Source organism: Coffea arabica, chromosome 3c (assembly GCF_036785885.1).
Source record: "Coffea arabica cultivar ET-39 chromosome 3c, Coffea Arabica ET-39 HiFi, whole genome shotgun sequence".
NCBI lineage: Eukaryota > Viridiplantae > Streptophyta > Magnoliopsida > Gentianales > Rubiaceae > Coffea > Coffea arabica.
In genome coordinates this window covers 41,633,767-41,777,945 of record NC_092314.1, presented here as the reverse complement: position 1 = coordinate 41,777,945, position 144,179 = coordinate 41,633,767, and the positions used below count along the sequence as shown (strand labels likewise).

Sequence of the window (144,179 nt, the reverse complement as noted above, 5' to 3'; positions counted from 1 at the left end):
ACGAAATTGCTCTTGTCAAAAAAAAAAAAAAAATTCAAAGCCCCGTAGCCCTATTTGCTTTCTTCTCCTTTCTTTTCTTTTTCTTTCTCCTTCTTTCTTCTTCCTTTTCTTTCTTTTTCTCCTCCTTTTTCCTGCTGTCCGCCGCAGCACCTCGCCTCAGGTCCGCCGCCTGCGCTCCACGCCATTTCGCGCGCGAGCTCCACCACCAGCTCTCGCGCGTCCTCTCCCTCCTCTGCGCCCAAGCCCAGCTCCAGCTCTCCAGCAGCCTAGCTTGTGGAGCACAGCAGACCACGCGCGCAGCTCCACCTGTTGCGCGCTATCTTCAAGCCCGCCGCATGCAGCAGGCGGCCAGAGCACCAGCGACCCCCAGCGCGCCTGCCCAAGCGCGTGCGACGCACGCGCGGCGCCTTCCTTCACTCCAATGCCCGCCCCTACTCTCTTCACTGTCATCCACTGCCTACTCCAAAACTCCGGTGAATTCTTTCTTTATTTTTCCGTCACTAAGTAGTGGAGGCCAGATTACTAGTTCTTTATTAGCTGATGCCAGAATTTTACTTTCTTAGCTGAGGCCAGATTTTTGATTTGCTAGCTGAGGACAGAAAATTTGTGCTTGTTTGGGTGCTATGACATATCTGTGGATTGATTGTTGATTATTTGGTTAACGTTGTGCCCAACCAGTGATATTTGGGGAAAGTTTTACTCTAGTTGCCCGTTTAATTAGTTTTTGGGGGAATTTTGCTGTGTTTACCTAATTAATTGATTTTTGGGTTGAATTGGTAGTATTTGGGAAAAATTTGTCGTTCACATGTTTAATTAGTTTTTGGGGTGAGTTTATTATTCGTTTTTGCACTTGATTGTGATTGGGAGCTGTGACTGGGGATCATTTGCCTTGTTGGTTGTTTGTTGACATATTTTGAACATCATTACTTTGCCTTTGTCTTGTCCACTGATATCCAGTGACCAAATCCAAGAACAAAGGCAAGAGCAAACCTTCCACCTCTACCCCACAGCCCACAGTCCCCTTGAGTGGATCTGCCCCTTCGACTGGACCGGGAGGACCCCGGACTGTCCTCTGCGGCACCTCCACCGTCTTCCTCCGCCGATAGCCAGCTTGCAGCCCTTCGGCTCCAGATGCAGCACATGGACACTCGTATGGAGCGGATGGAGCGTCAAATGGGCGGGATGGCCCAGAATTTAGCACAGTATCTCCATCACGTGGGTTTCCGCCCGCCTTTCCCTCCACAGCCGTAGTTCAGTTCTGCCCTCCTCCGTTTTAAGGGAAGTGTCGTTGCTCCAATATCTCTGTTTTGCTCTTTCTTTGCTTACATTGAGGGCAATGCAAGATTTAGGTGTGGGGGGAGTAGTATATTGGCATTTTATTGAAAAAGTGCAAGTGTAGGCATTTTTGTTGGAATTTTTTTTGTTTGACTTTGTCCAATTTTGTCCAATTTTTGCCTATCTTTGTGCTTATTTGTGATTATTCCTGATAAACGATGGTTAGATGTCTCAAATTTTTCTATTGCTAAGATTTTACACTTTAAGGTGTCGAGTATGACGTGGTTGAGTTTAAGGGTATCTCTTTGGTGAATATTTGAGATTTTGTGACTTTTGCACTTTTTGGTTAACTTTTCTAAGTATTGTAAATATTTGTCTAGTATTTTTTGTGCAAATTGGTTCAGCTATTAATCTTAGTTCTCCATATTTAAGAAATGAAGCGGGTTTGTGTGGTATTTAATTTTATTTTTGGTGCTTATTTATGAATAGTATTAGGCTATACTCCGCTAGTATCGTTGCCTAGTAACCGGGAGTCTTCACCACAAGTGTCGACTTTCGCGTCAAAAAGTGACGATAGCTATGAGTATGTGGTTTTTAAGCGATGATGGCTGAGTAACCGGGCTCCTTCATTTGGCCAATGTCGGAGTTCGCGTCAAAACGCTTGAATGGCTAAGAACTAAGCATTCCCCCGAAAGAAAAAAAAAATCAATCAAGTGTGGGGATATTTTAGAAAAAAGTGCTAATAGTGAAAAATGTGAAAGTGCATGAATGAATTGTTAGCCCGCTGATTCATGAATTTTAACGTTGAGATTTTGCTTAATAGTCGAACCATTTGCTTATGAATGCTAGATGAATATTTTATATTCTTAGATTAGTTAGTCATAAATTGAAAGAGTCCTTAATCTTCAAAGCTAACTGGAGAGATATTTCTTGAAAATTGCCACTAATACTTGACATACGTTTTAATTATATCTTGGCAATAGAAGATTTGAGTAATACCATTGTTTGAATTTGATTACTTGATTTATGTTCTCGTGCTTGAGGACAAGCATGGTTTAGGTGTGGGGGAAATTGATAGGTCATAATTTATTACTAAATTAATAATTATTTTTCCCTTGATTTTAGCCAAATAGTATTTTATTGATGGATACTACTTATATTTAGTTAATGGTGCTAATTGTAGGAAAATAACCAAAACATGATTAAAAGGGACAATTTCTAGCTAATTTGGTCGTGGCACATTCAAGTTCAGAAGGTTTGGGATTCGAGCGTGGAAGTTTCCAAGTCCGAGTAGAAGTCAACAAGAGCACAAGGAGATTTCCTAGCTTGATTGGGGCGGATGAAGAGCAAAGTGGAGTCAAAGTGGGGCTCTTTCCTCTAGTCTTCACATGGCCGTATAAGACAAGGAAATGATGAGAAGAAAAAGGAAGTAGACTTAGCTTAGGAGATTTATTCCTTAGTTTTAGCAGGTTGCCCGTAGCTTTAAAAACATTGGGGGGATCTCTCTCTCTCTCTCTCTCTCTCTCTCTCGGCAGAAACAAGTTTTAGTTTAGGCTTTTAGTATAGTTTTAGATTTTTCTTTTCTTAGCTCTTTCGCATGGTTGTTCTCCATTAATGGAGGACTAACCTCATAATTCTAGTCAAGGGGACAACTGAAGATTTGGTTCAACAATTACTGTGAGATCTAATTTATTTTAATCGCTTCCTTCATTTATTGGTATTCATATGTTTCCTGCTTTTAACCGTTATAGCTCGTGTGGATGATTGATTAGTGCGCAATAATTAATTATTCATATAGGCTATTTTGCTAAATAGGGGTAATTGAATCCGTAATTGTTCGTTATCCCTATCTCAGTAGCAACTGGCGTAATTGGGTTTATGTCAGGGGAATATACGATCTAATTTAAACAAACCCTCGTAGCGTGTTTGTTAGTTAGGATTGGGCCTTTCTAATTCTTAATGCAAGCTAGAAATTAAATCCTACGGTCGTACCTAGGGTTGTTTTTGGGTTAGAGAAATAGCTAACGGTCGTACCTTAGCTATCAAGAAATTAAGGAAGGGTTGGTTGTTTATCGCGTGCATGACAACTATAACTAATCTATTACTAAATGTTGGAATTATTTCTGCATCAATGATCAGTTGCATGAACCATTTCTGAAGTGTATCCTTGGCTAGAGTTTCTCTAATTATTTCTTTTAATTATTTTCTGCATTTAATTTATTTAGTTAGTATTTAATCCAAGAACCCCCCATACTTTGAAATCTAGAAGAAACGAATTATCCCCAGTCCCTGTGGATTCGACCCTACTCACCGCTATATACAAAATCTGTATTTTTCTCGAGTAGGTATTTATTATTGTATAGGTTCGGCACCTGTCAGGAAGTAGGACCAAGCTCAATACCACCAAGAGCCATGCTAGCAAGTTCCATTTCCTCATAGAGGGTTTTCTGGAATGAACCCTAAGTTGCCAATCCCTTAAGGGAGTAGTGAAGATCCTTGGATTAAGGCTAGTGTAATTTGGGGCATAGAGGTTGGGAGTTCTTGGGAATGGGTTGTTGCCCCTCTCTGCAATTACACTGCTGCCGATGATTTCATTTCAATGCAAACAAACAACCCTGTACACCTCTTGGGGTTTCTGAAATTATTCTTTTTATCTTTTGATACTACTCTGTATAGCTTCAATAGCAGATCGGGAATATCTTATCAAAGCAACCGAAGGACCTGTGCATAACTTCGACCATCCATAGCTATCTCCTCCCTCGAGTCTGCCTTTCATTCTGGTTACCTCCCTCTCCTCTACTCTCCAAATTTCAGCACCACCACCCATTGCATATGATATGAAAGCCTTCTTGTCTTCTTTTGCCTTTTTATTTTTTCCTTCCCCTTCTCTTGAATCTCTGCCACCCACTTGCTGAGTCTTTGAGCCATGGGGAGATTCCTTCGATTGAGGCAGTTTAATTTCGGGTGGGGAGGTTGGGATCTCCTCCCTCGAGTCTGCCTTTCATTCTGGTTACCTCCTCCTCCTCTCCTCTCCAAATTTTAGCACCACCACCTGTTGCATGTGATATGAAAGCCTTCTCGTCTTCTTTGGCCTTTTTATTTTTTCCTCCTTCTTCTCTTGAATCTCTGCCACCCACTTGCTCAGTTTTTGAGCCATGGGCAGATTCCTTCGATTGAGGCAGTGTAATTTGGGGCAGGGAGGTTAGGAGATTTTGGGAATGGGTTGTTGACTCTCTCTGCCATCCAGAAGATGCATGTTGAACTTCCTAAATTGACCATAGCATTTGTATTGGAAATCGTGCGGACAAACAACATTTGTCTACTTAACGGCTAAATATAACAGAATGACCTCGCGTCATACTTTTATATAGTTTAGTGGCCAAAACCAGACTTTTAATAGTTGAGTGACCAAAATTTGACGATTGTAAAAGTTTAATGGCCAACCGGATAATTTGCTCTTTTTCTCCACAAAACTAAAACCATAGAGATAACCATGGCATTAAAATTTCTCAATGATTTTCAAATTGTGGTTACAATTTGTTGGAAAAAACTAGTTGCAATGGTTTTAAACCATGTTGAAATCATGATAAATGGTCAATTACATATAACACAGTACTTTAGTGACAAAAGCCAAAACTGTGGCATTTCTATGGCAAAAAGTATTTGCCACGAACATAAAATTGTTGCAAAGTTTTCATGACAGCTGTATGTACAACACCTCTAAAACCGGGGCAAAGCTGTGGCAAAAATTATTTACCATGGTTAGAGCTACTTTTTCCCACAAATGAGGCGTGTGGTATAAAGCAATTTCTTGTTTTTTTTGTAGAATTAAGACACAACTGATTAGGATTGATTCACTTGACATGTTTTATTCTAATGTTTGATAGCTATTAATGGAAAAACTTCTAATATTCGTCTTATTAATACATTTTTCCAATCCCATATCATGGCAAATCCATTCTCTAATTGACATAATGTAGAATGTTTAAACTTGGGTATGCCATTTTTGTCGTATTTTTTGTTTTTATTTGGAGCAAAGATTACTTTGTCGAAATAAATATACTTCAGTCATTACAATTTATTTGTCATATTTAATTTATCATTTTAACTTTCGGAATGCAGGTCCAAAGACTGAACTTCTTCTGCAGAAGTTTTGTAGTTTAAATTGTTCAGATTTTGAATGCACACTTTTCTACATCCATAAAAGTTGAATTTTGAAGTTCTGTTTTATAGTTTCGTATAATTTACTTAATTGAACGAGAAATTTTTATGTATAAAAAAGACTGGGCCCAGGCATAGCTGCTAGTAAGACTAAATATGATATTTCAAATGGAAAAGTTAACCATAATGGCTCATGGATAGTTGTGGCTGTTAAATGATGATAAAAAAAATCTTAGAGGGACAAAGTGATATTTACCCCTAATTGTAGGGGCTTAGTGTAATTAACTTTTTTTCTTCTGTATGTTGATTGCAGTCATAGTTGGACGCGCTGATTAATTTAGATTACTATCATAGTTTGCTGAACACATATGCAAAATGAAATCTAAATTTCAAAATAAAATTTAGATTAATTGTTATGACTCATACACATGTTGTCAAGCATAACAATGATATAGTGTATGCAAAATTATTCCTTAAAATGGGAAAATACAGTTTTAATCTCCAATATTTAGCCCCTTAAAATTTTGACAAAAGCAAATTTGGCCCTCAATATTTAGCCATCTACAGTTTGGTTCTTAAAATTTTAGCAAGAGTAAATTTGGCTCCTAATGTATCCACTTTACAGCAAATTGAGGATATTTAAAAAAAAAAATCCAACTATTCACAGAATTTAGTCACATCTAATCATGTGTTTGTTAAATTAAATCTCAAAACAAAAGAAGCAAAACAGTATCTAACTTTAAACAACAAAATTAAGAACTAATAACCGGTGCAAACTAATTAACTAGTAAAATAAAGAAAAAATTTTAAACTAAAACTAGTCAAGAGTATCTAGTTCATTAATATAGAACTCATTTTCTTTCTCAAACCCACTATTCCAAGCTTCGTAATTTAACTTTTCATATAGATTAACAAATTTTTCTTTCATTTTTTAGTTAACTAGCTACTAACGTGCCACCATCTTATTGTTCTTATTGTTCAAGAGTATTCGCTAGTTTTCTTCCTTTTAAAGTTTAATTAAACAAACATCTACACGCGCGTAATTGATTCCATCAATATGTGGAAACATCAATCAATTGTCGCATCAAATTAATAACATAGAGGACTAAATTTGCTCCTGCAATTTTTTACTTAAGAAAATATCAATTTCTTTTTAGACTTCGTTTGGATTGAGAGATTTGATAAAAGATTTGAAATTCACTCAAATCTCTTTAGTTGTTTGAATTATTTAAAAGCCCTAAAGGCCTTTCAATTTTTTAAAATTAAAGAAAATGTCTAAATTAAAAGGCTTTTGAATTTATAATTCACCAATTATCAAAATACATTTTTAATTTGTGATTGATAAATTTAAATACCCCTCTTAAATAATCTAAATAGAGTAAATCTTTCTTATACTGACGATGTATACACTGTCATCATCGTTGGATTCATGAGATGTGTGCAAAAGTTGAATTTCAAATTCAAATTTTGTATAGTTATTATTTATCCAATGCTAATAGTGTATATATTGTCAGTGTATTAGTGTAGAAAAGATTAATCCATCTAAACAACTAGAGAAATTTGAAAAGATTTCAAAACTTTTGTCAAATCTCTCGATCCAAACTCAGCCTAAAGACTGTCTCACTCGTTCTAGTCTTCTTCCTTCCATCTATCTAAATTCAGCCTAAAGAGTGTTCGGGTCCTCTTCCTTCCATCTCTCTGTATTCAGTCGGTTCCATCTGCCGATTCTCTTCCAGTTTTAGGATTGATTCTTACTCCAGAGAGTGGGGGAAAAAGAAAAAATGGGATCGGTGGATTTTGGAGAAGTATCCCATTATCTTTTAGCTAAGTTCTCTGCCCTTCTTGACGAAGCAGAAAGAGATAAAGATATGAGCAAACTTTCTTGCATCTCTCGCTTGCGAAGTGCAGAGACCCAGATCAAATCCAAGTACACCAACGCTATCAATAATAGCAAAATAACCACCAGTGCTAATTCTGGTACGGATCTTAAGATCCGAAAGTTGATTTATGACCTCATTTCTGAACTCTCGGAGTGCCGCGTTTTTGCCCAACAGCATCGCGGGGTTGGGGCCGTGGGGCACAAGAAGGTTTTCTTGCGACTCAAGAGTTTGTGGTTCATTATTCAAAAGAATCGACGGTTGGGTGAACTAGACAATAAACTCAAAGAAGTTCTCAGTCTAAAGATTTCATCAGGGGCAGATCCCGCCTCAATTGCTGGTAATAATGGGGACGACGAGGATGATGCTTATGATGATGATGAAAAAGCAGGCCTTTCAGGTGGGTTTGTAGGATTGGATCCAGCAGCGGAAAGAGTGGAGAAATGTATGTTTGAGGGATGTGAAGATGATACTAATACTATACTGAAAGGGTTTGGAATTGTGGGGTATGGGGGATCAGGGAAAACCACACTTGCCCGGAAGGTTTTCTGGAATTTGAGAAATATGTTCTGGCCAAGGATTTGGGTTTCTTTGTGTGGGACCCTTTATGATGCGCCGGTGAGCGGGGACTTGAGAGTGAAGATTTTAAGGAAAATGCTGGAGCAGGCTGGTGGTGATGTCTCAGAATTGTCGACTAATGTTGGCGATATTCCCAATCTCACTGAGAAGCTTTACCGTCGGTTGACGGGCAAGAGGTATCTTATTGTGCTGGATGAGGTCTGGCATGTTAATGGTTGGTATGGGGATTTATGCTCTGAGCAGCCAAAAGGCGATGATGCATCATTCGGGGACTGCATATCTCACGCCTTGCCCAAAGATAGTGGTGGGAGAATCATTGTCACAAGTAGGCGAGAGCGTGTTGCTAGAGAGATGGTGGGTAGAGAGAACTTGATGCCAATTGATACTCTGCTGGACCGAGAGATTGGCTGGTCGGTGTTTTCTGAAGCTGTCCGTCAAGATGGAAGAGTTGATGTGAATAACAACACTCTGTTGAAGATGGAGGAGATAATCAGCAAAAATTGTGCTGGCCTTCCCTTAGTTGCCAGGACTTTAGCAACGATAATTCCAGAACAAATCCAAAAGGAGGAGGCTCGTCCACATGAGATGCGACGAAAGCAGGCGGCCGACCGCTGGCGACGGCTGGCCGACCTGTTTCTGACGGCAGGCCGGGGTCAATGAGAATTTGACCCATGACTGAGGATTTGACCGATTTTCTAGTGGACCTGATCGCAGATTCTAATTTATAATTCCCGGCTCCCCACTTCTTAAATCTCAAAATGCTGAATAGAGGAGGAGGCTGAATACAACTTGGTCTGGTGACTAAAGTTAATGTCTGAAATTAAGGGTCTTGGCTCTTAACTTCCTGTTCCATCTCTGCTTCTTAAATCTCACCAATTCTTTGCTAGAAAAAAAAAATAAAAAAGAAGAAGAAATATTGATGTTAATGGCTCAAATTACTTTGTTTTTTATGGCACTTGATCTTATGATATAGTTCCAGTTGTAACTCCTGAGATGCTGGCATACTTGTAATGTATGCTTGCTGATTTTCTGCCTTTAAGAGTTGATGATTCAGCTTGTGAATAAGCGCAAATAGTAAAACCATACATTTGGCAAAACCCAATTTTTTTCCAATTTTTTCTAAACAATATCGCCCATGCGTGGTGACACATTATTATTATTATTATTATTATTATTATTATTATTGTTATTGTTATTATTATTGTTATTGTTATTATTATTGTTATTGTTATTATTGTTATTGTTGTTATTATTATTGTTATTGTTATTGTTATTATTATTGTTATTATTATTATTGTTATTATTATTATTGTTATTATTATTATTATACATTCCAGTCCGAGGACTAAAATATAAAATGATAATTAAAAAAAAAAGAAACAGTACTGTATTAAATACCAAACTTTTTATGTATGGTATATATTTAGATTTGTAAGTGTATATACCACCGATGCATGAAAAGATTTATTTAAAATATAAACCCTACTATCCCAAGATAAAGAGCAGCATTTTTAATTTTTTTAATTTTTTTCCTTTTTTAGTTCAATAAATGTCACGTAAAAAAAAAAAAAAAAAAAAAAAGCCCTGCACATGGTGCGACAGCACTGTTTCTTTTTTCTTTTTTCTTTTTTCGTTTAATCCAGATAACGAGTTCATGTAGATTGGAAATACCCTTTGGCTTTTTCCTGGGCCATACTCAGCAGGGTTGAATGCAGCATAAAAGTAAAATAGGCTGCTTTTGATTCAAGATATCTCAGAGGCAACCTGTAAACCAATATTATTTCTCTTTACTTTTATGTCTGAGAAAGAAAAAAAATAAAAGTAGATAGTCTGCTTTTGATTCTTTTTCCTGGATCACATTTATTTCTTTAAAACGTGTTCCTCGGAGTGGATGTTGTCCCACTCTTCCCAACCTCCATTACACGTCAAAAGAATACTCAGGTTGCATTTACAGATGCTAATTGCATCTTGCATTTCTGGGTAAGCTTGCGACTCTCAAGGACATTGAACGGGAAGCTAAAAATTTTCCTGTGTGGTTAACTGACACGACAAGGAAAGAATTGAGGCGGGTGCTTCTTTTTGTAAATAGCTCTTATATTATTAAGTGTTAATATCTATAAAATATATTCATTTGGGAATAAAACAAAGGACATCTTTAGTCAATATATTTTTGACAACCAAGGTGGTAATTGTGAGAAAGATGTAAGCCAAAAGCCAAAGTGAACCGAAGCAATCTGGAAATTATTACTCCCTCTATCAAATTATTTGGTCTTGTTTCGGGAATTTAATTTTTTTAAAAATAGCAATTTGATTGTAAAGTTTGTACTTCTCATTTCAATTTTATCCTTATAAATTCAAAATTTGAATTTGAATGATAACATGCATATAATTAGAGGGATGGGTTATATTAGAAAAAGAAACTATAATGTATTTTAACTTTTTCAATAGGATAAATATATTGGGACATCTCAAAATGGAAAATAGGATACTTCCAATGGGACAGAGGAGTATTAATTAAGCTTGGTTTGAATGTAATGGAACTGGTTGATTTATCGCCACAAAAAAAAAAAAAAATTGCAACCAACTACAATGTCTTGACTAATAAGGGAAGTGTTATAGAACTGAACGAACCAAATTTTCCAAGAGAATGGAAGTGTTAGTTTCGATTCTCCTCCACCCCTCCTCGCCTGCGGTGTTATACTTTCAAGTATTCTCCTTGAGCCCATCTTGAGTTCATCTCAATTCCACTTGAGTTTTTCTTTCAAAAAGCCTTTTCTTTTCAAAGATTGCAATCACATTTTTGAAAAAAAAATTTTTTGGAACTATGTTCAACTAGTCTCGATTTGCAAGTTTATACCAAACACAATTGGGGTAGTGCATACGAAATTTGACGATTAAATACTACCTACTTCGTTCTTCATCCGCCATCTTCTTTATTTGATTTCTTTGGTGCAAGGCATAACTAGCATCCTTCATTTCTCACGTGTTTCTAGTCAATTAACATATCAATTCATTTTTATTATTTTTCTAATTATCCAAATTAGATGATTAAAAAGAATACATTTTTTCAATATCTTGTTAATCTCTTACAACCTTCCAATAGATTCTTGTTATGCTTTTTAGTGATTGGACGATAACTTATTGACCTCCTACACCCTGCGTGATGAGCATTTTGTGTGATTAGATAGGTGGTCAATATTAAATTATTCAAATAGTCTATTGTCAATAAAAATGTAGAATCTATAATTGCTTATTTGTTTTGATATTTGTGACAAGTGGGATATTTGTTTATATGTCAAGGAAATATATGATCTAATTTAAATGAGCTGAACTTGTGACTTTATTGATTAGAATTGGTGGACTTTCAAGTTATTAATGCTGTTGATACATTCAATCTTGAGAGCTTGTTTAGGCTTGTCTATTAACAAGAAAAATATTCAAAAATTTTGTTTTGGTTATTGAAAAAGTAAGGACAGGCAGGTTGTTAGAATTTGTTGATTATCATAACCAATTTATTGATAAATATATGAATGTATCCTTACATCGATAATCAGTGGAATGAACCAAAACCAAGATTTTTCCTTTGACTAGAGGTTTGTATATTATTAATCCAATTTTATTTGATTTTTTATTTTGTTATTACTTTATTTTATTTAAGGTACTTTAGTTTAAGTTCTCAAACCCCTCCCCCCAACCCTTCCTCTTATTGATAGTTACTACAAAGAAATAAATCAATTAATTCCTATGAGAATGAGTCTACTCATCACTGCACACAAAAGCATTCATGCAGGTATTTTTGTTTTGGCAAAATGATCGGTTTCATCCCTCACATTTTGCAAAAATATTTTTTTTCATTCCTTACTTTTAAAACAAAGCAAATTCATCTTTGACATTTAAAAAATGAAACTATTAAATTCCTGAACTCAACTTTCAATCTGAATCAAATCATCCAGTAGCCCAATAATAAATTTCAGGAGATAGAATTAATAGATCACTCGGTTAACTCTATCACATTCACATGGCATTTATTGAACCAAAAAGAAAAAAAATAAAAATTATAACATAAAAAGGCCATTGTTTGTCTTGGAATAGTAGGGTTTTTTTTTGGGTAAATCTTTTTATGCACCGTTAGTATATACCCTTTGTGAATCTAGATGTATATCATACGTACAAAGTTTAGTATTTAAATTTAAATTGAAATGATATAGCTAACAACTAGACCTATCAATGTATACAATGGCAATGTAAGAAAAATTAAGCCTTCTTTTTTATGTTATAATTTTTTATTTTTCTTTTTTGGGTTCATTAAATTCATGTGAACATCAAGTTGAATTAACCAAGTGATTTATCAATTATACCCTCGAAATTTATAATTAGGTTTGGATTTGAATTAAAAATTAATTTCGGGGATGTAATAGTTTCAAATTTTAAATGTCAAGAATGAATTTGCTTAATTTTAAAAGTGAGGGACGAAAGGAATATTTTTATAAAATGTGAAGTATGAAACTAGCCATTTTCCCTTTTATGTTTTGTAAATTCAATACCCGTCGCCTTATCTGAAAAATCATGCTACGATAAATCCTATTCTTTAGCTTATGGGTATTTTAGACTGTGACTGTAGATAGTGTTTTAAATAAATTTTATTTTTATAAAATAGGAAAAAGATATACCATCCAATTAATAGACCGTAAATTCAAGATGTTTATTTGATGAGGTGACACAATTATTGTTGTTATATTTTTCTTTTCCGAACAAACTTGACGAGAACACATCCAAATGTTTACAGATATATGACTTGTAACACGCTAAGCTAGTTTCTCATAATTGACTCAGACACGGAGGGTTGAGTTGGTAATTAATCATGCACAACTGCTATAGTTGTCTTATAAAGCTTTTAGCGAGTCGAATTGAGCTCAAATTCAAGGTTGAAAATGATTTAATTCTAATTTTTAAAACTAATACATAATCTAGAATAACTATAATTATATTGGTTTTGTTTAGAAAATAAATAATACTAATTTATGCATAATTACTTTGTTGAGGGGATCTGGGTCTGTTTAGTTGGAAGTAAAATGTTTTTCTTGGGAAATATTTTCCGTGAAAGTAATTTTCCATGAAAATCATTTCCCTTTCATCATTTTCAGGTGTTTAGTTAGCTTATTGAAAATATTTTCTTACTTCATTTTTCTGGTGTTTGTTTAACTTTTGAAATATTTTTACTTTTATCTCTATCTTTACTTTCTACACATTATAACTACATACTTCTTCCCATGCAAAATAAGAAAATTTATCTCATTGTTTAACTTTAAAAAATCTTGGAGAAATGTATATATGAATAAAAAATATCTCCTTGAGCAATAAACAAATTGCTGGCCATTTAGTGTCAAATATCGGGCTTGTTTGGAAGTGAAGTTTTTGGCTTAGTTTTTTAGCTACTAGTTTTTTAATAACTTTTGCTACAGAAACCCCAAAAAACTTATCAAAGTTTTTTACCTACACACTTCAAAATAATACACAAAAAACTTTCCCTTCAACTTTTCTTCTTCTTTTTCCTCCCCCACCCAACCGGCCACCACCTCCACCATCGCTTCCGGAGCCGGTAACTATTCCGGCCAACTTTTGCCAGCCTTTCTCTTTTTTTTTCTCTCCCTTCCCTCCCCTTTTGACCGATATGTTGGCTTCAAAATCTCTTTTTTTTTTTTCTTTCTCCCTCCCCCTCCCCTCTTTCCCTCTGCCTTTCCCCGCCACCTTCCCCCTTTGTCCGCAGCCATCTCCTCCTCTCATCACCAGCGCACGCCGCCACCTCGCCGCACGTCTCTCTCCTCTCTCGCATTTCTCGGTCTCCGCGGCCGGACACCGCTGCCCACGGCCGCGCGACACCACAGCTCTTCTCTCTCTCTTGCAACGCCAACGAAGCCACCACCACCTCGCGCGACTCCAACCCAACCGCCGCCTCTCGCTCGCGCCACACCCCCTGGCTCCACCGTGCGCCGCCGTTCCTCCTTGGCCGCGACCCAAAGCCCTCGTACGTTCTCTCTCCTCTTCGCAACTCCCACCTTGCCGCCGTTCCTCTCAACTCCCTCCACCACAGCGCAGGGGTGGGGGAGGGGGGTTGTGGGTAGAGGGGTGGCGGGCAGAGGGAGACGGAGGGGGAGCTTTTGCAGGGGTGGCGGGGCTGAGGGAGAAGGCGGGGGGAGGGGGTGGCGGGGCAGAGGGGGATGGCGGGACAGAGGAGGAGAAGGGGAAAGGGAGGAGAGGGGTGGCGGAGGTAACGGGGAAGGGGAAGGGGGAAGGAAGAAGAAGAAGAAAGAAAAGAAAAAGGAAAGAACGAAAAAGAAAAAGAAAGAGAAAGAGAAAAGGAAAGAAAAAAAGAAATGGAAAAAAAATTTCACCTTACAAAAACTTCTACAAAATTTTTTCAAAAACTTCTACAGTGCACTACAGTAAAATTTTAGACAAACTCCCAAAAAACTCAGATTCCAAACAGGCCCATCAATCACATGCAATGCTTATTGTGACATATATCTTGCACTCTCACTGCTGAAAGTTCTCTAGAAAAGAATGTCCCTATTATACATAATTAATTACTAGCATAAGATGAGCAGGATGAGGTTTTTTTTTTTTTTTTTTTAATATACTAGGGGTTGGGTTGGGTTGGGTTGGGTTGGGTTGGGTGGTACGGGGGAGGGAGTGTAAGGAAGAGGTCTTGGGTTCGAATTCTCCTGTTTACACTAAAAAAAAAAGAACATACTACAAGATATTTTCAGTAAGTTTAGAACATACTACAGGCGAGAACCAAACACAGAAAATTAGGAAAATATTTTCCTGGAAAATATTTTCACCCGAAACAAACGGACCCTAAAATATTTTGCACATGTCGTGTTTTGAAAATGTCACTACCGTGTAGATGGACCTCTAACTTTTAGTGGTCTTGCAACTTTTGTCTTCCCCCAATGAAACTCTTTGATACCTTCAAAAGGGAAGGGAATGGTAGACCGTGACAGGCAATGGAACGCATACCAATTGTTATCTGCATACATGCTTCATAAATGTTCATACTTGCTGAGTTTCACTACTGCCATAATGTCAAACAAGATGAATCTACAAAACAGCTTTATATGAATAAGGAAATATTAGCTTGACTTATCATGCTGAAATGAAAATTTTCTGCCACAAGAACAATCACTCACCAAGCCAGGGAAGTAATCCTGGCTGAAGAACTCTATCTGATTCCACAGTCAAGAAGAAAATTCTTATTTGGCCTTTACTTGATTATAATCCCTACTTTTCCACGATCAATTTTGCTCTTGCATGCCCAGCCTCAATCCGAAATTGTTCTCCTAATCCAAAATGAGCCATCAGTAGCCAAACGAAAGTAATCAGCTCACCCCCTTTACTGAGCTCCTGAGCATGAGCATTTGCACGGCAGTGACTGGCAGCGTAGGACAACAGTTCCACCCACACTTTGCTCATCATCTCCCACGTTTGATCATCCTTCAGTTTTCTCAATTCCTTTGCGAGCCTACAGGCATCAAACAACACTGATTTGCTTCTGTCACCCTTCACATAAATGGGTTTAACCTCTGTATCTACATTAAGTAGCTTTTTACATGCAGCACTTTGTCGGGTTGTTGCTGAACTTGACTCTCTTGCATGGGGTGTATTCTTGGCTGCGACGTAGATGTTCAATTTCGAGCAGATATACAAGGCTGTTGAAATTGATGGCCTTGATTCTGTCTTCCACCTGCTGAAAAACTTCTTAGCTTCTTCACACGTGTCCTGAAATCGAATCTGTCCAATGCCAGCAACGGCAGACATCATTGTAGGCCGCATAACCAAGAGATACAACATATAATCAGATATAAGCTTGCAAAATTCACGACTGGAATTTTCAGCATTAGAACTTGTGGAATAGCATAGCTCAGTGGCAATATGCCACAGCAACAGGCTTTCATCATAATCAACTTCCTCACCTACACTTGATGAGATGGTGTCAGATCTGCTGCGAATGTAACCTGACAGAGCCCGTTGACCTCTTGCCGAGTATATTTCTTTGGCATCTTTATTGGTTTCTGCCTTACGAGCTTTATCCTTGAGCTCTTCAAAGATAAATACTTTCAAATTATCCGGAATGACAAAGTCCTTTTTGTATTTCATTTCATCAAGAAATGCCTTGAGTCCAACGGTTTCAGCTGCAATATCTAACCATCTCCACCGCTGATTCAGGCAAAAATTGATCAAGTTATGCTGCGAGATTGTATTAGACCACCTTCGATGAAATGACAGCTTGTCACGGACCTCAGATACAATTCGTTTAACTCTGCCAGTCTTAAGCCCAACTACAGTCCAGTCAGAGAAAATGACCTTAATCAAAGCCACAAGATCCAAGCCAACAGCACCATAAAGCAAAATGTAGGTAACAGTAACATCAAAATGATTGATCTCAGGACTACGATGTGATTCAAATTCCACAAAAGAAAGCACTATAAGTACAGAGCAGATGAAACGGAAAACAAAACCTATGTAACCGTGTACCACAGCCATCTTAGTGTAGAGAGAATCATACATGAAATTGAGCTCCACCTCCATCACTCTGAAAGCATCATGGGTAGCCCTTCGGGAGAAGAAGCTTCTGCTTTGATTACGTTCATGGAAGCTAAACATATGGTCAACAATCAGCCCCCTAAAATTGGTGAAAAATTCATACCCCTTCTGCACAACTTCTAGGTGAGTTATTTCTTCAGTAGTCCAATCTGGAATTTCAGAAGTCTGAGAGCCTCTCTCAGGTTCGTTCTCTATTTTTATCCTAACCGGAACATCAGCAGCTTTCCTAGATGAGTACTCCTCCATAAGCTGAACATAATTTGGTCCAGCATCTGGCATTGGAAGCATAGAAGCCTTGAAATTACCCAAGCAACCTAAATATAGAGCACGAGTTCGCTCAGCATATTTAATAGCTCCAGCTAAAAACAAGAGTATTGTTGGAACTGAGAGTACATTCTTGATGGAGTGGGCAAAGACGTAAGCAACAGCAACAAGCTGAATGACAAGCCCAAGCAGATGCCGGATCCACAACTCATTATCTTCAAGGGAGAAAGCAGTGATGTTATCAGGGCCACCAAGATGTAACAATAAAAATGGAGCCCAAAATGCCGCAAGATCTTCATTTACTCTGAATTTATCAGGATTGCCATTACTTTGGCCATTAGAGATAAGTCCAACAGCAAAAGCAGCAAGCCAATCGGCAAGCAGATAAACAGACCATATTATGGCATTCACTATTCTGCTTCCTGTTCGTTTCCGCAATGTTGCTAAGGATATTAACACCATTTGGAAGAAAAGACTAATAAGGACTGCAGCGCGAAGATTCCACTCATGCCACAGCCTCTTTACCATGTGAGGGATGAGGGAGGCCATGTATTCTTTTTGCTTCTTTCCCTTCTTTCTTCTCTAATAAAATCAATCCAGCTAGCCTAGACAAACTGGAGGGAAGTCAAGACAAATTTCAACATGAAATTAAATGCCAATTTGAGATTTCTGAAAAAAAAAATGCATGCATTTCTCTAAATTAATTGCATCTTGTAGAGCTCGAAGAACAAATAAACAGGAACTTCCGTTGTTAGATGTTACTGTTACAAGTGAAAAGTTTTTGAATACCCTCCACATGTACAATAAGAACTCTATTACCAGTTTCTGCAAGCACTCACTCTGTCCTCAGTATGTCTCGCAAATGGAAGTGTTTAAGAAACCTTGACGACTTCCAAATAACTATCGCTTATTTCGAGAGGATATTTGCAGAAAATATTAATTTATATTAGTCAAACAATTTAGCTATCTGTACCTTGCGGAATTTCCATCTTGTTACACAACATCATAACCACAATCTCTCGGGCACTCCGTCGTCCATTTGTAACGATCAGGTGCTAGTAAAAATCATTTAGATTACTTGTTCAAGTAAAATGGCACTAAAACAGGTTAATTTCATTGGTTAAATCTCACGACTATAGTTTCTGTTTATAAGGCCGGGCAACATCACAAGCCCTGAAACCAATCCTACTTTTTGAACTTCCTATGACTTTTGAGGATGCTGCAAATTGAACACTTCTTGGGCTTAATCCTTATATTTAAATGTTTTATTATGTGTTTCATTGTTAGAACATCATTGTTTGATACAGAGTGCAATTACTATCATCAAAGGAGCAGGTAATAAAACTTAAAAAACTATTGTCACCCCGATTAATCTCCCAATTCCCAAGCTAGCTTTTCCAGAGGTAATACCAACTGGTAAACTTTTCAATGCTAAAGCTAAGCCCTTTTTGCAAGTTTAAACACCAGAGTTCAAGACTGCCTCCTACCAAAAAAAGAGAAGAAAAGAAAAGAAAAACCCACAAGCATTGCAAGAATAATACTACCTCCTAAGAACCTTTCTTCCATAATCCAACTTCCTGGAAGCTAGAGCATGCATATACACTAAGTGCTTGTGTTTATGTGTGTGACTGAGTGTGTGAGAACTCAGATCTAAAAAAAAAAACTGAAGAGAAGTCTTCTATGCATGCTCAGAATGCACATATTATTGCTCAATCAATTCTGAACATAAAATCAATTAGCAAGAAACCAGACTGTCCAATATGTTGCTGCCTGAATTACAGCTGATTCTTCTAGTCAAGGTAGAATGATAGATCTTACAAGAATGTTCAAACAAAACTTTAAAGATCACAAACAAGCAAACATGGTAGTAATCAAGACCCATAACACGAAATGAACCCATTATTTACCTGAGCTGAGTTTTGCAATTCTTCCTTCATTTTCTTTGTAGTATTCACTGACTTGAAGAGTAAAGTTGTCATTGCAGTGTGATTGTGTACGACTACACACAGCCAATCGAAAGGCCAGCGTCGAATGCTTACAATGCACTTCGTTACTGGGACCGCTCGATACGTCTTTCAAAAATCAATCGCGCCTTTTCACGCCAAATAGATGCATTTTCATTTTTTTAGCCTCATTTCTAACTTTACCGAAAATGTAAAATCTCATTTCTTTTTGTAATTCACAGTTTTTAGCTCCTATTTTTTGGTTAGGAGAGAAAAAAACGCTCTTAATCTTTTAAAGATAAAATAATAAAATGTTTTTTATGTTTTAGGACTAAAGTATTTTGGTACATAGTACCAAACATTTCAAAAACAAAAGAAGGACAAAAGTTTGATGAGACAACACCATGAATTGGATCTTCTCTATGGATTTCCCATCTATTTCCCACAGTATACATCTTGATCAATGACACGCGTTCCATTTATTAGAAAATGACAAGATCATTTTTAAGTTTGACTAATTCTAACTCTTATTAACAAAATGAATACACGCATTATGCATCTAGAAGTGCATTTTATATAATGAAGAGAGGATTCACAAATGGCATGTAAGAGAGGGGAACGAGGCATAATATGTTTTGGTGGGATTGGTGGCGAGTTGGGACAGCGTTGAAGTAAGTTTTACTATCGTCATTGAACAATCTATGAATTGTCCTATAAGTTACTTATCACCAATTAAAACTTGCCAACTAGATAACACAGTTGGGAAAGATTAATTTTTACTATCTTATCAAACAATAACAAGAACAATCATATGTCCCTTCTTCTCCTCTATTCATTCATTATTATCTCCTAAATTCTGTCCTTTCATAACCAATTAAAACTTGTCAACTACACAACTAATGGGTCTAGTTAGGAAAGATTAATTTTTGCTATCTTATCAAACAATAACAAGAATAATTATACGTCCCTTTTTCTCCTCTATTCATTCACTATTATCTCCTAAATTCTCTCATCTCCTACCTTGCTACTACAATTACCCTCTAAAACTAGGAGTAGCTACGGGTCATATCGTGTACTTATCATATTGTGTCGTTGTCGTATTCGTGTCAAAAAATCTCAAATCTAACTTAATCCATTAGAATGTTTTCATGTTATGTCATGTCATGTAATGACTTGTTTTGTTAATGGGTTGATTCGACCCAACGCGCTATAATTCATTGAACAGTTTATACGATTAAAATAATTTTAATACTATGCATTATTTTGCTAAATTAACCTACTAACCTATTTTAACCGAATTGATCATGTAATCCATTCGATGTTGTTGTTAAAGCACCCCATAAATTTTTTGAGATACATAGTCAATACAAAATTTTAGGTTTTTCAAAACATTCAAAAGATAATAGATGATGAAGTTTTCTAAGCATAATGTAAGTTACAAAATCGGCCTTGTTTGGATTGTTCTTTTTTGAAAATTTTCTCTATTTTCTTAAATATTTCTTGGGAAAATTACCATTTTAGTCCTTAAACTATTTCACTTATGTTAATTTCATCCCTCAATGTCTTTTTAGCCTAATTTAGTCCTTCAACTTAAATTTCTTGTCCAATTAAATCCTTTCATAGACACACCACTAATTAAAATATTTCTAGCACAAAATCACCACCCAATTAAGGGCAATCCAGGAATTACAAAGTTAGGGCCAAAGTTAGAACCCCAAAAAAAAGATTTCCATTAAAAAGGGGAGAAACACAAATTTTCCACCAAATTGGGAAAGAAAATAGAGATCGTCAAAAGAGCATTTGAGTTATCCTTCTACGTCAAAGCATTTTGCCCGACCCAAGTCATACCTAGTCTCTTAACAAAATTTTTCACTATTACTACCATCTACTAATAATTATCAACCACAACCTTTCCTTGAGCATCACCATCTTCTCTCATTACATATTTCATCTCTTGGATTCCATCGCCTTCTCATTCTTTTTTTTATTTGTTCTTTTTCTCACGAAGATGGCAAAAATTTAGAAAATTGATGAAGTTTCAAGGCATAGAACTTATGGAATTAAATTGTCAATGCTTTTCAAACCTATTGTGTCTCAAATAGAGAGGAGATAAGGCTTTTCCCTCTTCACTCCAGTACCATCACCAATATTATCATAAAAAGCTCTAAGAAATTCATTCAAGTCCTCTATCTACCTTCCATCAAATAGAGGTTGAAAAACTAGAAATACCTCCATAGCAAGTCTAGGGGTTGCATACCTAGAAAACCATGGTGGTTCATGAAACTATAATTCTTTTAAACATTTCATCAAACACATTCGGGCCTCTTCAACAAAATGCAATCTAGAATACATATTGAGTAAATAACTATACACAATGTAGAGTACATATTGAGCAAAAAAAAACTGCTCGCAAAAATATCCTACAAATGAGCTGCTTTTACGACAATCACGCAGACTTTTTTTTCCAATTAATGAATCCACTAGAATTAACAATGTAGCAATACTGGCAGAGAATATGTGAGAGTTAAAAGGAAAAATTGCAGTGCCTCATTTGTAAAAATATTTACAAATTCAAAGAGGATACTTGACTGTCTAGTTGAGAAAGACCATTGATTTAAGAGTTAAAAAAGAAGATGTCCTTGTTTCGGAAGTTTGTCAAAGAAGATTGGTGACATAGTTGGCGATGAATTGTTCACCAGTGATAAATGTAGATGAAAATTGGGATCTTCTTTTACAAATATTTTATTTTTCTCCCCAATTTAGAGTAAAATCTTTGTTTTACCCCATTAGATGAAAAATTTTCAGATTTCATTATTTTAATGTAGGAAATGACTTGAACTTCCATTCTTGCCCTTGTTTAAGCAATGCCTTCTGTATTGAAAAGGTTTAGTGGGTGGTGCTGCCATAAAAGGATCTAAATTGAACAAGAAATTTTAGTTGAAGGGCTAAATTAGGCTAAAATAACATTGAGGGATGAAATTGGCTTAAGTAAAATAGTTCAAGGACTAAAATGGCAATTTTTCCATATTGCTTATATACTTTTTCCAATTACCTTTTATCTCATATACACCACGTCTTAAAAATTCTCCAAAAATATTTTAGAAAATGCGATCCAATCAACCTTTTAGAAACACGATCCAATAGTTTCATATATGATATGGATAATTTCAAAAATCTCCCCTGAGATTTTTGACAATTTCACTAGTGTCCCTTGAAGTTTATAAAATTGCACAAACGCCCCTGAGGTTAAGGTTTTAATAACAAAATTAGTTCAAATAGAAAAAGTAATATTAAAAAGTATTTGAAGGAGAGAGATGAAACTTTGATTCCATAAATACCTCTTATGCATATATGTAAGTTATACTAGTAAAAGAATAAAATAATTAAAAGTTAGAAACAATTAGTACACATATTTCATCACTCAAAAAGTTCATATTTAATAAATTAAGCGACATAAATAAGCAAAAAATCTACATTAATGATCACAAGATTTAGCAAAACAGACTAATCATCTCTTTTAGCATGATGTTTGTTATGATTTTGGTGATTTTGAATAGAAAAATTTTCAAAATTTCTCTCCTTCATCCATTAGGTATATCAATTAATGTTATTTTGTAAATACAAGTCATCATTCATCATTAAAGAAATTTTTAACAATTATTTTCATTAAGTAGTTACTAATAGTTAATTGGTGTCTAATTATTTAATTGTTAGATATTAATAAAAGAGAATAGAGGAAGAAAATTTTTTCTATTCAAAATCACAAGAATCATAGTAAACATCATATCAAAAGAGATGACTAATTTATTTTGTTGAATTTTGTGATCATTAGTGTAGTTTTGTTGCTTATTTGTATTGTTTAATTTATTAAATATGATCTTTTTGAGTGATGAAATATGTGTATTAATTGTTTCTAATTTTAATTATTTTTATTCTTTTATTAATACAACTTGTATACATGCATGAGAGGTATTTATGGAATAAAATTTTCATCTCTCTCTTTAAGTATCTTTTAATGTTATTTTTTCTAATTGAACCAATTTGACTATCAAAACCTTAATCTCAAGGGAGGTTTTTGTAATTTTACAAACTTTAATGACGGCTAGTGAAATTGTCAGAAACCTTAGTAGAGGTTTCTGAAATTATCCCTATATGATAAGATATAAAACTTGTGAGTTTTTAAAAGGGATAATTTTAGAAACCTTCCTTGAGGTTTCTAGTAATCTTAGACAGCTCCTCTCACGTTTTGAAAATTACACATACCTCTCCTAGAACATAGGGGTTTCATCTTGATGATATAAGACCAAAAAAGTATATGAATGCCCAAAATTGCCCTCATCTAAATTTCCTTAATATGAATAATCATTCAAATATTTTAAAAGTCGAGAATACACTTGTATATTACCAAAATTATGTGTTTTATTGATCAACTAATATCTCGATATTTTCCATCCCCATAATTTTTGATGAGTGCAGGGTATGCATATAACAATTAAACTCATTCCATAATCAAATTTTACATTTATAAATTTTTAAATATCTCACACGCAATTTTCTACAAGTATAAAGGTCATGGGCGAGTATAGGATATTAAGGGTCAAACCCACAGAAACAATTGTCAATTATCAATGGTTTTCGAACTTCTTTATTATTTAGACTACCACAAATGCAACAAATTAAATCTATACTATAAATATGAAATATAAGTAATATAAATAATAATAAAAAACTCCTAGAAGTATGGAATTCCTCACTACTCTTGCAAGTGAAATTACCGATTAATTGAATGTTATTATCTTGATTAGTTATGGCGTAATTTTCTCATGTATGTGAAATCTACTCTTGTAGTGAATCAACTATACTTGTAACTAAGCTATGCCTAATCTTGAGGCTATAAAATTAATTACAAGTTCATTTTTTCTATGAAATTATATAAAACAATTCACTAAAGCCATATCGGTGCACCTCTACTTTCTGAGTGTACTCGCTAAATTTTTCACTTCCTTGAACTAGTATTAAATCCCAATTCTGACAAGTTTAACATCTCAAGATTATCACAATTAATGGCCGGTTAATCATGATTAGAAAAATAAAAATGATAAATAACTTGCTCAAAATAATATTATCAATTAACCAAGTAAACATCACTAACAAGATATAGAATGTTCATCAATAACTCTAGGTATAAACTTTAACAACACATTACAACAAGCACTAAAGTTGTATTATAACTAAACATAAGAATTAATACAAGAAACAAAGAGGTATGGGAGAAATCACCCTTGTCACATAAGTTTCAAACATCTCCATCTTCATCCTCTATCTCATCCAAATTTAGCTAATACAGGAAATGACGGAAACTATACTATTCTATACTAAACAAATGAACTAACCTAATAAACTAAGAAAAACTAGTGAAACTGCATTTTGGTAGTGTCTCTATCCTTCTAAAGTTATAAAACAAGCTCTCCAAAGGATTCTATTTATAGAGAATTCAAGATTAAAGTGAATTGTTGAAGTGATATGAAATGCATCTTGGAATCACCAAAAGTTGTTTCTTGAATTCTCTATGCTTGCTTCCTCAATTCCAACCAGATTTTTTGGAAATAAATTGATCGAAAGGCTTGTGTGAATAGAGCACAAGTTGCACAGCAAGTTGCAACTACAATTGAAGAAAACATGAGCTAGAAATGTGATCTACCTCGCCTATTGACCCCCCATTTTTGCCCTTTTTGCAGGTCTGCTCAATTATGGTCAATTTTCATCCTTGCTCTATTTTTATACCAATCTTCATTGATATTTTCTTAATCATGGAGGCTGAACTAACTCTTCTATAAAGCATGAAAACTATAGCTCTTTGAATTATCTTTCCAATGCCTCTATAATCATCCAATTTGAAGCTTTGTGGACTGATAAATGACCAAAAAACCTTCAACTGGTCAAAACTCTATTTTGGCTTTTGACAATGAAAATGGCTGAGAGTATTTTGACATTTTAATTTAAAACTTATGAACTGGATTTGTTTGCTGGTTGTTATGGATTGACCAACATCCTAGGAGAAGCATTGCAGTTTTGCACCTCGCTGGAGTCTCTGTCAGTAAAAAAATAATATAGAAAAACAGTTCAACAACTTGCTCTAAGAAATACTTTGTTAAAATTCCACCAAAGAGCATATCATAGCAACTCTATTTCACCTGGCATTAATACAAATTGACAAGCATTTCCAATTTTTTAAAAGAAAAAAAAAACAAAACAATGTCCGTAAGGATTACTAACTTCAACCGAGAGAAGAAAAGCTTTAGTATTGCATGCAAAAGAAAATGAAAGATTGAAAATAAAAAATTTTAAAAAAAGACGTTACCAATATGATTGTTCCCAACAATTTGTTTAGAAACCACAATAATCAGTTCAAAGTTGTGGAAACCTTGAAATTAAGCTAAGCTTCATTGTTTACATGATAAGATGAGTGGCATACAAATTCTTAATCTGATATAAAAAATTCTAAACCTCTGGGAAATCTTAATGGTTGCAAACAGGGTAATAGTTGAAATGGATATTGAATTTCTTAGAGCACTATTGCATTTTCCCATTAGTGCAGATTTTTTTTAAGGAAACTACTGCAGGTAGTTGATTTTAAATGTTAAGAGTTAGAGTTGGAGTTACAAAAAATTATCGACCAAATGCACTAAAATAATATATAATACTTAATAAGTGATTAATTTACGTTATATTTGAATGACATTTTATGTTATTTTTAGTCACTTTGGTTATATTATAGGAAGAAAATGGATCATTTTGTCTATAATTGGTGTAAAATGCTCTTAAGTGATTAAATGAGGTTTTTATCACTTTTTACTTGCATTTTGTCCATAATTTGTATAGGAGTTGGAAATATACTTCATTTGGATAAAAAGGAAAATAGACAGTTTTGACACATCTTTGTATTTCAGCTATAGTTTGAGCTATAATGATTGGATTGAAATGATTCTTCAACTAATTTGAAGACAAGAGATAGTTCTACAAGTCTAATGAAGACATCAAAATCCAGTTTGAAGGTTTTCCAGGTCAAAAAGCTGAATTACAGTAGCCAATTTCTATTGGTTGAAACTGAAACAGGACATTGAGCAGTCAAGGGTAGTTTAGTCATTTCTCAGCCTACACAAGTACAAATGAGGTGATTCTTGATGCATTGGAAAGCTAACTCAAAGGGATACAAGTTTTATGTTTTGGTCATGGGTTAATTCAGCTTCTATCATCAAGAAAAGTTCAGTTGAAGTTGAGCCAAAAGCGGAGCAACGTTGAACATTGAACAGAAATTGCACAAAAAGTCAAGGGAGCAATCCGGCCGGATTTATGGCTGGATTGCGGTCAGAAAATGCTGTTCTCTACGCGGACAATTTGTTTCCACCTCCAGTAAGTCACAGCTATTGATAGACGCGTGACAACAACATAGCAGCTGTAAAAGGGAGGTTTCAAGCCTCATTTCTTGACTACATTTATCTTTATATAGCCATAAACTTGCAACATTCAAGGAACCAGAGGAGAGCTTGGAAAGTGCAGAAATACTATCAAAATGTAGTTCTTACATTTTCTTAGTATTAGGTTAGTTTAGTTAGAGTATTATAGTTCATCCACTCTTGCATATTGACTAGATTAGGATGAAGATGGGGATGAAGAAGGAGGAGCTAAAACTCATGTGACAAGAGTTATCTCTTCTCCATCTCTTTATCTTTTGTATTGGATTCTTGAGTATTATTAATATGCAAGTTTTGGATTTTATGTTTATTATGTGTGTTTAAAGTTTATGCCTTGGGTTTAGTTGAATTTCCTATGATTGTTAGTATGTATTATTTGGCTATTTGATGTTATTATTTGAGCAAGTTATTTAGCACTTTGGCTCTTTAAATCATTATTAACTTGGTACCATTAATTGTGATTATCTAAGATATTGTTTCTTCAACGAAAATTGAGATTTAACACTAGTTCAAGAAATGCTAAACCTAGAGAGTACACTCACGAGAGTAGAGGTGCACCTATGTGGCTTTAGTGATTCATTTCATGTAATTTAATAGAAAAAATGAACTTGTAACTAATTTCATAACCATGAGAGTAGGTATGGATTAGTTATAAGTATAGATGATTCACTACGAAAGTAAGTTTAACATGTATAAGGAAATTACGCTATAACTAGCCAAGATAGTAGTATTCAATGATTCAAAAATAGCACTTGCATGAGTAGATAGGAATACCATAACCTAAGGAGCTTTCATCTATTATTATTTTGCATAAGTTTAGCATAGTTTATTTCTTTTAAGTCATTGATCGTCTAAATAATAGAGAAGGTTTAGTAGTGTCGGTAATTGTTCAATCTTCCTCGTGGGATCGACCTGATATATGCCCTAAACTACTAGTTGACCTGTATACTTGTAGTGAAACAGGTATATTTTAGAATTAAACTTGCACTTATATCAAAATCCCGTCAATACTTAAGCTACTGTTTGGTTTTACAGTTCCTCTTTTTCAAACGAGAGAATTGTGAGATTTAAGAAGCGAGAAGGAAGGATGAGGGATTTGAATCCAACATTTCTAACATTTCAGGTAGTTTTATGGATCATTAAGATATAGTCTTCTAACAAGATGTTGGAATGCTATTAATTTCCCAAGCTCAGTATACCATATAGAAGGCGACATGGGAAATAGGTAGTTTTACATCTATTATTAACATTCGATAACGTACAAGCTCTAATCCAATTTTGCAATGGAATACTATATTCAAAGTCTAATTAACTTTCAACTATATTAAGAAACAAAGTAAAATATCTAACTTTTTTCTTTGTTGGGCAAATACTAAAAGCAAATTAAGCGTGTTACCACAAAAGGCAAAAACCAAAAACCATATCTTGTAAGGGTTTCTAAGAAGTTACTTTATAAAACACTAGGTTTGATAAGAACAAAAAATTGAATTTACTATTGTTGTTTCGTCACAATAATTGAAGAGCAAAGAACGAAAACGTTCCATGTGATTTTAATCAGCACCATTTCTCCTTTTCTGTAGTAAAACATTTGTCCAACTTGACTGACCACAGGTTCAAGTTTGATCTTCAACCTGTACAGGTAATGTGAAGCAGTAAGCATTTACATCGAGCTAGCCTGTACTCTTCTCCTGTTTCATGCCCTAGACTTTTATACTCTACCATGGTTGTTGAGCAAAACAAAGCTTTCATCATACATAACCACTTTCTCAAGAGTAATCTGCCAAATTGTTAAGACAAGAATATGCAAGGGATTCATGTTGTGGATTGTAAAGTGCCAACCACCTATTAAACATGCTCAAACTTAGGCATTCACTTGATTCAAGTAAGGGCAAATTACATTTTACCTCTCTATGGTTTAATATTTTTGCACATAACTACTTTATGGTTTCAAAAGCTATGCATAACCCCCTTATGGTTTGAATTAAAATGATATAGTGATGGAAATGATTATTCGTATAATGATAGGTTGCATTTTTGTCATTAATTTTATGATTGTTTTCTTCTTTTATTTTACCAAATATTGTATTAATTGATGTATTCTTCTTATATTTGGTAATTGGTGTTAATTGTAGGGATTTGGAGTAAAAAGGGATTAAAGACGTGATTTTCATTGACTTTTTACGCTCGTCCATGAAGCTTGGGAGTTGAAGCATAATCTCTAGCCATGAGTTGGAGTCTCAAAAGTCAGATTACGGATGTTTCATCAAATGATCGTTGTTGATCTTTGATTTTCGGATAAGATGGATTTGTTAGACTAATTTGATTTGTATTAGTAGTAGTAATTTAGTAGTAGTAGGAAACAAAACGATAGGGAGTTTTATCGTTTCTTTATTCCTTCTTTTGGGGAGACTATTTAGTAGTCAGTAGGCAGTTTTTTTCTTCTCAAGAAACAAACAAATGATCTTTTCTTATCTTCTTCTTATTAGATACTTCATCTCATCTTTTGGGGGAGATTGCCACAATAATAAACTCCAATATTTCACGCGTGGCTTTTTCCATGAAGATGAGCTAAACTTCTTATTTTGGTCAAGAAACAACTAAGGACATAATTCATCTAAAATTGTGAGATCGAATTGATTATTTTTATTTCTTTTATTTACTAGTATTCGTATGTTTTCTGATTTAATTTCTTATGATTATTATTTTATTTGAATATCAAGGAAGCCCGATATTTAATTTAATCTAATAACCTAAAATCAGTTAGATCAGTTAAATTTGTAATTGTTTAATTGATTTAAATTAGTAGTGACTTGTATGATTGGGTTTGTATTAGGGGAACACATGGACTAATTTAAAATAACCCTCATAGCATGTTATTTGGTTAGAACAGAACTTCTCTAATTCTTAAAGCAATTAGAAAATTGAACTCTACGGTTATACATAGGGTTATTTTTTGATTAAAACATTGATTAATGGTCATACTTTGATCACCTACACAGCAAGGAGAAATTAATTGTCATCGCGTATTTGGCAGTTATAACTTATTTATCAGTGAATAAATAAAATTATTATTGCATCCATAATCAATTGAGTAAACCATCTCCAAAGTTATTGACAGGGTGTCGAAGCCTGTGCAATAATAAAACCTGCTCAAACTAAATGTAATTTCTGTAGATAGCGGTGAGCAGGGTCGAATCCACAGGAATTGGGGGTAATTGTTTCTTTTCAAATTCACAGTGACAAGGGGGTGTTTTTATCTCAGGGGTGACAATTTAAACAATTCAACTAAAAGTAAAATAATAAAAATAAAATAGCCAACTAGAAATTAAATAACAATTTACTAAAATCAAAGGATCTAGCCAAGAAATAACTTCAACAATGATTCACCTAATTGATCATCGAAACAAAGGCAATTCCAATTATTTACCAATAAATAGGTTATAACTGCCAAACAAGCGATGACAGTCAACCCCTCCTTACTGTGTCGATGATTAAGGTATGCCCGTTAATCACTGCTCTAATTGAGAAATAATCTTAGGTACACCCATAAGATTTAATCCCCAATTGCCTTACGTATTAAAGGAGCCCTATTCTAACCAAATAACGCACTACCAGGGTTATTTTAGATTAGCCCGCGTATTCCCCTGACACAAACCCAATCATGCTAGTTATCACTATTTTGAGACAATTAAACAATTACGGATTTAACGTCCCAATTGACAATAGATTCTCAAATTAACTAATTATCCGAATCCAAAACAATCAATTAATTGAACAATCATAAGCATTATAACCAAGGAATATGCAAATACCAATAAATAAAAGAAAAAGGTAAAATTAAATCGATCTCACAATTTTAGATGACTCAAAGCATCCGTTGTCCCTTGACTAGAAAAAGGGGATTAGTTCATATTTGATGAACTAAACCCACAGGAAATTGTAAAGAGAGCCGCGGCCATCATGCTTTGAAATTTGGGAAATTCAATTCGTCCGACATACAAGAAGGAACAAAAGACTACTCAAAGCTCAAAAGTAGAAAAGTTAAAGTTCTCCCCAATTTTGCTCTCTGACATGCGTGGGAAGATACCCCTCAAAAGCCTCGAAGGAAAAGTCAAAGGAAAACTAAGCTTCAGGAGGAAAAATCCTCTACTCCTCCCTCTATCAAAAGTCCTATTCTAATGCCTGGCTCTGTGCGGCGGCTCTAGCCCCCCAAGGGAAAATAACGCCTAGCCCTGTGTTCCTTCTTCTCCTTTTATGCTGTCTTTCGCAAATTACCAGAGAGGGTCGCATCTTGATATTCCAAAAATACCCCTGGACATCTGCTACTTGAACTCTTTCCCAATGACTATCAAATTGGCCTTGATTGTAATATTTTTGTTCTACTCCCTGAAATAAATGTAAATTACGAAAAGTGAGTAGAATCTAATAATTAATCCATATCAAGTCAGGTAATAGGGGAAATTAATAATAAAATAAATGATAAAATTGCAACCTATCAATTCCCCCCACATCTAAACCATGCTTGTCTTCAAGCATAAGAACAGCAAACAACCATCCATGTTTGATAATGGCTATTGCTCCATCTATCTTATTGCCAAGATACCAAGAAAAAATAATAATCAAGCATCAATGGTCAAGTCCAAGAAATATCATTCCGGTTAGCTTCTAAACCACAAACTCCTCTAATTTCAGGTTAACTAATCTAAGAAAAAGGAATGACACACAATATTTATCAGCAAATGGTCCAACTATTAACCAAAATCTCAACATTAAATCCATAAATCGGCAAGCTGATTTATTTGATCCGCCAGGTCGCGAAGGTTCGCTCGTGTCTCCTGATGAAATCGATATGTAGTATTAGCAAATAATTCAATCAATTCCTGAAGAGACATACCTGACATGGACGATGGTTGTTGAGACTCTTGCTGTTGAAAACCCATTGGCCCTGTTGTATAATTATAACTGGAGTTATCCCACCATCCTTGATCATACCCGTTTGGATTAGGGTTATACCACGTTTGAGACCAGGGTGAAAAATCTCCATAATTATTGAGTGGGACACTCAAATTATTTTGATATTCGGGGCACATACCGGTTGAATGATCCCTGGCATAACAAATTTTACAGGTTGCAGCAGCCATTCTTTCTCTAATAGAGTTTAGTGCCTCTGAATATGCAAACTTAGCAAAAAAAACAAGCCTCATTGCCTTCCCTGAAAACAAAATCCAGTCTATCATCAAAATACGGAGTGTTAGAAGCCATAAACTATATAAAAAAAATAAGAGAAAAATAAATAAAAAAATAAAAACAAGATGAACTCAAAAAGAAACATATAACTAGTGCCAGTCCCCGGCAACGGCGCCAAAAATTGACAGGGTGTCGAAGCCTGTGCAATAATAAAACCTGCTCAAACTAAATGTAATTTCTGTAGATAGCGGTGAGCAGGGTCGAATCCACAGGGATTGGGGGTAATTGTTTCTTTTCAAATTCACAGTGACAAGGGGGTGTTTTTATCTCAGGGGTGACAATTTAAACAATTCAACTAAAAGTAAAATAATAAAAATAAAATAGCCAACTAGAAATTAAATAACAATTTACTAAAATCAAAGGATCTAGCCAAGAAATAACTTCAGCAATGATTCACCTAATTGATCATCAAAACAAAGGCAATTCCAATTATTTACCAATAAATAGGTTATAACTGCCAAACAAGCGATGACAGTCAACCCCTCCTTACTGTGTCGATGATTAAGGTACGCCCGTTAATCACTACTCTAATTGAGAAATAATCTTAGGTACGCCCATAAGATTTAATTCCCCAATTGTGTTACGTGTTAGAGGAGCCCTATTCTAGCCAAATAACGCACTACCAGGGTTATTTTAGATTAGCCCGCGTATTCCCCTGACACAAACCCAATCATGCCAGTTATCACTATTTTGAGACAATTAAACAATTACGGATTTAACGTCCCAATTGACAATAGATTCTCAAATTAACTAATTATCCGGATCCAAGACAATCAATTAATTGAACAATCATAAGCATTATAACCAGGGAATATGCAAATATCAATAAATAAAAGAAAAAGGTAAAATTAAATCGATCTCACAATTTTAGATGACCCAAAGCATCTGTTGTCCCTTGACTAGAAAAAGGGGATTAGTTCATATTTGTTGAACTAAACCCACAAGAAATTGTAAAGAGAGTCACGGCCATCGTGCTTTGAAATTTGGGAAATTCAATTAGTCCGACATACAAGAAGGAACAAAAGACTACTCAAAGCTCAAAAGTAGAAAAGTTAAAGTTCTCCCCAATTTTGCTCTCTGACATGCGGGGGAAGATACCCCTCAAAAACTACGAAGGAAAAGTCAAAGGAAAACTAAGCTTCAGGAGGAAAAATCCTCTACTCCTCCCTCTATCAAAAGTCCTATTCTAATGCCTGGCTCTGTGCGGCGGCTCTAGCCCCCCAAGGGAAAATAACGCCTAGCCCTGTGTTCCTTCTTCTCCTTTTATGCTGTCTTTCGCAAATTACCAGAGAGGGTCGCATCTTGATATTCCAAAAATACCCCTGGACATCTGCTACTTGAACTCTTTCCAATGACTATCAAATTGGCCTTGATTGTAATATTTTTGTTCTACTCCCTGAAATAAATGTAAATTACGAAAAGTGAATAGAATCTAATAATTAATCCATATCAAGTCAGGTAATAGGGGAAATTAATAATAAAATAAATGATAAAATTGCAACCTATCAGTTATTTCTTGGATAGAGTTTATTTATTATTGTTTCATTTTTAGTAAATTATTAGTTAGGCCTTTTTATTTGACTTATTTAATTATTCACATTTTTATAAAAGCCTCCATTACTCTGGGCTCTAGAAGAAACAAATTTTCTCTCATCCCTGTGGATTCGACATTACTTACTTTTATATGTAAAAATTATATTTTTTTCTTGAGCAGATATTTATTATTATATAGGATCGATACCTATCAAATTTTTATGCCATTGCCGGAGACTTGTGCCTGATAAATTTGTTGCTTTTTTTGAGGTCATCTTATTTTTGTTTTGCCCTTATTTTTGTTTTGCTAGTTTATGACTGCTAACATTCCGTATTTTGGTGATAGACTAGATTTTATTCCTAGGAGGGATAATGAGATTCGTGTTGTTTCTAATAATCAATATTTACATACACTAACCTCTTATGCAGAAAAATTGGTTGTTGCAACTTGTGAAATTTATTATATCTTGGATCATTCAATCAACATGTGCCCTACATTTCACGATGACCTGAGTGCACTAATTATTAATTTCGGAGATTTTTTACCCCTAATCTCAAACGTGGTATGACCCTTATTCAAACGGGGTATGATCAAGGATGGTAGGATAACTCCAACTTTAATTATGTAACAGAACCAATAGGATTTTAATATCAATATCAACAGCAACAACCATCATCCATGTAAGGTATATCTCTTGAAGAAATGATGAAATCACTAGTGGCTGACACATATCGATTTCAACAGGAGATAGAAATGAATATTCGTAATATAAAGAATTAATTGTATCTGATGGCATCTAGAGTGACGAAGTGGTTTCTCAAATATGTGAAGAACTGTCCTCGCAGACCGTTATCAACCTTGAGAAAGATAAGAGTACAATTATCTTGACATGTGACGAGGAGCTGCAAGAGTCCCAAAGAGAAGGATCTATAGATGCGGTTGAAAAGGAAGTTGAGAATGAAAAAATGAGACCCCATTCTCAAATCGTTCAAGTGAATGAATCCATTGAACAATTTATCAAATGTTGTGATACCTCCTCCATGCTCTAATTAATATTATGCTGACTCTTATTCTATAATTTCTGCTAGTGCGATTGATTTTGTTATACCAAAAATTTTTTAGTCTCATGGCAGGAATAAGTAAGGAATTGCTATGGTCAAATATCTTGAGTCAGTAAGTGTTTGTAATGGAGGAGTATGTGAAGAATTTAGGACATTGTTTAATTGTTTTGCGCCATCAACTGGTCAATGGAAAAAAGTAACTCATGTGCTTAAGGATCACTGTACTGATGAAGGTTATTATGAGTACATAGAGGATGAAGCACTGAAATGAGCTACATAATTTTATCCTCTGTGAACAAATATAGCAATATCTAGCCAAAGACATTAAAGAAAAGCGCTGCTTGGGAGGCAACCCAAAATTTTTCAATTTTCAATTTTAGTCATTTCATGTTTCTTGTTTAATGTTTAGGTACAATAAAAGTGATTTTGTTTCTTTGTATAAGAAAGTAGTTCACTAGAAGATATGCTCAAATCGGAATTGAATGTTGACTATTGTTGCGTCCATCACAATTTTCCAGAAGACTTCAGGGGCAAATCATGCGCCCGTGCTAGTAGGGCATGCTTCACTTCGAGACATCCAAAAATGTTGGTCAGAAGACTCCCAGCCTTTATAATGTGTCCACGCCTTCTAGTCACGTGCTAGGAAGAAATTTTCCAAAATCATGATCAGAAGACTCTTCCACTTTATGACGTATCCGCGTCTTCTCCTAGTGGGAAGGGTTCAAAAAAATTAATCTGAAATATTCCACTGGTTGAATATTTTATGTTCTTAAATTAGTTAGTCAAGAATTAGAAGAGCCCATGGTTTTAAAACTAACGGAGAAATATTTCTTGGGACTTAACCACTAATACTTGACGAGTGCCTTAATACATCTTGGTAATAGATGATTTGAATAATAGCCATTGTTTGAACTCGATTGCTTGATTTGTTGTTTTCATGTTTGAGGAAAAGCATGGTTTATATAATTTGCAGACTCTAAGGGCCCTCCATCTACATGGCTCTATCAATCATGGTTCGCCGTCGCGGGTAGCGGTCACGTCACAATTTTGGTTGTTCCACATCCGTCGCGGCATATCGGTTGAATATCAGATGATACGCACATTATAGCAAATGAAAGTTTCCAAAAATTTTGAAAAAAATTACTTAAATTAGAAAATATCAAAAATGCACAATTTAAAAAAATATTCGAGTCGACTCTGAGTGGATTCGAATATATCGGCCGATATCATGCATCATGAATTCAAATCGGCCAATATCGGCCGAGTCAGAGCCAGTTGTCACGGAAATGGTAGTATCCCTGATTCTGGAATCGATATTGTACCGGTCCCCTCCGTTCTAGTTACGACTCGGCCGATACGTATCGGTATTAGCCGATATTGCAAAACCATGCTATCAATAAGTTTCCACAAAATTTTCATAACTTGATCAGCTTGAGACACCTTTATTTTTACTTTCCTGAAAGATTTCAAATGCTATATGGGATAGGAAAATTGACTGATCTTCAAACATTGTCATGCTTTAATGTAGATCAAGAGAAGGGTCGTAGAATTAACGAGCTCGGGAGCTTGAATAACCTTGGAGGTGAATTGAAGATACGCAATCTAGAACTGGTGAATGATGCAAAAGAAGCTAGAAGTGCAAATTTATTTGGAAAGCCAAATATCTACAAATTGGAATATTATTGGGGAAGAAATAGACAAGGCGACAACCAAGACAAAAATGTACTGGAAGGGCTCCAACCTCATCCAAATATAAAAAGCTTGAAGATAGAGAACTTTATGGGCAATGAGTTTCCTTTGTGGGCTATCAAAATGGCTGTCAAAATCGAGAATGCATGGTTATTACTTGAGAATTTGGTGGAGATAGAACTAGTCCAGTGTGAAAGATGTAAAGAAACTAAAGCTCCTGCAACTAATGGTACTGATTACTACATTGGATGGAGCAGTAGTCTATGTAGAACCATATGGTTTCCATCACTTGAAAATCTCATTCTAGAAAGACTGACGAGCTTAATAGAATGGATTGATTTTCCAGATATGCCACCTTCAAGTACAACAGCATCAAGTTAAGTGAGTTTTTTTCCTCGCCTTAAAAACTTAACCATCATAAGTTGCCCCCATTTAAGAACTATTCCAAGAAAATTTCGTTGTCTTACTGGTTTAAACCTAATGGGCGACAACAGCATCTTGCCATTGTCAAGCATATGTAGAAATGTTTTCACTCTTGAAACACTTCGCATATTTGGTCTGTCAGATCTAATGCACTTTTTAGATTGTCTATTTCAGAAAAATCCGAAGCTTGCACATTTTGCTTTGGCCTATTGTTCAAACCTGACAAATGTTGCTTCAAGATTGTCAGGTAGTGCCAGTTCTCTTAAGATTTTGGAGATTGAGTACTGCAATAGTCTAATTGAGTTACCACAAGGTTTTCACACCCTCCAATCACTTGAGAAACTAACAATAAAAGGATGTGAATAATGTGATAGTCTAAGATCCATACCAGCACCAGAGGGCTAGGGCTAGGGCCTTACTTCTCTTCGTAACTGTGAGTTTGTTGGTTGTTATGGATTGACCAACATCCCAGGAGAAGCATTGTAGTTTGCACCTCTCTAGAGTCTCTGTTAGTAAAGTACTGCGATGAGCTTGTAGATTTCTTGATGGATTTGCAGAAGTTGCCTTCTCTCATGTGTCTGATGATACATCGCTGTCCCAAATTGGACATGGTGCCCAGAGGATTGTGTGGTCTGACTAGGCTGAGCCAATTGGACCTTGGTTATTTCTTGGAGTTTGGCTCATTCCAAATCATTTTCAATGGCATTGAGCAGAATCTTTCTTCCCTCTACAAACTAGAATTGTTTGGGTGCTCTGACTGGGATTCTCTGCTTGATCAACTTCAGTACCTCACATTTTTGAAACAACTGAGCATAAATGATTTTGGAGTTGAAACTTTGCTCAATTGGCTTGGGAATATTTTCTCTCTCGAAACTCTGAGGCTGTTCAATTGCGAGAAACTGCATCAGCTACCTGCCTTAGAGGCCATGAGAGATATGATCAAACTGAAGGAATTTACAATTACAAATTGTCCTCTGTTACAAGCTAGTTGCATCTAGAGAAGCAACAACAACCCCAACAGCCAGTGGTCCAGGATTTCTCATATTCCTACAATCGTAATGGATTAATTTCTTATTCAGTCCTCATCATAAGCTATGGAGAATATTCAACTCTCCGAAATTTCCGTTATACTTCTATTTGGTTTCACTTCTAAAATTTGGCTATATAATTTGTCATTTAGCATGCAGGATTCCTTGCATCTTTGGTTCTAAATCGATTGGGATTGATGTATCAAGGGATCAGGGATTTTTTGTGCTGAAAAATAATCTATTTCAGGTGATTTCTTAGACATTGCTTTTATGACTACAAATTTGTTAAGGAGTAGGAACCACCAATTTATCGCCTCTTGCTTTTGCTGATTCTTATTTTCCATCCACTGCATGTCCTGTTTACCAAGGTAACTTATGACCAAAATCTTGTAAAGATAACTTGGCTTGTTCCTATTTAGCTTCTGGTGAAACTCATAAATCTGGATCAAAAATCACTCCAACACATAAAGTCAATATCTGTTCTTGATAGTTCAAACCATAGCAATATGAATCCTAAAAAGATACGCAGCAACTAAGAAATTCTGAAGACAGACACCACAACCAAAGTAAAAATAATAAAACCACAGTTGAAGTTGAGCAAAATCTATCAGTTGAGTTATTAAAAGTTTAATTATTTCCCTAGTTCATTGAGAAATTTCAAGTTCTTTTTGCTTATGTGTGTGATCATTGTCAACTTACTTTGCTGCAGTGGAATGAATATGTTCACCTTCCAGGGCCCTAAGTCATCACGCCACAGGCTATTGGCACACCACCTATTTCGCTCAAATCTCATGTACAAAATTCAAGATTTGCTTCTTGTAGAATAGCTTTATCATTCTGTTATTTTCAGGCACTTTGTCATGGAGGGGTTCTAAAGCTGAATGCTTCGCTTTGCTATTGCTACATGATTTTTGCATCACCTTAATCTCATATGTTCCTTATATTATATGGACTTTACTAGAGCTATATGTGCTTGTAAAGAAATTGTTACCTGAACCTAATTAATTATAGCCGATTTCCTACTAAATTGGAGGCAAACTCTAAGGTAAATTGATGCAATTATTCTACTCTTTATATGCTATTCGATGTCTGATTTTTAAGATTAATATTTTTTCTTAGTTCAAATGTAACTTGAAGAATTAAAATTCTTTGACTAATAAATCTCCCCATAAAATAGAATTTATGAAAAAATTGGAGATGAAGTATGGATAATAACTCAGAGCAAGTTTCATCATTTTGATAACTTGATTAGAATGCAATTGCAAAACCAATGATCATATCTTAGAAATACCAGACAAAACCCTCAATTACATAAGGGCGAAAAATTTCAGCGGCTATTAAACTATTGACGGGATCATGTTTGGGTATCAAACTATTTTTCGTCAATAATTGACCACTAAACAATTTAATCAGTAAACCCGTGACCATTTCGTCATTAATTGCTCTTAATTTCTGAAATTAGCATTACACATGGCAAAGTCCAGGGGCAATTTTGTCCAAAAATTTACTGACCGTTTACTCACATAACCCATCGACTAAAAAAAAGAAGAAGTGCAAGGCCACTATGCTAACTTTCATTCTTAAAATCGTTGCAAATAACCTAGGAGCTCAAGCTTAGGGTTTTGAAGATCGAAGAGAAGGGAAAATCGTGGTGAATCTATGGATTGGGTCATCAGGAGAAGAGAAGTCGACATTGGTCCATATGAAATTTACGATAAGTTTTTATTTCTTTGAAAAATCATGTAAATGAACTGAAATTATAGTTTAACCTAAATATAATGGGTGTATTATTACTCAAGTTTGTCTCTGAAATCAAACGTGCTTACTTGTGGGTTTTGAATATGTAGCAGTATTATGGGGTTTAAATGTTATGGTTTTCATCCAAGTGCCGGTTGTAAAAGTGACAAAATTTTGAACTATATTACATCAACAAGTGTTTTTTGCAGCCTTGTTTTTTCAGATGAAGTGATCCTTTTTTTTTTCCGTTTCATTGCAGTGCCTAATTCTGAACTATTCAGTATTAGAATGTTTCACGGTGGTAGATTTAGTGGGCATCAGTATAAAACATATGTTGGTAGTAAAATAGATTATGTTGATGTGTGTGATGCAGAGAGAATAGCTGTCCATGAGATAAATGCCATGGTTGAGAAATTAGGACATCATGGTTTTAGAACCTAGGAGTGATTTGAATAAGGGATTAAGAGAGTTACAAGGAGATACAGATATAAATGCAATGTGCAAATGGGTGTATGGGCACAAATTGATAGATGTTTACTGTGACCATAAGCCTTTACATGAAAATTTTGAAATACAGTCAAATTCCTCACTATTAGGTAGTACAAAAAAAAATAGGGGTTGTTATTGAAGAAATTAATGAATATCGCAATGTAGTTGTAGATGAAATGGCAATGGAGTTGTAGAACCTGATCAACAATTGGTCGTCAAAAAAAATCTTTTTGGTAGCTCTTTTGTTAGTGCAAATATGACTGCCCCTGGACCAACAATGGGAGGTATAAGTAGAGGTGAAGGTGTAAGAGTAACTATTATCATTGAGGGAGAAGCTAGTGGGACTGTTGTAAAGAGTGGGAGTAGAGAGGATGAAACTGATGTGAATGCAAGGGAAGTTGAAGAAGATGATAAAGAGGACAGCAGCTCGAAAGGGGAGCATTTCACTGATGACGAAGAGTTTTGCAAAAATGATCAAATGCTTGGAAGTGAGAAACCAACTCCCACAGTTGAAATTCCCTCTCCTATTGCGAGGAGAACGATTGAATCTATACTCCATAAGAGCCAGGATGTAAATGACTTGGAAAGTGGTACACATGGAGATGGTCAACATGATGCCTAAGCTGAAAAAAAAAATCACAGGCAACTGATGGAGCATCTGGTGGCAGCAAGAGAGCCAAGAAAAAGTATGCTAGAAAAATAGCAAGACGGAAAAGAAAGTGGTCAGCAAGAGGGGAGAAGACATCATCAACACAAGCTAACCAGAACACATCATCACAGGCTACTCAGATTACATCACAGGCAGCTGCTAAAGAAATGGAAGAAGTTGATGATGAAGATGTGTTGCATGACAACACGATGGAGGATGACCTGCACGAGGCTGATGGCGCTTCTGCTGAAGATGATGAAGTGCAGAAAGGAATCAAATACATTGACTTCAATGCTAAAAGGGACATGAGAAATCCACATTTTCAGGTTGGGATGCAATCCAGAATTATTCTATTGCAAATGGTGGACCTATTTGGTACTACACTAATGAAGAACTCAAAGTAAGGGTAAGGTGCAAGGATCCATGCAACTGGGACTGTTATGCTTTTCAAGAGAAAGCACTTGGGCTGAATGATTTGGTCATTAAGACCCTTTATGATATACATGAAAACTGCAGTCATGCCTGGAAAAATAAAATGATGACTGCTAAATAGGTTGCTGAGAGATATGAGGATAGAATTAGGGCCAATATGAACATTCCAGTCCATTCGTTGAGGCAGACAGTGCATGAGGAGTACAAGATACAAATATCAAAAACAATAGCTAGAAATGCTAGCGGTATAGTTGTTGACAAAATCAAAACTGCATAAGCATAAATGGGAATATAGTGAGGAGATTAAGAAAACCCATACTAATTCTACCATGGTAGTTGAGTTCACTCCATTTAGAGATCTGGGTTCCAATCCTAAGTTCATGAGGCTGTACTATTGTTTGGGTGCATTAAAAGAAGGATTCAAAATGTGCAGACCTATGATTGGACTTGATGGCTGCCATACAAAAGGCTCTTACCTTGGTCAACTTTTATCAGCAATGGTAGTTGATCCCAACAATGGCTGGTGGCCTATTGCTTGGGCTATAGAGAGAAGGAAGCTACAGTCCAGTGGAAATGGTTCTTACAACTTCTCGAAATAGATCTTGAAATAGATGATTAGTGTCTTCATCTCTGACCAACGAAAGGTAAGGATCTTATTATCCATCATTTGGTGTGAGGCTTGTGGCTACTTGAAGCAATAATTCATTTCTCTTTGGTGCAGGGATTGGACAGAGCGTTATCTGAGGTGCTACCCAACTCTGAGCATAGATATTGTGTGCATCACATGTATCAGAATTTCAAGAAGAAACATCCTAGAAAGGCACTTAAAGGGATGCTATGGGCAATAGCTAGGAGCAACACAATTGAGATGTAGAAGAAAGCTACTGAGGACTTGAAAGAGAATGATAGTGAAGCATAAAAGTAGGTGCAGAAGGCTCCTCATCCGATGCATTGGTGTAAGGCTTACTTTTCTCCTCACACTAAACGTGACATGATTATCAATAATCTATGCGAGTCTTTCAATTCACATATACTATAGACTAGGGATAGACCAATTATGTCTTTATTGGAGAATGTTAGAGAACTTATGATGGAAAGAATTCAAAAAAGAAAGGCTGCCATGACTAGATATCCACACTCAACTGGTCCTTTGATTAGAAAAATTATTGAGGACAGAATTAAGAGTCTTTCCAATGGTTCCCACAGTTCAATAGGATTGATGGTTATCATGTAAAGGCCCAAGGAATTCCCAGTTTGCTGTGAATTTGAAAAAGAAGAGTTGCAGCTGTCGAATTTGGAATTATCTGGTTTATCGTGTACCCATGCCATTGCAGCAATTAAGCAAACTGAGGATGGTCCACATGAAATGATTGCAGAGTGTTACTACAAAAGCTTATTTTTACAGGTTTATAATAATGTCTTGCAACCCATCAGTAGCCAACTACTTTGGCATGAGTCCAGCAATCTTCAACTTGATCCTCCAATTTCCACTGTCCAACCTAGGAGGCCAAAAAAGGCAAGAAGAAGAGATGAGATAGAGGGGGAAAAACCATGGAAGAAAGCTTATAAAAAATGTCACTATGCATTGCAGAAAATGTGGAAAAACAGGGCACAATGCAATAACATGCAAAGAGGTGACTCAGCACCAAGAATTTGGTCAGCAAAGAAGAACAAACAACCTGTGAGTATACATACAGCTTGTATTCTAAATGTCTTACATGTAGTCTCCTATCAACTTCCATTTGTAAAAGGTTTCAAGAAGAAGAAAACAGCAAGCAAAAGTAGTCTTAGCAATAGCAAACTCCATCAGCTAACCAACCAAGCCAACCAATTGCATTTGCGACTCAGCAATCAGATCTAATGTCCGAACACCCAACTCTACCACTTCAGCAGCCAATACCAGTAGTCAATAACAATAGCCACCCATTTCAACAGCCAATACCAGTAGTTCATCAACTAGATCCAATAGCTACAAGTTCTAGATCTAGCATGAAATTCAACAAAAATGGTAAACGGCCCTTGATTGATGCTGACAAAGAGAGATTAATGGTAATTATGCCTATTTGGGAAAGGAACCACCCTTCAAGGTTGGTAGGTGGAAGGGTAGAAGAGGTGCAAATTTTGGTAGATCTAGATCTACAAGAGGCAGAGCTGCAGCTGCAAGTTAGATGGGATTGAATAGAGTTTTAGATGTTGATGATGTTGATTGATATGTAAATGACTTACCTTTTGACTTATAATAGTTTATTTAAGTGGGGCTATTAAAATAGATGCAATAAAGTTTAGGGGATCCACTTCATGTTATTAGTGGATGGCTTTTGTTGATTGATGCCTTTTGTTTTTCATCCATTGTCTTTTTGCATCTTCAAAAGAAAGCTGTGTACTTCTGCAAATTGGAAACTTTTGTAGTTGATTTTATCCAATGAAGATGCTTCTTTTGTCTAATTTACTGTGTTATAATGCCACATTCATAAGAAACTACAAAAAGCTTGTATCCATTCATTCAGTAAAAACCAAAACAATTACAGTAGGGATTCCATTACAGAACAAAACAAACCAATGAAAATTTCACTATAAAATACAGCATAGGAATCTTTTTGACCTGCTATTGCTACGGACACTACTACCAAAAGCTACATCCACTCAACCTTACTACTCCCATTTTTCCACAATCACCTAACAACATTAACTATCGATCCCTTGATGGCCAACAAATGGCCACTCTCAATAACAGTCTTCAAATAGCAACAGAGACAATACAACAATACAAAAATCCATGTACCGAGAAGAGTTCTTAGGAGATACTGCTCTTTGGTCTTGCGCTTTTCCACTTCACCCTCCAATTTTGAAACTTTAAGTTTCAATTTTTGAGCTTTACTTTCCTATCTTCGTGTTGAAGTTTCTAGTTCCTCCACACTACTTTCCATTCTATTCATTCTTCGCAGCAAACCGGGAATCACTTGAGTTGATCTTTCACACATTGTTGGATCATACCATTCCCAAATGCCACATCCCTCATCCTGCAATTTACAAATTTATGTTTTCCAAGACTAAATCCTCTTGTTATAATATCTCAATTACAAATCTAACATCTTACCTCTCCTAAAGTGCAGACCACATATCTTCTTGCTGGGTTCCAATTTGTCCATGAGGTCTTTATCATTGCTGTCAATCCGCAAGAGCATCTGGGTATGGGTTTAGAAGAGTGTTTCGACATGCTTTGGCTTGTTCGATTTCTGATTGATGATTTAGGGATCCCAATTGAGTCCCTATTTTTTCCTCCACAAAAGACCAGACACCTTCTCTTCAATCTACAAAACATTTTCTCTTCCCTTCTCTTCGATGATTTAATAAAAACTAAGTTATATGGTCAGTAAATTGTTGGACAAAATTACCCCTGGACTTTGCCACATATGATGCTAATTTCAGAAATTAAGAGTAATTAATGACGAAATGGTCACGGATTTATTGATTAAATTGTTTAGTGGCCAATTATTGACGAAAAATAGTTCGATGGCCAAAACATGATTCCGCCAATAGTTTAATGGCCGCTGGGATTTTTTGCCTATTACATAATTTTCTACACTTACTACAGTGAGCATGTAATGATAGGCTTATTGGGCAGCATCGTAAGCTGAAATTTCCCAATTGCCAAATGTATTAAAAAAAAGTATCTTTCTAAAAGATAAGGGCAAATTACACTTTATCCCCTGTGGTTTAGTGGTTTTCTACATAACCCCCTATGGTTTTAAAAACTACACATAATCTCTTCGTGATTTGGATTAAAGTGTCAAAATGACGAAAATCATCATTCATAACCGAGTCATCTAAAATATCTAAAATATCCTTATATAAAGTTAAAAATTATTTATTAACCAAGGGGGGTTATATATATATATTGAAAATTATAAGAGAGTTATATGGTAAAATATTAAAACATAAGAGGATTATATGGTAAAACATAAAATCATATGGGGTTAGTGTATCATGTATTTATAAGGGTAATTTTGATATTTTTAAAGGTTCAGTTACGAATGTTGATTGCTATCATTTTGACACTTTAATCCAAACCATGAAAGGGTAATGTCTACCTTTTGAAACCATGAGGGGTTATGTTAAAAAATATTAAACCATAAGGGGTAAACTATAATTTGCCCAAAAGATAATGTGAAAAAAAGCTCAACAACTTGTCCGTTAAAATTCCATCGAACAGCATATCAAAACAACTCTATTTCATCTAGCATTGATACAAATCGACAAGCATTTCCATTTTTTTTTTTTTTGTAAAAACCAAAACAATGTCCGTAAGGATTACTAACTTTAGTCAAGAAAAGAAAAGCTTTACTTAACTAAACTTCTATGTACAAAATTTTCTAGTTAACTAGGCACAGTGCCTTGAATTTCTGTATGAAGTAAACAAACAACTGGTCATTCTGCCCCAAAATCCTTATCACAAGGAAATGAAAGCAATCACAAATCAAGAACTATTACATGCTACAGAAAATGAAAGATTGAAAATAAATTTTTTTTGAAAAAAGAGAGGTTACCATATATATATATATATATATATATATATACATAACACATTAATTGCTTGATATAGTTCTGTAGGCTAGGATTTTAAAATACATGCAGCAAGAAAACCTAAAGCCAAAAAAAAAAGAAAAAAGAAAAAGATATTCAATAACGGTCATATAAGTTCTACAGAATTTAAAAGAAAATAAAAAAGAACAATTTTTTCCAAAAAAAAATAAGAGAACTGACATATGAGGATTGAGGAAAACAAAATCCACCTACTGAGTTTCCTGGCGATCAGAAATGACCATTTTATCTCTTCCAGCAATAGAACTCCAAAATTGTATATATAAAAATTTTCATATAACAATAAAAACAATGTCTTTCCTCAGAATCTACTTGTATATCCATTCATTTGCAAGGCCTCCAGACTCATCCATCGCCATAAAAATGCTAATAGCCCGTAACAAATAGAGAAAACAGAATTCCACATGATTGTGCCTAACAATTTGCCTAGAAACCACGATCATCAGTTCAAAGTTGTGGAAACCTTGAAATAAAGCTAAGCTTCATTGTTTGCATGATAAGATGAGTGGCATAAGAATTCTTTATCTGATATAAAAATTTATAGACTTGCGGGAAATCTTAATGGTTGCAAACAGGGAAATAGTTTAAATGGATATTGAGTTTCTTAATGTTGGATATTTTAATAAAAAATATCACATATTTATTTTGAATTCAAATAAAGTAAATTACAAATTCTTTAAATAAATTTTCAGTTACAAATTGAAACATTTAAATGTGTAACTTATGGGATTTATGTCTTGCTTTTGTAACTTATGTAATGATTAGGTTTTATGAAATCATTTAGTAATTTTTTTTACCGTTATACAATGAATCTAGACTTTTCAATTTGTAACTGAAATATGAGGTGTTAATTCCTATTAATGTTGGTATTTTAATATTCCTAATTTCTTAGCCTATATATAAGGCATCTATTAACCAAACCAAATATATACTTTGTTATCTCTATACTACCTTATATTTTTCCTCCACTACTATAATAGTTTATAGGGCAAAGACAGTGTTAGTGTGAGGTTTCTGTCTTGCTCCAATAGTGTAGATTGGAGTAGACTACAGTGTGCAAAAGGCTGGGCTGTTGTATCCTGGAGGCGACGTGCTGAGACGTACTACACCGGAGGATACTCCGTAGGGGTGCGAATCGTCTTAAAGAGAGCGACCTAGTCCGCGCCTCAACCCATGCCAAATCAACATTTTTATGGTACAAATTATTTGCATTTTTAATGCAAGATTAAGGTATGAATTTTTTGTTAATTTATTTGTTAAATTTTATTAGAGAAATTATTGTGACTTATATGATTTATTTTGGTCTAGAACCAACAATTAAAGCAATACTGCATTTTCCCATTAGTATAGATTTTTTTTTTGTTTTAAAGGAAACTGCTATAGGTAGTTGATTTTAAATGTTAGAGTTAGAGATAGAGTAACAAAAAATTAACGATCAAATGCTCTAAAATAATACTCTATATAAAACTCAAGTTACTTTTTGGTTTTACAGTTCCTCTTTTTCAAGCAGGAGAATTGTGCGATTGAAGAAGCAAAAAAGGAGAATAAGATATTTGAATCCAAGATTTCTAACTTTTCGGGTAGTTTTATGGATCATTAAGATGTTGGAATGCTATTAATTCTCCAAGCTCAGTACACCATATAGAAGGCGGCATGGGAAATTCTCCAAAATTTCTAACTTTTCGGGTAGTTTTATAGTCTTCTAATAAGATGATGGAATGCTATTAATTCTCCAAGCTCAGTACACCATATAGAAGGCAGCATGGGAAATAGGCAGTTTTACATCTATTATTAACATTGGATAACGAACAAGCTTTAATCCAATTTTGAGATGGAATACTGTATTCAAAATCACATTAACTTTCAACTGTAGAAAAATATCTAACTATTTTCTTTGCTGGACAAATACTACAAGCAAATTAAGCGTGTTACCACAAAAGGCAAAACCAAAAATCATATCTTCTAGGGGTTTCTAAGGAGTTAATTTATAGAACACTAGGTTTGACAAAACAAAAAATTGCATTTACTGTTGTTGTCTCGTCACAATAATGGAAGAGTAAAGAACGGAAACCTTCCATGTGATTTTAACCCCTAGAGTTAACTACGCAACTTAATCGGCACCATTTCTCCTTTTCTGTGGTAAAACGTTTGTCCAACTTGACAGACCACAGGTTCAAGTTTGATCTTCAACCTGTACAGGTAACGTGAAGCAGTAAACATTTACACCTAGCCAGCCTGTACTCTTCTCCAGTTTCATGCCCTCGACCTTTATACTCTGCCATGGTTGTTGAGCAAAACTAAGCTTTCATCATACATAACCACTTTCTCAGATTAATCTTCCAGATTTTTAATGCCAGAATATGCTAGGGATTCATGTTTCGGATTGTCAAGTGCCAACCACCTCCTCAAAATTAGGCCGTCCCTTGATTCAAATAATGGTATGTAGTAATGCGGGATCGTAAGACAATCCGGTAACCAAAATCACCTTTGTCCAAGTTCCTTCCACTTATTCCTTCATAATCCAAAGATGTGTATAGTGACAAAACACAGAAAGGCATCCTCCTATAAACAATAATGTCCAGTCACATTTTTTGACTGTTCCATCTCTCCTTAGATCTCATTCGTCAAATCAAGGCTAGCAATCTTCCCCATTATGAGAAATATTTCCCATTTTTTCATATGGAGCTTCCAAGTAACATAATAAATCTCCCCAACAGGATGACCGCCCCAAGAATCCTCAATAGTCTTCCAAGAACTCGTGTTTCCGCTGTAAACATCAAGCCTAGTTTGCCCCTTCAAGATGTTACCATAATGACGAGTTTGGAACACTTAATAATCATCCTTGGGTTCATCATTACCCAAACCCGTATACAAGATTTGTGTCAGGATGTTCGAAATTAGTTAATTTTTGAGACTTTCAAACTGGTGATTCCACAAAAAAAATCTTTGTCTACTACAACATGAATCAACCCGTTACAAGCAAAATCCAGAAGAGATCATACCTGCTTAATAAAGTTTCACAGCTTTAATCTTAGTACGACCAATAATTAATTAACCGGAAGGTATAGCTCCTGCCAGACAATGATAAAAGTATGACCTATCAATTTCAACTTTACTGCATTACCATTTGCTATTTAATAGGGTAAGTCAAGGCATAAGCAATATCTGCTATTTACATTGTTCAGCAAAGCTTTGCTAGTGATGTTGATGTTAGTAATAATAAAAAGAAATAGGCTGAAACACTATAGAGAAGAATAAATACAACTCAGAAAGAAAGAAATAATCAAAAAACCAATAATAACAATCCGATGCTTGTGAGCATAATTTCCTTAAAACAGATTCGCCCCCTCCAGGTAGAGTGCTTGAGGTTAAGTAGGCGTCTGTCTCCCAAGATACAACGAATTAAAGGTGAATATGTCAGCACCAAACTTTCTCCACCACAGCGAACTCGAACTAGAGCAATATGGAACACTATAAAAGATGAAGATGCAAGAAGGAAAACTTGAGAGAGCTCTCGTTTTTTAAACAAGAGAGAGATATTTATAGATGCTGGCCAAGGGTGACTGTTAGAAATTGGCAACAAGTGTTAAATTCCATATAATTATCTTCACGTTTATCAAAGTACCACATTCATGTACATACATGTATCTCAATAAGATAACTCCAAAATCATGTATTAAGTACATGAATCCTATCCAAAATCATGTATCAATAATTAATATACATGAATCCTATCCAAAATCATGTATCAATAATTAATATACATGAATCCTATGATAGATAATTATTCTTAAATTCTTTCAAGAGTGCCATTATGAGAACAATTTTCTCATTCACTCTACAATGAATATAGCCATTTTTCCAACAATCCCCCATATGAATGGAAAAATTGTTTTGATTCGGCAGTAGTGTTCCATGACTGAAACCTGCATAAGATAGGTTGGTGTTACCCGTTGAACCTTCTCTTGTGAAATACACTTACTTTACTAGCAATCCAATAGACATGATGTCTTTGAACTGTCCCGCTTTTTAGTGTAAATGAACCATATATTTCACACAGGAATCATGCTCCATTAGTTCAGTTCTCATAGTTATGTTCGTTTTGACCATGAACATTAACCTGGTTCAGCAAGAGTTTTCAAGAATTGAGCCCTAAACAATTCTCTTTTGAAGCGGCCCCACTTCACTCTCACATAGGTGATTTACTTAAGTCTTCAGTAATGAATTACTTCACTTAAGAATCATTAAAGCACACCATTGTGCTATCCTTAATTCTCCTTTGTGTCATTGTTTCATTATGGAATGGGTTTAGGGATATCCTCCCACAATGACTATGCTAAGTCCTTATAATTAGATTGTCCCTTTGAACCTAGATATTGGGATCTCCAGTCAGTTAGGTTGGGTTTCCTTTATAACACTTAGCCTTCCATGGGCTTTAGTCCCATTCCTTTTGCCATTTTTGCAACCAACTCTCTATTCAATCCTTTGGTTAGCAGATCCGCTATGTTATAAAGCAACTACTCCTGTTGAGAGTAGTTGTCTAATGGTATTGTGCCTATGACGTATATGTCTAAACTTACCATTATATATGGTATTCTGTGCTCTTCCAATTGCTGATTGACTATCACAGTGAATACATATTGGTGGCACAGGTTTTTCTCATTTTGGAATGTCTTCAAGAAAATGGTGAAGCCATTCAGCTTCTTCTCCGCATTTGTCCAAGGCAATGAACTCAGATTCCATTGTAGATCTAGCTACAATAGTTTGTTTAGAGGACTTCCAGGATACTGCCCCACCGGCAAGTGTGAACACATATCCACTTGTGGATTTTGAATCTTTTATATCAGATATCCAATTTGCATCAGCGTACCTTTCTAGAACAGCAGGGTATCTAGTGTAATGCAGTCCATAGTTCCGAGTGTACCGTAGGTATTTAAGTACCCTTAAAATTGCTTTTCAATGATCAGCACTCGGATTGTTTGTAAATCTGCTCAATTTGCTCACTGCATATGCAATGTCAGGTCTAGTACAACTCATTAAATACATTAGACTGCCAATGATTCTTGAGTATTCTACTTGAGAAATACTCTCTCCTCTATTCTTAGATAGATGGAAACTATTGTCTAATGGAGTTCTTGCAATTCCAGAATCATCCTTATTGAATTTTTCTAGAATCTTGTCCACATAATGAGTTTGGCTCAAGACCAAACCGTCTGGTATTCTTGTAATTTTAACTCCTAAAATTACATCAGTGAGCCCCATATCTTTCATGTCAAATTTTGAATTCAACATGTCCTTGGTAGACTTGACCATTTTGTCATTACTACCAACAATAAGTATGTCATCTACATAAAGACATAAGATGACATAGCCATGTTCTGTTTCTTTAGTGTAGACACATTTGTCACACTCATTTATTTTGTATCCATTAGTTATCATTGCATTGTCGAACTTTTCATGCCATTTCTTTGGCGCTTGTTTTAGTCCATACAATGATTTTACTAATTTACAAACTTTATTTCCTTTTCCCGGAGTTATGAAACCCTCAGGTTGCTCTATGTAGATTTCTTCATCTAAATCACCATTTAAGAAAGTCGTCTTTACATCCATTTGATGTATCTCTAGATTTCTCAATGCAGCAATAGCAAGAATCATTCTGATAGAATTTATTCTCGTAACAGGAGAATAAGTATCAAAATAAACCAAACCTTCTTGTTGCTTGTATCCTTTGATCACAAGTCTGACTTTGTACTTATCGACAAAGCCATCAGGTTTTATTTTCCTTTTAAAGATCCATTTGGACTCTAAAGGTCTACAACCAGGAGGAAGATCCACTAACTCCCATGTATGATTCTGTAAAATAGAATCAACCTCACTTTTTATTGATTCTTTCCACAAAAATCGTTCAGAAGAACTTACAGCTTCTGTATAGGTTTGTGGTTCCTCTTCTAATAGAAAAGTTGTAAAATCATCTCCAAATGATTTTTCCACTCTAGCCCTTTTGCTACGTCTCGGTTCATCTTGTTGAATCAAGTCATGATCATGTTTTTCTTGATTCATAACTTCATGTGTTCGTTTTGATGAACTTGATGCCCCATTCGATTTACAAGGAAACACATCTTCAAAGAATGAAGCATTCCTTGATTCCATTATCGTATTTTTGTGTATATCCAAAATTTCTGAATTATACACAAGAAATCGATAAGAAGCACTATTATGTGCATAGCCTATAAAGATACAGTCCACAGTTCTAGGACCTATCTTTGTTCTCTTTGGTGTTGGAATAGCCACTTTTGCAAGATACTCCCACACTTTCAAGTATTTGTAGGATGGTCTCCTATCTTTCCATAACTCATAAGGGGTTTTATCTTATTTTTTCCGGAGTACCCTATTTAAAAGGTAATTGCTTGACAAAATAGCTTCACCCCACATATTTTTGAGGCAATCCTGAACTTAGTAACATCGCATTCATCATTTCCTTTAGTGTGCGATTTTTTCGTTCAGCAACACCATTCGATTGTGGTGAGTAAGGTGCAGTTACTTCATGGACAATTCTATATTTTGCACAATAATCACCAATAGGTGTTTCATATTCACCACCTCTATCACTTCTTAACCTTTTAATTCTCCGGTTAAGTTGATTTTCAACTTCATTCTTGTAGAGAATGAAATTTTCCAAGGCTTCATCTTTGCTTTTGAGCAAATACACATAACAGTATTTTGTGCAATCATCAATGAAAGTGATAAAATATTTATTACCACCTCTTGTTTGAACAAATTTCAAATCACAGACATCTGTGTGAATCAATTCAAGGGGTTCGGTGTTTCTTTCAATTGTTTGAAAAGATGACCTTGTTAATTTTGCTTCTACGCAAATCTCGCATTTATGGTTTGAATTGATGTGAAAGGAAGGAATATGATCCAAGTTAATTAGTCTACGCAAAGTATCATAATTAACATGACCTAGTCTACCATGCCATAAATTGGAAGACTCAAGCAAATAAGCAGAAAACTTATTCTTATTATTCACAATAGTCATTACATTCAATTTGAACAACCCATCGGTTGTATATCCTTTCCCTACATACATCCCAAATTTGGATAATATAACTTTATCCGATTCAAAAATCATGCGAAAGCCATGCTTGTTCAGCAATGATCCAGAAACAAGGTTCTTGCAAATTTCTGGCACATACAGAATATCGTTCAAAGTCAATGTTTTGCCAGGAGTCATCTTTAGCAACACCTTCCCTTGACCTTCAATAGCAGATGAGGCAGAGTTCCCCATGAATATTTTTTCGAAAGTAGTAAACAAGTCTTTGTTTGTGCAAACATGTCTTGTAGCTCCAGTGTCAATCCACCATTCTTTCGGATTTGACCCTATCATATTTACTTCAGAAACCATAGCAGTCAGGTTCATGACATAATTTGGAGCATCAATAGAATCGGAGTGCTTCCAAGCATCAATAGCACCGACAGCTTGTGCATCAGTTAAGCCTTCAGGCAGCTTTGGAGCATCCTCACTTAAGAATCTCGAGAGATTCAATGTTGTCAAATAGAACAACATCTTTTGTTGCCATGTCTTGAAATTCGAGCCATGGAACTTCTCAGGTTTCTCACTATGGTTGGTAGAAACCATAGGAGTAATCTTTCCTTCAGGTTGTTTCACAATTGTGCCAGAGGCAGAGGCATCAAAAGTAGATTTGTTGGTTTCTCTTCCTGGAATGTTAGCCATTGAGAACAGAATCTGTTTTAAGACTGTTAGTAATAATAAAAAGAAATAGGGTGAAACACTATAGAGAAGAATAAATACAACTCAGAAAGAAAGAAATGATCGAAAAACCAATAATAACAATCCGAGGCTTGTGAGCACAATTTCCTTAAAACAGATTCGCCCCCTCCAGGTAGAGTGCTTGAGGTTAAGTAGGCGTCTGTCTCCCAGGATACAACGGATTAAAGGTGAATATGTCAGCACCAAACTTTCTTCACCACAGCGAACTCGAACTAGAACAATATGGAACACTATAAAAGATGAAGATGCAAGAAGGAAAACTTGAGAGAGCTCTCGTTTTTTAAACAAAAGAGAAATATTTATAGATACTGGCCAAGGGTGACTGTTAGAAATTGGCAACAAGTGTTAAATTCCAGATAATTATCTTCACGTTTATCAAAGTACCACATTCATGTACATACATGTATCCCAATAAGATAACTCCAAAATCATGTATTAAGTACATGAATCCTATCCAAAATCATGTATCAATAATTAATATACATGAATCCTATGATAGATAATTATCCTTGAATTCTTTCAAGAGTGCCATTATGAGAACAATTTTCTCATTCACTCTACAATGAATATAGCCATTTTTCCAACAGTTGAAGTCATGTAGATTAGTTTACCAAGAAACGCCTATTTTAAGTCCTTTTGCCTTCTGCAATCCTGCGTCACAAAATTTGTGCAAAAAATAATCCCATGACGATGACACCTGCAATTACTTACGAGTGATATCAAACAAACTTGCAAGCTTGGTACCTAGTTCTTTTTTTTTTTTTTTTTTAACAGCAGGAAGGGGAGTCTAAAGAGGTTGTGTATAAGAGAATAGTAGAAATAAGAATCTAATTAGATTAAAAGGATGTTTTGACACCTTTTTAAATTTTTTTCACTACAGGTGAGATTCGAACCCCCAATCTAGTCTCTCTTTGGTGAAAGCTCAGTGGTTTAGTACCTAGTTCTTGACCAAACAAAATTTTCATGCAATACTCAGAGTTAGTACCAAGAAAGAAATTCATACGCACTCCACGAAATCAGACCTGTGACTCTAATCAAGAGGCAGCTCATTGCCATTCCATTCATCTTCAAGTTGGTTATTCAAGTGCAATACTTCATCATTTTTTCCATGTGTCGGGCATCTTCCTCCAATAACATTTGTGACTTCAAACGTGCTTCAAGCCTCTTTCCACTCTTTAATATTCTCTCATCTAGCTCCAAATTAAGGCTTGATCATTCAACCCTACAAATACGTAAAGAATTTGCAACTAAAATGGCACAATCACAAATACTTACTACTATCAACTCAATGCGTAAATTCAAGGCAAAATAAGCACTTTAGACCATAGCATTTCACAATTTGACTCAAAAGCAACATGAAACATCTCAAAAATAATAACAAAATAAACACTTATCAAAATAAATCCTCTTCAAAAGAAGGGCAATTGGGACTGGCCAACTATTGCCAGATACAGGTGACAAAGGGGTAGAAACATAAAATATGTTGTCCCTGTGCAGACGTGACATGTGCTTTCTTGACTGATATTTCTTCTATGAAGAGTTTGTTTAGAAGCAAGCTGTAGGAATTTCCTAACTCTTTTATTTGCTTGCAGCTTCCACATCTAAGAGGGATTAACAAATGGATGATTGTCAAACATAATATGGGTTAATTACATCATTTTTTTGTCGACATGATAATTTTTATTCTACACCTACTTTATACTTAGGGAAAGAGGTGTATCCAAAAGAGTCAATGTAGAACGTAGAGGAGATTGAATTGCCACTGGACCAAACAAATGGCTATGCACCTATTGGTGAAATTTGCAAAAAAGTCTGAATAATAATACAAGTTGAGGGATTTGATCCCTCAATTTACACCCAATAAGAGTTTTGAGTTTCTCCCTAGTAGCTAACTCATCTGACCTACCCCCAAGGGGTAATTGCATCATGGAGAAGTAAGATTTGAATAAAAGGTTCCATCATAATGGCCCTTCCACCTATGAAAATCTTGAGAATTAGATTGATGTTGTTCGGGAATTACTTGAATCATTTGGACAATCGGGGAAGCAAGACAAAAGATAACCTCTCTAAATTCCAAGAACCCATCTAGCCAAAAGGATGATTGACCAGTAAATCTTCTTCTCTAGATCTAAGTGGCCCTTGTCTTTTGCGTCTCAGGGGTCTACGAGACTAGTCTAGTTATCTAGACAAATTCTCCTCCACATTAACATTCCTTGTAAATAGTAATCCAGCCTGTATCTTTGTTAAGCGAATCCACCCCAATTTTAGGCTTTTTTTTAATTAATAGACCCAACCATCTCCTTTCTCTGGATAGAACCAGCTTTATTGGAGTTTTTGATTTTCAGTATTTTTAATCAATGTTGAGATTGGTTCATTTGACTCTCAAGCATAAACCAGCTATGGCTGCTTTATTCATGTTATCAGTATATCTTATACCCAACCTTCCTTGGTCTTTAGCACTAGTCACAGTCTCCCACCCTTCTACATGGAATTTCCTCTTCTGATCAGTGGAATCCCACAAAAAATTTCTTTGGAATTTATTTGTGCCATTACCTTTATCAGTTTATTAACCTATACCAAAAGGAGAAAAATCTTTTTCTCGCAGTTATCTTGTGATGGACATGCACAATTTGTCGCTGGTAACTGCAGTGTACAGGAGTTAAAACAACAAGTATAGATACTAACATATTTTTCGGCACCACTTTCAACAAGTTAGTAATATAATATTTATATTAGTTATAATAATGTTTGCAAATATAATTGCCATTGACAATTGTAGAGGTCCTTGATCCGGTGCAAGAGAACCTAAAAGAAATTAATTTTCTGTAAGATATGCTTTTCTTTGGTTGTATTTTGTGTAAGAGAATATGAATCAAATGTTTGAAGAAGATGTGGTTTTGAACAATAGCAAACTTTAAAAAGAAAAAAAAAAGATTTAACTAGTGTCATCAATTGAAGTTCAAGTGAAATCTTAAAATCTTTTTATGTGTAAATTTTATATCAATTAGATATCTTGTCGAGCTTACAGTCAATTTGTAAACTTGATTAATTATAATTTTTGTTTATGTTTGACTAATAATGAATTCAAAAATTTCAAATCGGCAATTGTTGTGTGGCGCACTCTAAATTTGTGGTAGTATTGATCTCAATGTTAGTGTACCTAAAGGTAATAATAATAAAATTTTTGAGCTACAATCAATTTGTAAAATTAATTACAATTTTTGTTTATGTTTCAACAATAATATATTGGAAAAAAAGTCGAATGAGTTGTTTTGAGGTGTATATAATTATGAGGGTCAATAATAATAAAGTTATGAAGCAATACCCAAAAGTTACTTGTAATAGCTCTCTGTAACGTAAAGGGTCATATGTGGATAGGGCTGCAAACGAGCCGAGTCGAGTCGAGTTTTGAGCTAATCGAGCCGAGCCTCGATTAAATTTTACCAAGCTCGAGCTCGAGCTCGAGCTCGACGAGCTGGCAATTTTCGAGCTCGAGCTCGACGAGCTGGCAATTTTCGAGCTCGAGCCGAGCTCGAGCTCGAGCTCGAAAAAAATAAAAAAAAATTATTTTATTTTTTAAAAAATAAAAAAAATAATATTTTTTTCTGAATAAATAATAAAATATTAAGGATATATAGGTAATTTCACTATGAAAATAAAAAATTAAAATATATTTATATATAATATACGTAATTTTATTATTAAATAAAAATAAAAAATATATATAAATATATATACTCAAGCTCGCGAGCCGGCTCGCGAGCTAACGAGCTTAATATTCTGAGCTCGAGTTCGAGCTCGAGTTTGACTCGAGCTGGCTCGAGCTCGACTCGAGCTCGATTAATCTCGAGCTCGACTCGAGCTTGACTCGAGCCGCTCGCGAGCGGCTCGATTCGTTTGCAGGTGGATTATGTTGTACAGGTACTCATGTTAAGATTTCAAATAACTTGTAATTACGCAAGGGACTAATTGCTATACGCAAATGTACATATTCTTTACTCCCCATCTAGTCTGCCTATTGACATCACATTTGAAGATCCCCAACTGAGGAGGAGGAAGAAGAAGCCCTCTAAAAAGTTCACAAACTGCAGGCTCCCAGGTACTTTAATATTCTCCCAACCAGTTTAAATTTCTTCTTGATTCATTGATTGCTCAGACATTTATTAATTGTGACGATAAGTATAGGGGGTAAAAAAGCTGACTTTTTTTTTAAATGGTAAAGTTTTGTGCGCAACTGTTCTTTAACCTTGAAGTAAATCTTGATTTGCAATTTGGGATTCCATTAATCAGTAGTATAATATATTGTCTTGGTTTGTTTTAAGTATATAAAAGTTTTATCTTTGAAGATTTGATTGCTAATGTTTTCTTAGCTAATAGGAAGTATTGTTTCTGTAGTTAAGAATGCCAGCTCAAGGAAAACCTGAGGAAATTGTCCGAACACTACTGGCTTGTCTGGGAAAAGCTTGGGATGCATTACAACCCATCCATAAGAAAGATGAGAAAATAGTTTCGGGATTCAAAGAAATTGAGACTGAACTTGACAAGATGAAAGATTGGGAAGGGAAACTCATAAAACGGTTCAGAAATTTGGTGCAAGACATCGATAATGATGTTTGGTTTGATAGATTGAAGCATGGCAACGCTGATGACATTCTTAATGGATTGAAGCTCATCAGAAAGAGTGTTGCATCTGTAAAACAGCTCTTTCCGGCAAAAGAAAGCCAGGTGACAGAAATAACACATTCGATGCCTTTTACTGGGAAGGATCAGACGTCTGAAGATCAGGCTGTTGGGAAGGATCAGACAATGTCTGAAGAGTGGTCGAGGCTTGGCGTGGAGGAAAAAATTTATGTTAGCAAAGCAATATCAGATTTTCGGAAAAGTTTTGACTGTCTGGAGAGCAATCAATTGAAAGTATGCTCCTTGTGCCTTTCAATTTTCCCAGAGAATAGCATCATGAAGAAGAGACCCCTTATTTACTGGTGGATAGGAGAGGGTATGGTCGCTGAAACCTCAGAAAAGACTGCAGAGGAGGTTGGAGAAGATGTATTTGGACAATTGATAAATGAAAGCTTCATAATCCCCATAGTTGAGAATCATTCTCCCAATATAAACAGTTTTATCGTGCACCCTTGGATTCGAAGAATGCTGATCTCGGTTGCAAAAGGACTTCACTTTTTTGAATTTAATCCCACAGGGATGCCTAGCAATGATCATCGTCATGCATTCTTATTTGCGGGTCTTGATGCTTCAGCCAGTGAGATGCCTGATGGTATTCTTACGGTTTTCAATGTGAATTGTCAATATCTTAGATTTGAACTTGACTGGCTCTCGAGGTTGAATAGGGTTGAGGTTCTTCAGTTGGGCCGGTGGCAAAACTCTGTCGAACATCATATTGAAGTGGAATATGAAGTCTCTTGAATGGTTTGGGAAGTCAGACATCCCTAAGATATCTAAGCCTCAGAGGCATTTCTAGATTGACTAACCTACCTCGTTCTGTGCTTAAACTAATAAGCCTTGAGATTCTGGATTTACGTGCATGTCACAGTCTAGAGAAACTGCCTTCTGATATATCAGCACTGAGAAATCTTACTCACTTGGACGTGTCAGAGTGTTACCTGCTCGAAAGGATGCCAGATGGTATTCATAAGCTCTCTGCTCTCCAAGTACTAAAGGGTTTTGTGATAGGAAGTGTTGGAAGAAATCCGTGCAAGCTAAGTCAACTTGCTCAGTTAAAAAGGTTAAGGAAATTGAGTATACGAATTGGGAACGAAGCTGTAGGAGAAGGGGAGTTTTCAAACTTGGAGAACTTTGAAGCCCTGGAAATTCTGGTAATATCATGTGGAGCAGTTACAGAAGTTACAAAAGATGCTCTAAAGACCATCTCAGTCCCACCAAAACTTAAGAAATTGGACCTCTGGTGCATCCCTTTCCAAGATATGCCCAATTGGCTAAAGCCTGGTGTATTACAATATTTGGAAAAATTATACATCACGGGAGGTGAACTCAAAAGCTTAAAGAACCAAGGTGAACAAACCTGGAAAGTAAAAATTTTACGTTTGAAGTATCTGAAGAACTTGAAAATTAACGAGCAAGAATTACAAACAATGTTTCCTGAGGTGGAGTACTTGGAGGTCAAATGCAACAAGGAGATTGATCGAGATGAATATGATCTAGATATCACACGGAACAAAAGGCAGCATGAGAAGCAATTGTAGCAACTACTTGAGTGAGTTTTGCTGCTACTTTTTTGTTTACTATTCATTTTTAATTGCTCCTGATTTCTCCTATTTCCTCCAGCTCCTGTTTTTAAAGCAAGTTATATTACTCAATTTCTAAGAATCGATTGCTTATGTTGTTTCCGACCATGATCGAGTGTTCTAGAGTCGGTAATATGTGAATCTCTTTTTATAACCTACCTCCTTCAGTGTTTAACCTAATAAGCCTTGAGATCCTTGATTTACGTGCATGTCACAATCTGGAGAAACTGCCTTCTGATATATCAGCACTGAGGAACCTTGCCCATTTGGATTTATCAGAATGTTACCTGCTCAAAAGCATGCCAAAGGGTATTCATAAGCTCTCTGCTCTCCAAGTACTAAAGGGTTTTGTGATAGGAAGTGTTAGAAGAAATCCGTGCAAGCTAAGTCAACTTGCTCAGTTAGAAAGGTTAAGGAAATTGAGCATACGAATTGGGAATGAAGCTGTAGGAAAAGGGGAGTTTTCAAAGTTGAAGGACTTTAAAGCCCTTGAAATTCTGGTAATATCATGTGGAGCACATACAGAAGCTTCTTTAGAGACCTTCTCAGCCCCACTGACTCTTAGGAAATTGGACCTTCGGTGCATCCCTTTGGAACAAATGCCTGATTGGCTAGAGCCTGGTGTATTACAAGATTTGAAAAAATTATACATTAGGGGAGGTAAACTCAAAAGCTTAGAGAACATAGGTAAACAAACCTGGAAAGTTAAAATTGTACTTTTGAAGTATCTGAAGTGGTGTACTTGACAAGTCAGAATTAAAACGCAAGTTTCCTGAAGTGGTGTACTTGGAGAAATCAAATGCAACAAGACTGATCAAGGTACATATGCTCCAGATATCAAATGGGACAAAACGCCACATGAGAAAGCAATTGTAGCGAATACTTGAATGAGTTTTGCTGCTACTGTTTTGTTTACTATTCATTGTTAATTGGTCCTGATTTCTCCTATATTCCCTCATCTTCCCTTTTTAAAGTGAGTTATATTACTCAAATTCGAAGAATCAATTGCTTATGTTGTTTCGGACCATGATTGAGTGTTCTAGTGTTGGTAATACGTGTGTCTCTTTTTATTTTCCCTACAATCCTTGTAAGATTTTTTGTTGTTAATATTTTGAGCATATTATTTCCAGAAGTGTGAAATTTTCTTGTTAGTGCTGAAATCTCGTGTTTTTAGTCTCAATTAAAATTTCTCATCCTAACTTCTCCTGTCAGAGCAAGGTACTTGTTTCAATCTTTAAGTAGACGGCCCTCAAAACTGATGAATAGTGGAAAGACATAATCTGAGGAAAAACCATATGAAATTACTGTTACTCTTATTTTGGCAAGACAAAGTTAATCTAACCTGCATGGTCCCAGGAGTAGGAGAAAGAGAAAGTGCTGCTTGGATAACTCCTCCTGCTTTAAATTTGTAAGGTGAAAAGAGGATATTTGTGAGGTTTCAGCATGCCTCTTTGATCCAAGCAATTTTGAGTGCAGGTTGAAAGTAAAAACAGGATGAAGTAGAGTGAAACAAAGAACTAATGAATCATTTGATGCTCATGGCCTTGCCGGCGAACGCTTCCAAAGGCGACCCTCTCGAGTTTCCTTCTTTAGCAGCCTCGATTGCAATTGAAATATTTTTTCCTCTGTTGTGGGAAAATTGGATTATTGTCTTATGTATTTAAGGATTGTTTTTCTTGTCCATGAAATCAACATAATGCTGCCTGCTATCCATGTCTTTACATTTTATAGATGCAATATCATGAGATAAGCTCTCCAATGGTGCCTTCGAGCTTATGATGGGCATTTCCATTGTTTTCTTACACTCGCCCCAAACTACAGTAGTATCATTTACAACATATTCTACACCTTTTCCAGTTTCCATTCCTCTCATGATAGCCAACCGATTGACATTCTCTCCTCTTGATTGGAATAATTAGGAAACTGAACTAAAAGTCTTAATTGAAGAAACAGCAATTGGATCTTTGTTTGGTTGCATAAAGGGGTCAATGGCCAAATTCCCAATGAAGCGAGTCAGTCATCTTCAACAATTATCTTGAATCAGCCCCCAGAAACCTGAGCTATATTCTTCAGACTGCTGCCAAGCCTGTGAATTTCTTTGGCTACTAAGATCAAAGAGATTTTGGCAGTAATTATTTGCTCGAGTGTCTATAAGAAATGCAGTTTTGTCTTCACTACATTACAATGCTGTTTATTTTATTTTTACTGGGTGCCACAACTTTGTGAAAATTAAAATGGAAATTACTAGAGGACCAATAATCTTATAGAACCATATGCAGGCATCTTTTTCAATTCTATGCATTAAATCAGTTGGAGTACTTGGTAAGTAAACTCTGGTAAGAGAATTGTGAATTTGCAACTGGTTATAAAACTATTGAGCATCTCCTGTCACAAGATGCAGGATTGGATTTGGTTTGTTGATAGACATGACATACATAATAGGCCAGCCATCTGACATGTCAAAATCCAGGTTCAGCCAGAAAGAAAATTTCTTGTACAGTTGTACAAGTCTACCTGCAATGACATCTGACAAGAAGGGAGGGAGAAAAACTAGAGACAAAAAACAATGAGTGAGCAAACAGTTACACCTTGCAAGCATTTCACCTTCAACAGAAGTCATCATTCATCAAGTGTTTCACCTTTCTTATTAAATATCTTATGCACAACTTATTTGAGTAATTATAGTAGTATAAGCGAGCAAACATTTAAACCTTGCAATGTAAATTAGCGATATCATGGATTTACTTCCTCTCAAGATTGCATAGTGTCCATGTGCTGCATTTGGGATGATGACAGACCTCTGTCCAGCATCACGTTGAAGTAGAAAATGAGATTTGATAGTTGATTAAGAAGAAAAGGAAGGTGCAATATAAAGTGCAGTAAATGATTTAGGGAACTCTGATGTGTCTCAATAAAGCCTCTGAGATGTTTTAGAATAACTACAAATCTTCAGTTCAATAGTTTGAATGGAATATTAATAATCTGTAATTTGATTACCATCCTAAGCATGCTGATGTGAAATTGTCACATACTGCATGTTTGTACTATTTCCTTATTCTATGTGCTGACTCTGATAAAGCTTTTGAAGTTGTTAAGGGTACTTCAACAGAATATGGGGATTGTCTGATCTGTGTCCTAATTTGCAGTGTTTTCGGGAGAAGTATGCAGCTGTGTGATGGTGTTTGTATGCCTCTTGGACATTTTCTTGTGACTTATCTAGGACTTTCAATAACCTCTTCAGGCTGTCTTTTGCTGATCGGAAGGTTATGATAGCAAAATAAGATAATAGAGTTGGTCTGTCAAGACACTGATCATGTGGACAGACTTCAGCTCGTTAAATGTGTTCTAAATATTCATGTGTATTGAACTATTGTGTTTGTAGTTCCAAAGTAAGTATTTAAGAAATTAGATAGTTTATCAGCAACTTTTTGGGCCTGGTGAGGAAAGAAAGTACTATGGAGCTAAACTTGGTCTGACATCTGTTAACCAGTGAGCAATGGAGCCTGGGACTGAATAAACTTGACCTTTGGATTATAATTTCTCGCCCACGAGCAAGGGGGCTTGGGACTCACTAAACTTGACCTGTGGAAATGGAATAGATAGCTGATTTGATGGGGAATGTTGGTACATTAAATATACAAAATAAAAGCGACCTTTTACAGCTTCTTTTTAGCACCTGTTGATTCTTATCTAATGTTTTGGCTTTTTTGCTGTCAATGATTCCCCATTTTGTGTGTGAGTGAGTGAACGTTTGCCTATGTTGCAGGTCTCAAACTGCTCCAGTCTCTCGATGCGCCAAGTATTTGCATGGTGTAGGGATTGATCTTGTTGATGAGTTGCTCCTAGTGGTGACTCAGATCAAGGGGAAAAGCTTAATGTTCTATGGATCCATTTTCTGGGCTTTTCAACTTTCCTTCTGCATTAGAATTTCTTTACTGTTGCAGGCTCCTGGAAGTTAACCAAATCTAGAAGTGAATGCAATTGCAGCTGCCTAACCTGCCTTGTAGTTTGGAATAGGCTATTTATAAAAAAGTATGAGGCCTGATGTATCTGTGTATTTGCATTATTTACCTGAGACAATGTGGAATTTGATATTAATCAATCATCTTGGTCAGACTTGGATCACAAACTTTTCGTGACTTTGTCTGATACTCTGATATCTGGACAGCAAAGGCCCTTACGTGGTTAGCGTGACAGCGTCTGGTATAAATAAAGTTGTTGATTGAATTTCCTTTGTTTTCCTACTATTTGTATAGTATTTAATGCAAGAAAACTAAAGAATTAGTCTATATAGAATACTTTTTGTTATTTAGAAGTTATTAACATAAGAGTTATGCTAATTATGTATTAAGAGTAGAGATTCTGATATGAGGAAACAAACTAAGGGTTGATTTGTTAGACACTCTTTCAAAGAGAAATTAAAGGGATGATGAAATTACTTATGATATGCGCAATTGTATAATTTCGATCGAGATCTATAATCCATCCCCTTTGTCCATGAAACAAAGGATTTATTACTCCAATTGATGATGGAGATTGGATGTCATCTTCTAGTTTATGAAGTCATGTCACAGAATTCTTCCCCTTGAGAAGTTCCTTGCTTGTAGATGCGGATAATAGTCTGCTTTGTTTAGAGAATGCCTATGGCCCCAGGATGTTCATTTCCAACTCCGTCCTACTAGTTGTGTTGGGCCTATTAGGTACTGTCGTACTGAAACATAGTGCTCTTGACGGGGTTAGGTTAACTTGAACTCGATTCGTTTAATCTGAAAAGATCTGTTAAATCTAATCTTTAATTGGGTCGAACAAAATTTAGATTCAAATATTACATCCAAATTAATTGTGACTTGAGTTTGGGTCTTGCAAGCCTCAGGCCCGATTAAGGTTCTACTCGTTCGTGTCTATATATATGCATGCATGTATGTATGTGTATATAAAATTGTTAAATATGTACTATAGTAATTCATAATTATTGAATATATGTTCTATATAATTATATGTTTAATTATAAGTTTGGGTTTAGTTCAATTTGAACTCCGAACTCATACAAAAATGTGAGCTAAGTTTGTATATTTTGATTTGAATCCGAGACATTTGAAAGTACGAAGTTTAATAACCCTATTTAATTTATGAGTCGAGTTTGAACTTATAAAAATTCAACTTGTTAAAGCTCGGCTTAGAAAACCTGATTGACGGCAAACTTTGCACGATTTTAATATAATGGAATATAATGGATCTGTTAATTGATGAAACTCCTTTTGCACGATTTTAGACGGCAAACTTTGTTTTTCACTGTTCGCTTTAGCCTATTCTGATCATTTTGGTGCAAGCGGAAACTAGATGGCTGAATAAATGGGAAAGGGAATTCCTAGCCTATTTGCTAGCTTGCAGTACTGGGCGAATTTTTTCTGCTATTTCCTTTGATACTGGGTTAAATACATACAACCCCTCAGAGTATGACGAATGCACACAAAACCTCCTTATATTTTGAAAACTTACAAAGGACTTTCTTGTGCTTTGGAAAAGGTGAAATTGTTACTTTTCTGGGGGTTAATTGTATTTACCTTCCCTGGAATTTGTTTATATTACTAAAAGAACCCTATAGTTTGATCAAATAATGCTTACCCCCGGTTAATAACTATTGCCAAGCCCTGTTAATAAATATGTGAAAATGACTGAAAAATCGTAGTGTAAGAGATTTAAAAAATAAATTTTGAGACACACTAAATGAACATTTCTTTTAACAAAAGGAGAAAAAACAGGACCCATTAGATAGAGGCCAATACAACAAAACAAATATTAAAAAAATAATAGTGGAGTAACAAGAATTCAGAAAAAAGAACATAAATAAAACCAACTGTTATGGAGGAAAAAGAAAGAGGGAAAAAAAATGAAGGGAATGGATTTAAAAAAAAAAAAAAAAAGATGGGAAAGAGCAGAGCTATTTGCCTTGATAATCCACAATCATCATCCTTCATCATCATCCCCATCACCCAACATCGCAACGTCACCCTGAGATCCTCTCCTGGACTTGGAGAACGCTTTCGTCAGCAGGGTTCATCCTGCCAAAGCATGGTTCAACGTCGCAGTCGCCGCTTGGACTGTTCCACATCGGTCTCGACATATCGGTCGCAGTCTCGGCGAGACGCGAAGTTTTGAAATATTTAATATTCTAAAAATTATAAAAAATATGATAATTAAAAATAATTAAAAATTAGTAAAAATAATAAAAATTCAAGTTGACTCGGGATGACTCAGTGTGACTCGAGCGTTTCAACCCTTCACGGTGACGTCTCGATCTGTCACGTATCTCGAAAACGGTTCGTCGCGGTTTAGCCCGAGACGGAGACGACTCGGCCGAGACGTCTCAGTCCCGGCTGAGTCTTCGAACCATGTGCCAAAGACATGGCAGGATACTAAATAAATTCACTCAAAAAAAAAAGTTGTTTGCAAAATTGAAAACCATCTATTGCATGAAAGGAGAACGAAAAGAGAAGGAGAGGAAGATAGAGGCAAAAAGATTGAAAGCCCAACCCCTCCTATTTTTGTCAATGCTTATCGACTTAGACAATTATTAGTTCTCCATTTCCACCTGTGCCTTGCCACTTCTTTCTCCATTGATTTTTTTTTTTCTCTTTGATAAAACACAAATGACAAAAAAGAAAAGGTGAGCTTTAATAAAATTTTCTTTGGGGACTTGAATATGGTTTTTTTATTCTTATCTGTGCTTAATCCATGTTTGGTTGAATCTCAGGTGTGGCGTTGCCCTTGAATCTGAGTGTTCATTTATTAAACGTGGAGCTTGACAATTTCCTTGTTGTAGAGAATTTGGCTTGAATATAAACACATGTTTTGCTGGATTGGCGTGATTTTGAAGCTAATTTTCAAAAAAAAAAAAAAAAGATTTGAGAGAGACAAATAGATTAGAATTGGCAATTCCAATAGTTACTGGTTTGCTATCGGAAAAGGCTTAGAACTGGTGTTGGGATGGAAGAAGAACGTCCGGTTTTGGTGGGCATTTTAGGGATGTCATAATATTTTTGTGTCAATAGTACTAACACATGTGGCTTTGTTTGGATTGAGCTTTATTTCTCAAAATTTATTTGCTTACATCATCATTACAATTTCCAATACACCTTTTTACTTTCCCAATTACCTTTTTATCTCACATACATCACATCACAAAAAATGCTACAGTAAAAATATCTCTAATAATTCACAATCCAAACAGACCCAGTTGATTGGCCAACACCGGTCAACTAATGGCAAGGGTGTGTTTATTATTAAGCTGTGAGATTTAGGGATCTTTTCGTAGTTTGACTTAACCTGAGGGTTTGATATGTAGTTTGGTCAAACCTCAGGGAAGATAAATGTAATTATCCCACTTTTTTTTTGTTATTTGTTGTAGTCAACACGAAAAGTCAACCTTAACACCTAAAAGTCAACCTTTCTTAATGCATTAATCTAGAATTACCTATCTGCCCTGTAAACTCTTCTGTGCATAACTTTGAATTGGCCAGCACTTTAGTCTTGGGGTGAAAGTAAAATACTACAAGAATTGGTGGGCAAGCCTTAAAATTTATTTGATTTGTTACAGTTACACGAGTGACGTTCATAAAATACCCCTATTTAGTTGAAGAATTAGGAGTCAGATCGATTTTAGGTAATGGCACCACCCTACAAGCCTTAATTGGAACTACAAAATAAGTTCGCGTATGAAATTAGTTAGGAATAAAAGTTAGGGACCACATCAGCACTAGTGAAAAAGTTTAGGGGCGAAATTGGTCATTTTTCCCCACCATTCCCATTGCATTCCGTCAAACATACAGATTTATTTAGTTTTAGTTTTAGTTTAATCAAAATGTACAATTACAATGGACCGAAGAACTAAAGACTAGAAAACAAGAGAAAAAAAAAAGATTGAGTAGTTTTTCACAGTCAAAGGCCTTAAGATAGATATTTTGCTTAATGAACTCAATTTATTATCTGTTTTAGGAGCCATTTAGAGTTGCAGTAATTTATTAAAAAGAATTTCTATTAATAGAGCTTTTAATAAAAGCAATTATTAAGTGATTTTAAGTATATTATTTTGATACATAATTCAATAAGTACTTATTGTATTCGATAATAAATAATTTTAAATTATATTTATCTCTTTATTTAGTTCATAATATAAAATAAAAAAATTAAATTTAGGGATAATATCAGAAACCTCTTCTCCTAATATCACAGATGAAAGAGGAGAATCGATAGAAGGCTACAGAGCCGCAAGCTAAAATTTTTGCAGTCGTCTTTTGCCAATTAGATGCAGGAAGGGAAATTTTTTTTTTTTTTTTGAGAAACACCCCCAGTGAGCTATATTTGACAGATTGTTTTTTTTTTTCACCTATATTCTGAGAAATTAGCCCAAGTTTGATCTTCAACATGTAGAGGTAGTGTGAAGGAAGGAGTAAACATTAACACCTTGCCAGCTTCTGCTGTAAACATCCGGCCAGTTTTGCCCCATCATAAATAATGTCACCGTAGTGACGAATTCGGAACACTTTATAATCATCCTTAGATTCATTCATCAAAGCCAAACCCATATCCTACAAGAATCGAGCCAGGACGCTCCAAGTTCGGCGGACTTTCTAATTGCTGGATTCCACAAGAAAATATCTCTGTCTGCTGCAACACGTATCAATCCATTAGAAGAACCCACGATCTGAAAATTATACTGACTCCTAATTCGGCTTTTGCATCGAAAGGGATATTGAATGCCGGCTGCCTCGGTGATAGGAGCATATAGTACAGGGCGTAGAGATAATTGTCATGCATGTACCTAGGGTGAACATGAAAAATCAGTCTATGGTGATTGTAATCGTTGTTATTGGAAGATTTGTTGAGATGGGCACGGATGAATTGTGGGCTCGAGATGAAGGAAAGCCATGATTTCGAAATGCAGCAGTTTGACAGACCTAATTAATTAAAGCTGATTTCCCACTAAATTGGAGGCAAACTCTGAGGTATCCGATGGTCTGATTTTTTAAGATTAAGATTTTTTCTTAGTTCAAAGGTAACCCAAAGAACTGAAATTCTTTGACTAATAAATCTCCCCATAAAATAGAAATTATGAAAAACTTGGAGATAAAGTATAGATAATACTCAGAGAAATTTTCATCATTTTGATAATTTGATTAGATGCAGCTGCAAAACCAAGGATCATATCTTCGAAGGGCTTCAAAGAAGGTAGTTTATACTCAGGTGAACTACCAAACAAACTCTCAATTACAAACACTTACTATAGTGAGCATGTAATGACAGGCTTATTGGGAAGCATTGCAATTTGAAATTTCCCAACTGGCAAATGTTAAAAAACAGTTTCTTTCAAGAAGATAATGTGAAAAAACAGTTCAACAAATCGACAAGCATTTTCCAATTTTTTTTTTTTTTTTGAAATTCCAAAACAATGTCCGTAAGGATTACTAACTTCAGCCAAGAAAAGAAAAGCTTTAGTATTGCATGCAAAAGAAAATGAAAGATTGAAAATAAAATTTTTTTTTTAAAAGAGAGGTTACTGATATGATTGTGCCTAACAATTTGTTTAGAAACCACAATAATCAGTCCAAAGTTGTGGAAACCTTGAAATTAAGCCAAGCTTCATTGTTTGCATATGATAAGATGAGTGGCATACGAATCCTTAATCTGATATAAAAATTTATAGACCTCTTAAAGCAATATTGCATTTTCCCATTAGTGCAGAATTTTTTTCTTTTTTTAAGGAAACCGCTATAGGTAGTTGATGTTAAATGTTAAAACTTAGAGTTAGAGTTACAAAAAATTAATGACCGAATCCTCTAAAATAATATATATAACTTAAGCTACTGTTTGGTTTTACGGTTCCTCTTTTTCAAACGGGAGAATCGTGGGATTTAAAAAGCGAGAAGGAAGAATGAGAGATTTGAATCCAAGATTTCTAACTTTTCGAGTAGTTTTATGGATCATCAAGATATGGTCTTCTAATAAGATGTTGGGATGCTATTAATTCTCCAAACTCAGTACACCATACAGAAGGCGGCATGGGAAATAGGCAGTTTCACATCTATTATTAACATTGGATAATGAACAAGCAATAATCCGATTTTGAGATGAAATACTATATTCAAAATCTCATTAACTTTCAACTGCAGTAAAATATCTTACTGTTTTCTTTGCCGCAAAAATACAAAAAGCAAATTAAATGTGTTACCACAAAGGCAAAACCAAAAAGCATATCTTAGAAGTTAATTTAATTTATAGAACACTAGGCTTGACAAGAACAAAAAATTGCATTTACTGTTGTTGTCTATAATTGAAGAGCCAAGAACGAAAGCCTTCCATGTGATTTTAACCCCTAGAGTTAACTACACAACTTAATCAGCACCATTTCTCCTTTTCTGTAGCAAAACATTTGTCCAACTTGACCACAGATTCAAGTTTGATCTTCAACCTGTACAGGTAATGTGAAGCAGTAAACATTTACACCTAGCTAGCCTGTGCTCTTCTTCTGTTTCATGCCTTAAGACTTTTATACTCTGCCACGGTTGTTGAGCAAAACTAAGCTTTCATCATACGAAACCACTTTCTCAGATTAATCTTCCAGATTGTTAATGCAAGAATATGCTAGGGATTCATGTTTCGGATTGTAAAGTGCCAACCACCTCTTAAACATGCTCAAAATTAGGCCGTCCCTTGACTCAAATAATGGTTTATTATAGGGTGATGCAGGATCATAAGACAATCCAGTAACCAAAGATGTATAGTGACAAAACACAGAACGACATCCTCCTATAACCAATAACGTCATCTTTTGGCTGTTCCACCTCTTCATAGATCTCATTCGTCAAATCAAGGCTAGCAATCTTCCCCATTATAAGAAATATTTCCCATTTTTTCCTACGGAGCTTCCAACTAACATAATAAATCTCCCCAGTAGGACGACAGTCCCACGAATCCTCAATAATCTTCCAAGAACTTGTGTTTCTACTATAAACATCAAGCTAAGCGCGCCCCTTCGTGATGTTACCATGAGAGCAACTCCAATGACGTGTCATGGATACAGATCCATTATATACATCATTAGAATGATGCCCGTAAAAGCCGCTGACAAAGAGGAGATAGTGGGCCTTTTTTTTGCAACGGATAAATTTGGTTAAACATAGACAACGGACAAAATTTCATGGTGCAAGTTAACATTCAATTTTTTTTCCAACCGTCATTGTTTTGTTCTCTTTATATAAACACACAGGACACCCATTTTTTTTCATATTTCAATATCCTACTCTATTATTTCTCTTACTCTTTCACTCATTTTCCTCAACCTCTTTGCACAATTTTCTAAAATTTCAATATTTTGTGATTATGGATGAGAATTTTAGTAGTTTTAGAAATATGTTAAATGCTCCAAATATAGAAAATTCATCCTCCTCACAAAATCAAAACCACCAAAATTTCCCAAATTTCTCATTTTCTGGTATTCCTACAAATGTGCAAAATTAATAATATTATTTTTTAAAAAATAAAAAATCCAAAAGGTAAAAAATTTAATGAAAGTTTAATAATTTATTTTTAAAAATAATGAAATTATTTTTTAAAAAATTACTTTATTTATTTACGGGATATGAGTTATGCATTATTAAAATAAATATTTTATTTGATTGTGGATCATACTATTATAGCGTGTAGAGTGTAATTTATTGTGAATAAGAATATAATGAAAGATGAGATAGTGGAATGTTGATATAGCACCATGAATGCTTTAATGACGAATTTGGAACACTTTATAATCATCCTGTAGTGACTCTAGAAATAAATTATTCAGACATAGTTGAAAAAATGTGGAAATCAAGGCTGTAAATTGAAATTAAAAAAAGTTTATGAGACCATTTGTAGTTATTTAAAACACTAAAGGGCCAACAGAAAAGTAACAGAAAAGTTTTGGGCATGATTGTAAGTTTATCGCTTTTATGCCCCTTTTTAAGAGCAACTTCCAGTTTCCACTTTACTTTCTTTCTCGTCGCCGTCCTCAAGTTCCGATGCAGGCCACGTTCGTTTCTTTCTTTCTATATTTTTTTTCTTTATTCTACTGAAAAAACAGAAGAAAAGTTTCTTTATTTTTTCTTTTTGGGTAAGTAGAAGAAAAGTCTCTTTACTCTCTTCTTTCTTTCTTTTCCTCCTCATTTGTTGTTTCGTTGAAACTTGAAACCTCTTCTCTCTCAAAGTAGTAATCTAAATTGGAAAAGTATAATATATTCTGTACTACCCGTCTAGTCTGCCTATCGCACAATTGAGGAAGAAGAAGAAGAAGCCTTTTTAAAGGTTCCAGACTGCAGGCTCCCAGGTACTTTAATGTTCTTCCAACAAGTTTAAATTTCTTCTTGGTTCATTGATCGCTCAGACATTTACTAGTTGTGAATATAACTATAAAACAAAAACCCAAAAAATAAAAGTTGACTTTTTTTTTTCTTTTGAAATGGTTGAGTTTTGTATGCAACTGTTCTTTGACCTTGAAGTAAATCTTGATTTGCAATGTGGGATTTTATTAATCAGCAGTATAGTGGATTGTCTTGGTTTGTTTTAAGCATATAAAAGTTTTATCTTTGAAGATTTGATTGCTAATGTTTTCTTGGCTAATTGGAAGAGTTGTTGCTGTAGTTAAGAATGCCAGCTCAAAGAAAACCCGAGGAAATTGTCCCAATACTACTGGCTCGTCTGGAAAAAGCTAAGCAATTTGTAGTAGGGCGTATCAGCGAGAACAGTGAGGCAGACCCTCTAGTTTTGAAATTCAAAGAAATCGAGATTGAACTTGGCAGCATGAAACGTTTGTTCCCCAGGATAAAACATTGGGAAGGGAAACTCATGGAACAGTTCAGAACTTTGGAGCAAGACATTGATGATGATGTTTTCTTTAAACAGCATGACGAGGCTAATGAGATTCTTAATAGATTGGAGCGCATCAGTGAGAGTGTTGTGTCTGTAAAACAGCTATTTTCTGCAGTGGAAAGGCAGCTGATGGATAGAACACGTACGATGCCTTCTTCTGGGATGCAATTCCCTTCTGAGGAGGCTGTTAGGAAGGATCAGACAATGTCTGAAGAGTGGTCGAGACTTGGTGTGGAGGAAAAAATTTATGCCAGCGAAGCAATATCAAATTTTCAGAAAAGTTTTGACTGTCGGGAGAGCTATCAATTGAAAGCATGCTCCTTGTGCCTTTCAATTTTCCCTGAGAATAGCATCATAAAGAAGAGACCCCTTATTTACTGGTGGATAGGAGAGGGTATGGTCACTAAAACCTCAGAAAAGACTGCAGAGGAGGTTGGAGAAGATGTCTTTAATGAATTGATAAATGAAAGCTTCATAATCCCCAAATTTGAGAACCTTTCTCCCAATATAAACACTTTTATTGTGCACCCTTGGATTCGAAGAATGCTGATCTCGGTTGCAAAAAGACTTAGCTTTTTTGAATTTACTTTTGAATTTACTCCCTCAGGGACGCCTAGCAATGGTCATCGTCGCGCATTCTTATTGGCGGGTGGTAGTGATTCATACAGCACAATGACCGAGGATACTATTATGGTTTTCAATGTAAATGATCAATATCTTGGATTTAAACCTGACTGGCTCTCGAAGTTGAATAGGGTTGAGGTTCTTCAGTTGGGCCGGTGGCAAAACTCTGTCAAACATCATATTGAAGTGGAAAATAAAGATTTGACAGTTGAGTCGAAGAAGAAAAAGAAGGTGGAATATTAAGTCTCTTTGAATGGTTTGGGAAGTCAGACATCCCTAAGATATCTAAGCCTCAGAGCCGTTTCTAGATTGACTAACCTACCTCATTCGGTGCTTAACCTAATAAGCCTTGAGATCCTTGATTTACGCGATGTCACAATCTAGAGAAACTGCCTTCTGATATATCAGCACTGAGGAACCTTACTCATTTGGATTTATCAGAATGTTACCTGCTCGAAAGCATGCCAAAGGGTATTGAAGAGCTCTCTGCTCTTCAAGTACTCAAGGGCTTTGTGATAGGAATCGTCAGAAGAAATCCATGCAGGGTAAGTGACCTTGCTCAGTTGAAAGGTTTAAGGAAATTGAGCATAAGAATAGGGAATGAAGCTTTAGCAGAAGGGGAGTTTTCAAACTTGAAGGACTTCAAGGCTCTTCAAATTCTTGTGATATCTTGGGAAATAGTTTTGTCGCAGTCGAGTACAGAAGCTGCTCTGAGGTCATTCTCAGTCCCACCAAATCTAAAGAAACTTGATCTCAGATGTATCCCTCTAGTGACCTGGCCTGAATGGTTAGAGCCTGGCAGATTGATATCTTTGGAAAAACTTTACATCAGGGGAGGTGAACTCAGCAGCATAGAGCGCCATGATGAAAAAAGTTGGAAAGTTAAAATTTTACGTTTGAAGTATCTGAAGAACTTGAAAATTGACGAGCCAGAATTATGATTAATGTTTCCTGAGATGGAGTACTTGGAGAAAGTCAAATGCAACAAGATTGGTCGAGATGAATATGATCCAGATATCACATGGAACAAAAAGCAGCATGAGCAATTGTAGCAACTACTTGAGTGAGTTTTGCTGCAACTTTTTCGTTTGCTATTCATTTTTAATTGCTCCTGATTTCTCCTATATTCCTCCAGCTCCTGTTTTTAAAGCAAGTTATATTACTCAATTTCTAAGAATCAATTGCTTATGCTGTTTCCGACCATGATTGAGTGTTCTAGAGTCGGTAATATGTGAATCTCTTTTTATTTTTCCCTACAATCCTTGTAAGATTTTTTGTTGTTAATATTTTGAGCATATTATTGCCAGAAGAAGTTTCTGAAATTTTTTTGTTAGTGTTGAAATCTCATGTTTCAGTCTGAATTAAAATTTCTCTTCCTACTCCACCTGTCAAAGCAAGGTACTTCTCCTTTCAATTTTTAGGTAGTGTACCCTCAGAACTGATGAATAGTGGAAAGACATAATCTGCGGAAAAGAATATGTGATATAACTGTTATTCTTATTTTGGCAAGACAAAGTCCAACCTGCATGGTCAAGGGAGTTGGAGAAAGAGAAAGTGCTGCTTGGATAATCCTTCTGCTTTAAATTTGTAAGGTGAAAAAATTGGTATTCATGTGGTTTCAGCTTGCCTCTTTGATCCAAGCAATTTTGAGTGCAGATTGAAAATAAAAATGGGATAAAGTAGAATTAAACAAAAAACTAATGAATCATTTGATGCTCATATTTGCAATTGAAATATTTTTCTCTGTTGTGGGAAAATTGGATTATTGTCTTTTGTATTTAAGGATAATTTCTCTTGTCCATGAGATCAACATGGTGCTGCCTGCTGTTCATGTCTTTACATTTTATAGATGCAATATCCTGAGATAAGCTATCCAATGGTGCCTTCCAGCTCATCATAGGCATTTCCTTCCTTTTCTTATACTCATCTGCCCCAAACTACAGTCTCGAGTATCATTTACAACATATTCTAGACCTTTTCCAGTTTCCATTCCTTTCATGAGAGCCAATAGATTAGCATGCTCTTCTCTTGATTAGATTAACTAGGAAACTGAACTAAAAGTCTTAATTGAAGAACAGCAATTAGATCCTTATTTGGTTGCATAAAGGGTCAATGGCCAAATTCCCAATGAAGCTAGTCAGTGATCTTGACAATTGTCTTGAATCAGGCCCCAAAAACTTGAGTTATATTCTTCAGAGTGCTGCCAAGCTTGTGAATTCCTATGGTTACTTTAATCAAAGAGATTGTGGCAGTAATTATTTGCTTAAGTGTCTAAAATACATGCGATTTTGTCTTCACTAAATTATCAATACTGTTTATTTTTATTTTTACTGAGTGCCACAACTTTGTGAAAATTAAAAAGGAAATTTCTAAAAGATCAATAATCTTATAGAACCATCTGTGGGCATTTTCATCAATTCCATGCATTAAATCAGTAGGAGTACTTGGTTAGTAAATTCTGGCAATAAATAATAATCTCTCTCTTTAAAAGCTATAATTATCACTGTGTACTTAATATGGAGATGTGAACAGAGCTGATTTATTAAATTTGTAATGTTCTGCTACCTGATTGTGAAGAACAACTAGAAAAAGAGAATTGCGAATTTTCTGTTGGTTATAAAACTATTGAGCATCTCTTTTGTAACACGACGCTGGATTGGATTAGTTTTGTTGATAGACTTGACATGCATAATAGGCCAACAATCTGACATGGCAAAATCCAGGATCAGCCAGAGAGAAAATTTCTGATACAGTTATACAAGTCTTCCTGTAATGACATCTGACAACGAGGGAGAAAGTTGAAAAAAAAAAAAAAGACGAAAAACAAGTATACAACAGAAGTTATCATTCACCAAGTGTTTCACCTTTCTTATTAAATATCTTATGCACAACTTTTTGAGTAATTTAAGTAGTATGAGTGAGAAAACATTACACTTTGCAATGTGAATTAGCAATATCATGAATTTACTGCCTCTCAAGATTGCATAGGGTCCAAGTGCTGCATTTGGGATGATGGCAGACCTCTGCTGAGCATCGTGTTGAAGTAGAAAATGAAGATTTGATAGTTGAGTAAGAAGAAAAAGAAGCGCAATATAAAGTGCATTAAATGATTTTGGGAACTCTTAAGTGTCTAAATAAGCCTCTGAGGTGTTTGTAGAATAACCACACATCTTCAGTTCCATTGTTTGAATGGAATATTAATAATCAGGAATTTGATTACCATCCTAAGCATTCTGATATGAAATTGTCACCTATTGTTCGTTCATGCTATTTCCTTATTCTATGTGCTACCTCTGATAAAGCTTTTGAAGTTGTTAAGGCTACTTCAACAGAATACGGGGATTGTCTGGTTTGTGTCCTAATTTGCAGTGTTTTCCTGGCTGGTGTAGAGGAGGGAAGGAGCATGCAGCTGCATGAGTGTTTTTATGCCTCTTGGACAGTTGCTTGTGACTTGTCTAGGACTTCCAATTATCTCTTCAGGCTGTCTTTTACTGATTGGATGGTTATGATAGCAAAATAAGATAATAGATTTGGTCTGTCGAGGCACTGATTATGAGGTATCCCACATCGGTGGTGGGAAAAGGAAAGGAAAGGTATAAGAACTTGGGTCCTTGGGCTATTAGGCAATGTGGGTTAATAATTTTGAGCCAGTGGATTTCGGTCCAAAAATTACTTGGGCCAGCCCTTGGACCCTGGTCATGACAGATTATGTGGGCAGACTTCAGCTCATTAAATGTGTTCAAAATATTGTTTTGTATTGGACTATGGTGTTTGTGCTTCCAAAGTAAGTGTTTAAGAAATTAGATAGTCTATCAGCAGCCTTTTCTTGTCTTCTGGTGAGGAAAGAAATTACTATGGTGCTGAAATTAGTTGGTCTGACATCTATTAACCAGTGAGCAACGGAACCTTGGGACTGACTAAACTTGACCTCTGGATATAATTTCTTTCTAGTGAGCAATGGGGCCTGGGACTCACTAAACTTGGCCGCTGGAAATAATTTCTTATTCTGACCACGTTTGGAATATCTCTGCATAAAAGGATAGCCTAGTCAACGGGGAATGTTGGTACACCAAATACACAAAACCATAGCTAGCTTTTATAGCTTCTTTTTGGCATCTGTTGATTCTTATCCAATGCTTTGGGTTTTTAGCTGTCAATGATTCCCCATTTTGTATGTGAATGATGCATCTATTATCTAATTCGACCACAAAGCCAATTAAGATTTGTCTATGTTGCAGGTCTCAAACTGCTCCAGACTCTCCATGCGCTAAGTGTTTGCATGGTGTAATTTGAGGCAAAGTTTGACGCGATGCCCATTTAATGCTGTGATTGATCTTGTTCATGGCTTGCTCCCAGTGGTGACTCAGATCAGGGGAAAAAAGCTTTATGTTTTATGGATCCATTTTCCGGGCTTTTCAATTTTCCTTTTGCATTAGAATTTCTCTACTGTTGCAGGCTCCTGGAAGTTAACCATATCTGGAAGTGAATGCAATTGCAGCTGCCTAATCTGCCTTGTAGTTTGTAATAGGCTATTTATGAAAAAGTATGAGGCCTGATTTAACTGTATATTTGCATTATTTACCTGAGACAATGTGGAATTTGACATTCATCAATCATCTTGATCAGACTTGCATCACAAACTTTTGGTGACTTTGTCTGATGCTCTCTGATATCTGGACAGCAAAGGCAGGGACGGACGGACCGATGGATTCTAGTTTTTTTTTTTTTTTTTTTCTTAATTTGGAGGTTTTTTTTTTGGGGGTGGGGTGGGGAATATAGGTTCAGTGGAGTTGAAGAGAGTTAATGCTTGAACAAGGTTTAATGGAGTTGGAGAAGTTCACAGACAAAAGACATTAGTTATGAGGTTGGTGACTTGGGCGCGATAAAGGTCAGTTGCTTATGGCCCTTATGGGGTTAGCGTCTAGTATAAATAAAGTAGTTGATTGAATTTCCTTTGTCTGTCTTTCTGTCTCCTATTTGTATAGCATTTCTTTAAAATTTCCTCCTTTGTCTGTCTTTTTGTCTCCTATTTGTATAAAGTTGTCTATGGCCCTTATGTCGTTTTTTGTGGTATGATCCTCGCACCCTTGATGCCCTTCTACTGGATGTTTATGTTTATGGTTGGGGCATTATTAATCCGTTAGACAGTTTGCAAGTAATTTGACGGCTAAAATTTCCTCTGCATCTATCATTCAGATTGGGAATTGGCAATGGTCTCTAGGTAGGCAGAGGACCACTCAGGTGGAGAGTTTGATTCAAGTTATGCTTGCTAATATAATTCCTGTGCTATCTGAACCTGATTCTCATAGATGGAAATGTGATGCTTCTGGAGACTTTACAACTCAATCATCAACTCAATTGCTAAGGGATCATTGCAATTGAATTGATGCCCAAATGTTGAGAGTCCTTGCAAGTTTCTTGAATAAGCAATTTGACCTCTGTTAACCATCTGTCTCAAAATCAATCACCTTGAATTAACAGTGCAAACTTCCATTATCAGACACCATGAAGGTAGCTAATGTCACACAAACTCTCAAAAATATTAAGCTTTTCAAATTTGCCATTCAAATTCCATCTTGCACAAACTTGGTTTTCCGAACAACACTGTAGCCTAAGCTGCTTCTTAGCTGTCGACTCGCTCAATTTTGGAGATAATTAGCCTACTGGAGAAGTTATTGAAATGTTCCAGTTCTTTAATTTGATGATTCTGTCTTGACCAACATTACAGAATTTTAATGTTTGAAGACAAGACAGTTACCCTATCTTCGACGGCATTTTAAATTTATACACAACTGCACAAAAATCAAATTGCTCTCTGGCTTATCAAAATCCTGAATTGATCTCAAAGATCTAGCAGAGATTAGCACAGGGACTAGAGAGTATTACTCCTTAATTCTCAAAGTCTCTTAGTTGTAAAGGTTGAGAATAGAGATTGCGAAAATTGTGAGTGTAGTACTAGATAGATCAAGACAAAGCATATCTATCAGCCTGCTAATTGAGGTTGGCAACTGCATAGCATGAAGAGCACTGGTCTCCAAAAACAAATTTTTTGTACATGTCTTGTATTGACATTTCTAATCGTCCATGGCATTTCTGTAAATGATTAATATGCAATACAACAAATCTCATAAAATTTTTTGGCACCAGATTATCCACTTAAAATAGGTTGTGCAAGATCATTTACAAGATCATACACTTTACAACGTGTGATGTTGTAATACTCGTCCACTTTGACATCTAATAACAATGTACTCTTCAGCACAATTTCACAGAAAAGGTATAGACATCATGAGAATAATATACAGAATTGGAGACAGCATTATCGAACATACAGAATTGAAGAAATCATAAATACAGGTGTAGACTAGAGTTTCCATAGACTATGATCAATCTCAAAGTGAGAAATCTGGAAATCTTGCACCAGTCAGAGTCAGGGTTGCTGCTCTTGTTGGAGCATCATCCGTTTAGATCAAAAGATACACATTCTATAGGGAGGCTTCTATTTGATTGGCGGGGAGGTTACTACTCAAGTTTTTCACATATTCCAACTTCAAATCCTTCAACAAGTGAAAGCTTCTCACTTCGACCTTGGCTATATCTCTGTAAGAGGGCTGACGAGCCTCATTCGCAGCATTTGTCATCTGAATGGAGACAAATTTAGTTTCTAACATGCTATAAGGCAATTTGATCACCACTAGTTTAAGTGCAATGGCAACCAAACTCCAGATAATGGAAATAGTAGATCCATGAAGTATATGGATGATTATGAGAGGGAGGACATACCATGACTTAAAAATCCAACCTGTAGCTTTCCTATGTATTGGCTTATCCATAGCTCTGTTCTTTACCTAGTAAAGATTGAGTGAAGAACTCACAACTTTAGGCAAGTTTAGAATAAATGGCAACTAACAAAGACCTTGCTGATTCTATCAATTATGAAAGTTTGAAGAAAGGATAAAGTAATCAGCAGAAGTGATGAAAATTAGGTATGTCTTCTTCAATCAGAACATTTTCATCACAAAAATGTACCTTGTGCATGAGCATCCCTGTAGCAAGCCTGAATCGTCTTTGATGCAGCTTCATGGAGAGCTTGATCCTCAAGAAAATCTATCACTGTCAGCCTCATATATTCCAAATCATAATATTTTGAGGTGGTTCATATCTCCTTGTTTTATATATTTATTTCTATTTTCTTTTCTAATTTCATTATATTTTACAAAAGGTATTTGACTTTGCCTATTCAACATACTTGAGATTCTTGCAGAGCAAAAATAACTTACCAAAATTTTTCACGAAAGGTTCCCCTTATAAGGCATAAACACGCTGTTTCACCAGAAGACTGCCATCCACATGGATTCTACTACTAACAAGATTGACCCTTAGCTCAGAAATTCACTTCCTGCTTGAATTTTATCCATCAGATTTCGATGTATACTCTATGCATCAAACTTCTCCTCTCCTGTACAAAAATTTGATATTCTCCACAGTTCCATTACCTAGTCATTTCAAGGACTCAAAATGACAAATATTTCATAATAAGCTGGAGAACTTTATGCAACATTAAGATGCGCAAAGGGAGAGTACTAACCATGGCATGTTTTCCATCAGCCATCTGATAGCCCTGAATGAGAGCGTCTGCCCCATCGCCAGATTGAGAGAACAGCTTATGCTCATAGCTTTTCATACATCAGAAATTTGAGAACACCTCGTCAGACCATTCATCCAATTTCTAGCCGTCAAACAGCTGTATGACAAAGCAGAATTGCATTATAGAATTAACAACATAAAAGAATGCGATCTCCCTATAATATTGTTCAACAGGCACATAATTTATTATGGGATAAGACCTAAATCCACAACTAAGAGATGAACCACCTAAAATATTATGGTTTGCTAACTAAGAGATGAACCACCTCAAATAAAGCAGATTGCCTATTATTACCCCATGTAGCTCTATTTGGAAGATATATCAAAGGAATTGCTTCATGGCACGGCTTGACTATTCAACCATCGGACAAGCATCAGTATTTCTTGATATCTAAGGGATTAATAACCGAAAAAGTTGCCAAAGAGGAATACAAAAAGTGGTGCCTTTTTTTGGTTTTTTGGGGGGGTTCTATAGTGGGCTTTTTAAAAGAAGTAATCCGGATGTTTGAGAATTTGATTATCCAGATCCACGTAAGTTTAGTTCTTACCTCCTGCATGAGAATCCCAGTAGCCAGCCAGAGGAATCTTTGTTGCAGCATCTTGGAGAGCTCTAAGACTCAGAGAAAATCTATTACACCCTCAGCCTTTAATAACATACCATAGGTTTTTACCAATGGCTCATTCTACACTCTCAAACTAGACATAGTATTGCCTACAATACAAGAAAAGATGCCATCAGATCAGAACTGCACAGCAATGGAATATAGCAAATGGAAAAGTGTCAAAAGTCATCCTGAATTGTACCTAAACCTTCTCTATATAATGAAGGAGAATGAGTTCCCTTCGAAAGTGCCCTGCTGGATCCATTTTAAGTAAATAAGCCCCTCACCAAGCATACAGCCCCTCTTTTTGGCAAGTCCAAGAATGTGCAGGTATTTATCTGTGTCACCATATAAAAGGAAACGATGGTAGCTGAAGACTTTTGTCCCAATATTTCTGTAACCATATAAAGAAAAGCTCATACATGGAAAAATAAAAGATAAAAACAGACACACAAAAAAAGATGGTTATCAAATACTTTGCAAGACAAAACAAAATAGTCATACAATTTTCCAATGCAGTGAAAGATGGGCTTTTGTAGCATTTGTTGCTATAGAAGAAATTGCAAAAGAAATAAAGCTACACTACTTCCAAAGATTAACAGGTTAATTGCCCTGAGCTCCTGAAAGAAGTTTAGAGAATTGATTTATCAGAACCATATTGGATCATGTTGATAATCATGAAAAAAGAAATAAAGCAGAAATGGCAGAAGAAATAAGCTACACTACTTCCAAAAACTAACAGGTTAATTGCCCTGAGATCCTAAATTAGGTTAGAGTTGATTTACCAGATCCATATAAAGCCCAACCTGGTTTTATCCTTATCACTTGAAATATTGACCAAGTTCATTACTTTAGAGGCTAAAAATATCATAGATATAGGATCATGTTGATAACCATGTCAAGTTTAGAATCTCCACGTAACTGTAGGGAATCAGTTTACTCCTCAAGGATGTGCAAAAATAAAGGAGAAACCATGAAGAATAATTTCGAAGTGTTAATGGCAAGCTGATACAAGTACTGGAGGAAGTAAAAAGGGGTAGTAGATCACAAATGAATATCTTGAAAGTGGAAAGGAAAAAAAACGCACACAAGGGAGAGGTTACCTGGAAAGCAGAAATTCAGAGAGAACCAAGGAAAGACAGGTTTGCAATAGTTATTTAGCAGAAGGTAGGCTGCACAATCAAAGATTCGATTAACAAACATCATCAATACATTACCACTGTCAATAACAAGAAAAGATATTAAGGGGAAGGAAATATAAATGGATAGCAAAAGCAAGAATTAATTGAAAAAATTTCGTAGTAGTACAGAGGATTACCTAGTAGCTTTAATGGGAAATTAGCCTCTGATTCGCTGCCCATTAATTATAATTTTGGGAACGTCGGAGATCTTGGACCACTCAGAAATGGGGATGGTACTGCTGCTGCTACTCTCTGAATTGCATCTTTCCGTTAGAAGGGGACACATTTCAATCCGCAGCTCTTTTAGTCTGGTGAGGCTTCTCATAGATTGGTGAGAGGGTAAATTCTCTAACTTTGTACAATTGTAAAGGTAGAGTCGTTCAAGTGACGAAAGCTTCCCAAACCAATCAGGCAATGATTTTACTCCAAAACCAGCTAGTTCAAGATACATTAGAGCAGAGAGGTGCTGAAGTTGGTCAGGTAGAGATTCCCAATGAGGCCATCCAACAAGACTCAATTTCCAAAGGAAGGGCAAGTAGGGATGCGGTGGTTGGGGGAGAGCATCAAAGAGGTCTAGGAAGGAATGCAGCTCTGTGGTTTCTGAGAATGGTCCAATCTCTAAGCTTCTCAAGCTTGTAAGAGAACAAAGCTTCCCCTTGGGCAAGTCGGCTAATTTCTTACAGTATGGGATGTCCAGGAAAGAAAGAGAAGGTCTGCGGGTTAAATCAATCGGAAAGGAGATAAGATTGGGGCATCCCCATATTTCCAATTCCTCAAGAGGAGGACGAGGAGGGCAAGTAGAGGAGGATGAAGAACTGGAATCCCACTCTGACTCGTATATTTGCGGGATGGACAAATGGGTTAACTCACTGCACATAAAAATCCTTAATTTTCGCAGGGCATTGAGGTACGGGTGTACCCTAGGAATTGAAATCGACTTTAGTGAGTGGCACCTGCAAACATGTAATTCCTCTAAGGACCCAAGGTCAACCAAATTTTGAGTTGAGCCAACAATATGAGCGTATGGTAGCTCAGTGAACCCATTCATATTATCAATGAAAAGACTCGTGAGAGTCCTGAAACTATTGTAAATGCATGTCACTATACTTGATCCATTGTTGATATGCTCAATGTGCAAGTTCTTGAGACACGGAAAATAACTTGGAAAAGTGGCTATTTGGGGACACCTTTTAATCCTCATCGTGTTAAGGACCGGAAACACCACCACTGCTTCATCATGACCTAATGCTTCCACCCATTCACGCAAATTTAGCATGTTTTCTAGAATGAGATGTTCAAGTGCTGGAAACAATTGACCGCTACTGTCACTATGCACGGTTGATTCACCATAAAAAGAAGGCCCTATGGTTGTTATGTTGTCGAGTCCTTCCAGGTGAAGATATTTGAGGAAGGGCATGTGTCCAACAGTTGGTAACTCCTTGCAGTTTCTACAATTTCGCAGTTCGAACTTAACCAATTTCTCAAGTTTTCCGATCCATGTCGAAAGTTGATCACCAAAAAATCTTTCAATTATCAAACCTTTCAAATTTTGGTGAGGATGCAAGCCTTCCAACACTTGATTGTATTCGCTGTCGTTCTCTCTCAAATTATCTAATTCATTCCACAATAATTTCAACTCATTAATGTTTGACTTTTCAATCAGATTTGCAGACTTGGCTTCTTTCTTGCTTCTCACCAATTCAAGATTCCGTATCTCGAAACTTCCACTGAGATTATCTAAACTCCTCAATTGTCCAATTTGTCGACCCGCATCTTCACCAATATTAAAAAATGGTAATGTTTGGAGAGCATACAACTGTCCGATCTCAAGAGGCATTATATCACTAGATTTATCTCTAGAGAAAAAGTCAAAGTGCCTCAAATTCACCAAATTCTTGAAATTGTTTGGAAAATTTGTCAATGATTTGCAATCTCTAACTCTTAAAGTCTGCAAATTGATAAGCTGACAAAGAGACACTGGTAATGTTTTGATCGGAGTATCTGATGAATCGAGGTACCTTAAATGAGACAACTTGTTAATTGATTCAGGAAGCTCCTCGACATCTGATGAAGCTAAGTTTAGCACCCGCAAGCTAGTCAAAGATGAGATCCAACCATCAATATTAATTGATTTGTTCTCCAATAAAAATAATGTTGTTATGTACCTGAAACTCTTGTTCAGTGGAAATTGTATTTCTTCCCCACCACTGCTCTCCACTGCAAGATATCGAAAAGTCTTGTCAAGAAAATCAGCTTCTATTGAGTCTTTCGAACTTCTGGTTTTTGATCTAGAAATGAATTGCACCATATCCTACACAAGATCATGCATTTTGCAGTTCAATACATTCCCATAATCATCCTTCTCTCCATCTTGAAACAAGTTACTATCCAACAAAATGGAAAAACACTCGTTACCAACTTCCTCCATATACATATCATGTCTTGGATGAAGAAATCCTTCTGCTGCCCAAAGTTGGATTAGTTGATTCCTTTCCATTTGAAAGCCCTTGGGAAAAATTGAACAATACGCAAGACACTTTTTAAGAGATGCATGTGGAAGACGATCGAAGCTCAACTTTAAAATTTCAACAAGCCCAATGTTTTCATCTCCACCTAAACTTTGAAGCCCACTCTCTAAAGTTTGCCATTCGTCTATTCCCTTGTTGCGCAGCATGCGACCAAGAATGCTTGCAGCTAATGGTAAGCCTAGGCATCTTTGCGCAATCTTGAATCCTACATGTTGTAGCCCATTCGGCACCTCCCCAGCGCCAAATGCATTTTCTTTGAGAATGAGCCAACATCGATGATCTGACAATTCTTTCAAGGACCAAAGAGGAGAAGAAATTCCCATGATGCGTGCCACTCCTCGGTCACGAGTGGTCACAAGAATCCAACTCCCCATGGCTTGGCTAGTAATACCTTTCAAACATACAAGAAAATCATGCCATAATGCGGACTTCTTATTCCAAACATCATCCAATACCAGTAGATACTTTTTACCATCCAATAATTTCTTAAACCGATTGACCCTGGCGTCCATACTCTCAACTTCGGGCATTGGTTCTTTCAATAGTGATTCTAGCATCAACCTAAAAAGCCTATCGGCATTGAAATCCTCCGAAACACACACCCACATTCTCAGGTCAAAATGTCTTCCAATATTTGGATCATTGTAAACTTTTTGAGCCAATGCGGTCTTCCCGATCCCGCCCATTCCTACTATGGGAAGAACGGAGATAGTTTCATTGTTATCCGTGGCAGTCAACTGTGCTAGTATTGCTGAAACATCATCATCTCTTCCAACAAAACTCGTATCAATAGTTTCAGGGTCAATCTCTCTGTTCTTTATAAATCTTCCTCCACTAGGAGAGGAGAGAGCACGTTCAAAGTGAAACTGTTCCACGATGCCAAGGGCCATCGCATCTTCATGGATTCTTTCAAAATTCACGTTGATTTCCCGAATTTGTTTTGCCATTTTGCGACCGAATGCAATGGAATTAAAGAGTGAGAAGAAGAAGAAGCATACCTTCCTCTTCGTTTGGTTTTGGATCTCAATCCTGCGCCGATTCATTTCATAGTTGAAGTCATCCAGCAAATTTTCGGCATCGAAAGTGACACGTTCAAGCAGCTCCAGCCAAAGCTTCGCCCACAAGTAAGCCACCTGCTTTTCCTCTGCATCACGAAGGAAAGCCTGGATCATAGTCAACGTGCTCACCAGTCTCGCAAAATCATTCCCGATGCCCGGAAACGGGCCAACATGTGCTGAAGCCAAGTTTATTGCCGTCTCCAGTGCAACATGTACAGTGGGAACAAGCAGTGCATCCGCCATCAGGTCAGGTCACGATATCTGATGAGAGTAAGAAGAGAGACTTGGATTAGTTTTGGGAGTGTGGAATGGAGCCGAACCGGGTGCAATTTGCAAGTTTGAACTTTGAAGGGGAGAAAGAGTAGACTGAATGTAGCAGTAGATGAAATGAAACCAAAAGGAAAATTAATGAAGAAGGAACCCGACAAGCATCACCCACGTCAATGAATGTAGCAGGAGATAAAGCAGTCCAAAAGGAAAATTAAATGAAAAAGGAAGGAAAGGTTCCCGACGAGCATCGCGTTATAGGCAGACAAATGAATTCTTTACTTATTCCGTACTTCTCTGTTCGAAATGCATTGGGATTCTTTGCTTTTATTCGGTTGACACCTACGTACTGTTGATATATATATAAAAAAAAAAATCCAACTTTATTTATTTATTTATTTGCTGAATTTTTCCTCTTTCAGTAACCTTGTAGTATTTCTTATTCCTCATTATGCTTCACTTCACTCACGTCCTTTTTCTTTTCTCATGAAAGCTTTGAAAGCTTTTTGGGTTATAATTATAAAAGTATCAATACTGAGTCAAAAGGTTACTAAAGGGCGGGAACCACAAACCCATACAATGAGGAAGAGTGTGCCCACATCATCCTCCATGTTTTAAAAAAGGGTTAATTACATTTACCTCCCTTGTGCTATAGCCAAAATACAAGTAGACCCCTTTAGATTTGGAAAATAATAGTCACCCTCCTTTGACTAAACATAGATCTAACAAATGAGCCCTTCCCATTAGTTTGTTAACGTCTGTTTGTCCCAAGCCTGCCAAAGAATATTCAGAAGTCCAAGATTACCCCCCTACGTCTTCCCAAAATAAAAGGAAAGGGCAAAAAGAAAAAACAGGATAAATAGATGAAAGAAAAGGGCAACAAAGAAGAGGAAAACAATGAAAAACCCTAAGTCGTTGGTCTGCCTCCATTGTTTGTTATTCCAGAAACCATCGCTACTTTTGCATGTGTATTCACCATTCCTTTTTCTTAATATATCAACCCAAAGGAAAGAGCAACAACATCTTTCAAGTCTTGAATATGATGACTAGTATTTGAAGATAGGTAGGTATAAATTTGTGTTTAGCGATAAAAGATGAGAGATTTGTGGGTTGGTTTGATTGGCTGTCCTGAATATGATGGCTAGTATTTGATGGTTTATAGCTTCTTTTTTTTTCATCCTTCTAGTTTCTTCTCATTTAAGGGGTATGTTTGTCCATACATGTAGAATTTTAATGACATTTAGCAAGTGTCACGTCAAAGGGGCTGACTGTTATTTTTCATACCTAGGGGGTCTATTTGTACTTTGGCCAAAGGACAAGGGAGGTAGATGTAATTAACCCTTTAAAAAATTTGGACACTGACTGGAATTTCCAATTGGCCCCACACATCTATGTCACACAGCCAAGTTACAAAGGTTAAAAACGGAAGTTAGACTCAATTTTTTGAGTTTTTTCAAAGTTTTATATAACTCCGAAACTTACTGTTTCTTTTAATTTCACCATTTTTATAAAGGAATATTAACATGCTGTTTCTTATCATATTTAACCATTTTTAGGTACCTACAACTATGCTGTCATGCTTTCCATAATTGTTTCTTTATTTTTCATAATTTTATTGTGTCATTCATTGACAATACTTTTCATAATTCTCATAAACATTTTGTATTTTATTACTTTTTAACTATTACAAGTCAAAATTTGATAAAAGCTTCGCCTGCATTTTCATGGAAATAAAACGTCTCTTACAACTCTTTAACCTTTCGAACCACTGCTTCAAATTATTGGGAGTTGAGAGAAGTAAAAGGAAATGATCTTGGCATTTTTACAAGAGTGCCCTTACCTTACATTAAAAATGTCTTTTAAAGTAGGTAATTAATTGTAGCAAAACTGAACACTTTTAGTTTGTTTGTTGTATGAGTCAATATGAACGTAAAATAATAATTGACTCTTTTAGAAAGATATGCATCATAATCTCTCATCCTGCTCGTCCAAGATTGGGAGATGTTATTGAAGAGGGATAATCTTAAAAGATTATTGAAATCCTATATGATTCAAATAATCAAGTAAGAGATCAAGAATAATTTATTGTGCCACGCATTCTACCCACTCTTGTTTGATTAAGAATCAAGTGATGAATTTTATCTAATCTAAGTATATATATAGCACAATCAAGTATCTTGTAAACAACTAATACATGTGAAATTATAAATTTAATTCATCAGCAATTGTGGAAATTGATAAGACAAAAATGGAATTCCTTCCTACACCCCAAGTCAATGTGCCTATAATATGAAGAAACTATCAATGAAATAGAAGATTAACTGGTCTTGGAGCAAAAAGATGGGAAGGAACAACTTCTCTGTTTTGTCTCCAGCAGTGTCGGAGACGCTGTTATGAAGGGAAGGAAGTGAGATGAATTTTTGATTTGGTGGGTTTCACAGGGAAGCTAGAAATCACGGGGAATTTAGTTTTTCCCTAGGAGCTTTTTAAGGGTAAAGCTGTCATATTGTAAAAGTAAACTTAAGCTTTCTCCTTTTCGTACCATTTCAGCCGAATTTCGGGTGGAAAATATTTTGGCTTTAGGAAGGAAACGAAATCCGTTCAATTCTTTCGTTAACTTTCCCACTGTTTATTTCAAACGACAGAAATTAAAAAGTCGACGACCAAAACCTTTTGTTTTTTTGACCGTTTCTTGCCTCCCAAATGCAGTATTAGTTTTTGGAAAAATGATCAGTTTCATCTTTCACATTTCACAAAAATATTCTTTTTATCCCTTGCTTTTAAAACGAAACAATTTCATCCTTGACATTTAAAAACTGAAATTCTTATGTCCCTGAACCCAAGTTTCAATCTGAATCAAACCATCAATCAACCTGATTATAAATTTTGAGAGTGTAATTGGTAGATCATTTGGTTAATTCAACTTGATATTCATGTAAAATTTAATGAACCAAAAAAGAAAAAAAATTATAACATAAAAATGAAAGATTAATCTTTCCTACATTATCATTGTATACACTGACGGTTTTATGTACCGCCATATCATTTCAATTTAAATTTAAACAACAAATTTTATATTTATGATACACATCTAGATTCGCAAGCGGATATACTAACGGTGTATAAAAAGATTTACAAAAAAAAATCCCACTATTCCAAGACAAAGAATGGCCTTTTATGTTATAATTTTTATTTTTTTTGGTTTAATAAATGCCATGTGAATATGATGAAATTGACCGAGTGATCTATTAATTCTATTTCCAAAATTTATTACTGTGCTATTGAATGGTTTGATTCAGATTGAAAATTAGGTTCAGGGATGTAATAGTTTTAATTTTTAAATGTCAGGGATGAATTTGCTTTATTTTAAAAGTGAGGGATGAAAAGAATATTTTTGCTAAATGTGAAGGATGAAACAGGTCATTTTCCCTTAGTTTTTTCCCAAAGAAAGAAAAGAAAAATGTTTTGTTGTTGAAAACAAATTTATTTTGTCTTAGAATTAATTTCTCTAAATTTCACAATAGCCTTAAAAGAAATTTTAGAAGTCAACATTTAATTAGCATTTTTACAAAATAATAAATTTAATATCTATGATGATTTAAGACAATAGCTTACTAGGTTGACAGGTGTCGAACCTGTACAATAATAAATACCTATTCAAATAAAATACAAATTTTGTATATAGTGATGAGTAAGATCAAATCCATAGAAATTAGAGATAATTCATTTCTTCCAGAGTACAAAGTAAGGGGGATTTTTATGTAATTGAGAATTAGTAAACAACTTAGATAAATTAAATAAAATAAAAACTAAATTATAATTTAGCAAAATTAAATCAATAATGAATAATCCCTGTCCAAAAAATAATTTCGGAGATGGTTCACTCAATTGATAATCGATGCAATGATATTTTCATTTACTTACTGATAAACAAGTTATAACGGCTAAACAAGCGATGGCAATCAACTTGTCTTTATTGTATCGGTAATCAATGTACGACAGTTAATCACTTCCCTAATCAAGAAATAACCTTAGGTACGATCGTAGAGTTCAATTTTCCAATTGCCTTATGAATTAAAGAAACTTTGTTCTAACCAAATAATACACTGTAAGAGTTATTTAAAATTAGCTCATATGTTCCTTTGACACAAACCCAATCATGTCAATCACAACTAATTTAAAATAATTAAATAATTACTGATTTAATTGATCTAATTAGTTTATGTTATTAGATTAAATTAAATATCAGGCCCTTGATATTTAAATAACATAATAACCATAAGAATATCAGCAAATAAAAGAAATAAATATAATTAATTCAATCTCATAATTTTAAATCTCATAAATATAATTAATTCAATCTCATAATTTTAAATGAAACAAATCCTCTATTATTACTTAACTGGAATGAACCGTTTACGTGTCCATTCGTTTGAAAAGGTACCTATTCATGAAGAAATACGTATCCAAAAGACATGACATTTCTTTTGGGGCATCTGAACGCTATAAATAATAGCGTCCAGATAACAGAGGACTCACTTTACTTTTACTTTTATTCTTCTTCTATTTTCGTTCAAAGCAATATTCTCTAAATCGTCTTGGGAGAGTTTCTGCATACTACTGTGTGGAAATTTTGATTGGCTTTGTTATTCCTAGAGGGAATTGCTGCAAACCCGGTAGTAGAATAGTGGGGGCAAATTTCCTTAAGGAAAGTGAATTTTCACGTCAAAGCCGTATTTTGTTGTTGCAGTTATTACTAATTTTCCTAACAATCTTAAGGAAATTTCCGTCAACATGGAGGGCACCAGTTCGGATAATCTTCTGAACAAAATTTTCAAGTCTGATATGATCAAGTTGGATCGATTTGATGGCACCAATTTCAGCCGCTGGAAAGACAAGTTGTTGTTTCTTCTTATGGAACTGGGCGTTGCATATCTGTTGGCTGATAATCTGCCAAAGATCCCTGAACCATCTGATGGCTAGTCTGATGAGATCAAGGCAAGTCGCAAGAAACGTGAGGAAGACGAAGTTCGCTGTAGGGGCTTCATCTTAAACGCCTTGTCAGACCGCTTATATGATCTGTTTCGTTCACTTAAATCACCGCAGGAAATTTGGATGGCTTTGGAGAACAAATACATGTCTGAAAAACAAGGTACGGACAGATTTTTGACTATGAAATTCTTTGAGTTTCAAATGTTAGATAACAAGTCTGTGATGAATCAAGTGGATGAATTACTTCTGTTAGTGTCTAGACTAAAGGATTTAAGTATTGAAGTGTCGGATCAACTTCAAGTGGGTGCTGTGATTGCAAAATTACCATCCACTTGGAATGATTATAGGAAGAAACTACTGCACACTCCTGAAACTTTCACCATAGACCAACTTACAAAGCATATCCGAATTGAAGAGGAAACTCGTACTCGGGAGAATAAATTTGCTTTGGAATCTGGTACTAAGGTGAATAATATTGAGTCTAGTGGTACTAAAAAATCTGGAAAAGGCAGAAACAAGTCCGGTAATAAGAGAAAACGTGGAGATATGTCTTCTGAAAATTCTGCGAATAATAAGAAAGACAAGTCATGTTTTTTCTGTGGAAAGAAAGGGCATTTTAAGAAAGAATGCAGGTTCTACAAGAAATTGAAGACAAAGGCAAATGCTGGACAAAAGAGGGCAAATGTTGTTGAAGATTCTCCTCCCAACAGTGCTGAAATTGTTGCTATGATTGGTGGACTTTCCATCAATGTGGTAACTGAATGCAACTTGACAAATTGCCAATCTAATGATTGGTGGTATGATTCGGGTGCTACTGTTCATGTATGCAAGGACAAGAATCTATTCAAAGATTATCAAGTTGCTGCCCCAAATCAAATTGTGTTAATGGGAAATCATAACACATCTGATGTATTTGGAAAGGGGACGGTTGAATTGGAGTTTACCTCTGGCAAAACGTTGGTTGTGACCAATGTTTATCATGTTCCCGACATAAGGAAGAATCTGGTTTCCGCAAGTGCACTATGCAACAAGGGATTGAAGGCTGTCATAGAGGCAGGAAAAGTAATTCTATCCAAAAATAATGTATTTGTTGGTCAAGGATATTCATGTAATGGCATGTACAAACTAAGTATCATTAAAGTTAATATTTATGCTTATTTGATTGAGTCTTCTATTGATTTATGGCATGCTCGTTTTTCACATGTTAATTTTAGATCAATCAAGTTCATGTCAAAACATGGATTAGTATCTTGCACAAATGACAATTTTGGAAAATGTGAAACATGTCTACAAGCAAAAATGACTAAGAAACCTTTTCCAAAAAATGAAAGAACTTCTAAATTGCTTGAAATTATACATTCTGATATATGTGAATTGAATGGTCATTTAACAAGGGGTGGAAATAAATATTTCATAACTTTTATAGATGATCATTCTAGATTTACATATGTTTATTTACTGAGAACAAAAGATCAGGCATTTGATATGTTTAAATTGTTTAAAACTTTGGTTGAAAATCAGTTGGAAAGGAAAATTAAAATCCTACGAAGTGATCGAGGAGGCGAATATTTTCCAAATGAATTTTCTATTTTTTGTGAAGAAAATGGTTTGATCCATCAAACAAGTGCACCATACACCCCTCAACAAAACGGTTTATCCGAAAGGAAAAATAGAACATTGGTTGATATGGTAAATGCTATGCTTATGCATGCTAGATTACCATTTAACCTTTGGGGAGAGGCTTTATTAACCGCTTGTCATGTACATAATCGAATACCTTCAAAGAAGATAAAGGTTTCGCCATATGAACTATGGAAAGGAAGAAAGCCTAATTTAAATTATTTGAGGGTATGGGGTTGTATAGCCTATTATAAGGTTCCTGATCCTAAAAGAACAAAATTAGGACCAAGAGGCTTAAAGGGTGTTTTTGTGGGATATGCTGAAAATTCTAAAGCATATAGATTATTAGATTTAGACTCAAATACAATAGTAGAATCTAGAGATGTTGAGTTTTTAGAAACAAGCTTTCTAAGTGATTCAACTTCTAAACCAGATTCTATATTACCACAAAACACGACCATGGATCATAATACTTCTACAAATGAAAATAAAAGGAAAATAGTTGAAACTCCTAGTGAACCTAGGAGGAGTAAGAGAGCACGAAAAGAGAAGAATTTGAATCCAAATTTTATTTATTCACAATCATTAGTCTTTTTAGTTGAAGGTAGTAGAAATGGTGTATTCAATAAAATACCTATACTTTTACATTTGGAAGAGGATCCTAAAACTTATAAAGAAGCATTAGCTTCAAGAGACTCAGCTTTTTGGAAAGAAGCAATTAATGATGAGATGGATTCTCTTATGTCGAATGCTACATGGGTGTTATGTGATTTACCTCCTGGTTGTAAACCTATAGGATGTAAGTGGATATTTAAAAGAAAACGTAACACTGATGGTTCGCTACTAACCTTCAAATCAAGACTTGTTGCAAAAGATTTTAAACAAAAGGAAGGAATTGATTACTTTGACACTTATGCTCCTGTTGCAAGAATTACTTCTATAAGAGTGTTGTTTTCTTTAGTATCCATATACGATTTATACATTCATCAAATGGATGTTAAAACAGCATTCTTAAATGGAGATCTAGACGAGGAAGTGTATATGGAGCAACTCGAAGGGTTTGTACTTCCTGGAAATGAAAAGAAAGTTTGCAGATTAGTTAAATCCTTGTATGGTTTAAAGCAAGCTCCAAAACAGTGGCATGAGAAATTTGATAAAGTAATTTTATCAAATGGCTTTAAGCACAATGAAGCAGATAAATGCATTTGTTCTAAATTTACCAAAGACTATGGTGTAATTATATGTCTCTATGTGGATGATATGTTAATCATGGGGACTAACATGCAAGGAGTAAATGAAACTAAGAAATACTTAGCCTCCCAATTTAAAATGAAAGATATGGGAGAAGTTGATACCATCTTAGGAATCAAAATTAAGAAACATAGTGGGGGTTATGCTCTATGTCAATCTCATTACATTGACAAGATTCTATCCAAATTTAATCATTTGGGAATAAAAGAAGCTAATACCCCATTTGATGTTTCTAATAAGCTAATAGAAAATTCGGGAAGATCTATTAGTCAGTTAGACTATGCTAGTGTAATTGGTAGTTTGATGTATGCTATGCATTGTACTAGACCCGACATTGCGTTTGCTATTTGCAAACTTTCTAGGTTTACTCATAATCCTAGTACTGACCATTGGAGAGCAATTTCATGAGTACTAGGTTACCTTAAAAAGACAAAGTCTTTTGGATTATATTATAACAAGTTTCCTTCGGTACTTGAAGGTTACTGTGATGCTAGTTGGATAACTAGTATAAAAGATAATAAATCAACATCTGGTTGGATCTTTAAAATAGGCGGAGGAGCTATCTCGTGGGCTTCTAAGAAACAGACATGTATTACTCATTCAACTATGGAGTCTGAGTTTGTTGCATTAGCAGCAGCAGGTAAAGAGGCAGAATGGCTGAGGAATTTATTGCTAGATATAGAGTTGTGGCCACAACCGATGTCAGCCATCTCTTTACACTGCGATAGTGAAGCAACTATGTCTAGGACATTTAGCAAGATTTATAATGGTAAATCTAGACATATTGCTTTGAGACATGAATATGTAAGACAATTAATTTCTGATGGAATTATAACAGTTGTCTATGTCAAGTCTGGTAATAATCTTGCTGATCCTTTAACTAGAGGACTCCCAAGAGATATGATCAAAAGCACTACCAGTGCTATGGGTCTGAGACCATTCTAAAATTGTCAGCAATGATAGTAACCTAACCTTTCCTATTGCTAGGCAATTCTAAAGGTTTAATAGGTAACAACAAATTATTGTTTGACAGTTAGCAAGTATCGGTAACTGGATAAGTACTTAAGAGAATGGGAGGTTAAATAATAATAATTATTCTTAATGAAGTACATATGTTTGGTATAAGAACAAGGAAGTCTAATCAAAGACTTCAAAGTAGACTTCACCTATATGAACTCAAGAGGTGGTGCCGCTTTTATCAAAAGTTTGGTCTAAAACTTTTGTAAGAGTTCGTGAATCAGGAAGTAGCACAAGGCCATAATACGGTGCTAAAGCTCACGGTGAACGTTTTACGAGAAATAAGTAAGATTTGTGTGTATAGTTATTTCCGACCTTGTTATCTAGGAATTATGGTTAAAAATTTATAATTACCATCAATTTCAACAAGGTTTTGAAATAATTATACTAATAATAGGTTTAAGTCGAAAGACACCTATTTTATGCATAAGTCTTAAACTGTTTTGAATTGATTCATCACTAACTAAGTGGGGGATTGTTGGAAATAGTTAGTGATGAATCCCACATCGAAAAGACACGAAGAATAGAAGAGGTTTATAATCAAGTGCACACTTATTCAAATCAATTTGGATAATAGGAAATTTTGGAGGGAAACTTCAAAATTTCACATGCATTTGTCATGTTGACTATTAAATTAAAATATAAATTTAATGGTCAAAAGATTGGCACTTGGGCACTTGGGTCTTAGGAACAGAAATTAATTTTAATTAATTTCGTTTTAATATTTCTTCCTAACTAAACGGTTTCCTTTTAGGGGTTGCATCTGATGCCCCAAAAGAAATGTCATGTCTACGAAAGCCAAGAGTCCTTCATCCTTACGTTTCTTTTCTTTTCCTAAACTAGTACCACTACTCCTGCTAATTCTCTCGCTCGGAGAAAAGAAAAGATTAAAGGAACGATAATGCCTCCTGCTGTTGTGTTTCCTACTTCTACTAAAATACTAATACCAAGAGAAATCAAAATTGACAAGAAGTCAATATCTCTTTTTCCATAAAAAAAAATTTCTAATAGTTCTAATAGATAAATTGACTAATATCCTAGTAAGAATAGAAGACTTCCAGTCGATGGAACAACTGATTCTTGCAACGTGAATTTAAAATTTGAAAATCACGTGCCAAATCCTGAACCTTCAGATATGCAAAATTAAATTTGATGCACCCACCCTGAATTGCACAAAAATCCAATTAAAAATCATGTTGTTAATGCCATTTTGCTGCGGATCCCTACAACCAATATTAAACACTAAAATATAAGTAGAATCCACCCATTAATGGAATTTTAGCTGAAATCAAGGGAAAAATGTTCATAAATTAAATGATAAAAATGCAACCTATCAATTCTCTCACACCTAAACTATGTTTGTTCTCAAGTATGAGAACAACTAATCAAGTAACACTAAGTCATTGAGTTCAAACAATGACTATTACTCAAATCATCTATTGCCAAAATACAATCAAAACACATGTCAAGTATTAGTGGTTAATTTCTAAGAAATATCTCTCTAGTTAGCTTTTAAAACCAGAGACTTTTCCAATTTTCAACTAACTAAACTAAGAATTCAACTAGCATTCGTTAGCAAATGGTTCAACTATTAAGCAAAATATCAATGTTAAATCTCATAGATCAGCATGCTAAAAATTCGTTCACACACTTCTACATTTTTTTACTATTAGTAGATCTTTTTTTCTTTTCTAAAATATTCTCACACTTGAGTTTTTTTTCAAGGGGAATGCTTATTCTCTAGCCATTCAAACTTTTTGACGTGAATTCCGACATTTACCAAATGAAGGAACTTAGTTACTCAACTCTCATCGTTTAAGGACTACATACTCATAGCTATCGCTACTTTTTGATGCGAAAGCCGACACTGATAAGTGTATATTTTACATATTTTTAGTGCATTTTATTAGTTAGTTTTTGGTTTGTTTTAATGAGTTTTATAGCTAATTAATTAGGGCTTTGGTTAAAATCGTACATTGTGTGGTTTAAGTGGCAAAAGTGCATTTCTATAGATTTTTATGGTAAAAACTTCATGTTTTTGTAGGTTTTATAATTTGACCATCAAACGGCATGAATTGAGAAGACAATTAGATGATAATTGATACTTGGAAGAGGTTAAAAGGAGACATGAAGTGCAAAGCATCCAAAGCAAGAAATGCAAGTGTAAGCAACTTGGACACCTTATCGTATTTTGGCAATATCTTGAACTACAATGATCAGATTGAGGTGACCTTTATACCATTTTGAAGCTAAGATATAGATCTACATTTGGTATAGGACATCAAAGTCCAATTCAGTTTTTTTCCCAGTCAAAAAGTCGAAACACAGAAGCTTATTTGTATGGTTGAGAGTTAAAACAGGGGATTGACTAGTTGAGGGTATTTTGGCCATTTCTCATTTCACAGAATTCCAAATTGGATGATTCTTAAAGCATTGAAAATCTAACTCAAAGATCTATAACTTTTATGTTTTGCACAAGAGCTAGTTTAGCATCCATCATAGAGAAAATAGTAGTTGAAGTGAAGCCAAATTCGCATAAGTGAATACGCGACTACTGAATACGTGAGTTGTAGTCGCATATTGTAGCCTGATTTTTGCAACTTGCTCAGCCACTTGCCTTGTTTTTACACTACTTTCTAGCTATAGTTGGAGAAAGAATTTCGGGTGCACATGTTTCAGATTCCAAAAGGAAGAGAAAAGGAGTTTTATGTCTTGTCCAAAACCACCTTTTTGACTCTCTTAACAATTAGAAGAATAGAAATCATTAGGAGGAAGAGAGTAGGATATCTTAGAGAAAGCATATCAGATTTTATCATAAGAACTAGAAGAACGTCTTGTCTTGTTCACTCTAGTTAGCACTTTTTGTGATAATAATTAGAGATATCATTGTACACCATTGTTGTTGAAGGAATTGAAGATTATTGGGAGTTTCTTCATTATTTTCGCTAAACTTTCTTTATCTATCTTTAACTTGTGATTTATTATATGTTCATGCAATGAAACTATGAGTTTACTTGTTCTATCTTACATGAATAGCTAAATTTCTAGATCTAGGGAGTAGATGAAACTTATGGCTACTTGATATGAAGTGAATATGATTTACACTTATTACCTTTTGTATCAACTTTTCTATTTGTGCATGCTTACCACTTATTGTTGCTTGATCACCAATAACAAGTTTGTAGTTGTTATTATTCAATGAAAGTTGGATATAATGATGGAACAACATGAATAGGGTTTAAGTAGTAGACTTATGAGAATAGAGATACACTTAAGTGGATTAACTTGCATTTTATGAAGTGAACAAGAGTAGATTTAGTTATTCACCATGAGAATAGGTAAAACTAGTCTATTCTAAGTCATTTTATCATGAGAATGAGATTTGGTAATATTGGAAATGAATTCCTCGTTAAACAAGGATTGTAACAAGAGGTAAATCTATTTATTTGTGTTGCTAATGCCATAAGTGGAATCTATATCCCTAGACTCAAATTTTAGCGAATTTTCTTCATTGTTATCTTGCGAACACCTAGTTAGAATTAATTAGCTAGTGGTAGTTATAACTTTTTCTGCTCAAATTAATTGTTGGTCTAAATAATAGAGTATGTGAGGACCTAGTACTTGAAAAATCGCTCTCCATGGGATCGACCCGATATTTACCCTAGAACTACTAATTTGACCTGTATACTTGCAGTCAAAACGGGTATAATTCGGAATTAAACTAGTACTTATATAAAAAACCTGCCAAGTTTTTGGCACCGTTACCAGGGAGCGGCAATATTAGGGTCTAATTAGTTTTATTAATTTAGACATTATTTCTATTTATTACTTAATTTGTTTATAGTTAAGTTAGGACTTTTATTATTTTTTGTGAATTAATTGCCATATAATCTCTTTTATTCTTGTTTGTAGTGTATGCACAGGACTTTATAGGTAGTAGTACCTTTTGATTTGAAAATTAAAAGGACACTATGTAGACAAAGAAGGTGTACACCACAACAAGAAGAGGAAGAGATTCATCAAATTGATGGAATCGCAATAGAGCTATCTTTTGAAGAAGAAATGGTGGAAAACGAAACAAATAAGTGAGCTCTAAGGGATTTCGCTCCGTCGAGAACTCAAGGATCCCAAACAAGTATAGCGTGGCAATATATTAATGGTTCAATAATCTTAATTTAGAGGTAATGCCGTAGAGGATTCTAATGCATACTTAGGCTCATTTTTGGAGATATGTGACACTATTAAAATGAATGGAGTTAGTGAGGATGTAATAAGGCTAAGGTTGTTCCCATTTTCATTGAGGGATAAGGCTAAAATTTGGTTACATTCTTATGCTCCTGATACGTTCGCCACTTGGGATGATTTGTCTAGGATATTTTTGAATAAATACTTTCCACCGGGTAAAAAAGCTAAATTTAGAATGGATATTATTAGTTTTAGTCAATTCGATGGTGAATCGTTGTATGAAACTTGGGAATGGTTTAGAAAATTGTTTCGGAGATGTCCACACCATGGATTTCTCGATGGTTTATTGTGCAAATTTCTATAACGGTTTATCTTTCTCTACTAAAACTACTATCGATGTAGCCGTAGGGGGAGTATTGATTGCAAAATCACCTCAAGAACCTCAAAGTTCGATTAAAGAAATGGCGGCCAATAATTATCAATGGACTAATGAAAGAGGTAATCCAAGGCGACAAACAGGTATGATTGAAACTGATGCTATCAATATGCTTAGTGCTCAAATGAATAATATGATGCAAATGTTGCATCATCAAACCAGATATGGTCCAAGTTCTTCTGTTAATGCACATGTTGCTTGTTGTTCCATATGTGGAGGAGAACACGATTCTAACGAGTATGTTGATGTTGATCAGGTTCAATTTGTTAATAATTACAACATGAATAGTTAAAACAATCCATACTCAAATACATACAATCCAAGGTGGAGGAATCATCCCAATTTTGGATGGAAAGAGCAAGGCAATCCTCAAAGGCCCAATAATTCGCCGGAATTCCAACCAAGGCCACAACATACGAATACTAAGCCGGATTGGGAGATTGCAGTGGAAAAATTGGCAAAGGAAACTTCAGAGAGATTTGAGTGAATAGAGAGATGGTTGGATCAATTGACTGGAATGTACAGAAATGTCGAGGTCCAGATTGGTCAAATTGCCAATTCTATCAAAAATCAAAATCAAGGGGAATTGCCAAGTAAAACGGAGATGAGTCCTAAGGAACATGTCAAGACCATTACTCTTCGTAGTGATAAACAACTAGAGGACCCTCCGGTATTGGAAAATAAGGTGAACGAAGAGAGTGATAAAGGAGGAGATGAGCAATTGGAGAAAGAGGTAATTGTAGGGGAAGGTAGTAAAGAGAAATTGGAAGAAAAACAATCAATATCCTCCACTACCATTCCAATACCTCCAACAGTGTTATTTTCTCAATGACTCAAGCCAAATAAACTTGACAAAGAGTTTGAAAATTTTGCTCAAGCCAAATAAACTTGACAAAGAGTTTGAAAATTTTTACAAAATTTTCAAACAATTGCATACTATTATTCCCTTCGTTGATGCTATTTTACGAATTCCTTCATATGCCAAGTTTTTGAAGGAGGTTATGACATAAAAGAGGAGATTGGATGATCGGGAAACGATAGCATTAAAGGAGGAATGCAGTGCCATTATACAAAGCAAGCTGCCACCAAAATTGAAAGATCTAGGGAGCTTCTCTATACCCTACAATATCGGTAACATTGAGTTTTCAAAGGCGTATCATTAATTTTCAAGCGTATCATTAATTCCCTTAATGGTGGCTAGACAATTAGGGTTGCATGAGTTAAAACACACGAATATTACTTTGCAGTTAACAGATCGATCTATTAGTTATCCATTAGGAGTTTTGGAGAATGTGCTGATTAAAATTCAAAAATTTATCATTCTTGTGGATTTTGTGCCATTAGATATGGAGGAAGATAAGTCTATGCCAATAATTTTATATCGACCATTTTTAACAACTGCGGGTATTATTATTGATGTCAAAAAAGACAAGCTTAAGTTTCAAATAAGTAAAGAAAAGGTAGTATTCAATTTGAATGAAATGAAAAAGTACCCTTCTTTTACTGGTCATACTTGTTCAATTGACACAATTGATATGTTAACCCAAGAATTAGATCGCATCAATTTTGATGTCGATCCTCTTGAGCTATGTTTATCAAATGCAGGGATGCAAGAGGAAAATGATGAAGAAAGTGAAGCATTGGCCCAATATCTTGATGCACAACCTGCTTATAGGAAAGGTGTGTGTATGAAAATCTTGGACAAGGAAAGGGATTTCCATCACCTTCGGAGATAGAAACTCCAAAATTTGAATTCAAGCCACTTCCTAGCCACTTGAAGTATAAGTTTCTTGTTGAAAATAAAACTCTACCAGTGATTGTCAGTACTTATTTGGAAGAAAAGCAACTCAATAAGTTGTTAAGAGTTTTAAGGAAGCACAAGAAGTCTATCAGATGGACCATCTTCGACATACAAGAAATTAGCCCTTCTATATGCATGCATCACATTCTTTTGGAGGAGAATTGCAAACCAGTGGTTGAAATGCAAAGACGGTTTAATCCGAACATGAAAGAAGTGGTAAGATTAGAAATTATCAAGTGGTTGGATGCAGGTATAATCTTCCTCATCTCAGATGGTGTATGGATAAGTCCTATTCATGTTGTTCCAAAGAAAGATGGAACCACCATAATTAAAGAAAAAAATAATGAACTTATTCCCTCTAGACCTGTGGTAGGATGGCGATTGTGTATTGATTATAGGAAGCTAAATGCAGTTCCAAGAAAAGAACACTTTCCCCTACCTTTTCTTGATCAATTATTGGAGTGTATACTAGTTATGAATTTTATTATTTCCTTGATAAATTTTCAAATTATAACCAAATAGCAATAGCTCCCGAAGATCAAGAAAAGACTACATTTACTTGTCCACATGGCACATTTGCTTTTAGAAGAGTGCCATTTGACCTTTGCAATGCCCCTGCTACATTCTAGCGTCACATGATAGTAATTTTTTTTGATTATATAGAGAAAATTATGGAGATTTTCATGGATGATTTTTCAGTGTATGGTTCATCATTTGATCATTGTCTTTACAATTTGGATTTAATTTTGCAGAGATGTGAGGAGACCAATGTTGTGCTTAATTGGGAAAAATGTCATTTTATGGTTCGGGAAGGAATTGTTCTTGGACACAAGATTTCATCTCAAGGAATCGAGGTGGATAAGGCAAACATAAAAGTGATTGAGCGAATGCCACCTCCAACTAATGTCAAGGGGATAAGAAACTTTCTTGGACATGCGGGTTTTTATAGACATTTTATTAAGGATTTTTCCAAAATAGTTAAGCCATTATGTGATTTACTATGCAATGATACTCCATTTCATTTTGATGATAATTGTTTGATAGCTTTTGACAGGTTGAAGAAAGAGTTGATCTCAACACCGATCATCACTTCACTGGATTGGTCCCTTCAATTTGAACTCATGTGTGATGCAATCGATTATGCAATTGGAGTAGTATTAGGTCAACGAAAGGAGGGAAGGTTGCATGTGATTTATTATGCAAGAAAAGTGCTAAATGAAACACAAATTAACTATGCAACCACAGAAAAAGGAGCTTTTGGCGGTGATATTTGCTTTAAATAAATTTAGATCCTACTTAGTAGAATCTAAAGTTATTATTTATACAGGCCATTTAACTCTTAAATACTTGCTCCATAAAAAAAGATGCAAAACCGCGCTTAATTCGTTGAATTATTTTATTGCAGGAATTTGACTTGAAAATAAATGATAAAAAGGGATTGGAGAACCTTGTGGCAGATCACTTGTCGCGATTAGAGTACATCCCTACCAATGATCAAGTTCCAATCAAGCAAAATTTGTTGGACGAATTTGTTCTAGTTTTAACTAAATCTCCATGCAGACTTTGCTAACTTTTTGGTAAGTGGAGTAATTCCAAGAGCATTCAATTATCATCAAAGGAAGAAATTTTTGCATGATGCTAAAAACTATTTCTGGGAGGAACCACTACTCTACAAGTATTGTGCCGATGGTATGGTAAGAAAATATATTCCTGAGGATGAGGTACGTGATATTTTACATTATTGTCATAACTTAGAAACGGAGGGTCATTTTAGTACTTCTAAAACCGTATCTAAGGTGTGGCAATCAGGATTTTATTGGCCTACCATGTACCAGGATGTTAGGGAATATGTTAAAAGTTGTGATGCCTGCCAAAGAACTGGAAATATTTTGAGGAAAAATGAAATGTCCTTAACCACATTTTTAGAAGTAGAGTTATTTGATATGTGGGGTATAGATTTCATGGGGCCATTTTCTAATTCTTTTAACAATAAGTACATCTTAGTGGTTGTGGATTATATTTCTAAATGGGTGTAGGCAATTGTCTCACCTACAAATGATTCCTAGAGCCATAGTAAGTGATGAAAGAAAGCACTTTTATAATAATCAATTTGATTCTTTATTACTTAAGTATGGTTGTAGGCACAAGACATCACTACCATACCACCCACAAGCAAACGGACAAGCTGAGTTAGCCAACCGAGAGATCAAGCTCATCTTGGAGAAAACGGTTAACAAATCAAGGAAGGATTGGACAAGACGACTCGATGATGCATTATGGGCTTATCAAACGGCATTTAAGACACATTTGGGGATGTCGCCGTATCGATTAGCATTTGAAAAAACTTGTCATTTACCTGTAGAGATCGAACATAAAGCATATTGGGCGATTAAAATGATTAACATGGATTTACATCTTGCAGGTGGGAGGAGACTATTTGAGTTGAGCGAACTTGAGGAACACCAGCTACATGCTTACGAGAATGCAAAAATTTATAACGAAAAAATGAAATATTGGCATGATAAGGATCACGTATCCAAATAATTTGAGGTGGGGCAAAAAGTGCTCTTATACAATTCACGCCTTAGGTTGTTTCCCAAAAAACTAAAATTTAAGGTGATTGGGACCATTTGAAGTCACTCAAGTATTTCCTTATGGGGCCATTGAAGTGGTGAATGCTAGAAATGAACGGTTCAAGGTCAACGGTCAACTATTGAAACCCTATTTGGCAGGGTGAAATCGTTCCCAAAGGACTTGTATGTCCTTTGGATGATTTTTCTTCAATGAGATGAGCCAATCCTTTTGAGTCGAGCCAATAACTATAAACAAGAGTGCTAATTGGGAGACTATAAACTAGAAGTCACGTATTTTGTTTGGTAAATTTTCCATTGAAAGTGCGCCTTGAGAATATGCAACTAGAAGTTGCGTATTCCAAGTCGCGTATTCTTCTCATGGTACAAAACAAGAAAATGCGAGTTCCACTTCATAATTTCCTTTTTCTTCCTCTTCAATAACTGCGTTTTCTCTCCTCACACATACACCAATTCACAAATCTTCATTTTTACTTTATTTTCTTGCTAAAAAACATTAACCCAACACTTTTGATCATCCTAGAGCCTTTCTAATAGATTGAAATTCAAGAAAAACTCCTAAAAATCAGTTTTTAAGAGGATTGGAGGTTAGGGTTCTTAGATTGCAAATTCTTCAATTAGACATCAATTAAAGTGAATTTCATAGGGCTTTGGCATAATCATCATCTCCAAACATCCTTCTATATAATTGGGGTAAGTTTTTTCATCAAATTTTCGTATTTTAGAAGTTGGTGTTTTTCAATTTCCTGAATTTTCTGACATCTTCTAATTTCAAATTTTTAATGCATATTATGGATGTTTGTGGCCTCTACTATGCTTGTTATGATTGTATAAACATGTTTAGATATTTAAATGTAGTAATTGATGGATTATTAGCTGTTCAATTTTGTAAATTGCTATATTTGGAAAAAATTAGAAAAATTGCTTAGATGGTTATTGAACCCTTATTGATGATTAATTATTGTTTCAATTTGTTGAGTGATGATGGTTTGGCATATACATTGTGTTTAGTGAGTAATTTTGATGAATTTTGTGAGTTATTAGGATATTTTTGCTTAACCATATTTATGGCCAATTATGCATAATTGTTGTTAATTCAAGTTTGCTATAATCATGAAAATTGCTGATTTCATTAATTGGGACATTTTTGTTACCTTTTTAGTAAATTAGCGATATTTACAATTTTTGGGCAGTTGGTTTTTATCCTATCTCGAATGTCATGATTGTGATATTTAATATATCTTTCTTCAATTTCTTATGACATCTAGATATGAGTGTGTGGTTATTTGTGATAACTGTGATTATATACGATTAATTGAGGTCATTTGAGTTCCTAAGAGTAGTACATGTGGATAATTGAATCCTTTTTCTTAGGTACTATAGTTAGGGGAAAACATATTGTATATTCATCCTCTAGTAGTGATGAATGGCGGTTTGTGAGGATGTTGAAGTAAGTGAGGAGGAGAGGTCACCTTCTCCTCAATCGGTTAGAGGACGACTAGGGAAGGGTACTTCTCGTAGTGCCGAAGCAACTGTCTTTGATAGTGCCAGGTTTACTACTCTGAGAAATCAAGAGTGGCACGAGGAGTATGCTATTTGGAGTTCCTTTTCTGAGATGCATGTGAGTCCGGAAATTGAAACTGTTTATCATCTTTCGGAGGCGTTTAATCAACTAGGTTGGGCGCCGATACTCACATTGTCGACACACTACCACTCTTACTTGGTGCGCGAGTTCTACGCCAACATTGAGTACAAGGCACATCACAGTGGCGAGATGCTAGGGTCATGGATGCATGGGAGACGTATTATCTTGTTGAGGGAGCACCTAGTTGCTCTCTTGGGGTATAGCAACCAACGCTGAGCGGTTGACTTGAAGAAGGGTTTTGTTGCACTGAATAGGCGGCAGGATCCGTCTCATGCCATGAGTAGGTTTGGTCTCGACTACCAACCTTTTCTGCCTTCAAGGAAGGAGGCAATGTTGGTGAGTGTCTTTGAATCTCGCCATCGTCTCATTATTTATATAAGGCACACAACATTATACTAGTAACCAAAAATCTTCATCAATGTCGATTTTCATGTCAAAAGGCACTTTCACTCTTTAAGCAAATATATATATAAAAATATATATATATATATAAAGGAGAAAATAAGTACATAGTTCCCTCTTAAGTAGTGTAAGTTGACATGTCATTCCAAAGGAAGAAACTCTAAGGCAACTATATAGGTTAGTTAGTTGTGAAAGTAGATGAGAGACAGAGATTGACTTTGCTAAGATAAATTTTGAGTATAATTATCTCTCTTTTGCATGATATGATGAGTATTAAGGCTAATATGAATGGTTGCATAATGAAGGCTTGCCAAGTTGAGAAAGGTTGAATTTCAATTCACTCGATTCATTTCACTTCCTGATTCATTGTTCGATTATTTTTCCTATTGCTTGAGTACAAGCAATCGTTTAAGTGTGGGGGAATTTAATAAGTGTTTATTATGTGTGATTTTTAATAGGTTTTTTGGCTCATCTTAGGTCTAATTTAGGACTTTTAACATGTAACTTGCTCCCTAAACTTTTAAATTTTGTGAGCTTCATTTGACTAATTTAATGTGCAAAAGTTGGTTATATTTGCAGGAATTGACAAGAATTATCAATGTCAAATCAGATTGGGCATATTTCGACAATATTTGAGCTCGATTCAATGATAACATTGGAAAGGAAGCTACTTTTATTCAAGTCAATCAATCCTGGAGCAAGGCATGAATACAGTTGAGGACATCTCATTCTAAACTTTAGAATTGAATTGGGGTAAAAAAGAAGCAAGGAAACGATTAAAAAGAACAATACATGACCTTCAATAAGCGACTTGAAGTTGCGTATTATAGCCTGATTTTTGGAACTTGCTCTGTTTCCATGCTACTTTTCAGCTCAAATTTTTAACAGAATTTTGACTGCACATGCTCAAGATTCCTAAAGGAAGAGAAAAGAATATTTATGTCTTGCATTAAACTACTTTTTTTCCTCTCTTAACAATACATATGTAAGAATCATTAGAAAAGAGAGGGAAAGAGACATTAGAACTTAGTTTTTAGTCTTTTCTTGTTCTTTCTAACAAGAACTTGCAAGAACAATTTGAGACTTCATTGTATAACTCACTTTTGTTGAAGAAATTGAAGATCATTGGAATTTTTTTCATCACCTTGGCTAAACTTTCTTTATCTATCTTTTTACTTGTGAAACAATATGTTTTATGCTATGAAGCTATGTTTTCTTTTGCCATATTTCATATGAGTAGTTAAATTCCTAGATCTATGAAGTAGATGAATCTTATGACTATTTGACATGAGTTGAATATGAATTACTCTTTTTATACCTTGTATTAAATTATCTATTTATGCATGTCTATCACTTGTTGCTGTTTGATCACCAATAATAAGTTATTAGTTGTTATTATTCAATGAAAGTTGGTAATAATAATGGAACAACATAAATAGAGCTTAAGGAGTGGACTCATAAAAATAAAGATATACTTAAGTGGATTAACCGTACTTTCATGAAGGAAACAAGAGTAGATCTAGTTATTCACAATAAAAATAGGGAAAACTAGTCTTGTTTAGCTATTTCATCATGCGAATGAGTGTTGGTAATATTGGAAATGAATCCCTAGTTAAAAAAGACTTGTAACAAGAAGTAAATCTATTTATTTATATCTTTTATGCCATAAGTGGAATCTACATTCCTAAACTCAAGTATTTAGTGAATTTTCTCCATTGTTACCTTGCAAGTTATCAAGACCAGTTAGATAGTAGTAATTATCATTTCTCTTGCTTTAATTGATTATTAGTTTAAATAATTGAGTAAGTAAGGTCTTAGTACTTGTAAGGTTACTCCCTGTAGGATCGACTCGATATATGCCATAAACTAATAGTTGACCTGTATACTTATAATCAAAACGAGTGTAACTTGGATTTAAATTTGTGCACATATAAAAAAATCCCTTAGGGGCAGGTACCCACAAGGGGTTAATGGGGCGGGGGTTAAAATTCTCCCCCCGTTAAAAAACAGGGCGGGAAACAGAGGATATTATTAGTTATGAATATGTTATAACTAATAATTATATAGTTATATTAATACAAATTATTGATTAGTTATAATAAAATATTTATATTAAATTACAATTATATTTTTTTACTAATTATATATTTTTATTAATTATAAACTTTTAACCCATGGGCATGGCACGGCGGGTGACAAGGGTGGGGTAGGGGCTGGGGATATGTTTAGGCCGCCCCAATCCTGCGCCGTTACCATCCCTAGAAGTGCCTCACACAAAGTAATTAGTGCAATTATTATCCTCCAAAAGTTCGCATAGAAGTTTTCTCAAATTCAAAGTGGATACAATTTTTAATTGTAACTTAGAGACAAAAATAATAATTGAAGAATTGTGTTTATGTTATAATGTAGCCTTAAGCTTAGATCTGCGTAAGTTTCTTAAAATGTATGCATCATGAGTAATAGGCTGAAGGTTATTAAAAGTTGAACATCATTATATGTAATTTTTCAATGATACTAAAGCATTCACTTTAATCAATATCTAGGAATAACAATGAGATAGTTTTGGCTTTGCATAAATAATTATATAGACTTAAGATCAACATGCCCCAAAGAGTCAAATAAGTTACAAGATCATGTGCATATGGGTATAAAACTAAATAATACTAACATTGGTTCCTCTCCAATTAGAATTCTTACCGTTTGCCTATAAAAGAATACAGTAATTTAGAAACATTAGTTATTTGATTATTTTGATAAAATCCTACATGAATGGAGTATGGTTGGTGAAAATTGTTTAACTCTTCTGTTTTACAGTAAATAAATACTCATTAGCATTTAGAGAGAGAGGGAAAAGGTTAAATGTAATGTCTAAAAAATATCTTTGAAGGACTTTTGAATAATTTATTACAAACAGAACTAGAAAGCATAAATAGAAAATCATGAAAAGCAAACAAAAAAACATTCTGGTGCAAAAGCAATATTTGGAATTTTTATATAACTTAAAAGCAAAATGGCAGTTTCCCAAAAGGGGAATTGATGGGGAGAAATATTGGGGAGAAGGCAAAAGAGGAAGATCAGCGGGAAGGATAGTGGGAGAAGGGTGCAGTGGAAGAAGACCTAAGAAATGACAACAAAATTTCATTTCATAAATTTTAGGTTTAGTCCCTCAATTTTTCTTGCTTTTCACTTTGCCTATCCATTACTTTTTTTTTAAATTTGTATTTCTTTGTAATAGTTTGGTTGAAAAGGTTTTCGGTTAGCACCTAGAACTGGGTGTTTCTTTGCTCCTTTAGAAGGTGGCCGCAAATGGATATTAGATCTAAATAGGATTGATTTGATTTTTTTCAAAGACATAAAATTAGCAATTAAAGTATGAAAAATATTAAATTATTTTGGCAAAACATTAGGGATGTTTTGTGTTTTTTCTCTACAAGAAGAGAAAAAAAGGATGATGAAAAAGTTTAACACAAATATTGGTTTAGATTCAATCGAATTAGTTGTATCCAACTCAACTAACTTTTGTCTTATGGCAATTAGTTATGCCTAGTAAGAATACTTCCTTAATTACTAGAAAATTTTTCATTTGGTTTTTAAAATAATTTTCTTAACTGTATACGTGCTTTTTGCCAGTCTAATAAAAACCAAGTACTTTGAGTAATTTCTTTGGTTATTTTAGAAGTTGTATGATGTACTGGTCCACGAATAGTTACAGCTTGAATGGACAATATATGTGCTATTTTTACATTGTTAATTAATCCTGAATATTATCTAACTTTTATGTTAAATTCATAATAAGAATGCATGAATTGATTTTGTTCTCACCACACAAGTGAAAGTAACAGAGGAAGACGAAAATAAGAAAGCTATTATGCAGAACAAGTACAAAATCAGTCTATTAAACCAACGGAAAAAACGTTGCAGAGGCACATTACTAGTGCAAATTTTATCACATCATATACATGCTACAGGTTACCAAGCAGGGAAAGAAATACTACTGAAATCAGTAATTCTAGACTCCCAGCCTATGTCATGTCATTCTGCAGATTAGCAAAGGGCTTGTGCAAGAGTATTTGCAAAGAAATGCCGAACTTTTGGTGGGGTCAAAATCCTGACGAAAAACTCCATTGGCTGAGCTGGAAAAAGCTAACAGAAGTAAAACGGGATGGTGGGAAGGGGGGGTGGAGGGGAGGGGTGTCGGCTTCAGAGAATTAGGGGAGTAAATTCTGGAGAATTATGACAAGACCAAACCTGCTAATGAGCAAAGTGCTAAGAATCAGATATTTAAAGGTATATCAATCTAGAAAATGCAATAAAAAAACTCTGATTCCAGGTGTTGGAGGAGTATTCTAAGCTCAAGATATCTATTGGAAGAAGGAGTGAGGAAGAGGGTTGGTCATGGAAAAACCATAAACATTTGGAGGGATAGATGGATTCTAGGAGCATAGGGGGGAAAGTGACAAAAAAGAGATATACAGATTGGGGACTAAACAAGTGGAATGAAGAAGTGCTAAGTGCTAACCACAGTGTTTGAAGCAAAAGATAGAGAGAATATCCTAAAAATCCCTCCTAGTAGCTGTCAACCCTTGAGAGTGCAGATCAGAACAACCCGCCGTTCGGCTGGTCATGGTCAAGGAGGCCGATTTTGAAGTCTTTTTTTTTTTTGAAGCAGTAGGATGTTAGTTGTATTATTTTCCACATTCTGTTAAAGGTTAGGAAGCGCTCGAGTGTGTTAGTTTTACACTCATGACCAATTAAAGACTTAGTACCTAGAGAAATTGTAGGGAGAACACCTTAAGAGATCACACTAAAGAGTCAAATATGAAGTTAAGAATCCAATTCTAATCCAAAAGTTTAAATTATTAGGTTTCAGACCCTTATTTATATATTAAGTACTTTTTCTTAATCTCTCGAACCAATATGAGATATAATCCTTTACTTACAAATCTAACAATTCTCCTCCTTTATAAATAATTCCTCATACTAAAGCCAAGTTTAACGGTTCTTCTCCGAACCCATTTTAATATTCAATGCAAACTCACTTTAATATCTAAGGTCACCTTTTCTTCTAATCATGGACTCACTGTTCTTCAACATTCAAACTGGATTCTAGACTCCTGTCAACCCTTGATTCCTTGATCTAAGAACAGATCCTCTCCCAAATCCATGGCACAACTGGTCCAACACTAACCAAATTTTGAGTAAAATCCACTGTCAACACTAACCAACTGGATTCTAATATCACTTGTTAGGGAGAAACACCTCAAGAAAACCCATTAAAGAACCCAATTTGCAAGTCAGAAATCTAACTCTGACCTAAAAGTTTAAACTATTAGGTGTCGGATTTTTACTTACATATTAAATGTTCTTTTTCCATATCCCAAATCAATGTGGGATATAATTCTTTACTCATGAACCTAACAGAAATGGAATGGGTAAGGGTTTTTGTGGGTTATTCCATGAGTTTTAAATAGTTTGAAACCATTGTGTGTAATTGGCTAAGCGTTGGAGCACGACTAGGCTAGGACCAAGGAATTCGGAAGGAGGCCCTGCGCACCATTTGCCCGGTGTTTTGCTAGGCGGGTCAAATTTAGTGGGAACTGGGAGGGCGTCATATTTACAAAACAACCAAAGCATTAATGGATGACGACTCACAAATGTGGACAGGCATAGAGTGCCTGTGTGAAGATTGACGGTTGCAAAATCCTCGAACGGTTGCTACTGGATTTGAGACAGCTTTGTCCTCTCTTCCGATTTCTTGTTGGATCTTAAAGGTCAGCGGTTGAGAGTAAAATTATGCTCTCTCGATTCGCATTACTTAGTCATGTTTAAGGAATCCAATTTTTTAAAAATAGTGATTTGATTATGATGTTTATACTTCTCTTTCCTATTTTACCCCCATAAATTCAAAATTTAAATTTGAATGGTAGCATATACAAGTGACTAACAAACTCACTTAGCTATACGACCACGCTTTTTTTCCCATGAGCGCTAGTGCTATGTGGGTCTCTCCTTGCCCGTGCAAGGTCCCTCCTTCCCTAGATGCCTAGTGGAAGTTTTGTCCTCTTCCTCCTCCTGCCGCTTTGATTTTTCCCCGCTATCTCTATCTATTCGTTTGCTCACCAATCCTACCTCATCGGCATTATTTCAATTCCTTTTCCTCTGCAACTTTCTGGGCTTCCCCTCCCTCGTCACTTTTAACCTTGGCTCTCTTTGTATTTTACAGGCACGCAGTTTCAATCACTCAACCTTGGCTACCCTGTCCGCCTCTGCGGGCTGAATCAATTCTCACGAGGCCATGGCTGAGGAGTTAGAAAGGCTATGCCAAAATCTTGTGCTAAGGGATGATGAGCAGGAGGTGCTGTTATTGCCCGATGACAATGACGGTGGCTCCAATTTTGACGGCGATCTGTGCATTCTCAGAAAGCTGTTCAGTCGGAAGTCCTTCAACGCAGAGGCTATGATGGCTACCATGAAGAAATCTTGGAACCCGGCTAAAGGCCTCGAGTACTCGGCAGTTGGGGATAACCTTTTCCTCTTCAAATTTAACGACATTGTAGACAAAAGGAAGGTTATGGCAGGATGTCCTTGGGCTTTTGATGGAAGTTTGCTAGTTGTCAGTGATTATGTTGGTAACATTCAGCCGTCCAAGGTGAAATTGGATCACTGCTCTTTCTGGGTTCAAGTATACAACCTCCCTTTGGGATGGATGAACGGAAGAACGGCGGACTTTATAGGGAGCAAACTTGGCACGTACGAGGGATTTGATGCAAAGGGTGGTCTCTCTGTGGGTAAGTTTTTGCGCATTCGGGTTAAGCTAAACCTCAATAACCCTCTCAAACGGCTGATGAAGCTTCTAATTGAGGGTGCGGTATGTGAGGTTCACTTTCGCTATGAGCGCCTTCCTACGCATTGCAATTTTTGTGGTCGTATTGGACATGGAGAAAGGGATTGCGAGGACAAACTAGATGTTGCTAAGGTAAACAACGGCGAACCTCAATATGGTGGGTGGCTTAGGGCCACCAACGACAAAAAATTCACCGGCCCGCAACTTCCGTCTCGGACGGCACCACCACCGACGAAAGGGGGCTAGTCCCTCTCTGTGGCCGATAAGGTCTCGTCACCTAAGGAGGTTGTTAGTTTTGAACATCCGAATTTCCAGGCCTCAGATTCTCCAAGTTTGGTTGGCAGTCCTGATCCTACCCAAAGACCAGACGTCCAAATTCCCAGCACCTTGGTAGCAACCCAGCGCAGACCTCTCTCTCTGGATAACGATCAACCAATCCTTTCAACGGCATTGGTCACTGATAGTTCCCCAACAGCACAGGCAACTTCCACTTCCTTACCCTTAACCACACTTCCCCCCCCACTCAATTGTTCATGATGGGCCCTCAATCTTGGCCATTTCCAATGCAAATACTCTTGGCTCCCAGCCCAATGAACACCCCAATATCCCAGTCCCTAGCAAACCAAGTCCGCCCAATACCATCACCAGCCCCAAATTATCTCTAATCAACACCGCTACATCTCAGCAAGCACGTTCTCCTACTTCACAACCTTCTGTCATGCCCCCCATACCTCCACAGCCCTTTCACCATGCTATTCAAATACCCACCCATGCTTCATTGGAAAATTTACACCCCAACCTTGGCTCCCTTTTTCACCCCTGCGATGGCAAGCCCAACCCCAGTCATACAACCACTAACCCCAGCATACCATCCATGCAATTGTCTATCACAACATCTGCAGAGCCAACCATGGAGGATGTGTTTCTAGTTGATGCCACTTTAACGCAGCAAAGGAAATTTTCCGACATCCACGACATGCGAACTATCGCTTCCTCCAAAAAAACAAAAGGATGCAATCTCTCCCGCAGGAAATCAACACCTTCAAGATTGGCCATACATCCTACTAATGTTATATCGGGTCACAAGACAAAAAGAGAGGCCACGGATACTTCTTCTTCAGGGGAGGGAGATACTAGTGGTTCTGCCCCAAAGAAACCGAAACATGCTACGCTGTCCACACCTCCTCAAACAACCTCTATAGCGGCGGAGATTGCCTCGCAGTCCCGTCGAGAACCATGAATTGCTTGAGCTGGAACTGTCGGGGGTTAAACAACCCTCGAACAGTTCAGGAGCTCCGGAACGTCATCCGGAGAGATAAAGTTTCAATTATTTTTTTAGTAGAGACGAAGTGTTCGAATAAAGTCATCAACAAGCTAAAACAGGATATCGGATGGTTTGGTTTAGGGGTTGACTCACGAGGGAACTCGGGTGGCTTAGCTCTCCTTTGGAGAAAGGATCTGGTTGTTGATCTTATGTGTTTTTCGGATTATTTTATTGATGTCAAGGTGCATATGACTGATTCCTCCTGGCGTTTGACTGGTTTCTATGGTCATCCAGAGGCGACTAAAAGAAAACATACTTGGGATATTATGCGCAAACTCAGTACATTATGCTGCCTACCATGGGTCTGCATGGGTGACTTCAACGAGGTACTCACTCAAGAGGAATTTCAGGGCGCTACATGGAGACCGAATTGGCAAATTATGAACTTTCGGAAGGCACTTTCGGACTGTAATTTGTTTGACTTAGGCCATGAAGGTAATCGCTTCACTTGGTGTCGGAATAGGTCGGCTCCTGACACAACTAGAGCTCGTCTGGACCGCGCATGCGTCTCCCATGACTTTCTCACCTTGTTTCCTGATGCCAGGATCTATCACTCACATGCTCTTTTTTCCGATCATGTCCCTATTGTCTTAAGATTATCGTGCTTGCATGACCTCTTTAAAGCTCGCAGCAAATCTAGGAGGGACAAACGCTTCATGTTTGAAGCAATGTGGATCAGATCCGAAGACTGCGAACGCATTATCCAAAATTCCTGGAAGTATAGCTCGACAGAAGATGCTTGTGTCAACTTGGTTATGAAGACAAATAGTTGTAGGTTAGGCCTTCTCCAATGGAGCAAACAGTTCTTCGGCAACCATACTAAGGTTGCGGATGAACTTCGGCAAAGGATTTCTCGCCTCCAACAAGGCGTTTTGACGGACTCTATCAAAGCTGAGATTGGTTCTTTAACTACCCAGCTAGAGGAGCTTCTGGACAAGCAAGACATCATGTGGAAACAACGAAGGAAAGTGCAGTGGTATAGAGAGCGTGATCGAAACACAGCTTACTTCCATGGCCTGGCTTCCCAGAGACGAAAGCATAATCAGATTGTTGGCCTTTTCGATAACAATGGTTCTTGGTGTCAGTCACAGGAGGATCTAGAATCTATTATCATGGAACATTTTGGCACAATCTTTTCTACTTCGCAGCCTACTTCTCTGGCAATTGATGCAGTCATCCAGCGAGTGCGGGGATGCGTTTCCAAGGAAATGAATGATTGTCTCCTGCATACCTATACTGCCATTGAGGTAACAAAGGCTTTGAGTCAAATGCATCCTTTTAAATCTCCTGGACCGGATGGCATGTCACCAGTCTTCTACCAAAGATATTGGCATATTGTTGGTCGAGATGTCACTCGTTGGGCTCTTACTGTCCTAAACGAGGGCACCTTACCTACGAGTCTTAATCACACCTACGTTGTCCTTATCCCTAAGTGTCACAGTCCATCCAGTATCACCCAATTTCGTCCCATTAGTCTTTGCAACGTAGTTTATAAGCTAGCCTCTAAGATCTTAGCTAATAGGCTTAGGAACTGTCTTCCCAAAGTCATCTCTCCTTGTCAATCTGCATTCATCCCTGGGCGCTGTATCACTGATAATATCCTAATTGCTTATGAAATCAATCATTCCCTTAAGCTGAAATCCTATGGGCAGGAGGGTTCGATGTCCATTAAGTTGGACATGAGCAAAGCATTTGATAAGGTCGAGTGGCCTTTTCTTCGACATATGATGATAGCTTTAGGTTTCCATTCCACTTTTGTGGACATTGTTTTTCGCTGCATTTCTAATGTGTCTTACACTTTCCTACATAATGGGTCCCAACTTGGGAACCTACAACCCCACCGTGGTATCAGACAGGGGGATCCATTATCACCCTACTTGTTCTTGATCTGTGCCGAAGGCTTTTCTTGTTTGTTGCAGGAAGCTAAACGTTGCGGAAGCATCTCAAGTTTTCGGATCGGCTCACGCGGACCCAAACTATCTCACCTATTGTTTGCCGACGACACCTTATTATTCGGCAAGGCATCGCTGCAGGAAGCTCAGCACATAAAGACAATCCTTGACCTTTACAAAGCAGCTTCAGGTCAGGAGGTTAACTTTGATAAATCAGCAGTGGTCTTCAGCAAAAACACAGACCCCGCAGTTCGTCGAAGTATCACACAGCTTCTTAACATCAAGGAAGTTCCCACTCACGACAAATATCTTGGCCTTCCTACTGTTGTTGGTGGCTCCAAGTCTGAAGTTTTTTCATCTGTAAAGGAGAGAATCTGGAAGAAGATACATGGATGGAATGAACAGCGCCTCTCAACGGCAGGTAAGGAAATCATGATCAAGGCTGTTGTCCAGACCATTCCAACATACTCAATGTCCTGTTTCAAGTACCCGGACTCCTTGATTTCCGATATTCAATCTACGATCAGTAACTTTTGGTGGGGTGATGGCACAAAGCAGAGACCAATCCACTGGGTGAGTTGGGATAGAATGTGCTCGTCCAAAAATGATGGGGGCATGGGCTTCAGACAACTTAAGGCTTTCAATTTAGCTTTATTGGCTAAACAGGCATGGCGTATTGCAACTCAACCATCTACTCTGCTTCATCAGGTTTTTAAGGCTAAATATTTCCCAACAAAGGACTTTTTTCATGACGAGTCTGCTTCCAGGCCTTCTTTTACTTGGAGGGACTGTGCGCTGTTCGAAGATATTTACTCTCTGGTAGCAGATGGCGAGTTGGAAATGGGAACCATATTAGAATCTGGAAAGATAGGTGGATTCCACGCCCTTCTACTTTCAAAATTATATCCCGTTCTGATGTGCTGCTGGATGATTCCACTGTGGATTGTTTAATTGACGGAAGCAGCAGGAAATGGAAAGTTGAGTTGCTTCATGAGTTTTTTTGGCAGGATAAGATTGAGCTGATTATGGGTATTCCATTGGGTGATAGTCGCAATCAAGATAAGCTCATCTGGCACTATTCTAAAAATGGCTCATTGACAGTAAAAAGTGCCTACCACCTTATCAAAACACAATCTACATGCTGGCAAGATGTAGCTTCAGGGAGTAATGGCTCGGTGCAGGATCTTTGGCCTCGCCTGTGGAGGCTCAACATACCAAACAAAGTTAAGATATTCTTGTGGCGTATCTGCAAGGGTATTCTACCTACATCTTCCGCACTGAATAGCCGTGGAGTCTACCTTGACCCTATGTGCCTTTTATGTAAGGCCCCTGTCGAAGATGTAAATCACCTCTTCTTGTGCTGTCCGGTAGCAGTTCAGGCTTGGGCCCTCAGTTTTCTTACACTAAAGATAAGGTTAGACTCCGCCAAGCAGGTCTCTTCTTGGTTGCCTGGCCTTCTGAATCTCTTGAAGAAGCAGGACATGGAATTGGTAGCCATAATTCTTTGGAATCTATGGCTTAACCGAAATGGTGCTTTATTCGATGGTTCATATCGGGATCCGCTCAGTCTAGTCTCTCTCTCTATCAATTTCTTACGGAAGTACCGGGAAGCCAACACATCTCCAAATACTCCAATTAGCACTTCCATTGCTCCACTTCATTGGACAAAGCCCCCTGTGGGCTTCCTAAAGGCGAACTTCGATGGCGCAGTTTTCTCCGAATATGGCTACTCTGGTGTTGGAGTTGTTGTGAGGGACGAGCGGGGCAATTTTGTTGCAGGAACTTCTCACAAAATCTCTGGTATCTTTTCCCCTGAGGTCATCGAAGCCTATGCTGCGAGAACTGCAATTTCCTTGCTGCTTCAATGGAAAGTGCCCAACATTATTTTGGAGGGAGACTCTTTGAAGATCATCAACATGCTTAAGCTTATGGAGTTTGATGACTCCGCCTATGGGGTGTTGTTAGATGATATCTTTGTTAGGTTACAGAACTTCGCCGCTTGGGAGGCTAATTGGGTCCCTAGGAAGGCCAATGTGCCAGCACATTTATTAGCTAGAAATGCTCGCTCTATTTCAGATATCTGTAGTTGGAGTTATTCTCCACCATCTTTTCTTCTCTCTGCAATTTCGGCGGACCTATCCTCACCTTAATGAAATTTTTCTAATTTGCTATAAAAAAAAACAAACTCATTTAGCTAAATTTACTCAAATCCATCCATGAATAGATGGATACTAGTGGGAATACTCGTGCTATGCACGATGCTGACATTATTGGAAAAAATAAAAATAAAAATAAAAAGGTGAGCAAATAAAGGTGAAAATATTGTAGCAACAAAATTAAAATGTAATATCTGTCTAACAATAGCTTGAAATATAATAGAATGTGTATATCATTCAAAAACTGTCTTTTTTTGGAAGATGTACGAAATTAAGAACATACGAAATTAGTGTATTTTTTTACATAGTTTATGAATAGTACTATAAAAAAATAAATATAGATTAAAAAATTCTACCTTCCTTTATAATTCTCTGAGATAAGAAGCATCACAATCAAATACGAATTGTGTATGTCTGTCTTGTAGATTAAGATGCATGTTACCACTGGAATCTCTGATTTGTATGTTAACATTGTTCCTGTTTGACAAATAGAATATTATATACAATACAAAAAATATATTGAAATTAAATATACATGAAATTTATTACCTAATAACAGGGTCAACCACGTTATTACAATGCATACACATTGTCTTTGAAAAATGACCTTCACATAGTTGTCCACAATTTTTGCATAGCTCGTAGAACATATTTTCTATGTTAATGCTCTGAATATAAGCAAGTATTCGAAAATATTTAACCTAATAAGAATGATAGAAGATATAGGTTATGATTATAAATTTAAAAATTGCGTTCAATAATTAATTAAAATTGAGTAAACTTACCGTAGGCAAGATTGTATATTCAGATATCCATATTCTCTTTGAATTTGCAATCAACAGTACTTGTGGTGTTGTGAAATTCCTTGATCTCAGCCACGGAACTAACTTGCGGGCACATGTATTATTTTCAAACCTACAATTTTTTGAAATACATGTCAATAAGAGTACGAAACAATATTAATAGTTTGGTATAGTGTTACTGAGGAACTCACCAACTGCGCAGGTATCAAGCAAAATCTAAATTGTGATTAATATACAATTTGCTAGCTCCAATTATATACAGTGATGGTCCTGCATAGTATGATTATGTTCGCTCAAAAGCTATTCAAATTATATAGAATATAACTAAAAGCAATTGATTTACCTCTGAAATTTCGTACGCAAATATCACATGCTATTAAAATATTATTTTTTGTGGCAGACTGATATAACTGTTCACCATCATCATTAGCAAATTTATCCCACAATATGAATCGAGCTATTGTCAAACTGTGTTAAGAAAATTTTCATAAGTGCAAATCTAAATTTTCTAAAAATAAAAAGTTTTAAAGATGTCGAGATCTATTAACTAACCTTTTGTCAAACCAATAGTATCTCTCGACCAATTTTGTTTTTAGTAGATATCTGATAGTATGAACCAATAGATATAACTAAACCAATTACATCTGTAATAAATAAAAAGTTTTAATTAATAGCAATTTATTTGCAGAAATATAATAAAAATGATATTAATTGTGAGGACGTACCTATCAAATGCAGATCGTTATCCATGGGCTGTTCTATATGTATCAATTTGACCAAACTGAACTTGAAACGGGGGATGGTTGCACAGTCATCTAAAATCTTCACTATTTTTGTATCATTCTCAAATGACAACTGGAACTGATGTGGTGCAATCCGGTACTTGGCACCTGCTGGGATTACATGTATATTTTGAAACAAATTTGGTGAGACATGATAAGTCACTTAGCTCTCTGCTAAAAACCCCTTCTGCAATACATATAAACTAGTGTGAATACCCGTGCTACGCACGGTGCTGATATTATTGAAAAAAATAAAAATAAAATGGTGAACAAATAAAGGTGAAAAAATTGTACCAACAAAATTAAAATGTAATATATGTTTAACAATAGTTTGAAATATAATAGAATGTGTATATCATTCAAGCATTGTCTTTTTTCGGAAGATGGATCCTGAAAAAAAAATAAAAATTTATATTAAAAAAGGGAATGATATATTTCTACAAATGAATGTAATTGAATGTTGTTAGAACGGAATACTTACAAATACTAAGCATTCGATTTGATAATCTTACTTGAAGGTGCGAACACTCTTCACACCAATCCACTTTTAGTACGAATGCCAAAATTGATGATTTAATTAACTTTGTTAAATTTTGTGGAGTGCGTACTACAAATGAAAATGCACGATCTTTGCATTTTTGTAATAATGACTTGTACTTCGATTGCACTTGAAATTTTTTAGTCCAATGAAACTACTGAAAATTTCCCGTTACTGAACCTCCCCATCCCACGCGTCCGATTATGAGCACCAAGGTGAGGAGACTGTAGAGTAGCTCACTTTTTCCCAACTTCCAGCAAGTAGCCCACCAGCGCCAGCCACATATATTTGCAATCACACCCCCCCCAATAAAACCCCGCAAAACCAAGCACCACTTATTAAAAACAAACCAATAAATGCACTAAAATGCCTTCCATCTATACCTCAAATTGCACTTTAACCCACGAATTTTTATTTTAGGTACTTTGACCGCTTATTGTTATTTTTTTGTGCGAAATTATCCCTCTAATTGCTTTTGTCTTTTAAGATTTTTTCACATGTCACTAACTGCTTCATTCCCTCTGCTATCACTTGTATATTTAAAATCAATTTTTAATATTAAATAAAAAGGAATCCATTAGTTTATAATATGTTTATAATGTAGATAAATTATTAATTTGGAAAAGGGCGTATGTTCTTATAGGCTTCTTTTCTTTTCTTTTTTGGGGGAAAATGAGTTTGTTCTTGTAGGTTTTTTTTTTTTTTTGGATATAGAATTGTTTTTCAAAGATTTTGGTTCTTAATCCCTACTATGTTTAAACCATCTTTTAATAGCCAATTCAATATAGTCTTTTAATTTGGCAACCTCTATAATTTTTAATTTATTCTTTTGGTTTAAGTTCAGTTAGAATTCAGAAATTTTCAAAAAGCAAGAGAAACCATATTTTTTTTTAGTCACCGTCTTCAATTCCCCATCTAATGACCCTTGTCGATTTACCGATTATGAATAGGATAGATGATGTGGTTATTAGAATTTAAAAGCTACTGCCATAGTGTTCCTATTCCGTTTTTCTTTTATTTCTTTTGGGTCAAGGTAATCTCTAATCTGTCCAAGTGAAGTTTAAATATGATTGAAAAAACAGGGCCTTCAAGTACATTGCCAAGTAGCTTTAATGAGCAAGGCTATTGCAGGCCTAAAAATGGGGATTCCAGAAGATCACGTTGGTTAATTATTAGAGGTTTAACAGGCCCTACTCTGATGGTTCGAGTTTGTGTCTTATCATGAACAATAAGTGCAACTAAACTTTACAATTTTGTTCTTCACACACATCGTTTCCACTTTCCATTTTCGCTGAATTGCTGCTGTTTGAGTAGCAACAGCATGGTCGATGCATAAATCATGCCTTTACACTACAACAAAAATGGCCTTTAACAGCATTTAAAAGTGTCAGTATAGATAATCTAACATGACACTTTATCTATCCTCACACCTAGGGCGAGTGTTGTCCCTTCCAATGTGGGGATAGACTCATACTATTCAACATGTCAGGAAAACTATGCTGTTATAACATCCCATCTGCCAACAAAAATCCCTTTTCTTGATAATTGAAAGTGTCAGGATAGGTATAGAACAACATTAGAATATCGAATTCTATGCTGACACTTTTAACTGCCAGGAGTTTTTTTATCTTTTTTTTTGATATAGAAGCAACCTGCAGGTAGTGCTCCCTGCTATACATTCCGTCAATCAGAAACCCAAAGGACTTGTAAAATTATCCCAAAGAACAGAATGCATATAGTAATCTAAAAGCAAAAGTCAATACTCAAATATAATTTGTTGAACTAAAAGTCAGTAACAAGTACTAACATAACAAATCCTTAACAAATACAAACTTGAAAGATTCTCATGTGCACAAACTTAAAAGATTCTCTTGTGCACAAACTAAAATATTCTCATCCCTAGCAAGTAGAAAGAACTTGCAGTAGCTTCCAAACTTTCCAATGAAATGAGAGCCTTCAGTCATAACCTGATATCTTTTGTGAGCCATCATTATTCTGCAAAGAAAGACCAGAAATAAAAAAATAAATTAAAGATATCAGCACTTAGCAATTATGTTCTAATGTAAAGTAACGATACCAAACAGGATTCATTTCATTCGAAATAAAGTTGATTGCTGAATAGCCAAATTTTGGTACCAAGCAGGTTTGCAAAACTTAACTGGCAAAAGCAAAGGTGATAACGCAGGTTATATTTTCTTGTATATCAAAAGGTTTTGGAATAACACACTGATCCAGTTGCCATCATTGCACTGAAATTTCTACTTGCTATCACCAAACATACTACTAAAGCAGCAAACATACTAAATAAAGAAGAAGAATGACCAAAAAGATAGATGTCATGATTGAAATTACCCCCCTTTAGAAGACTAGAATTTATGAATCTAGATGTAATTTTATCCTTTGGCTTAGCAATGAATTCGAACGTTTGACATAACAATCTGGGGAGAAAATGTGAAAAAGCAATACCTCTTCTTTGAAGTTTAGATCATCAGTCTTGTCTTTACCATAAAACTCAGAAGCAGCCACATCCATCCCAATCACAACCTGCAGCAATTTCAAACTCTTCAAACTAATTTCAATACAGACTTGTTGAAATAAACCATACCACAGACAAGCACCCATCAAATAAGGTCAATTAGGATGTTCAAGAAAGCAATGGTGGACCAATGCCAGAAGTACCATTAATTTTTTAGGCAAATATCTCACTTCCATTCTCACTCACCACTTCCCTTTATTCCCCAATGTATTTAGCCAAAGAGGGAAAATACCAAAAAACAAAAAAAAATCTTCAATTGAGTGTACAGATGAGTTTAATTGACAAGCTTATGTAGCTTAAAAAATTGGATAATATGAAAACTAGCAATAAATGAAGTCCACTAACCTCTAACCGAAAGGCACGTTCCTCATTGTTTCCCTTCTCTGTGCAACATCTTAATTGCAGCCACAGTGCCATCACTCAAAATCCCTCTATACACTACCCCATACCCTCCATTTCCTATCACATTTGCTGCACTAAATTTGTTTGTTGCAATCTCAAGCTCTGTGTAAGTAAAAACTTGTACACCCCTAAGCTTGGATGCAGCCTGCTTCCATACAAACATCCGCCTTTGACATCTGCTCCATTTTCACCAGCAAAACATATACCCATAGCATTCAAGAACAGTGTAACCAGTATAAACATCCATTCCAATACTTACTTTACCAGTGTAACCAGCTTTAGCAATAGCTGTTTTAAGCAATTCAAGACCTTCCTTGTTCTCCTGAAATGTCAAAGTCACAAAGTTGTAAAATATATGACAACCGAATTGAACAATGATCAGGAAGCATATTAGCAAAATGCCATGAACTAACCTAGATATTAGAGCAATGTCACCCTCATCACCAACATTTGTTGCATCTTGGCCATACTTCTTCTTAATTACAGACTGAAGAAAGAGATCAGCAATAAACAAGCATATGTCAAAGCAACAGAAACACATCAAATGCGCTCACAGATATGAAAGAGGATAAAGCATCTTAATTACAATAATTCTATTAGTTTATATATTATTGAGTAAATTAATATCAGTACCAAAGGAAAGAAGGTTGACATTTTATCGAACAGGTTATGGACAACAAATCCAGTATAAAGGGTAGTGGCCACTTATGTGGGAGAAGCCGGGGTACAGGGCAGGGGGCAAGAGAAGCTTTTTTGGCATAAGACGAGAGCTGATACCTTTGCTTTCCAGCAACGCCTCGACACTAGCAATCATTTCTGGTACCTTGCTCTGTGCAAAAGGTTATTCTTATGAGAAGCAAATCATGTATAGGGAATTACTCGAGCAATATTATATGCCAAATTCACTTCCCATTTTCATATATGGGACAACGAACTTTCTTATTCTTGACTCATGATGTGATTAACATAGAAGAAGGCTTACCTTTAGGCTCTCTACAAGGAATGAATGGTTAGCCAGTTTGTGTACTTTTGCCCATTTTTTCCCCTCATTTGTTATAAGCGGCTCACCTATTAATTTGATAATTTCTTTGCAATGCCTTCAATATCCATTTTCTGGTAAGCGCCTTCTCTGTTGGTTAGTAATTCTTTGATTAGCTCTGCATCTATTATAATTAATTGGGCTTGTGAACCATGCCAACTAATATATAGTTCTTACCTGTCAGCCGAAACAGAAAATCATGAAAACAAGATTGAGAATGAAGCAACTTTTAGAAGAAAAATCAGTATCGAACTTGAACTAGCATACCACAGAATCTTATTGCAGCTTACAGGAGTTAATTATTTTCACATCAGTTGGTTTACAGAGCAGGAGCAGGAAATCAGAAAATTGTACAATTTAGGGCAAAAAGTAACCATGCAATTACATACCTTCAATAGGGAAGCAAAGGTAGTTTGATTGCGGAGAGATTCAGCAGAAAAAACTTTGTGGGGAAAGGAAAATTTTGGCAGAGAGCTTTGAGAGATAGTTTGCCAAGAGAGATGAGAAGAGCCAAAATTTTGCTGGCCGGCAAAATGAAAATTTGAGATTTCACTAAGTGTTTTGGCAAAGGAATCTTCCGCCAAAATCAAACGACATCGTTTTATGTTTTAATTTTTTTGGTGTATCTCACATTTTCTCAAGTGTCATGATAGGGAATCTAAAGACACATTATTATTTTTATATCAGATAAAATTAAAAAAAATTAAAGTATATATTATTGATTTGATAACAAATGTCATGATAGAAGTGCTATAATGACACAAATCAACAAGTGTCCTTATACACGTGTCAAGAAAAGCCATTTTTGTTGTAGTGTTAATGGGTCTTTTGGAGCATGTGCTTGTGATTTTGTGTTTATACTTTATCCCACTGTTGAGTATCTTTGCTTTACGGTGTAACAATAAGCAAACGACCGTTCATAGGATTTTGTAAAAAAAATTCAGAAATAATGGATGATCAGAAAATCAATGCAATATCATTCATGACAAAAACAAATCAAAAGCAAAACATACTTAAAAGGCAGAGGGGTAGAAGGGACTAACCTGGAAAATTAAGCCGATAAGAATATACTTCCAGTTCTCCGCAAGAAGGTTGATTTCTGCTGAAGTCTCTGCACATAATTTCTTCCATAACTGCTCACAACAGAAACAAAATCAATACATTTACAAAATCAATAGAGAACAAAAAACAAATAAGAAACTGAGAGAGAAGGTGGGGGAATTGGGGGTGGAATTCTTTGGAGGAGTTTTAATTGGGGTGGAATTCTTAAATTGGAGAACTCTTAATTGGAGTGGGAAACGTGGGAGGAAATGTAAGGGGAAACGTGGGATGATGATTAGAAGATTTGTAGGAATGGTTGTAGGATGAGTTAAGAGATAGTGGGAATATTTTAAATTTAAATTTGATTGGTGATAAGGTGGGTTATGACCCACTACTTTTTATGTATTAAAATAAATACAAAAATCTAGAAAAAAGAATAAGAAGTTTAGAAGCCATTGAGAGGGTTTTTGCTAAAAACTCCTTCTTGAATACATATAGATATAGATATAGATTGGAGTGGGAAACGTGGGAGGAAATGTGGGGGGAAACGTGGGATGGTGAGTAGAGGATTTGTAGGAGTGGTTGTAGGATGAGCTAAGAAATAGTAGGAAAGTTTTAAATTTTAAATTGGACTGGTGATAGGGTTGGTTATAACTCACTACTTTTTATGTATTAAAATAAATACAAAAATTTAGAAAAAAAGAATGAGAAGTTTGGAAGTTATTGAGAGGCTTTCTGCTAAAACCTCTTCTACAATACATATAGATATAGATATAGATGGGTATTTTAAGGTTTTGCTCAAGAGGATAAAATGGGTTATCCAATAATACACATTTATTAAGTGGATATTATTGGGTAAGTCATCAAATCCAATTAACCCATTTAGAATTGTCTTTCCTCAAATCTTCTCTCTTCCCCCATCCATTTTTTTTTCTAGATTCTTCATTTTGTCATGATGTTAAATACTTTTTTTTTTATTTTTATTATTATTTATTGGTTTTATCTTATCATTTTATTTTCTTTTATTTTTTTAACTTACTCATTTTTTAGCATTAGCAATTTATGACAATTTTTAGCATCTTTTTCTACCTTTTCAAAATGAAATATTAAATTTACACATGAAAAAAATACTAAGGGTTCGAAATTTTTGAATTAAGTTTTTATGTTAACTTTTATAGTACTTAGTTCAAATTTTTATATTCTTATTGTTCAATTATTAAATAGTATGTAATTCTGTGACACAGAGTACAGATTGAAAAAAATTGGTAATTAAGCTTATTAAGCATTATAAGTAAATATTTAAAACTAATGATGGGTGCAAAAGATGGTAAAAATTGATAACTTAGTTTGCAAAAATGAATTTAAATGAGTTTACAAAAATTTAAAATAAATGGGTTATAAATGGGTAATTGGATTACCCAATTCATTTTTTGAGTTACCGATTTATATCCATTTAATTAAATGTGTATAAATGGGTTGACTCACTTATATCCATTACCCATTTTAACCAACTCAAACCATCCAAGTTACTCATTTTGACACTTCTAGTAACATGCGTATGATTAGAAAAAAGAACTATATTGGAAAAAGAGATTAAAAGTTGTTTGGATTTTTCCAATATGACAAATATTTTGGGACGGAGGGAGTAATATAAATCTTGATTCTTATTTACTTGTGCTTCAAATGGTGTTTCATAAATAGATGGGTCCCCCCCTTTTTTTTTCATAATTAATATTTTTGTATGATAAAAGATCATATCTCAGCTGCAAAACTATCTACAAATAGTCGGCTGATAGAACCGTTATTTGGCGTATTTTGCACTGTTATTTTGTCCTAATTTTGGCTATTCACGGTGCTAAGAATTGGAATTTCACTCATATTCGATATTTGTGTGAATTGTAGGTGGTAGGCATGAAAAATGATCTCGCGAGGCAAATTTCCAGAAGACCTTTCATTTCAGAGCGTGGCCACGCCTTGGAAGGTGGACGAAACCGAAAGCCGGACTGCGGTCCACGTGAACCGCGAGGAGCACGGGATTAAAACTCCAAAAGTCCCTTTGTTTCAGTGAATTGGGCCAGACGTTCTTTTTGGTTGCTTGACCTCCTGCGGCGGCTATTAAAAGATAAAAAGAGCCAGATTGAAGACATCAACTACTTTTTAGCTTTACTTTTACTTTTCCTTAAAAGAAGTTAGGGTCAGACGCTTTTCTTTTGCTCTTTCTTTGCTTTTGTTCCTCCTGCGGCTAGCGGCCAGACATTGGATATTTTTGCGGATTGCATCAGGGCTCTGTACAACGGAGACCCTTTTGACTTTTCGCTTTTGACTCTTCTAAATTCCGTGAGATTCCTCTTGTGCTTTTCCAATTCTTCGGCAATCAATTGAATGTATTCAATTAAATCACGCGGGATTGACACGATGAGGAGCGGCTAATTTAGTCCTCTACCCAAAGGTTGACGCAAGGGCGCGGTCCATAATATCTGTGAGATCTAATCGAATCTTCATTATTTCTTCCAATTTATTGCTATTCGTGCGTTTCCTGAGTTAATTGTTCATGGATATTTTATTAATTGAATATCAACGGCCGGGTATTTGATTTAATTTAATAGTCTACTGCCACGTTAATTAAATAGAATCCGTAATTGTTCATTTAGTTAACACCCCGTGGCAACCACCATAATTGGTTTTATGATGGGGAAACGCAAGATCTAATTTAAATAAACTCTCTTAGCGTGTTTATTGGTTAGGGTTGGGTTCTTCTAGATTTAATGCAATTGGGTAATTAAATTCCTACGGTCGTACCTAGGGTTGTTATCTGGTTAGAGAAGCAGTCAATGGTCGTACCTTGACTGTCGAAAAAGTAAGGTAGAGCTGGTTGTCAGAGCTTATTGATGGCTATAACCAACCTAATGAAAATTGGATGAAATATCTTTGCATCGATGATCATTTAATTGGACCGTGCCTGAGCAGTTGATCCTTTGGGTAGAGCTTTTATTAATTGCTATTTTTAGTGAATTGTGCTTTGCGAGTTAGTTTTGAATTTTGTTTGTTTTATTTTTATTTTTATTTTCCTCCCATCAAAAACCCCCCATACTCTGAACTCTAGAAGAAATGAATTATCTTCAGTCCCTATGGATTCGACCCTACTCATCGCTATATACAAAAATCTGTATTTTTCTCGAGTAGGTATTTATTATTGCACAGGTTCGGCACCTGTCAATTTTTGGCGCCGTTGCCGGGGAGCTGGCATTTGGATTATTTATTTCTTTTCAGATTCAGTTTTTATTTTATTTTTGTTTTATTCTATTCTCCTTGGTATTTTTGCTAGTTTATGCCCCGTTCTTCTCGCACAGGTGAATTGGTATACGATCCTGAGGTTGAGAAGGCAGCGCGTAGGCAAAGGCAAGAGACCAAGAGGCAAAAAGAAGGGCACTTATTTGCTGCAAACGAGTCAGCGGAAGACGAAGTAAGCATGGCCAACACCCAAACATTGAGGGAGCTGGCCGCCCTGGAGCTGACTCACCAGCCCTTATGCATCACATTCCCCACTCTGGCTGAGAATACTGATTTCGAACTGAAGTCAGGGTTGATTCACCTCCTACCTTCTTTTCATGGTCTCTCTGGCGAAGAACCTCACAAGCATGTAAAGGAGTTCGAGGTGGTTTGCTCTAGTATGAAACCTCCTGGGGTCACGGAAGAGCAAATTAGACTGGGAGCCTTTCCGTTCTCTCTCAAGGATGCAGCTAAAGATTGGCTGTACTACCTTCCAGCAGGTAGTATTACCACATGGGCACAGTTGAAAAAGAAGTTTTTGGAAAAATTCTTCCCTGCATCCCGGGCTGTGAGTCTGAGTAAGGAAATCTGCAGCATTAAACAATATCCCGGGGAGTCTTTGTATGACTATTGGGAAAGGTTTAACAAGTTGTGCACTAGATGCCCGCAGCATCAAATTAGTGAACAACTGTTAATCCAATATTTCTATGAAGGACTCCAGTCAACTGATAGGAGTATCATCGACGCTGCGAGTGGGGGAGCACTGGCAAATAAGACCCCGAGGGAAGCATGGCTGCTCATTGAAGCTATGGTAGAAAATTCTCAACAGTTTGGCTTCCGTGAGAGTAACCCTACCCACAGGGTTAATGAGGTGGATACGTCATCCCTTCAACAGCAGATATCGGAGCTAACATCCATTGTTCGACAATTAGTGGTGGGAAATGTGCCCCAAGTAAAGGCCTGTGGAATCTGCACAAATATTGGCCACCATACTGACTCATGCCCTATATTGCAAGAGGATGGGGCTGAGCAAGTGAACATGGCTGGAGGCGTGCCCGCGCCTCGTAGGCAGTACGATCCATAGTCCAACACGTACAATCCGGGTTGGAGAGATCACCCCAATCTCAGCTATGGTAGTAGGCCACAAAATGCATTCTCCAATCGGCCTCCAGGATTTCAGCAACCTTGGCAACATAAGTCTCAACCCTCGTTCTCAAGCTCAGGGAGTTCTTTGGAAGAAATTGTCAAGAGTTTGGCCACGACTACCACTCAACTCGTCACGACCACCACTCAGCTCCAGCAGGAGACTAGGTCCTTAGTTGCAAGTACTACTCAGTTCCAACATGACACCAAAGCAGGCATGAAAGACATGGAGACTCGCATGAGTCAAATGGCAACGGCCATTAATCGCCTGGAGTCCCACGTCTATGGAAAATTGCCAGCGCAACCTGAGGTAAACCCCAGAAATGTAAGTGCCATGACATTAAGGAGTGGCAAGGAGGTGGAGGGATCTAAGTTGACGATTTCGAAAAGCAAAAGTGAGGAGCAGATAGAAAAGGGAATTGAAGAGGAAGGGCGCATTCGCGAAGAGCCTAAGGTAACATCTATTCCTTCGATCCCTATTAAATCTAATATAGCTCCTTTTCCTTGCAGGTTGGAAAAGACAAAGAGGGCAGAAAAGGAAAAAGAAATCCTGGATGTGTTCCGCAAAGTTCAAGTAAACATCCCCCTATTGGACGCGATCAAGCAGGTACCCAAGTATGCAAAGTTCTTGAAAGACTTGTGCGTTAACAAAAGAAAGCTAAGGGGTGATGAAAGAGTGATGGTAGGAGAGAATGTATCAGCTGTACTTCAAAGGAAACTCCCACCCAAATGCGGAGATCCAGGTATGTTTGCTATCCCCTGTAAGATTGGTCATTCTAGTATCAAAAATGCCATGATAGATTTAGGAGCTTCTATTAATGTGATGCCTAAGTCAATCTATGATTCCCTAAATTTAGGACCTTTAAAAGAAACGGGGATAATAATTCAATTGGCTGATCGTACATGTGCTTATCCGGATGGGATAGTTGAGGATGTTTTAGTGCAAGTAGATGGATTAATTTTTCCTACTGACTTTTACGTGCTTTACATGGATGATAGAAGTGCCCCAAATCCATCACCCATTATATTAGGAAGACCATTTTTGAGTACTGCCCAGACTAAAATTGATGTTAGTAAGGGTACTCTCACGATGGAATTTGATGGAGAAATAGTCCACTTTAACATTTTTGATACAATGAAACATCCTGTTAACTCTCATTCTGTGTTTGCTATGTATACCACTAATCCCTCTGTGCAAGAATTTTCTAAGTTTGCTTGTAGGGGTAAATTCAAGATTGCTGCGAACAAGTCCTATAGGATGAAAGCAATTCATGAGGTAAAAATGGAGAGAAAATTTAGGAAAAAAGTTGCACTCAATGACCATGTGGATCCTGGAGGAGGGCCACCAATTACAAGGAAAATTCAACTACATCCAGACTAAAGAGTGGTGCTATGTCTAGCCAAAAACATTAAAAAAAGGTGCTGCTTGGGAGGCAACCCAAGGTTTCTTTTGTTTTAGTTTTCTTATATTTTTTAAATTTTTGTTAAGTGTTAGTGTCATTTAGTGGGTTGTTATTTTGTGACAGGAAGTTGGCAGCTAGGCATGCCCACGCTAGGTCATCACACCTAAGGAATGGAGTTTTGGAATTGACGGTCAGATGACTATAACTTCTAAGGCGTGCCCACGCCTTCCAACCCTTCCGAAAAAGAAACTTCAGTCTTCTCCTTCCTATTGGTGTTGCGTCCGCCGCCACCACACCACCTTGTGCACGCAGCCGTCTCACCTCCTCCGCCTTAGTGTCTCACTTTCTCTCCCCGGTGGTCAGGGAAGTTTCTTTTTTTTCCCCTAATACTTCATTTGTCTTTTCTACATTGAGGACAATGTAGGTTTTAGGTGTGGGGGGATTAGTGGCTTCCATTATTTCTTTTTTCTTTGTTACTCAAAAAAAAACAAAAACAAAAAAAAACAAAAAAAAAAAACAAAAACAAAAAATGAAAACATTGTAGTTAGGCGGCTTTTTGGCTATTTCTATGCTTGTTAGTATTAGGGCATGTTGCTGTGCTGAATGACACAATCAAAGTGAGTGGGTATGTGGTCGAATATACTAGCTGTGCATTTTGTTTCCCTTGGCAGTGTCGTTGAATGTTGAATATGTTGGAATTGACCCATTCTTGTAACTTTTGGGGGAGCTTTTGAGCCTTATATGAGCACATTATTCTTGTTTGCTCTATTTTTGTTTGATTGAGTGGGTATCACACATGGTATTGGCATTCTAGAACTTGCTGGTTTATACATGTCAAGGCCATATTTTTGTTGAATTGGATGCATTTGAAATGATAAGGGCATTTAGGATTTAACCCTCTTTAGCTATCTAAAAAAATCAAGCCCTCATCTTATCTCCCAATAGTGAACCAATTTGAGCTTTTGTCCTTCGTTTTTGATTGTTATCCGTGTTTGTTAACCCAATACCTCTTTAAACTTTCTTGTTTATCCCTGTGTTGTCAAGGGATGCCTGAATTCCATCATTTGTGCAAAGCAAACGAAATTGGGGTTGCAAGTGCTATTAGATTAGGAGCTATATGATGCTATCCTTGTATAAAGGAGGAAAATTGAAAAAAGGCCATTGACCAGAGGACTTTGGATTACAGGGCGTGCCCACGCCTTACAGGACTTTCTCCTAAAAAAAAAAAAAAAAAACCTCGTGACCAGAGGACTATGGGCTACAAGGCGTGCCCACGCCTTGCGAGCAGTTCTAAAAAAAAAAAAAAAAAATTTGGGGTCACTTGTACAGGGTGTACAGCAAATAGAAACTGCCTTGTTAGTGAAACTCCTCCGGTAAAGCACTGTGGTTATTGGTGAGTTTCGGACATTCTCTTGACACTTTACCCCCTATCTATACCTTCTTAACCCGCCTTTCACCTGAGCCCCATTACAACCCTATTAAAGTCCCTTTGATTTGTGTATTTAGTTCACTTTCGAGTGGTGGAGATGTGATAAATGTGCAAGCTTATGGTAATGCTATTCCGTGATTTTGATTTGAGCGTTCCTAGTATTCATATATATTTTTTGAATTACAACCTGTCCGGTGTGTTCTAATTTTGGCGATATTGTCAGGGACTTGAGATGCTTGTGTTAGTATAGACTATTCCATGACCTCTGCTCTCTTGGTTGTACTTCTAAGCTCCGAAATGCTTGAGACCAAGCATTGTCTAGGTGTAGGGGGATTTGATAGAACCGTTATTTGGCGTATTTTGCACTGTTATTTTGTCCTAATTTTGGCTATTCACGGTGCTAAAAATTGAAATTTCACTCATATTCGATATTTGTGTGAATTGTAGGTGGTAGGCATGAAAAATGATCTCGCGAGGCAAATTTCCAGAAGACCTTTCATTTCAGAGCGTGGCCACGCCTTGGAAGGTGGACGAAACCGAAAGCCGGACTGCGGTCCACGTGAACCGCGAGGAGCACGGGATTAAAACTCCAAAAGTCCCTTTGTTTCAGTGAATTGGGCCAGACGTTCTTTTTGGTTGCTTGACCTCCTGCGGCGGCTATTAAAAGATAAAAAGAGCCAGATTGAAGACATCAACTACTTTTTAGCTTTACTTTTACTTTTCCTTAAAAGAAGTTAGGGTCAGACGCTTTTCTTTTGCTCTTTCTTTGCTTTTGTTCCTCCTGCGGTGATAGGGTGTTAATTGTTGGTTTATTTTATTATTAATCTCCCTTTTTATCCTTGCCAAATATTGCTTAATTGTTAATATTTACTCATATTTGGTATCTGGACTTAATTTCAGGAATGAAGTAGAAAACTATCAAAAGGAGGGACTTTATGGAAATATGGAGACTTTCAAGGGCTTCAATTCTTGGGCCCTTGAATTGGTGGGGACCACAAGCTAGTGAAAGGCATTTAGTCATTTGGGCTCTTCAAAAGAAGCTACGTAGAGAGACTTGGAGAAAGAAGTACTTTGGAGGCTTTGTCCACATGTGTGGGGACCACCTAGATAGCTTTTAGTCATCTTTCTTTTGTTGCTTTAAAAGGGGACAACGTAGAGAAGCAAAAGACATCTAGGGCTTTAGTTTTAGTTTTTTAGTTTTAGTTCTAGTTTCCTTTCTTTGGACTGGCCTCTGACACACGCCAGGTGTTCGACAATATTCCCCAACGGGGAGATTTTCTCATGAGGCGTGGTTAAGCTTTTCTAGTCAAGGGAACAACTGACGATTTGGTTCGACAACTACTGTGAGATCGAATCTGTTTTAATTATTTTCTTCATTTATTGGTATTTGTATGTTCCTTGATTTTAATTGCTATGGTCTTGTGTATGATTGATTAGTGCGCAATAATTAATTATTCATATAGGCTATTTTTGCTAAATAGGGGTAATTGAATCCGTAATTGTTCGTTATCTCTACCTCAGTAGCAACTGGCGTAATTGGGTTTATGTCAGGGGAGCATATGATCTAATTTAAACAAACCCTCGTAGCGTGTTTGTTGGTTAGGATTGGGCCTTTCTAATTATTAATGCAATCTAGAAATTAAATCCTACGGTCGTACCTAGGGTTATTTTTTGGGTTAGAGAAATAGCTAACGATCGTACCTTAGCTATCGATAAATTAAGGAAGGGTTGGTTGTTTATCGCATGCATGACAACTGTAACTAATCTATTACTAAATGTTGGAATTATTTTTGCATCAATGATCAGTGCATGAACCATTTCTGAAGTATACCCTTGGCTAGAGTTTCTCTTAGTTATTTCTTTTACTTAATTATTTTCTGAAGTTAAATTATTTAGTTAGTATTTGATCCAAAAACCCCCCACACTTTGGACTTTAGAAGAAACGAATTATCTCCAATCCCTGTGGATTCGACCCTACTCACCGCTATATACAAAATCTGTATTTTTCTCGAGTAGGTATTTATTATTGTACAGGATCGGCACCTGTCATGCGGCTAGCGGCTAGCGGCCAGACATTGGATATTTTTGCGGATTGCATCAGGGCTCTGTACAACGGAGACCCTTTTGACTTTTCGCTTTTGACTCTTCTAAATTCCGTGAGATTCCTCTTGTGCTTTTCCAATTCTTCGGCAATCAATTGAATGTATTCAATTAAATCACGCGGGATTGACACGATGAGGAGCGGCTAATTTAGTCCTCTACCCAAAGGTTGACGCAAGGGCGCGGTCCATAATATCTGTGAGATCTAATCGAATCTTCATTATTTCTTCCAATTTATTGCTATTCGTGCGTTTCCTGAGTTAATTGTTCATGGGTATTTTATTAATTGAATATCAACGGCCGGGTATTTGATTTAATTTAATAGTCTACTGCCACGTTAATTAAATAGAATCCGTAATTGTTCATTTAGTTAACACCCCGTGGCAACCACCATAATTGGTTTTATGATGGGGAAACGCAAGATCTAATTTAAATAAACTCTCTTAGCGTGTTTATTGGTTAGGGTTGGGTTCTTCTAGCTTTAATGCAATTGGGTAATTAAATTCCTACGGTCGTACCTAGGGTTGTTATCTGGTTAGAGAAGCAGTCAATGGTCGTACCGTGACTGTCGAAAAAGTAAGGAAGAGCTGGTTGTCAGAGCTTATTGATGGCTATAACCAACCTAGTGATAAATGGATGAAATATCTTTACATCGATGATCATTTAATTGGACCGTGCCTGAGCAGTTGATCCTTTGGGTAGAACTTTTATTAATTGCTATTTTTAGTAAATTGTGCTTTGCGAGTTAGTTTTGAATTTTGTTTGTTTTATTTTTATTTTTATTTTCCTCCCATCAAAAACCCCCCATACTCTGAACTCTAGAAGAAACGAATTATCTTCAGTCCCTGTGGATTCGACCCTACTCATCGCTATATACAAAAATCTGTATTTTTCTCGAGTAGGTATTTATTATTGCACAGGTTCGGCACCTGTCATCGGCCTAGGCAGAAACTAAGGACAAGAGAGAATTTCTTAGTATTGTTCTGCACGCCTGCCATTTGTGCAAAGTTCCTTGTATAGTTTGAGATGAAACGATGCAAGGTTGGCTTTTAGCTGTAAGTTGTGTGTGTGTTCTTTTATTCTGTTCCTAAGTATTCCATTATGAGTTTACTTTTATGTGTGTTTTCTGGGCAGACTAACACAGGAATTCTAGACAACTTGTAACACCATCGATGGTGAATAGCCCCATTAATCTGAGGAACTAGTTCTTGAAGAACTTTCTTGAATTATGGTGGATTGTAATACAGGATACTTGAATAGTTCGCGCACTGCTGGATTGTTTGTATGGGATGAGACTAAGAATGTCAACAAACGCTAGTAAAGGAGAAAAGCAATATTTTGATAGAAAGAAAAACAAACAAAGGGTCGGTAGTTTAAATAGGAAAAAGTCTTTGCAGCATTCAAATGTAGATAGAAATAGGTCCTTTAATGAATCAGCACATTTACTCTTCTATTGAGCATAATCATAATTCAAATAAGACTTCCAAGTAAATTTTACACTTATTTAAGTGATCCAAAGTTTTCAATTTTCATACTTTCAAACAATGTTATACAGTTGTTCAAAAGCTTATGATTCCTATTCTAACCATTACATTTTTCCAAAAACAAATAGAATTTTTATTTCCTATTCAAGATTCATTAAAGATACACACAAGCTCTATTTTCTACAAATTTAGAATCACTTGCCTTGGCTTAATAATCATCGCTGTACTCATGAGAATAATGCTGAATGTCCAGGTCTTTGTCTTACCACAAGAATATCTTCTTGCCTAATCCTTTATTCCCCTATTGCATGAAAAGATGATGCTAGAGGACTAATAAATACAGTCTGTAAAATATAATTTTTAATAGCAACAATAAATATCTTGACATAATTGTCCTATCATGTTAAGTTTTCTGTTGCCTGCAATTTTGACTTGCAATGTATATTTTCAGGTACAATGCTAACAAAGATGAATAAAAGGAGCTCACAAAAGAAAATAAAAGGATGACATAAAGGAATTGGTTGGGATGAAAGCTTATAATGATTCAGATAAGCTGTCCCCATTTCCTAACAAAGAAAACGTAATTGATGTCTAAACTGCTTTAGTCTTAATACCAGAGGTTTGTACTGATCAAAGCACTATTTTTCACTAATAACGTGCTACTTTATAGTTTTCAATTAATATAGTATTGCGATACTTCCACTGAGCAAAAGATGACAACTTGGGCAATAGAAATCACAATGCGAATTCCAGAACAACAAGGGCACTAGTTCACTGCCTACAAAATTTCCATAATCTGGTATGGCCTGGAACATAGAGTATTTCACATGTCCATCTTGCAAAGGCGACACAATTTGAAGTTAGGTAAGGTATACAACTAGAGTTTTGAAAGACGGTTCATACTAAAAAATTTGATATAACCTACTATTATATGTTACATATCACCAGCATAAAAAATTTGATCCAAATCATTGTAGATGCCAAATAGAAATCATATTATTGGAGGATACCGGAGGGGTTAATGCAGCAATATTCTCTCCAGATTATAAAAAATTGATTCCATTCTTTACTTTTTAGTTTAAAGAAGATCATGAAAATTTAAATGATTAACTATGCAAAGTCTTGTGCAGATAAAATCTCAAGTTTCTGGATGTTGTTGTTGTTGCTAACTATGGAGTTTTGCTAAAAATATATTTCCAAAAGAACATTCTTGAAAACTAACACCCTAGTTGTCTATCATATAAAAATTCCAAATCATACACTCATTACACTACTATGCAATAAATCTTTGCTATGATAACAAAGCAAATCAGAAACATTAAATTGAACAAGGCATAATAAGATGATATAATCATTGTTAAGTTTGATGCTATTTTAGATTATAGTACATACCATATAACATGTTTCTTCTTCATTTACAAGTTAAAAAAAAGGGATATTTCACTGGAAGGTTAGCTTGCAGCAGCTTTTGAGAACCATTCCATTTTTGCTCTGTTCGCCATCATGTCAAAGATTTCCAGGAGCAAATAAGCAAGTGGCACAGCACTGTTAAGCTTATACGAGCAAGAAACTGATGCGTCTTAGTCTAAGGACTGCTGATGAAGACATGAAATAGGCGCTTGAAGATGTTTCCCGGATAGATATCACTGGTGACAAGCAGATTTTTACTCCACCAAGCAGATTCAAATTTTTATTCCTCCAAACTAACAATCTGCCTGATGAAATTACTCAAACTTCTGCTTATACATCCACAAAAACTTCGGCTCTCTTTGGATTTGCTATTTTTCCCACAAACTATTTTTGTTTTTGTGGGATCTACGCTAACAAACTTTAAGAACACAAATCTCAACTACTGTAAAAAAATAAAAACAAAATAAAATAAACCCTAAACTTCTTTCTTTTTCTACAAACTATCACCACCCAACATTGGACCACACCAGGCAGCTACCACCGGCCACCACCCTTCCCTCCCCTCTTCTCTCTATGTCTCTCTGTCATCCTCCTCCTCCTCCTCCTAATCCCTCTTTCCCCTCCTTCTCTCCTCTCCTCTCTTCTCCCCTTCTCTCCCCCATCTTCCTCCTCCTGCTTCCCCAGTCACCTCCTCTCCCTCATCTCCCTTACCCCGCCCAACCCCTCTCTTTTCCCCCTTCCTCAAGGACCAAATCTGACTGCATAGCCCACTCTAGTCACTCTACCAAAGGTCACCAAGAAAGGAAGGGGGAAGGAGAGCTGAGTAGGGTAAGGGAGAGGGGAAAAAGGGGCCTAGGCAAGGTAAGAGTGAGCGTGGAGAGAGGGGCTAGTTGAAGGAGGATGAGGGGGAGAGGAGAGAAGAGGAAAGGAAGAGAAAAAAGAGGGAGGAAAAGAGGGATGGAGAGGGGAGAGAGAGAGATGAATGGAGGGGAAGGTGGCTGCTGGCGGTGGTGGCGGGTAGTGGTAGTGGTGGTTGGTGATAGGAAATTTTTAACAGATTTATAAAAAAAAATCCAAAAAATATTTTAAATCCTAAAAACACTTGAAAATACAACTTTAAAAGCACTATATCCAAATGAACTATCTACAATAAAAATAAATTTCACATATATTACTATAGTAAAATTTACCCAAAATACCAAATTCATATGGAGCCAACATTAACAAGTAAAGTAAAAAGAATCTGGCCTTTCTTGTTGCAACTCAATATCTGGAGATGCAGCATACTATGAATGTTGAAAAGACAGCCACCCAAAGCACCGCCAAGCAAGCAAATGAACACAACCCTTCTGCTAAAACTCCAAGAAGAGCCACAACAAAGAGAAAATGAGCAAGGTATGCAAGCTTATCACTACTTTTGTTAATGTTAATTTCCTTCTAAATTGCTTAACACTATAATTTCTACTGTTGCTTTCATATTATGATCTATTATTTTTGCAACTATGGCAAAAAGTGTGATGGATGATAACATGAATTATGGATAGGGAAATGTTAATTTCTCATGGCAATGCAATCAACACGTTTTACGAAAAAAATAAAAAGAGCTTTTACGACACTTTCTTTTAACATGGTTCCAAATCCATGTGAAAAAGTGGTTTTTTTAACACAGCTTTGATGTTCATGGTATTAAATTTTTTTCTTACCACCGTATTATTTGCCATAACAAAGTGCCAAGGCATCTGTGCAAGTATTTAGCATGGTTAGTTAATCATTGTGGTAAATAATTAACTTTCACCATAGTAATTTCTTGTTTTGATTCGATCCGAAGATTTGGCATTTGGATTTTGATCTGTCCTACTAGTTCTAAGATATTAGATTTTTGTTTGGTTTTGGAATACTGGGCTATATGTTTAGCTTTATGGGTTTTGAAGGCGGATGAGACTGGTTGTTTTGTAGGAGAGAAAGGATTTTCTAGACTTTCTATAGTTTCGGGCTATTTATTGGGTTTTGTATGGTAGCTAGATAGCCCAAACTGTTTGTAAAGGGGTCCATCACGGGCTGGTTCTTCTGCAGGGTTTTTGGGAAACCAGCCTGGTTGGTGGTTTTGTCCATAAACTGTTTCCTCCCAAGGCTTAATCTTCTTGTGTTGAGATTTGAGAAAGCCTATGAGGAAATCTTTCCCATGAACCTTGGTTTTGTCTGGCTTTGTTAAGAATATATGTTGATATCCACTGGAGTTTGGGAATAGCTCTGAATCATTAGATGTGGATATATCTAGGATAGATATAATATTGAATACCACTATTTTTGGGAGGATGTTCCTGTCTTATAATTCAGGTGCGATGAGGATGTTGTGAATAATTTCTTTGTCTTCTATGATGAGATGTTCTTCCCACCATTTTTGGAATTGCTTAATAAATCTTATGAATAGGATATGAGCAACTTGCTGATTGTAACCGGTGGTTGTCATCTGTTGAGATATTGTAAGAATATTGTTTCCATCTATGTTCTATCCAAAGATACTGTCTATTTTGTATAAATGTAGAAGGATATTGGATCTTATTCTAAAAATATCAGAATTGATTATTTGAAGATGGTATAAACTTTGGATTTTTTCTTGATTAGGAGTGTAATTTTGTAAGAAATGGTTTGAATATGGTTTGTCTAGGGTAGAAGACCCTTGGACGTTTGATATGGTATTAATCAAGGTGGTTTTTTTTATTTTTAAATGGGATAAGGAAGGATTGTCCAATCCTAGCTTTTTGGTTTTCTGATTGGTCTGGAGATTTGAAAAGTAAGTTTAATAAATAGATATTTGTATGAGTTTCTGGAACAAGGGAGGAAGTATGCAGCAAGCTGGAAGGAATTCAACAGGTATCCCAAGGGAAATACTTGGGACTCCCAATGGTGATCACCAAAACAAAGAAGCAAATATTCGGATTCATGAAGAACAACATTGAACACAGAATGCAAAGTTGGAAATCCAAATTGCTAAGCTCAGCTGGGAAAGAAATCTTGATCAAAGCAGTCTCAATGGCTATGCCTACTTACACTATGTCTTGTTTCAAATTGCCATGCAGGTTATGTAAAGATATCTACTCTCTACTCTCAAAATTCTGGTGGGGAGAGCAAGATAGCAAGAACAAAATACATTGGGTGGCATGGGAGAAGATGACCAAGGAGAAGAAAAAAGGAGGCCTCGGCTTTAAGGATCTACAAAAATTTAATAGAGCCTTGCTAGCCAAACAGATTTGGAGAATCATCAGAAATCCAAACCTGTTATCTAGCAAGGTGCTAAAGGCAAAGTATTTTCCTAAGAGCTGCATCTAGGAGTGCATAGTTCCTAAGAATGCATCATGGTTCTGGCAAAGCATAATGAGCAGCAGAGAGACCCTTTGGTGGGGATTGAGAAGATGAATAGGAAATGGGAAGAAAACCAGTATTTGGAATGACCAATGGATTCCAAACAATTCCAAAGGGAAACCAGTCACTACCAAACCACAAGAATGCATGCTTAACAAAGTTGCTGACCTGATTAGTCATTACAGGTGGAATAAACCTCTCATCTTCAAGACCTTTTGCAAAGAGGATGCAGATAATATTTTGAAAATTCCTATCAGCATTACGGGAAGAGACAATAATACTTTCTGGATAGGGAACCCAAATGGGGAGTACACTGTACAGTCAGGATACAAAATGGCAAGGAATAGGAGGAAGGAAGAGACTAGGAAAGAAAGTGAGGGAGCAGAATCGAGCCGTAGTTCACTAAGCCAGCAAGTGTGGAAGGTACTCTAGAGCTTAAACATCAGCCACAAAGTCAAGATGTTTATATGGAAAGGTCTCTCGGATGCAGTACCAGTCAAGGAACTGATTTGGAGAAGAATCAAAGTTGGAGACCCTACATGCACAATGTGTGGAGAAGAAGTGGAAACACTGGAACATATGTTACTTAAATGTAGCAAAGTTAAGGACATCTGGAAACTAGCTCCTATCCACTGGGATGGTATCGAACACAAGTCGGATAAATTCAAAGATTGGTGGGCAGCAGTTTCTGAAACTAGAAGTAGGGTTCAAGGGAAAGCTCATATAGGCCTCACGACATATATCTTGTGGCAGATTTGGAAAAGTAGGAACAACAAGGTTTTCAGCAACAAAGGTACGGATCCAACTACAGTTGTAAACAAAGCATGCAATGCATGGTGTGAGTTTGAAAATGCAGCAGGGAAAGCTAGGAAATGGAGCATTGGGAAACCAGTAGTAGCTTAGCAACACAGGGAACAGGAGGAAGAGCAGCAAGAGCACTCCATAGCCCTAGGAACTAGTATGCGAATTGCAGTGCAATGGAGCAAAGAGGACAAAGTTGTTGGGTATGGTATTGTAGCGTGTGATGGAAGACAACGGGAACTAATGGCTTGGTCTATGAGAGAAAGGGCAGTGGACAACCATCTCCAACACTTGGTTGAAGGTGTCAAACTTGCCCAAATTAAGGCAGCAGAACAAGGTTGGCGACTGATTAACATAGGAGTTCCTGACAAAAGTTTGCTTCAGCAAATCCAGCGAACAAAACCAATGGCTGGAAGAATAGCAACTGTGATACAAGATATTCGTGAGCTGAGCTCCATGTTTTACAAATGCTCCTTTTACCTAGACATAGACAATAGTAATGATCTTAGTGTTTATTTCTATGCTCAAGCTTTGAGCAGTTATCAAGATGTAGAATGGGTTAATCCCAGTCTATTGTGCTAGATGCACAGTGTATGTTTCGAGCCTTTGCTAGGGTGTAAATACTTTTGGCTCAAGTGATATATATATTCCTATCGTTTCGTAAAAAAAAAAAAGTATGAGCAGTTTCTGGGATAAATTGGATAAAGATTTTAAATAGATCTTTTCCAGATGTTGAATAGATTGAAAGAATATCCTTTGCATGCTTGTAGGCTGCTCCTTGATCAATTTCGATCTCAACTTCATGAATGACCAATTTTGTTGATAAAGATTCTGCCTAAATTTCTTGTTTGGTAGCCTGTCCCCTTCCTATCTCTTTTGCTTGAGTGGAGGGATGGTCAATCCTCTTCTTTAGGGAATATAAAGGCTGAATGTATCGATTTTGCCCAAACATTTCGAACATCATCTTTCTGCTGGTATTGATTTGAGATCTGGCCAAATTTGTTTGAGAAGATACTTCCTGTTTCTGAGACTCTTTGTCTAGTCAGTTAAAGATCCATGTCTCCTCTGTTTGTCCCTTGTATATGTGACGCCCCCACTTCTCCCTAAGGCGAACCAAAGGGTATCCGCGGGACGCCTGCCTAGCTCTCGCCAGGACTCAAGCAATTCCATTCAACTTATAGTCGGACCACACAATACAAACCGAAACTTAGATACAATAAATGAGGAAACGTTTAAACTTAATAATAGTCAACCATTCTCCAAACCACACGTCAGTACACAAAATACAATTCGTCCAAAGGTTACATTTCCATACCAAAAGTACAATCCAAAGCCGAAGGCATAAACAAAAGTATTAGCAACCCTAAAACAAAAGTACATCAAGAGTCTGCTCCATTTTACCTCCGAATTCAACCTGTTAAGGAAAACAAATCTACAGGGTGAGCAAAACGCTCGTGAGGCCAAGAACACACATGCAACCACATAGTTCAGATAACAAGCCCAATAACAATTCAGGTATTATCTTGCAAGTAATTAATAACACCAATAAACTGTAACCACAAACAATTCAAGGATATAGAAGCTCTCAGGAGGTAAGTTCCACATTTGCCGATACCGTTTATATATCTTTCCGTGATGACTCTCCGTCAACCGGATTGATATTTTCATATCCGTAGTACACCACTTACTTCCCATCCGTCCACCATACACCACTTCGGGCCCGCACTACATTTATAAGGCGATACTATACGAGTATGCCAAGCGAGATCTCTCAATAGATCAAGCTTATCATTTGAGTCTCATGGCTCACCGAGATTCCCGACCAAGCCCATGTCGGCTCGAGTTCCAAGGTCGGCCTATGAGTTTGGGCGTCCCCCATTTGTCATGTAAATGTCGAGGAGATTCACTCCATCGACGTATGCAATCATAGCATACCATTTCATGTATTCAAGCATTTGATAGGTTTAAGCAGACATTTCAAGTCATGTAAACCAAGCAAATCATGTTAAACATGAGTCATTCGTTTCGAATGAGAACGAGTGCGATCAAGTACACACTCGACTCCATTTTGTCAAAATCAGTTAAGCTAAGCATGAAATCAGGTGAATAAAGCATGAATCAAGACTTTAGGGTTCAAGTAGGCATACACTTGACACTCACCAAGTTATGCAAGCAAGTAAATTGGAGGAAGAGTTCAAACTTCCACAGTAGGGTCCTCTTGGAGGTCCTCGTGCGTGCCTGAGCAAATAATAGTGAATTATCACCCATATCCCAAATATCGAGGAATAATTCGTTTACTAGTATTACTCTAGGAAATTCCGTGAAAATGAACCTCAATTACTCGTAAATCGAGGTTCGAGAGAGGTTTGATAACATTCAACAATATTTAAGTCTTTATCTAGGAAATCGGGGATAAAATGTTTCGATAATATCAAAAGAATAAAGAGTTCTTGAAAAACTCTATTTCCTTGAAAGTTGGAAAAATTTCAGTTTTGTTATGAATCTTTGAAAAATCGTAACTCACTCGGCATAAGTCAAGAATTGGAAAACT

At 36.0% G+C, this 144,179-nt stretch overlaps 6 protein-coding genes, 3 long non-coding RNA genes and 1 other non-coding gene across 17 annotated transcripts; 4 read left to right on the top strand and 6 right to left on the bottom strand.

The window, feature by feature from the left end:
- Nucleotides 1-14,758: 14,758 nt before the first annotated feature.
- Nucleotides 14,759-18,752, bottom strand: LOC113735108 (uncharacterized). Its single transcript, XM_027262066.2, has 2 exons — nt 18,668-18,752; nt 14,759-17,374 (listed from the first exon to the last, which is right to left on the bottom strand). Exon 2 carries the CDS (start codon nt 17,307-17,309, stop codon nt 15,174-15,176), a length of 2,136 nt encoding a protein of 711 aa, XP_027117867.1. The 5' UTR covers nt 17,310-17,374; nt 18,668-18,752; the 3' UTR covers nt 14,759-15,173.
- A 38,057-nt stretch (nt 18,753-56,809) lies between these two features.
- Nucleotides 56,810-63,348, top strand: LOC113735107 (uncharacterized). Of its 2 annotated transcripts, none has more exons than XM_027262065.2 (3): nt 56,810-56,960; nt 57,257-59,090; nt 62,888-63,348. In XM_027262065.2, the coding sequence occupies exon 2, from the start codon at nt 57,263-57,265 to the stop codon at nt 58,280-58,282; it is 1,020 nt and encodes a 339-aa protein (XP_027117866.1). In that variant the 5' UTR covers nt 56,810-56,960; nt 57,257-57,262; the 3' UTR covers nt 58,283-59,090; nt 62,888-63,348. The 2 variants fall into 2 exon arrangements, with proteins under 2 accessions (XP_027117866.1, XP_071938872.1); XM_072082771.1 differs by having other exon boundaries at nt 56,823-56,960; nt 57,262-59,090.
- Nucleotides 63,349-71,136: 7,788 nt separating this feature from the next.
- LOC113735106 (uncharacterized) lies at nt 71,137-77,708 on the top strand. 4 transcript variants are annotated; one of them, XM_027262062.2, is made up of 4 exons: nt 71,137-71,479; nt 71,794-73,708; nt 74,156-74,237; nt 76,884-77,708. In XM_027262062.2, the coding sequence occupies exon 2, from the start codon at nt 71,800-71,802 to the stop codon at nt 72,886-72,888; it is 1,089 nt and encodes a 362-aa protein (XP_027117863.1). In that variant the 5' UTR covers nt 71,137-71,479; nt 71,794-71,799; the 3' UTR covers nt 72,889-73,708; nt 74,156-74,237; nt 76,884-77,708. The 4 variants fall into 4 exon arrangements, with proteins under 4 accessions (XP_027117863.1, XP_027117865.1, XP_027117862.1 ...); XM_027262064.2 differs by lacking the exon at nt 74,156-74,237 and having other exon boundaries at nt 71,799-73,708; XM_027262061.2 differs by lacking the exon at nt 74,156-74,237.
- A 1,046-nt stretch (nt 77,709-78,754) lies between these two features.
- Nucleotides 78,755-85,910, bottom strand: LOC113735105 (uncharacterized). 4 transcript variants are annotated; one of them, XM_027262055.2, is made up of 9 exons: nt 82,213-85,910; nt 81,998-82,066; nt 81,097-81,232; nt 80,841-81,004; nt 80,234-80,389; nt 79,926-80,141; nt 79,675-79,741; nt 79,429-79,493; nt 78,755-79,286 (listed from the first exon to the last, which is right to left on the bottom strand). In XM_027262055.2, the coding sequence occupies exon 1, from the start codon at nt 84,381-84,383 to the stop codon at nt 82,233-82,235; it is 2,151 nt and encodes a 716-aa protein (XP_027117856.1). In that variant the 5' UTR covers nt 84,384-85,910; the 3' UTR covers nt 78,755-79,286; nt 79,429-79,493; nt 79,675-79,741; nt 79,926-80,141; nt 80,234-80,389; nt 80,841-81,004; nt 81,097-81,232; nt 81,998-82,066; nt 82,213-82,232. The 4 variants fall into 4 exon arrangements, with proteins under 4 accessions (XP_027117856.1, XP_027117855.1, XP_071938870.1 ...); XM_027262054.2 differs by having other exon boundaries at nt 79,675-79,734; XM_072082769.1 differs by having other exon boundaries at nt 79,675-80,141.
- Nucleotides 84,387-85,904, bottom strand: LOC113735974 (putative disease resistance protein RGA3). Its single transcript, XM_027262930.1, has one exon. It carries the CDS (start codon nt 85,902-85,904, stop codon nt 84,387-84,389), a length of 1,518 nt encoding a protein of 505 aa, XP_027118731.1.
- Nucleotides 85,911-99,219: 13,309 nt separating the features above from the next.
- On the bottom strand, nt 99,220-99,326 carry LOC113736167 (small nucleolar RNA R71). Its single transcript, XR_003459655.1, has one exon. It is a non-coding gene; the product is annotated as a small nucleolar RNA R71 (small nucleolar RNA).
- A 4,818-nt stretch (nt 99,327-104,144) lies between these two features.
- On the top strand, nt 104,145-107,009 carry LOC140038155 (uncharacterized). Its single transcript, XR_011841974.1, has 3 exons — nt 104,145-104,514; nt 105,196-105,802; nt 106,448-107,009. It is a non-coding gene; the product is annotated as an uncharacterized lncRNA (long non-coding RNA).
- Nucleotides 107,010-121,919: 14,910 nt separating this feature from the next.
- On the bottom strand, nt 121,920-123,474 carry LOC113736063 (uncharacterized). Its single transcript, XR_003459580.2, has 3 exons — nt 123,405-123,474; nt 122,674-122,751; nt 121,920-122,202 (listed from the first exon to the last, which is right to left on the bottom strand). It is a non-coding gene; the product is annotated as an uncharacterized lncRNA (long non-coding RNA).
- A 17,812-nt stretch (nt 123,475-141,286) lies between these two features.
- Nucleotides 141,287-141,730, top strand: LOC113735972 (uncharacterized). Its single transcript, XM_027262928.1, has one exon. The coding sequence runs from the start codon at nt 141,287-141,289 to the stop codon at nt 141,728-141,730; it is 444 nt and encodes a 147-aa protein (XP_027118729.1).
- A 1,092-nt stretch (nt 141,731-142,822) lies between these two features.
- Nucleotides 142,823-143,917, bottom strand: LOC140038154 (uncharacterized). Its single transcript, XR_011841973.1, has 2 exons — nt 143,789-143,917; nt 142,823-143,042 (listed from the first exon to the last, which is right to left on the bottom strand). It is a non-coding gene; the product is annotated as an uncharacterized lncRNA (long non-coding RNA).
- Nucleotides 143,918-144,179: the final 262 nt, after the last annotated feature.

What these genes read in the sequence shown, in the direction of transcription:
- LOC113735108 (XM_027262066.2), bottom strand. Translation starts at nt 17,309, where the DNA reads ATGGCCTCCCTCATCCCTCACATGGTAAAGAGGCTGTGGCATGAGTGG.
- LOC113735107 (XM_027262065.2), top strand. Translation starts at nt 57,263, where the DNA reads ATGCCAGCTCAAGGAAAACCTGAGGAAATTGTCCGAACACTACTGGCT.
- LOC113735106 (XM_027262064.2), top strand. Translation starts at nt 71,800, where the DNA reads ATGCCAGCTCAAAGAAAACCCGAGGAAATTGTCCCAATACTACTGGCT.
- LOC113735105 (XM_072082769.1), bottom strand. Translation starts at nt 84,383, where the DNA reads ATGGTGCAATTCATTTCTAGATCAAAAACCAGAAGTTCGAAAGACTCA.
- LOC113735974 (XM_027262930.1), bottom strand. Translation starts at nt 85,904, where the DNA reads ATGGCGGATGCACTGCTTGTTCCCACTGTACATGTTGCACTGGAGACG.
- LOC113735972 (XM_027262928.1), top strand. Translation starts at nt 141,287, where the DNA reads ATGTTTATATGGAAAGGTCTCTCGGATGCAGTACCAGTCAAGGAACTG.